The 140428-nt window shown below is 42.5% G+C and overlaps 11 protein-coding genes and 1 long non-coding RNA gene across 27 annotated transcripts in view; 5 read left to right on the top strand and 7 right to left on the bottom strand.

Annotated features, from left to right (window-relative positions):
* Positions 1–3019: 3019 nt before the first annotated feature.
* Positions 3020–18909, top strand: rxrba (retinoid x receptor, beta a; the record flags this gene model as incomplete). 6 transcript variants are annotated; one of them, XM_079368003.1, is made up of 13 exons in its annotated part: positions 3020–3277; positions 3926–4090; positions 6018–6253; positions 6349–6502; positions 7078–7257; positions 8730–8750; positions 10422–10582; positions 10662–10791; positions 11328–11460; positions 12883–12918; positions 13854–13945; positions 14047–14152; positions 14316–18909. In XM_079368003.1, the coding sequence occupies exons 2-13, from the start codon at positions 4075–4077 to the stop codon at positions 14461–14463; spliced, it is 1413 nt and encodes a 470-aa protein (XP_079224129.1). In that variant the 5' UTR covers positions 3020–3277; positions 3926–4074. The 6 variants fall into 6 exon arrangements, with proteins under 6 accessions (XP_079224129.1, XP_079224131.1, XP_079224132.1 ...); XM_079368004.1 differs by lacking the exon at positions 3020–3277 and adding an exon at positions 3497–3645; XM_079368005.1 differs by lacking the exon at positions 8730–8750 and having other exon boundaries at positions 3023–3277.
* Positions 18910–30445: 11536 nt separating this feature from the next.
* On the top strand, positions 30446–70506 carry col11a2 (collagen, type XI, alpha 2). Of its 6 annotated transcripts, XM_079367977.1 has the most exons (67): positions 30446–30747; positions 31387–31535; positions 43047–43208; positions 44867–45077; positions 45269–45431; positions 45664–45786; positions 49360–49797; positions 49861–50610; positions 51931–52050; positions 53497–53697; positions 54741–54794; positions 54962–55003; positions 55250–55312; positions 55423–55497; positions 55653–55739; positions 56039–56095; positions 56233–56286; positions 56365–56418; positions 56525–56578; positions 56790–56843; positions 56955–57008; positions 57141–57185; positions 57464–57517; positions 58179–58223; positions 58395–58448; positions 58554–58598; positions 59188–59241; positions 59333–59377; positions 59565–59618; positions 59753–59797; positions 59990–60043; positions 60185–60292; positions 60804–60857; positions 60964–61017; positions 61202–61246; positions 61447–61500; positions 61740–61784; positions 61902–61955; positions 62103–62156; positions 62800–62853; positions 62952–63149; positions 63236–63289; positions 63455–63562; positions 63659–63766; positions 63896–63949; positions 64044–64097; positions 64338–64445; positions 64551–64604; positions 64697–64750; positions 65027–65080; positions 65182–65235; positions 65313–65420; positions 65517–65570; positions 65686–65739; positions 65820–65873; positions 65953–66006; positions 66104–66211; positions 66306–66359; positions 66444–66605; positions 66773–66826; positions 66931–66966; positions 67060–67113; positions 67374–67659; positions 67749–67861; positions 68049–68117; positions 68216–68452; positions 69419–70506. In XM_079367977.1, exons 2-67 carry the CDS (start codon positions 31418–31420, stop codon positions 69563–69565), a joined length of 6495 nt encoding a protein of 2164 aa, XP_079224103.1. In that variant the 5' UTR covers positions 30446–30747; positions 31387–31417; the 3' UTR covers positions 69566–70506. The 6 variants fall into 6 exon arrangements, with proteins under 6 accessions (XP_079224103.1, XP_079224098.1, XP_079224099.1 ...); XM_079367972.1 differs by lacking the exons at positions 49360–49797; positions 49861–50610 and adding an exon at positions 47421–47531 and having other exon boundaries at positions 30463–30747; XM_079367973.1 differs by lacking the exons at positions 49360–49797; positions 49861–50610 and having other exon boundaries at positions 30477–30747.
* A 148-nt stretch (positions 70507–70654) lies between these two features.
* On the top strand, positions 70655–71445 carry LOC306839378. Its single transcript, XR_013781185.1, has 2 exons — positions 70655–70938; positions 70971–71445. It is a non-coding gene; the product is annotated as an uncharacterized lncRNA (long non-coding RNA).
* Positions 71446–73141: 1696 nt separating this feature from the next.
* hsd17b8 (hydroxysteroid (17-beta) dehydrogenase 8) lies at positions 73142–77001 on the bottom strand. 2 transcript variants are annotated; one of them, XM_079368732.1, is made up of 9 exons: positions 76749–77001; positions 75061–75263; positions 74817–74933; positions 74389–74484; positions 74088–74173; positions 73904–73988; positions 73684–73726; positions 73468–73542; positions 73142–73336 (listed from the first exon to the last, which is right to left on the bottom strand). In XM_079368732.1, exons 1-9 carry the CDS (start codon positions 76777–76779, stop codon positions 73317–73319), a joined length of 756 nt encoding a protein of 251 aa, XP_079224858.1. In that variant the 5' UTR covers positions 76780–77001; the 3' UTR covers positions 73142–73316. The 2 variants fall into 2 exon arrangements, with proteins under 2 accessions (XP_079224858.1, XP_079224857.1); XM_079368731.1 differs by lacking the exon at positions 76749–77001 and adding an exon at positions 75881–76251.
* Positions 77002–86198: 9197 nt separating this feature from the next.
* brd2a (bromodomain containing 2a) lies at positions 86199–96531 on the bottom strand. 4 transcript variants are annotated; one of them, XM_079367870.1, is made up of 12 exons: positions 96237–96531; positions 91564–91870; positions 91321–91458; positions 91067–91217; positions 90761–90960; positions 90123–90641; positions 89882–90010; positions 89585–89776; positions 89235–89497; positions 88751–89070; positions 88480–88608; positions 86199–88261 (listed from the first exon to the last, which is right to left on the bottom strand). In XM_079367870.1, the coding sequence occupies exons 2-12, from the start codon at positions 91840–91842 to the stop codon at positions 88134–88136; spliced, it is 2448 nt and encodes an 815-aa protein (XP_079223996.1). In that variant the 5' UTR covers positions 91843–91870; positions 96237–96531; the 3' UTR covers positions 86199–88133. The 4 variants fall into 4 exon arrangements, with proteins under 4 accessions (XP_079223996.1, XP_079223995.1, XP_079223994.1 ...); XM_079367869.1 differs by lacking the exon at positions 96237–96531 and adding an exon at positions 95749–96217; XM_079367868.1 differs by lacking the exon at positions 96237–96531 and adding an exon at positions 94863–95741.
* Positions 96532–103690: 7159 nt separating this feature from the next.
* tap2a (transporter associated with antigen processing, subunit type a) lies at positions 103691–108613 on the bottom strand. Its single transcript, XM_079367531.1, has 11 exons — positions 108045–108613; positions 107742–107856; positions 107480–107610; positions 107149–107354; positions 106652–106849; positions 106384–106512; positions 105930–106118; positions 105643–105816; positions 105177–105336; positions 104718–104854; positions 103691–104276 (listed from the first exon to the last, which is right to left on the bottom strand). The coding sequence occupies exons 1-11, from the start codon at positions 108544–108546 to the stop codon at positions 104064–104066; spliced, it is 2154 nt and encodes a 717-aa protein (XP_079223657.1). The 5' UTR covers positions 108547–108613; the 3' UTR covers positions 103691–104063.
* A 304-nt stretch (positions 108614–108917) lies between these two features.
* psmb9a (proteasome 20S subunit beta 9a) lies at positions 108918–111696 on the bottom strand. The gene is made up of 6 exons (XM_079367968.1): positions 111383–111696; positions 111206–111273; positions 110849–110980; positions 110099–110228; positions 109633–109774; positions 108918–109531 (listed from the first exon to the last, which is right to left on the bottom strand). The coding sequence occupies exons 1-6, from the start codon at positions 111431–111433 to the stop codon at positions 109404–109406; spliced, it is 651 nt and encodes a 216-aa protein (XP_079224094.1). The 5' UTR covers positions 111434–111696; the 3' UTR covers positions 108918–109403.
* A 373-nt stretch (positions 111697–112069) lies between these two features.
* Positions 112070–117540, bottom strand: psmb12 (proteasome 20S subunit beta 12). 2 transcript variants are annotated; one of them, XM_079367965.1, is made up of 7 exons: positions 117496–117516; positions 115557–115609; positions 115021–115091; positions 113892–114023; positions 113485–113614; positions 113251–113395; positions 112070–112403 (listed from the first exon to the last, which is right to left on the bottom strand). In XM_079367965.1, the coding sequence occupies exons 2-7, from the start codon at positions 115602–115604 to the stop codon at positions 112276–112278; spliced, it is 654 nt and encodes a 217-aa protein (XP_079224091.1). In that variant the 5' UTR covers positions 115605–115609; positions 117496–117516; the 3' UTR covers positions 112070–112275. The 2 variants fall into 2 exon arrangements, with proteins under 2 accessions (XP_079224091.1, XP_079224092.1); XM_079367966.1 differs by lacking the exon at positions 115557–115609 and having other exon boundaries at positions 117496–117540.
* psmb13a (proteasome 20S subunit beta 13a) lies at positions 115628–120539 on the top strand. Its single transcript, XM_079367969.1, has 8 exons — positions 115628–115774; positions 116004–116088; positions 116945–117042; positions 118616–118756; positions 118908–119023; positions 119597–119655; positions 119886–120037; positions 120165–120539. The coding sequence occupies exons 1-8, from the start codon at positions 115713–115715 to the stop codon at positions 120274–120276; spliced, it is 825 nt and encodes a 274-aa protein (XP_079224095.1). The 5' UTR covers positions 115628–115712; the 3' UTR covers positions 120277–120539.
* A 745-nt stretch (positions 120540–121284) lies between these two features.
* Positions 121285–124464, top strand: psmb8a (proteasome 20S subunit beta 8A). The gene is made up of 6 exons (XM_079368842.1): positions 121285–121667; positions 121921–122062; positions 122438–122549; positions 122808–122937; positions 123292–123496; positions 124061–124464. Exons 1-6 carry the CDS (start codon positions 121518–121520, stop codon positions 124147–124149), a joined length of 828 nt encoding a protein of 275 aa, XP_079224968.1. The 5' UTR covers positions 121285–121517; the 3' UTR covers positions 124150–124464.
* A 2216-nt stretch (positions 124465–126680) lies between these two features.
* Positions 126681–140428, bottom strand: part of LOC306838980 (uncharacterized protein) — a 15219-nt gene continuing 1471 nt past the window's right edge. Inside the window, exons 2-15 of the mRNA XM_079367420.1 lie at positions 140132–140398; positions 138451–138729; positions 137679–137972; positions 137421–137516; positions 137264–137281; positions 137090–137123; positions 132529–132719; positions 130908–131174; positions 129262–129540; positions 128492–128785; positions 128231–128329; positions 128084–128101; positions 127867–127943; positions 126681–127539 (exon numbers count right to left, since the gene is read on the bottom strand). Of these exons, the coding sequence (XP_079223546.1) occupies positions 127897–127943; positions 128084–128101; positions 128231–128329; positions 128492–128785; positions 129262–129540; positions 130908–131174; positions 132529–132719; positions 137090–137123; positions 137264–137281; positions 137421–137516; positions 137679–137972; positions 138451–138729; positions 140132–140398 (2183 nt within the window). The 3' untranslated portion in view covers positions 126681–127539; positions 127867–127896. The remainder of the gene's footprint in view (positions 127540–127866; positions 127944–128083; positions 128102–128230; positions 128330–128491; positions 128786–129261; positions 129541–130907; positions 131175–132528; positions 132720–137089; positions 137124–137263; positions 137282–137420; positions 137517–137678; positions 137973–138450; positions 138730–140131; positions 140399–140428) is intronic.
* The window catches only part of LOC306839319 (major histocompatibility complex class I-related gene protein-like), a 16260-nt gene continuing 11756 nt past the window's right edge, over positions 135925–140428 (bottom strand). The window contains exon 8 of the transcript XR_013781178.1: positions 135925–136185. The gene's annotated coding sequence lies outside the window, so the exon portion shown is untranslated. The remainder of the gene's footprint in view (positions 136186–140428) is intronic.

Here is a 140428-nt window from a genome sequence, read left to right as displayed (position 1 = left end):
GTTGAATGTGTCCGGTTCACACTTCAGAACCAGCGTCTGGAGCGGGGAGTCGCCTGGGTCTGTGCTGGAAGGGGTGAGAGTGACAGAGAAGGAGAGTGAATGAGAGGAGGGAGGCGTGTGTGTGTGTGTGTGTGTGTGTGTGTGTGTGTGTGTGTCAGTTTTTTCCCTGTGTGTGACAAAGTTCAGGGGGCCAGACCTGGAGAAAGAAAAGGGAAAATGAGAGAAAGTGAAGGACTTGAATGAGGCACTGGGAGAGGGAGTGAAGATCTGACAGAGGACGAGACAGAGAGGAGGGTTGGTATTTTTTTTTTCTTTGGGGGGGGGGAGGGGGGGGTCCAAGCAACTCGAAGTAGTCTGCTGCTTCACAGCAAGAGTGGCGTAAATTGGTGATATTTATAGTTGGAAGCTGCAGGAAGCAACAACTAGATCTGGGAAATACGTACAGAGAAAGACAGAGAGAGAGAGAGAGAGAGAGAGAGAGAGAGAGAGAGAGAGAGAGAGAGAGAGAGAGAGAGAGAGGGTGGGTGGGTGGTGGTAGGGGGATCAAGAGAGGGGCTACATTAATATGCTAATGTCCTGAGTGAATGCACAACAGGCCCACTGACCAGGCTAATCACTGGTGGACACACACTGAGGCTAATCCCTCACGCAGCACTCACACACACGCAGAGTCAGACACATGCAAAGCAGGATCAGGATGTGTGGACAGACACATCTTCTGCACACAGCGTTCAGACGCAGAGCTTCAGCTTACAGGTGTTTCTGTTCATGCAGGTAAGTATTGATTTGTCTTTTTTCAATATCCACCTGAACGTCTGTAAAATGCAGCAACGTAACGAATATTAAAAAAGAGCAAAAACTAAGAATATTAAAAACAAGACGAGCTGTAATCTTTGTTTTCTTCACTGCTTCTATTTATCAGTGTTTATATCAACTGTTTGTTCTTGTGCATTATCTTATCGTACCCTCTTATCGTTTCTTCACTTATCGTATCATAGCCATCTGACCTCTTCGTATCATAAATAAATAAATGACTTAAAGCTGATTTATGACTGTAACACTTTCTGTGATATTTATCTGTATTTTTCTTTTTTTCGGTGAAGAAGTACATGACAATAACTGATGTGTGAAAGAAGAAATAAAGGAAACTAAAATGAAATCCTGACGTGTTGACTGAAGTTTGTTTTAATGTTTATAAGTTCTGAATGTCTTTATAAGCATGTTTGAACAGTTGGCACAAGTCTGAAGAAGTCAACATGAGATCTTATAAACTGAAGATGAAACACAAACTGTAAAGTTCAAAGTCTTTCTGTGTTCAGAACTCAAAAACAGTCTGATCATTAGTTCACATGGAAGTGGACACGTCGGGTTAATCAGACACACTGAATCATTTCATGACATGCTCACAGATTAAAACATGGCTGCTTTATTAAAAGCTTGAAGAGTTTTGGATTCCCATCATCAGATCAAAGTTTTCATGATGATGAAAATAACAACACGATCATTGAGGGTTCATGAGTTTTATGTGATTAAGAATCAAATAACCTGCTGGAGTTCTCTGCTGCAGGAGGAGGAAAGAAAATATTTCTTATCATGAATTAATTTAATCAGAATGTTATCAATAGATACATTGATTGATTGATTGATTTAACAACACGTAAATAAACTGTCGAGGATTAAAATACACAAAAAGGCCTGAGGGTTTATTTCCATTGTGGTCTTTTATCACAGTTCAAGACGACAGATCAAAAAAGGTGACAGGCAAGAATAACACACAAAATAACTGAAATAAACAAAAACAAAACAATGTATATCGACAAATTACAGAACAGATTTAAAGCTCCTCTCCACCTGGATTATCTTGGGCAGCTTGTTCCACTGTGGCTGTATTTAAAGACCTATTTTTCCAAAGTACTAAAACGTGTGGAGCTGCTGTGTTTGTGGTCTGACTGGATTAAAGTGGTTGGACAGATTAACTCTTCTTGTGTGTAATACTCCACCACTCTTTTTATTCACAGGTAAAAGATTCATTTAAAAAAAGTGAACAGCATCCAGACAGCTTCAGAGCAACTCATATTATCTGATGTTGTGCAGTCTGTCATTTAGGGACTGTAATAAACTAGTGTACCAGAAGGTGGCAGCATAATCAACATAATCTGCTCCTGTTCTTTGACTGTATCCAATAATTCAGCATTTTTTATAGGTATTTTTACTGAGAGCTCTTAAGTCATTTTTATGACCATTTATTAAAATTATTATGGTGAACTGACTTGAGCTTGTGTTGCACTTTTATATAAATATTCTATTTACTTATCTATTGTTAATCAAAGTCATTTTACAGCCATGATGTAAAGCTCTTCAGTATTCACTTTATACACCATCAACAAAGCTGCGGGAGAAACTTCTTGTTGTATTTGTGACGTTTGGCTGCAGGAGCCGGGAATCGATCCCCTGACTTAGCAGAAGGTCGGGGGTTCAATCCCCGGCTCCTGTAACCACGTGTCTAATGTGTCCTTGGGCAACAACACTTCACACCCACAGCTTCTTCAGTGGAGTGTGCATGAATGTGATGACTTACTTCTGATGGTCTCTTTACACATGACCTGCAGTGTGAAAGCGCTTTGACAAGCTCAAGTCCATTTACCATTAACCACTGAGCCACAGTCACAGAGAATTATGTCATCAGTTATGTTTAAATGTTGTTTTTCTGTGTTCTCTCTACATCTTCTGTGATTTTTTAAAGTTGTAATTACTTTTATGGTAATACTCTGTAAAAGGTGCAACAACAAATAATCACATTATTATTAATGAATACATCTAATTGTCACGTGTTAGGTTGTTTGGTGTCAGTGAGGAAATAAAGAGGCTTCGACCTTTAGATGTTCTTCTAACAGAAATCAGTTCAGACATCTCTGCATTATTTATTTAAAAGCAGAAGCTGAAGAAATCTGCAGTCTGTGACCGACAGTAACCTCTCTGACACACTGAGCTGAACTCGTCTTGACCTCTTGACCTTCTGCACTGGATGAGTCTCCCTCACGCGCACGCACACACACACACACCTCCTGCACTCATTGTAAGCCAGTGTTCAGATATAACAGAGTACCAAGATAAATCCACCATCATCATCATGTTTTCATCCTTACAGGGGGAGGGAGGGCTGACGACGAGGCAAAGTGGGGGGAGACACACACACACACACACACACACACACACACACACACACACGGGGCCTAGTCGCCACATCTTTCATGCGAGGAAGCTGTGCCGCTAAACCGTCAGTAACCCTTCTTTATTTTCACTGAATCTAAACTTAAAACAATCAGATAGTTCATGGATATAAACAGACTTTGCAGAGGTAGATCAGTCTGGATTAAACCGGTTTGTTTAAGCTGTCAAGCTGTGTTTTAGCTAACTAGCTTGTAAGCTAGGCTAGGTGGCTACACGCATTTAGCTCAGCCTGTCTAAACGACCAGGCTCGGATCAGTGTAGGATTTTAATCCATGGGGGGTCATTTGTTATATACAACATCAATATTATAAGAAGGGAACTTACTTAGCCACTGAGCTTTACAGTATGCACAGACGTGTGAACGGTTTGCTCGTTTAGAAGCTAGCAGTAGCTAACTGTTAGCTTGTAGGAAAGGTGGGCTGTTTCCCTCAGTTTTATTTAAATACAGTGTAAAACCAAACATTAATAAACAGCTCATTTAATTGTTTATTAAACTATAGTTTTATCCCGTAAAGCTTGAGGACAGACAGTGTGAGCAGCTGCAGTGACATCAACGATGTGTCAAAAATGCATCAAATACAAGTAATTTTAATGTAAATGACACAGTCAGCTGATATCCGTGTAAACTGGAGGGTGATGTGGTGTTGTCGTGTCATCCTTATCTAACGTGGAGCTCTTTGTGTTGGAATTTCAGACCCGTTTTTGGCTCCCATAACAGCTCCGGCCCGGGCCTCAGTCCGCGGTCTAGAGTTTGAGAGCGGGCGGGTTGAGACTCACGCACGTCGGCTTGTAGCTGCCAGCCTGCCCCCTGTTCCCCCCCCGGTTCCCCAAACTACCACCATCATGGAAGACAGCAGAGGTGAGGAAATAAGAGAACAGTAATGCAACAACATGAATATCGAGCAACCATTGTATTTAGAAACTGATGTTGATTTGAGCAATATAAAAATAAAAATGTTATGTTTACCTGAATCAAAATCAGCTTTGTTGGACCATGATTGAATAAAATATTCCCTACATGTACACAAGAATAACAATAATTATGAACATAAAGAAAGACTCATATTTGCAAGCCTGCATGAGACAATATTGCATGTGGTGAGGAGTGTAAAGATGCTGAAATAAAAACAATATATGAGGTAACAGATGGGTAAATTACATGATTGTGTTTACAGTATTCACATTAAGACAGTATGCATGCTGATTGATGTCAGAGGAGGAGGATAGCAATATTTACACTGTTAACTGTTTTTTTTTTTAAAGATTTATTTTGGGCTTTTTATGTCAGGAATCAGAGACTGAGAGCAAGTGGGGAATGACATGCCACGCCCCATCCTGTCTCGCTAACAGCTTTCCATAACTTGACCCAGTAGATGGGATTTAAATAAGACACAAAGAATTACATGATTAAACAAAGACCAACTCAAAAACACAACACACCACACCATCCCTGACTGAAAGGCAACACGCAGAAGCTTCTCTCCTCCTGAACTCTGGCACCGTGCTTCAAGCACTGAGGCCAGGTGCATCATGGGTAGCCGTCAGAAGCTTCACCTGAGCTGCAGTAGAGACAACAGGGAAACATACAGCCTGAACAATGGTCTCTATCAGCATAAGCTTTATGCAGGTTCAGGTTACGTTCATCTCTCTGGTTGGTAGATTTTGTTTACAGAAAAAAACGTGACATAAAACAACGAGAAATGAAGACGCCGTAAAATTTAAAAAATCCTGCAAATGAAAAAAGTTTCACCTAACAGGGAATACAAGAGAAATAGATCAAATAAGAAAGGGGAACGCATGTTTAGATGTAGGTAAATAAACCTAATAAGTAACTAAACAACTACTGATCCTGGACATGTGGCTGCAGGAGATTGAACCCACGACCTTCCAGTACGACCGATTCCACTGAGCCACAGCTGCCTCATATCATTGCTCACGGTGAATGTGAGAGGTGGAGTTGCTTTAAAATTAAAGGATGTGAAAAAATAAATGTCCTCAAGGTTCCCAGCAGCTGATGAGCTGATTAGTATTCAAATATTCGCCTGGTCTCTGTAGGCTTCTGTCGCTGTTTTGTTTGAGTCTGTGCTTGGTTGATTTTATTTGGCAAGTGAGTTGAGGCAAGAAAAACTAGATTAGTTCAGATGACAACAAAGCACACAGCCTGAAGCGGTGAAAATGCAGCACGCAGCCGACTGCAGCAGGAAGAAAGCTGAGTGATTGATGGACGAGTCTGCAGCTGTTACCTGTGATGCTGAAAGGGTTAATGTTTAGCGTGCAGGCTGTTATTGTTGAGTGGAATCTGAAGCAGGATAACAACCGGCTCACTTTACTGACACTGCTCATTACAAAGCTGCAAACTTAGAAAATCAATAGTCCATTCATGGCTGCAGTTAGAGCTGCGTCCATGGAGACGGCTAACGCTGCAGCCGCCGTGAAAGGAGCTAAGCTAGCTTTCATTCCTCGCGCTCGCACTGATGGTGCTTCTGCATCGTCTTCAAACATCCCATCACACCGCCTGTTCTCCGAATCATAGATGTCTCTGTCCTAGTTTACTGTTTTTGTGTCTTTAACCTCTTTTTTTACAACATGCAACATCAAACAAATTAAATATTTGTGTCCAAAATGGAAAGATTACACCTGCAGAGTGATCAGCGCTGCGTCCAGAGCAACCGTCTGCTGTCAAAGGATAGCGGCTGTTGCGATGCATTATTACCCAATTAGAATCAAGTGTTTAGCGCAGCCCTGTAATGATAATGAAATGAGGATATTTGTGTTTGCTGTTTCAGATTCTCGCAGCCCCGACAGCTCCTCTGTCTCCTCCCCACCATCGGGCCAACGCTCGCCCCCGCTGGCTCCCTCCGCCGCAGCTTCCATGACCTCCCTGCCTCCCATCACCACCTCAGGAGTCAACAGTCCCATCAGCAGCATCGGCTCGCCCTTCTCTGTCATCAGCTCCTCGCTCGGCTCGCCATGCCTACCTGGCACGCCTTCAGTGGGATACGGCCCGATCAGCAGCCCGCAGGTGAGAGCGACGTTAGGAATCATGCTAACGCACGGTACAGGACAACTTGTGTGAGTGCGCCCTTAAAGAAATGTTCTCCTCTGCGGTTGTTTCAGATCAACTCCACAGTGTCCATGTCGGGGCTCCACGCTGTGAGCAGCTCTGACGACGTGAAGCCTCCGCTGGGCCTGAAGCAGCTGTCGGCCCACAGCCCAGGGCCGATGCTTTCTCAGAAACGCCTCTGTTCCATCTGTGGAGACCGATCCTCTGGTGACTGCACCCTCAAATACATCTCACATGTCAGACCCGCTCCCTCTGCATGTTAGTGAGGCGTTCACAAACACAGTGAAGAAGAACGTGATGGCAGAACATGATGTAAACATTGTTAAAGGCAAACTCAAGACCTAACTTTCTAGTATAGCTTTTAACTGAGTCTCATTTTACCTCAAGTAGTTTTATTACATTTTTAACCTCCAGTGTTTCCTCATTTAAGAATTAAAGATGGCGTTTCCTCGCTCCGTCAGAACCGGGCTTAATCTCCTTATTTTACCCAGTTTTTGAGTTGTGTTGTTTCTGTGTGATTTATCAAAAGTGCAAAACAAATAAAGTTTGAATGATGGTGGTGAATATTCCTGTTGTTGTACGCTGGTCACAGTTCACCCTGACTCCACGTTTAACGTTAGCAGGGTCGATCCGGAACATTTCTGGAACTTTTCAGGAGTTTTGTGAAAATGGGACTTCCTGTCCTTTTAAAAAAAATTTTTTTTTTACATTTTCAGTCTCCAACAGGACGATCGTCCCCTCTTGTCTTATCTGCTCTTTCTCCTTCTTCTCGCACCGCTCAGGGAAGCACTACGGTGTCTACAGCTGCGAGGGCTGCAAAGGCTTCTTCAAGCGGACGGTACGCAAAGACCTGACCTACACGTGTCGGGACAACAAGGACTGCATGGTGGACAAGAGGCAGAGAAACCGCTGCCAGTACTGCCGCTACCAGAAGTGCCTGGCCATGGGCATGAAGAGGGAAGGTGAGCACGGAGTTGCACCCTCAGCACACCTTCTCAGCCGCTTTGCACGTGTGAGCCCTAAAGATAACTGACAGTTTCCACGGGATCGTGTGCGCTGTCATGCCCACTCACAGGATGTGGTCGCTCTACGGCGCCTGTACGAGAGGCGTGCAGCAAGCTGAACAGGAAGTCAGACAAGGAAACCAGTAAATTTCAAATTAAAACACAATATCCAGACTCCTGATGGTTTATTCTGTTACTCTGTAAACATGAAGTTAAAACAGGCCGACGTGAGCGTGGAGTCGTCCTGTGATCATGTGACCACGAGAGTCACGCCGTGCTCTCTGAGCGAGCGAGGACGCACGCCGTCAGACAGCAAACTCACACACATCCTGTGGAAACTGTCAGAGAAACATGTTCTCACACACACACACACACACACACACACACACACACACTCACACAGCTTTGAATGAACAAACAAGAATGGAAATTGTTCGGTTTGAAAGCCGTTTTAAAGTGTTCAGAGTTATTTAGTTTTTATTCCTGAAGCTTCCCTGAAGGTCAGAGAGAGAAACAAACATTACAGTGATCAGTGATGAGCTTTCTCTCACAGTGGTGTTATAGTTGCAGTGGTTCCCAACCTTAAAGCTGGCTACACATGGATCACAGACGTGATCACAAACGAAACTCCCGAAGAAAAAACAACCCAGCCAGCCAGCCGGCTGTTCTGGTGTCAGCAAACAAGTTTTAAAATCCTGCTGAGCAGAAAGTAAAGATGCTGCTTCATACAGACAGACTGAGTTCTTAAAGTAAGGAACATCCCGTTGGTCCATCTGGAACCTTAAAAACCTTCAAGTTTGTTATTTTCAGGATTTATCAGGAGCGGTAACGTGCAGACCCCGCCCCCAGTCGTTTGTAGGGAGGGGCGGGATCTGACTAAACATTGTCTGTATGTGTAGTCAGCTTAGAGACGCACACACACACACACACACACACACACACACACACACACACACACACACACACACACACACACACACAGGTGTCACTGAGTCAGGAAGCGTCTCTCTCACAGTTTAATTTACAGACCTCTGAGGCCGAGCCTCGCGCCCCCCCCTCAGGTCCAGGACCCCAGGTTGGGAACCAATGCATTAGTGAGCATGATGAAGCAGGTTAACAGATAAAAAGCTCATCATACACCTTCATGCTATCTGCATCCCGCCTCTTTCTGTGATTGATGGTTTACATGCTGTCACATCACTGATCACTGCAGCCACTGATAGATGAATGTCACTCAGATGAGCCTGAGTGGGCTCACTCAGGATCAGCCTGTAGAGTCAGGGATGATAGAGAGAGAGAGAGAGAGAGAGAGCAGAGTGGTGGAGAGGGAGATGGGGGTGGGTAAGCCTTGTACACACTAACCCCCTTTCCCCTCTCTTCCTCTTTTTGTTTCCTCTCGTTCTCTCTCTCCCCCCTCCCTCCCTCTGTAGTGGCCGAGATGAACGTCAGATGTAAGGAGAAGAGGGAGGGAGGGGTGTGCGTCTGTGCCTGTTTGAGTGAGCGCGTTGCATATCTCAGAGAAGGAGCTTGTTTAAAGTGTTTTTCCACAGCTTGTTGCCAGCGCTCAGAGCTCCATCAGCCAGGCTGGAATCAATTCCTCTTTTCTTTTTTTTTTCTTTTTCTACTCAAACATCCAGAGAAGGTTTGCTGGAGACTCCTCCTTAAAAGAGCCAATCCAACTTTTTCTGTTCGACACTTTAAAACAACCACAGCTGACCAAATCACTTCCCCTCACTGATTCGTCACTTCGCCTCCGAGCGGCTCATTTTAAACGTCTTCATCGAGGACGCACTCTTTGACCGACGATGTGCTCGATGAGCTTTAAAGACCGCGTGGCCTCTAAATAAACTGAAGCTCATGAAAGATTCACGTTTGAGTCAACGTCTTATCTTCGTTGAGACGCGTTAATGATCAGTGTTCAGCTCGTGGTCAGGTAGAAGACGTGACGGTTGTTTGCACGCTGTTCTTAGACGCTTTGGCGCCCAGCGCAGGTCGAGAAACATCACAGAGTAAGGCTGCTCGCTCCGCCGCTCTCTCTCGTTTCATCCGTCTGCGTCTTCTTCCTCTTCGCCTCAGCCGGTGGATCAGATCGATCGCGGTGACGAGAAGGACGCTGAGCTCTGCAGGTCACATGACAGCTCTGCAGGAAGTGCTGAGTGATTGCATGGAGCTGTTTTTAAATCTGCTCCTCACAGCTGCAGACCTGTCGGAAAGAGGGGGCGGAGCCTCCTGAGGTCAGACGTGACATAACAAAACTAAAACAAGGCAGAGGTAACATACGCAGTGTCTTTATATCAATGCTACGTTGCAACAGGCAGTTGAACATTGTGCGGAAGAGAGATGGTGGCGTGCAGACGGCGTGCACCCTCGCTCGGACTCGCTGTGGAAACAAAAAGAGTCGTGCAGGAGAAGTGAAAGATCGACTCGCTTCCTTAATCTGAGTCAAAGAACAAACAGAAACGCCGTCCGCTGGTTTTTACTTTTAAATCCTGGAAACATCTCGATCTTTATTTACGAGCTTCAGCTGGTGAGCCTGAGATGAATGAACGACAGAATGAAAGAAGTCGAACTGATCATGATGTTTAAACACTTTCCTTTTATTCATGTTCATTAAGTCTCCCCACTTCTCCCCTTTTCTTTTTGCTTCTTTCTGTCTGGATGATCTCCCTCACTCCTCCTCACTCCTCCTCACTCCTCCTCTCCTCCTCTCATCCCTCTGTTGCTTCTTCGTCCTCTTCCTTTCTTCTCTGACTTCTTCTGGACTTTGTTTCTGTTTTTCTGCCTGCCGACTCATTCTCCTGCTCGTTCATGTTGTCCTTCATCCTCCCCTCCTCCTTCTCTCCTCCTCACGTCTCCTCTCCTCCTCACTCCTCCTCATGTCTCTTCACTCCTCCTCACGTCTCCTCTCCTCCTCACTCCTCCTCTCATCCCTCTGTTGCTTCCTCGTCCTCTTCCTTTCTTCTCTGACTTCTTCTGGACTTTGTTTCTGTTGTTCTCCTCCTCGTTCATGTTGTCCTTCATCCTCCCCTCCTCCTTTATCTCCTCACTCCTTCCTTCCTTCCTCCTTCGTGTCCTTCATTTGTTTCCTCCTGTGCTCCATCCCGACCCTCTCTGTGCTGCAGCTGTTCAAGAAGAGCGGCAGAGGAACAGGGAGCGCGACGGCGAGGTGGAGTCGACGAGTGCAGTGAATGAGGAGATGCCGGTGGAGAAGATTCTGGAGGCGGAGGTGGCTGTGGAGCAGAAGACGGAGCTTCACGCTGACGGCAGCTCGGGCGGCAGCTCTGTGAGTCGACGTGAATGTCGTGTTATGAAAACCTGAGGGACACCTGCAGAGTCTTAATCCTGTAAATGTGCCTCTGCAGCCCAACGACCCGGTCACCAACATCTGCCAGGCAGCAGACAAGCAGCTCTTCACCCTGGTGGAGTGGGCAAAGAGGATTCCTCACTTCTCAGAGCTGCCTCTGGACGACCAGGTCATCCTGCTGCGTGCAGGTAAACGCTCACCTGTGCTGCATTCAAGCGAATGCACCGACTGTGCATCATTATTATTATTATGAAGGAGTCTTCTTGGTTCGCCATCGTGGATATCCTGTAATACTACAACCTCAGGGTCATTTGTGTCCCGCCCCCGACAGCAGCCACTTCACGCTGTGAGAAACACGTGAACAACATCTTTGGAAAATGTCCCTCGAAGGCCGAAGTCCTTGAGCTCTCTGCGTCTCAGAGTCCGACCGGCGCTCCGCACGCTTTATTTACAGTTCACCCTCCTTTCTTCAAACGCGTCACTCAGGACGCCAGCCTGGCCTTCATCGCTGTGCACCCCAGCACGCCTTGTGCACACGTGCGTCGCACAATGAATGGTGGCACGTTTTCTAACCATGCGGTGTGTGATGGTGGTGGCTGCACTCGTGGTCAGGACGCTGTTTTTGAATAGATGATAAAAAAACCTGTTTTTAAAGGTGCATCTTAGAAACTGGACTTTAATGTTGAGATTTAACAGAAATAATGAGACTGTGACTCTTCGACAGGATGGAACGAACTCCTGATTGCATCGTTCTCTCATCGCTCCATCTCGGTGAAGGACGGGATTTTGCTGGCCACCGGCCTGCATGTCCACAGGAACAGTGCTCACAGTGCCGGCGTTGGAGCCATCTTTGACAGGTAATACACGGGAGCATTTAAACCCACACGCCACACCCCTCCATCATTTAGAGGTCAGACTGGGGACGACTCGCTGCAGGAAGACGTGCATAAGGGGACGCGGGGACAACCAAAAAAATACACCGAGCTTAAACGCTAGGTTCAAATCCACAACCCCCGTCCTAGACTCACCTGTTCAGTCCACCTCAGTCTTCTGTGTCTCTGACCGTTCTGGAGTCTTCGCTTGGTTAGCTCGGATCAGCGACTCTGCACCTCCATCTTTAATCTGGCTGCAGCTGCTGTGTTCTGTGTTGGCTGTGATTGGCTGAGAGGCTTCTGTAGCGTGACATCATCAACGTGCTGCGGGGGCTGGTGACTAATGCTTACTGATCGACGTGCACGCTCACACACACACACACACACACACACACACACACACACACACACTCAGCACATGGTGCAGCTTTTAAAACAACAATGGCTGCTAAACGATGCTAACTGATAGCCGCGTCCTCGGCGCCATAAATTCTACCCACAGATGTTGAGACTCTTCTGTGTCTTTCATTCAGAGCAGCTTTGGGCTGATGTGACCCTGCTTCAGGTAACGACGTACCACGGAGAAGTCGAGGAAAGTTCTAGAAACATTGCTGAACTCCTGAGTGAGGAAAAAGGCGGCTCGACGTTTTGATTGACAGCTGTCATTCGTTCCTTCAGTGGATCTCTGATCTTAGCTCGCTGCTAAACGTCTCTGTGTTCACATGAGTCGTGCGTGCATGTCTCCTGCATCAGCTTCATCTCTGACTTCTTAACAGAACACATCTGCATGAAGGCTGCGCTGCCACCTAGAGCGTTGGTGGTGTAATCGACCGGCCGCATGGACACAAACACACACACACATGTAGAAATGCTCACCGCACACACACACACATGCAGGCGAAGGAGCAAACTGTGCTGGTTCAGGTCATTATGGGATGTCATGCATTTTAATAAATCACCACTTTGAGCTTTTTTAATGTCGTTTCACCTCAAAACAAAAAAAAACACATTTAAAGTAAAAGTGCGACTGCTTGTTAATTACACAGTAATTACATTGTTATAAAGGGTTAATTAGCTTCTAAAGCTAGTCTGGGTGGGAGCCAGCTAACCGGGCTCCATCAATCAATCAAAGATAAAAACTTGATCCTTTAACGTCAGCGTTCATAGAAACCTTCAATCAGACAAAGACGACGTCTCCTGCGACAGAAAAGTTTAAAACACGAGGACACGCTCCTCTTCATCAGAGTGTTTGGATCCTGAGACGAGACGAAAACAGACGGAGAGCTTCAGCTGAACCCGAGTCAGCGAACACACACACACACACACACACACACACACACACAATTCTGTAATAACAATGTAACTGTGTAATGACGCTGTAATAACACATTGTGATTGAATACACAGGGCGCACAATGCCGAGGTTGGGGCCATATTTGACAGGTAACTACTCCACTACACAAACACCTTTCTGAAAGCCCTCCTCTTCAGTCGACACAGAACCAGAACCAGAACCAGAACCAGAACCAGATCTCAGCCGTCCGTCTTTCACACCAGACGTTAGAACCACGAAAGCACCGCGCTCCGTCACTTCCTCTTTTTACTGATCCAAATGCTCATCCAGACTTTTCACCTCCGAGCGTGTGCGTTGTGTTTGTGACGCAGTGCAGGGCGCGGTCACGTGACCTTTGACGTGACATGTCGGGGGTTTGACCGCCAGTCTTTTGGAGCGTTTCCTGTTTGATCACGTTGATCACACACGCGGCTCCTCCACGTTCTCATCTTAGCAGGAAAAGACAAAGTTTAGTTTGACTTCATGCTGGATGGAGGAACACGTTCACGTTTTGATCCAGGAAGGAGAGCAGAAGCAGTTATAGACGTTTGATGCGTTTCATTCGGTCACCCACGTCCCCCCAACCCGAATCAAAGAATGACTTAATGTTAAATCAGCATGTGGAGTGTGTGAAGGTTCATGTCCCCTCAGCACTTTGAGCCCTGAACACAGCTGCTTTCTTAACTTGTGTTTTCTCCCCTGCAGAAGCTGCAGCCTCACACTGAGACGTTTCCTTTATTTACAAAGTGATGAAGAGTCTGTGTTGTTCTTAATCCTTTATTCCCTCCATGTCTTCCTCTTGTTTTTATCATTTTCCTTCTCTCTCTCTCTCTGTCTCTCTCTCTCTCTCTCTCTCTCTCTCTCTCTCTCTCTATCTCTCTGTGATGTCCTCTCTCCAATGTGGTTTCCTTCCTGCAAACCTTATCCTCTCCTCTTGTCTCCTCTCCTCTTGTCTCCTCTCCTCTTGTCTCCTCTCCTGTCCCCTGCTCTCCTCTCCTTCCTCTTGTCTCCTGTCCTCTTGTCTCCTGTCCTGTCCTCTCTTCAGGGTGTTGACGGAGCTCGTAAGCAAGATGAGAGACATGCAAATGGACAAGACTGAGCTGGGCTGCCTCCGAGCCATCATCCTCTTTAACCCAGGTACGGGGACAGGGGACAATGTCTCTCAGGATTATATCCTTAATGTCCACATGTATAAACAGGTCTGAGACATTTTGAATCTTCTGTTTTGTCCCCTGAAGACGCCAAGGGTCTGTCCAACTCCAGTGAGGTGGAGCTGCTGAGAGAGAGGGTGTATGCGTCTCTCGAGTCTTACTGCAAACAGAAGTATCCGGATCAGCAGGGCAGGTAGGCTGTAACCGAACACACACACCTGCTCTCCTGGCCTGTGTGTGTGTGTGTGTGTGTGTGTGTGTGTCTGTGTGTGTGTGTGTGTGTGTGTGTGTGTGTGTGTGTGTGTGTGTGTGTGTGTGTGTGTCTGTCTCACTCCTCTCTTCCTGACTCCCTGCAGGTTTGCTAAGCTCCTCCTCCGGCTCCCAGCGCTGCGCTCCATCGGCCTGAAGTGTCTGGAGCACCTCTTCTTCTTTAAACTGATCGGAGACACACCCATTGACACCTTCCTGATGGAGATGCTTGAGGCCCCTCATCAGCTCACCTAAGAGCAGAGCCAGGTCCGGTCCAGTCCGGTCTGGTCCGGTCCGGTCCGGTCCGGTGGGGACCGCATGCACACCAGGATCACCAACAGATCCCGTCACGCCGGGTCCTCGGCTCCTCTCATTGAGCCGAACTAAACTGCAGCACCTGCTGGTTTCAACGTACCGGCTGTCACACACACACACACACACACACACACACACACACACACACACACACACACACACATTCTCCCTGTCACTGGCTAATATCTTTACACACACACACACACACACACACACACACACACACAGATTGTAGCTTGAACATGAACTTACATAAGACACAACTTAAAAATGAATAATATGGCTCTGAATGAACAATATGCCAACACACACACACACACACACACACACACACACACACACACACACACTTTCATCACCTGTTCCTGTGTTCTGTTCGCCCACAGGGGTTTTGACTGATTGATCCCGCCCCCTTTGTTTCCACACACACACACACACACACAGTTCATGTCTTAATTTCCCTCGGTGGGTTTTTGGCATCCTTCCTGTTGTCACTCGGGTCACTTAGCTTCCTCTGCTAGCTGCACCTCTGGATATGATACTCATTAGTGTTCTTCATGTTTGGTTTAAATCAGGTGTGTAGCTTTCCAATCAGAAGTCCTCGTTAAGAGAAGAGAAGAGGAGGCGTCCCCGTCAGTCAAACAATGAATTATTTGATGCTTCTTTTTTTTGAATATTCATGCTGAAACTTGTTTGAGTTTCTATTTTTGAAGTACTGTACTCATGAAATGAGAGCTTTTTTTTTTTTCCATGGCATTGAAATCCAGGAAAAGGTGGTGTGGGAGAGCTGTGTAGAGCAGACGATCCGTGTCCCTCCCACCCTGATGCGCACAGCGGGCTTTGTAAGACGAGAAGAATGACTTGAATTTTTTTAGTTTCCTAGTTTTTAATTGTTTCCTTTCTCTCTCCTTCGGCAGCAGGTCGGCGTGTGAAACAGACGCGATGCTATTTGTTGCTCTTTACTCCCCCCGGTGGTCATTAATGCACTTTGTGAGTTGTAAACTGTAAATGTTCCTAAAAAAAAAATGACCACCAGAGCAGACACCTAAGATGACCTTCAGGGTACTCTTTAATGATTGGCTTCTTCCTCTCCACATGGTTTCACGGTTTAGGAGCGGTGACCTTTAGGAGCGGTGACCTTTAGGAGCGTGAAGGTCGTTAAGAGGGCAGCTATGTTAGCTCCATCTGTCTCAGCTGCTCGGAGAGAAACACGATGTTCCCTGTTTTCTGCCGCGTGCTGCAGCTTACGGATCAGTGCGACTCGGAGCGTCTCGCTGCATAAAAACGAGGTGCAGAAGAAGAACGTTTGGCGCCGCGGCGGTCTGACGGTGGAGATGAAAGATGGTTTGTTTGCGTTTCTCTGCAGCTTGGCGTCGTGGGCGGATGTGCAGATTGGCGCACGGTGACGCGGCGCTCTGTGTGTTGCAATAATGAAACGAGTCAGTGTTAAAGGACGGAGGAATCCTGCGGCGGTGGAAACGTTACTCAGCGTGTATTGGCTGGACGCTCGTCACTTTTGTACAGTAGATGTAAATAATTAAAAAAAACACACAGGAGAAATAACGGCATCATCGAAAACTAACCAATCAGAAGGCTCGATTTCATGCTGTCAGGTCAACGTTAGTCTGGCCTCCCGTGTGATGACATCACCATGAAAGGGGCCAAACCACGCCCACTCCTGCCAACGGTTAGATCTCATGTTTGGTTGCTGACGGTGGCGCAGTGACGCACACGGGCGAACGCAGCGACCACGTCATCCGGTGGACGAGCATGCGCCCTAAAGCGAGCAGGACCGGTTAAAGACTTGTTGCCGACGTTGTTTCATCAGCGTGTGAAGAGTTTTCATTTCTCGTTTTTCTTCGTCGCCGCCTTTCATAGAATTCGGAGCGACGTCGTGAAACGTGTTCTCCAGCTGTCCTCGACCAGGTGCTAAAGAACGAACTCATGTTCATCAGTGCACGCACAGGATGCAAGATCAGAAAGTTATTCTCTGCCCCCCCCCCCCCCCCCCCACCCCACCCCCCCCCCCCCTCTTCATGCTTGCACATAGAGGCTGCTGAGTGTTTGCACCGGAGTCTTTTATATTTCAGCTGTTGAACTTTGAGCTTCACCAGCGACTCAACCAGAATGAGCCATGAGCTTCCTGCCCTGCAGATAGTCCAAATGACCCCCCCCCCCCCCCTGCCCCCCCATGCCCCCCCCCCCCCTCCAAAGTTCATGTTGGTGGTACATGTCAAACAAACACCAGCTGTACTGTAAATGCTTGAGTCATGGTTTCGGGGCTTTGCAAATGATCCGGCTCGCCATCGCAGCAGCTTCCTGTTTGGCTTCCTGCTTCCTGTTTAGAGCTCGGGATGGGGGTCGTTACAGGGTCTGTGGGTCCAGCGGGTCATGGGTTCCGAACCTTGGTCACAGATTTGCACTTCTAACTGAGAATGATGAGAACACACTCACTGGACAGTTTGACCAGTGAGGACATGTGAGTGCAGGATGGGGGGGGGGGGGGGGGGGGGGGGGGGACTTCTGCCCTAGTCGACATTAAAGCACTTATCAAAAAGATAAAATATGCAACTTGTTTATGTATTTGTGTTATGATTACATTGTTAAACAATTGTCATGCAATATGTGCATCGTGTTTCTGCTGTTTGTGTTTTCGGCCTGTAAAACAAAGAAGCCTTCACGCGTGCAGCTCGTGACCCTGAGCAGAGGTCACGTCAAGGACACAGTCAGTGCAGGCTCTGCACGCTCAACCACTCGGAGCTCTGTTCCTGGGTATGTTTGGCCCCGTGTGCAGTCTGACCACGTATAGCTGAGCAGAAGGATGGCGGGATGCACAGAGGAGGCGGAGTCAGGCTGGAGGGCGCTTTGATGACCTGTTGCTTTATCGACCCCTCCGTCTCTTCCACGTTCTGCGTCGGCGAGGAGGCTGATGATTGTTGGACTGTTTGATACGGATGTGAAGCTTTTCACGGGGCGAGCTGGTGGCGAGCGGCGAGGGAGGGATTCAGTGCCGTGTGTCCCCTCTTTGCTTCACTTTTACTTGACGGGCAGAGCGGCGACGGTCTGCGGATCGCATCGCGCTGCCCACAGATGGTTTTTTAATCGTTGCCGGCTGTGTGCACTCGAGGCAGACGACGCGTGCTGTGACCTTTTGACTGTGTAGCCGTGTTGTTGTCGCCATCTTTGTTACATTTTGGAATTACTCGCCTTCCGAAGAAGACGTCGATGCTTTCTTTGAAATGAATCGCAGGCTGTGACTGCAGAGTTGATCATCCTGTAAAGATGAGATATTAGCCCCGCCCCCTTTATTTATCACTGCCAAGATGTTTGCAGATGTGGCCGAGGGCGCCTTCGTACCCAGCGCTTGTTTTTGTTTCTTCATGTATGTTTTAATTATTGTGCATCGCTCCAGAGAGTGTGCGCTAACCTTTGACCTTTGACCTTTTGTCGGGGCCCTGACAGAAATGGAGTGACAGCTGGTGTGGAGAGGGACGCCGCCCGGTCTCTGCAGAGTGAAGTGGACCGGTGCGTGCGCTCCCCTCTTGTGCTCACGCTGTGCATTGGTGCTTTTCACATGGTGCCCCGGCCTGACACGCCACTTTGGGGCGAATGCATAATATATGATAGCTAAAGAGGAAGGACTTAGCAGGGTTAGCCTAGCCTAGCTTTAGCCCTGCACCTGCTCTTCTTCAGTTACTTTTAATTGTTTTTTTTTTTTATCTGCGACTGGGGTGAAATGCAAACGGTTTACTGTGGTCGCCGACGACGACGACGTGAAAACCAAACTTGAACGTGTTGAAGACGGTCTGGACTGTCCACAGGTCCTGTTTGCAGGAGACACCTGAAAGCAGAGTCTGCTTACATGAAGATGACTGCCCTCTTTGAGCAGGCGTGGTTTGAGGGTTGAGGTTGGAGAAGTGGTGAAGTGCAGGTCAGAGAGACGAGCAGGGACGTAGAGAACTTGGATCAGATCCACTGTTTTCCACGAGAACAAAAAAAAAAAAAAAGAAAACCTATCTTACAGTAGATCTAGAATCTTCCTGAATTGTTTACTCTTCACATAAAAAGAATTCACACACTGTTTCTTTTTGTTTCCTCTCTCTCTCTCTCTCTCTCTTCCATTATACTATCCATCTTTTGTTTTTACAAAGTATTAAACAAAAACAAGAAGTGTAAAATCGGAGCTGTCACTCTTTTTTAAATCTCTCTCGTGTGTCTGTTCTGTGTCCTGTTTGTGTCCCATCGTACACCACGAGCTCATCGACTGTTGTGTGCTTCTGGGATTGAAAGAAGAAAAAAAAATATCAATTTTTTTTTCCAGTCATTAATTCTGAATCTTGTTTCTGTTTGTTGTATCATGTCCGAGTAAAGGTTTTAATACTGTCAGTGAAGTCTTTCTCATTTTATTACAAAAGCAAACAAACTTCCTGACAGTCAGCCGTTCTGAATCCAAGACTGTGGTTTCTAAAAGGACCCGAGTGGACCGGTCTCCTTCAGGCTCCTGGTTCGGCACCACGGTGACCTGGAGAGAGGACGCTGCGCTCCTCAGTCCAGCAGGACCCAAGGGCCCCCGGGTAACCATCGGTGCCGCACCACCATCTTTGACCCTCTAGAGGGAGCACTGACCTCTCGTCCTCATCCAAGTTTCCACCTCCTGGTCTCCTCCCTCAGGTGGGGGGGGGGGGGGGGGGGGGGGGGGGGGGGGGGGGGGGCGGGGGGCCTTCTCCTTCTTGCCTGAAAATGAAGCAGCAGAACTGAAATCACAGCACTTGTATTTGCACACTTCACGACGCGCTGGCTGCTGTCTTCGCTCTCAGACAGGATCCATCTGTTTACCTGCAGCAGCTGCATTAAAGAACCCTGCGCTCACCTCAGTCACCTATTCAACACCTAGACTCAGCCTCAAAACATCACTCACTCATACTTCAAGTTTGTCCTCTCCTGTGTGTACCTACTTTATTTTTATGATTCATTAAACCCAACTTCTTTAAAGTCACTGTAGAGAATCAGCATCTGTGAAACTGTGATTCATCTGCATTAACCTAGAAAGGCTTCGACCCACAGTGGGATTTCCTGCGTCACGTTTTGACACATCTGTAACACACACAGACGCATCACTTTGGTGCAAGTGTTATTTTGTGCTCCTCTTTGGTTGGTGTGGTCGGCTCATTTATAGACCCCCCACAGTGCTTTGGTTTCCCATCGCTCTCTCACTGAGTGCTGTCAAACAGGTTGTAAAGCACACGTTTGCACAACTCGAATCAGTAACCTCACACTAATGAGACGGGAGGTTAAGCATCACTTTCCGTGTTTCAGATATCTGAGCCAAGTGTGTCACTGCAGCAGCCTGCAGTACGAGGAGCGGCCAGCAGGGGGAGGGAGCACAATGAGTGTTCTGTTCCGTGTCGAGAGGAACCCGAGTGGAACCTCACAGCTCGTCAAGCTGTGCAGAGAGAGTCAGTGGATGATTTGGATTCAGGTGAATATGATGAGTAGACCTGAGAGGTGGTTAGATGCACGTGGTGTTTCCAATGACTGTCATTAACACGGGGAGGTGGAGGTGAAGTCTGACCATGCAAACAGTGATTTTCACTCCTTCTTCCAGTTGAAGTAAGTCTGAGTGCTGGTCTGGTGAGAACTCTATGTGCTCCCCCTTCCTGTCACCTATAGCACTATATACACACACCGAGTGTTGAACATAATACACTGTGTCCGTCAGATCCACATGTCCCTCCTCTGCAGCGTCCACTCAGGCTGACTCCATCCATCCTGTCTGTCAACCTCTCCATCTCTTCCTCCCTGTCTTTCCTGCCCTCCTCTCTCCTCAGTCTCCTCCTGGCTCTAACTCCTCCCCCCTCTCCTCCTCCCCCCTCTCCTCCTCCTCCTCCTCCTCCTCCTCCTCCTCCTCGAGCGCTGCAGAAAGACACCTTTGTAACCGGGGTCAAATTCCTCTTAATTTCTGCTTCACCAGTGTCAATTCTCACCACTTGAATGTTGTTTCTGTAGACTGAATAAATGAGCCCACACACACACACACACACACACACACACACACACACACACACACACACACACACACACACACACACACACACACACACTCAACTTCAGTCCTGTATAATAATCTGACAGTTTTGGATGCTGACATGTGAACGTTTTGTCCTGGTTATTTAAGTTGTTCTGCTGTTAACACTGTTGTTGTTGTTTTTAAAGTGACAGTGTCTATTTTCAAAGCAGGTCGCCTTTTTAAGCCTAAAAAACATCCTGTGCATAAGTTTTTTATGGAGTGCATTTTTTTATTGAAGAGATTCCTCAAACTCAGGACAACAAGTCGCCTCAGCCACCGAGCTGAGAGGAGATTATAATCTGTGCAGCGTGAGCTGGGAGCCCAGAGAGACTGTAAAGTGAACTTGGACATGATGAGGGAGAAAAGCCTCGTCCACACTGCGAGGCATCCCAGCATGCTTTGTGAGTCTGCCACACTTTTACACGTCTTTTCTCCATCATGATGTCGAAGTTATCCAATCAGAGAAAACTGTGATTTAGTTTATTTTCAAAGTGTTGAAAAGAAAAAGTCAGTGAGAGAAGTGGATACAAATAAATCAGATGTGCAGGTGTGTGTGTGTGGGGGAGGAAACCCACCGCGGGCTTATTTATGGGCCTTCTGAAAAACCTCCACGATCATCAGACTCCCCCCCTCCTTAACTGACCAATCAAATTCAACCAGGGGCAGGACTTTAAACCTTTAAACAGACTCATCTTTCCCAGGGTCAAATCTACAGGTGAAGAGCTCGTGCCGATACAACGATTCACTTCCTGTTTTGATGACGCGTCTGTAAAATATTAAGCATGTCGCACGTGGTTTAAAAAACAAACCTTCGTAACCTAGCAACCAAGAGACGCTTACTAAAAGCTGCAAATGAACTCTAAATGCTTTAAAAGGTGACGTCAGGATCAGTGATGTCAGACGCATCCAGCCTGCTGATTAAAGCCATCCACTGTCAGCAGCCTTTTTGTTATAGAGATGAAATTAAAGGGATCAAATCTTTGTTTACTGTGACGTTGGTTTAAAGTTTCACCTCAGCTGTGAGACAGTGAATTAAGAAAAACCCCATTTAGTGTCAGATGGTTCTGGAAGTCATGCACACTGATGTGTCTGTCTGAGCGCTGGGCCTCACTGTGCAGCTCGCGCTGGGCCTCACTGTGCAGCTCGCTCAGAGGACGGAAAGAAACTCTGGAATGACTGGTGACAACATTTAGAGAAGCCAAATTACTGGTCAGCCACTGTCCCCATGTTCTTTCAGCTGTAATGACATGCTAGCCTTTTGGGCACACACAGACCGAGTGTGAGCCAGGGTACACTTAGATGACTGCGAGCTAAATCTGTAACTGAGAACACATAAAGTATATGATCCTACACTCCAGGACGGGAGCGGTTTTGCTTTCTAATCGAAAGAGCAAGAAAAAATGTCTGAAGACTGAAAAAAGAAGTTTAGCATCATGATGCCGAGCACATGTGGGGATGTCATGAGGAATATTTTCCTTCACTTCTAAACAGCTCATTTATATAAATGTCTGCTGTGGGGAATCTTTACATGATGCTGCCTCCTCTCTGTTTGTCAGGATGTTCCTTTAAACGTGCCGAGGCTTTCATTTTATTTTAAAGCATCTTTTGCTGTCTAAAAATTCTCCGACTGGCCCGAAAGCCAGTATTTATATCTGAAAAGAAAAACATCATTTAAATGATTGTTAGAAGTTTTTTACAAAGCAGCCTCAGAGAAGAAAAGTCAGAAACAAGTATTTCATATAGTTTAGAAAATGTTAGAATCATAAACGTCAACAAACGAGAAGCACAAAACAAGAAATGATGCCGGATGTCTATTAAAAATATGTTTTCTGTTTAAGAAGTGTACATAGAAGAGTGTGTGTGTGTGTGTTGCTGGATGGAGAGGAAGAGAGGGGCGTAAAGGAGAAGACAACAAGGAAGAGGGCGTGCGGCGTTTCATCAGTTCCTCGCGCTGACGCCTCGGCTCGTGTTGTTGTTCCAGTAATGACCCCGATGAGTCTGAAGACTGTTTGATGTTCAGATGATCAGACCAGCTCGCCTTGTTTCCCCCCCGTGACCTCATTAACAGGCTGCTCAGTCTGTGTGCTAACACTGAGCGCGTGCGAGCTCGGGCCCTTGTTTAAAAATCAATCACTTCTTCTTTTTCATCTTGACGCTGGGAAAGCCCAAACCTCGCCCGTGCACAGATTCCAGTTTCCTCCTCTTCACTTTCATACTTTCATGGACGCGTCCTCTTCCTGCTTGTTTGTCATGTTCTGCATGTGAAGCTCTCCACACAGCTTAAACACTCAGAGGTGGATTTGTTGGTCACCGAGCAGATCGATCTAACGAGACGATGCACTTTATTTCCCCCTTTGTGGAATTCGCTCTTTATCCTCTGCAGTGTCTTTAACAGACCGACAACCTTCCACTTGATTACCTGGTACTTCTATAATCTGCAGACAAACAGAACATGTGAGAACGTTTCCTTCTGTGCACAAAGATCACATCAGGAATCACAAATCTCAGTGAGCACCGTCACAGTTGTGTGGATTAGTGAATCAGTCCACACGATGATTGATGGTACTGAGCTGCTTCATGATTCTGCTGGGACGTTTATGGACTCATGCTGGTGTTGGAAAGCTTCAAACATATTCCTCTCACTCTGATTAGGAGATGAATTAACGGCAGGGAGATTTGTGGTCACCTTCGAACTTCTCCGACGCGTCCTCCGTCCTCCGTCCTGCTTCTTGTTTCGTATTCTCGCTGCTTTCGTCCCCCCTCATGTCCCGGGGTCCTCTATACTGTACCCAGAGAGAGAGGGCCCAGGTCTCAGCAGCTTCCTGTCTCACAAAAGACCCCTCTGTTTTCCCCCCTCTGTGCTTCCTCCGCTGCCACCCCCACCCCCCTTCCTCAACACCCCTGTGGTACATTCCCTCCCTTTCCCCCGGTGCATTCCTCCCTGACCTCCGCCGTCTGAGGACTCCCTCTGTCAGCGTGCTCAGAGCGAGCGTGTGTGAGCTAGCGTTAGCTCGGGTTATCATGTCACCTTTCAGCACGTTGCTAATAAAACACACAATACACAGACACTGTTTACAAAGTGCTTTATCAGCTGCCTCCATCGGGAGGTGAGTTTAGTGATAAAGGCCTGCTGTGACATGGAGCAGGTCAGGAACATCAGAGAGGTACGACAGTCATCCAGATGGACTTTATAAAAGAAGTAAAGAATTTATTGTACGAGAAGACAGCAGAGAATAAAAATGTTTAAAATCCTCAGATTAAAAAAAACCTTTCTGAGGAATTTGTTCTTTTCAAATGAGTTTGGATTTTGTTCATATTCCACAGACTTTTCTTAAAGATTATGATGGGGGGTGGGTTATGCTTTTATTTTGACAGGACAGCGGATAGAGTAGGATATTGGTGAAAGAGAGTGGGGAACGTCACGCAGCACCGGAGCCACAGGTTGGACCTGATCCCGGGGCGTCCTGCTTGGAGGACCGGAGCCTCCACACGTGCCGAACATCCCGAAGCGAATAACAGAAGAATGATGTGAAAGGATAAAGCAGAGAGGATGCATCTGAAGCTGCCTCGAACACATTAAAGGTCAGCTCTGCATCCAGGTGTTCTTCTCCTTTTACTACGAGCACCTCTCAGTCTGTGTTATATAATCTATTCTTCTGAAGAGGAGCTCATCAGGTCGTCTCACCTCGGACCAGTTCACTTGATCAGCTGGTGTGAAAAATGGCTGCCGCTCCGGCTAACAGTCAGCTGGGACAGGTATCGTGAGGTGTCACTCTGACCCACCTGACCTTCACCCTCCACCTCTCAGCGTCCAGCTGACTCGTCGGGGTTCATCGCTCCACCAGCTGAATGCTTCACATACCTGCTGCTTCTCCTCTTTCATCCTCTGGTGGAGGAAACCCTCGGCACAGACACGTGAGCTCTCCTGTTCCTGCAGAATCAGCAGAGAGGGGATCTGCTCTTTTGTCTCTGCTCACATGGATCATGGTTGATGTTATGTTATCGCTCTTTAACCAGCTTCCCATCAGGTTCAGACTCTCTGAGGGGAACCTGCAGCTTGTACACAGCGACTTGAGAGACTCTACAGCCCCGTTTCCACACAGCAGTCCGGTACGGATCAGTACAGTTAAAGCCTGATCCCGTTTGTGTTTCCACAGCCACACGTGCCCTGTTATAATAGCATCACATGATAGCAGCTAACCGCTAACAGCTAACCGCTAACAGCTAACCGCTTATAAATTCAACAAAGGAGAAAAACGTGACTCAAACAGTCTTAACTGTCTTTCTTAGTCGCACATGATGAAGTGGACAGTTAAAGATTCGATAGGACACAAAAATCCGCTCTGCAGAGAAACACAGCAGCTGATTCTGAATCAGGTAACGTCGTGTTTTCAGTCACCACAAACTCCAGCAACGATCTGTGACCGCGTTTTCTTCTTCTTTACTTGATGCTTTTTCATGCTGTCGATCTTTAAAGTGTCAGAGTTTTAAGACGTGTTGTCGAACACATTGACTGGTGTTTATCAGTTCAGGCGTGTCACTTATGTTCGGACACGTCGTTGAGTCGACTCCGACAGTACAAAGACTTTTTTTGTTTGCAGTGTTTAAACTTCTACTTCGATTTTCAGAAATGTCACGTGACCTTTTTTGTTCCATCAAAGGAAAAAAGAGAAAAACCCAACAACAAGACCAGAAACAAATGAAGCAGGGAGCGACGCTAACGTCAGGGACACAGTGTTTTTAAATTCCTGGGAAAGTTGAGCGTTCCCAGTAAAGCGGGGAAAGCTTGACACGGTCATTGTGAGGTTGACTGCAGCCTTGTGTTTAGGTGACTTCATTTGTGTGGAAAAAGCTGCGACTTCAAGGACACAAACACGCAGCTGTCCCACCCTGACTGTTAGTCAGTAGGTCAGTTAGCGACGCTCGTGTCCGTGCGTCCGTCCAGCGTTCCTTCCCCACCTCAGAATCTCCACGTGTAAATACCGTTTGATCCCTCCTCCCTCTCTCGTTCTCTCGCTCCCCTCACCTCTGTCCTCTCTCTCCTTCTTCATCAATGGCCTTCATTCATTCCCTCGCACCCTCTGCATGCCTATGTACCCCCCCCCCCAGCTCTCTCTCTCTCTCTCTCTCTCTCTCTCTCTCTCTCTCTCTCTCTCTCTCTCTCTCTCTCTCTCTCTCTCTCTCTCTCTCTCTCTCTCTATTCATTCCTGTGATTTTTTCCTGCCTGTACCTTTCCACGGCCCGGCGGCTTCATCCCAGCGATGCCATCTCTCCTCACTTTTGTTGATTTGGAGTTCAGAGGCCGATTTATTCCAGATTTTTTTTTTTTTTGTCATGTTCACGAGTGATTCAAGAGTTTTGCCATATGTGAGAAAAGATAAATGTGGTGGCGTTGGTTTAGCTCGAGGGGGGGTGGGGGGGATCAGTCTTCACGTGTCTCGATGCTAACACCGTTTGGAGCGTGTCGTCTCACACGTCCTCTGAGGCGCACGCAGTTTAAAAAACACCATATTTATATAAACTCAGTGTGTGCTGGATGGTTTCTTCTTGGGGCCTCGGTGCAGCAGACTCTCTTCCCCTGCTCGTCGTTCTAACAGCCTTTTATTAGCACTGCTATTATCAGCCGTCTGTGTAAAAGGCCTCCTAACAGAGAGTAATTGTGCTAAATGGAGCCGATCTTGGCGTTCACCTGGAGCTATATTTAAAGACGTTAAAAGGGAGGGACGCTGCCTCCGAGCTGCTGGAGAAGTATTGCTCAGTGTTGAAAGCCGTAAAATGAAAATCAGGCCGGAAAAATGTTGGGAATGAGAGTGAACCGTCGCTCGTTAAAACAATCACCATACGGGTTGAATTTCAGGAGGTCAACTTTATAAAGTCGCTCTCACACGGTCGCACGCTGTTTTACATCACGCAGTCGTCGGAGCTGATGAATGCTCAACCCACGCAGACCAAAAAAAAAGCTTCCACTTAGGTGTGCTCGAGCTGTACCTCCCCCCTCCCTCGCTCTGCCCCTTCATCCCCTCCTCCTCCTCCTCCTCCTCCTCCTCCTCCTCCTCTCCTGCCTATTTCAAGCCGTGTGGTTAGCAGGGTGTGTTCAGTGGCCAGATTCAAAAATCACTGACCCGCTCTCTGTCTAAATTCTCCTTTTTTTCACCTGGCTCAGCACACCTCCTGCAGCTCCACACACACACACACACACACACACTCACACACACACACTCTTTAACCCCTCTGTTAGCGCACGGCGTATCAGTCCACTCCCTTTCTCGCCGTTTCCTCCCAGGCGAGCCTCTCCGCTCTGATCTATTTCGGTGCGTTGTGGCCAGCAGCAGGGTGTGTGTGAGTTTGCGGCCCAGCCCAGTAAAATACAGACTTTTCAAGGAAGTCAGCAATATAATACGGCCGCTTTATTGTAATTACAAGGTTCTCCTTTTGGAAATAGCGCACATAGAGAGAGCTTCCCACAGGCGCAGTCTGTCTCCGAGGAGCCGGTGCCATCCTCTGCAGGAGCCCTCGTCCTGGTCCCATCCACCCTTGAGGTCTCCTCGGCTTGCTCTGACCCAGATGTGGCCGCAGCAGGCTGCTTGATCAGCTGGATACTAGTCACCCTTCAGCTTTACAGCCAGCAAAGATTCCAGAGCCTTCTGACTGGACTGGTTGTCTGACATCAGATCAGTGGGTGGCCGCGGCTGATGGAGCGTCTCGTTAGGGAATCCCTGAACTCTCCTGGTTTTTATATCCTTTAAAATTACTGCCCACAAAATGAGACGCTGTTATTAATTGAAACATGGCCGACATTGAGAGCTTAATTGTGTAATTGAAGGGTGCACATAAATCCGATTTTGCACCTGTCTATGAAGTCAGCTCATCACGCCCTCAGTGGACGGGGAGCTTACATGCAGCTCCTGTCAGAGGACTCTGTGGTCGCTTCATAATGTGGATACTCAGCAGATTACGTGGATCAGAATAAACTCATACACAAGATTATAAAGAGAGATTCTTCCACATGTTGCTGCTTGGAGCGATGTGTCTTTCCTGCTGATTCAGCTTCAGAGATGATCATTTCTAAACGAGTCTGCAGCCTGAGGCGACACAGACTGAACGCTGCTCGACTTGAATGTGACAGTTTGAGTTTCTGCAGCTCGGCTGTCATGAACCTGCTTTAAGAAAGAGACGCTCACAGTCCGCTGGATTAAAGCTCAGGAGACACTCAGCTCATCTCACATCAAACACACCATAACTACATTTATCTTCTGCTTTACAAAACCCACCCTCCTGTTTGATTTACAGCAGCCTGCTCCGCTTTCACTTCATCCATCAGACTTTGATCCACCACACAGAAGATTTCAAATAAAGTGATCATAGGAAGAGGAAAACACCTGCGAACAAAACCCTGCAGAAATGTGAAAAATACATATAAACCTGCTCACTGATGCATCATCACAGTTAATAAAGCTGAATATTGACTCTTCAGTTTCCTGTAAGAAGAGTAAAGGTCTCTGGCACGTCGTGTATAAAGTCATTGATGGAGCAGGAGGAACAACTTCATGAGAAACACTCACACATGTGCCGAGTGGAGGACAAACACATACCACACACGTCTCTTGGGGTGTCTCTTTTTACAACTTGTGGCATCTACTTTCAGCACGAGGAGGCCACATCCAAACCCTCTGGTTTAAACTTTAAAACACACACACACACACACACACACATACACTCGATCCACTGTGTCAGGAAAGCCAAAATAAAAAGCCCGAGCTGCCGCAGTGAGCGAGCATTTCCTGGACTTTCTGAGTTAGTACAAAAAACATCGCAGTGGAAAAATAAAGGTCGAGAGAAGCTACGAGCTCAGGTGAACGACAGGTGAAGTTTTTAGTTTGATCATCTCTGACTCGTCTCCTCAGCTCTGCTGCTTTATCCGGGACATGAACTTCTATACGCTCCTCTTGTTCTTACACACAGGTATCAATCTGCGCTCTGTACGGCGGCCTGGTGATCACACAGCGGCCGCTCCTTGTCATTCAGCCTCCATCAAAGCTCTCCCCTGTAGTTCTATATGACAGGGCAGCAGCTGTATGCTAACTAGCGGGACATCATGGTGCTGCTCCACTGAACCTGGAACATGGACATCATCATTCCAGCGTGTCCCTCTGGATTTAGCATCCAGTGGACAAAGCGTACTGTGCAGTTTATTCTGGAGACAGTAATGAGCATGTTCGGCCACAGCTTAAACACAGAGGCTTAACAGGACAGCTCTCAGTTTAATGTGCTAAATGAGACCCTGAAGCTACCGCACTCCCTCCAAGTCCATCTTTGGGAAAACCTGAGGACAGATTTGTCCTCTTAAAAAAAGATCTGTTTAATTATTTAGATTAAAACCAAAGTCTAGAGAACTGATCAAACTTAAACATCATCCATGAATCTGAATCTAGACGTGGTCCTTCACATGTTTTTTATATGTTATAATCGGTGGCTTCACTCCCTTTATTCCACATCATGATGGACCTCTCTTTGAAAAGTACGCGCCTTCAGGTTAGCACGTTAGCACGTTAGCTCCCACGCTTCATGCACAGAGGCTCAAGTCCTCCACGTGGACTCAAACCCGACCTGTCACTCCTGACTCTGTCCACTGTCCCGTCTCTAACAGTCAAAAGTCCTTTTTAATATTTATCTCGAGTCAGAGCTCTCAGACGTTTCTTTCTTAGCGTCACACTTTTAGCAGCACTAGCAGCTGATTGTTTTTACATCCTGTAGTTTTACGTTCATGAGCTGTGGATCTGATCAGACTGACTGACTCTGATGTTTAGATGTTCATGTTCAGTCTGTATAACCAACACACACGTGAACCTGGTGATCTGAGAGACGATTTAACTGCTCGTCTCAGTGCAGTTTGTGTCTCTGCTCCTGTCGTCTCTTTAAAACAGAGACACCTGAACTGGCTGACACATTTGTCTCGTGTCTCTTATTTAAAGTCAAAGTTGGCAGCAAAGATCGTCAGAACTAAACGTGTGTTGTATAATTGATTGTCTCTGAGGGGTTACAGTCCCCCCCCCCCCCCCCCCTTCAGAAACATAGACAGACTTTAGTGGGAGGAAATGAAAGGTAGTGAGTGATATAAAGCGTGGAGGGATAATTAAGTTTAATTATTGCTCTGTGGCGTCTGCACTCAAAGAAAGAGAGTAACCACGGGCTGCATGTTTTACGAGGCAGCGCTCTGAGAAGCAGAAAGATGCTGTGAAGTGTTTATGACAGGTAGAGATCTGAAAGCTGCTTTCAAATTATGAAAGGAATGTCTCTTTGAGTTTCACGTTTCTGTTGAAGTCATTTGGTATTTTTCCAGGAACAGAAACATCAGCTTGTCTGGGAAAACACATCTGTCTGATTCTGGATGAAGTGGGTGGAATATCTCAGTGCTGGTTTAGACATCTTCTCTCTTTGTTAAAATGATATTTATGTACATTTGTTGAATGAATATTTTCTCTAAATTTGCTGCAGTTTTTTTTCCTATTGTACGTCTTTTCGCAGGTTAGTGGGCCTTGTCAGCCACCGTACTCCATAGGATGTCTAAAGCAAGCTGATGATCGTAAACTGACAAAAAACTTAATAAAAAAAAAAAGGTTTTATCGACTGAAACTCAAATCAAAATGAAGCTTTATCATAAAAACGAACATTTTTCATTCTGCACCTGGACCAGGAAGAGAAGGTTCCTGTTTTGGAGTCAGACCTGGACGAGACCCTGACAGGACAGGGTCTTGGTTCCTGGTTGGTTGAGCTGCAGGGTGTTACAGGTGAGGGCTCTGAACATGAATGATACTTGATTCTTTGATTTTGATGGATTAGAGTTTTAAAATGTTTTTAACTGATTGATCATAAATTACAGACTGATAATAAAATGATCTCTGGTCTTTCTCTGCACGCGCACCTGAGCTGATGCTGCAAAACAAGGACCACGTGGAACCGACCAATCAGAGCGAGAGGACAGCTCTGAGCGAGGCTGAAAGGGGGCGTGGCTACACGCGCGGACAGAAGTCTGATTGGCTGGCTGAACGCTCATTCCTCTCTCAGTGGAGCTGCTGCATCCATTCACCTGAAGTGTTACATCCTGGTTTATAAAGTCAGATCTGTTAATGCAGCAGATTAAAGACGAAGAATAAAAGGTAAAGACAAATACTTTAAAAACTAAATCAGGATTGTTTCTTTACTGATTCCGAGACGAGTTGTTCACTGAAATTGTCATAGTGAGTTTGTAAAGTGAAGGCAGAAAGTGAAATACTTCTTAAAAAGGTTCAGCCTCACTCACAGAAGCTGCTCCGTACACGTAGATCTGAGGGCATCATTACGCACGCCCTCTCACTCCCTCTCCCTCTTCTCTCCTTTCTCTTACTCTCTCTCTTTCTCCCTCTCTCTCTCTTCACACACACACACACACACACTTCGTGGGAGTAAGTGTGTAAGTAAAGAAGGAAAGAGGGGAAGAGAGAGAAGGGAGAGAGAGCGTGCTTCCAGGTCTCTCTCTGCTGCTCTCTCCACTTTGGGTACTTGTACCCAGTCTGACTCAATGGGGCTCGAGCACTAAGGGGTTAAACGTTAAAATTAAAGATATCTATTCACCCCAGACCCCTTCAGTGTTCAGGTTTTGTGCGTTAAAAGTGACAGACATAGGTAACTCAGAGTGGTAGAGACGTCTCCAGAGGAGTGCCTTTTTGTCTGCTGCCTCGCAGAAGGTTCAGTCGGATCACCTCTCGTCGGCTGGCTTTCTGTGAGAGGATAACTTCCACCACATCCTACATTTACAGCTCAGCGAGGCCGGCAAACTACCGCGACACTATGGATACTGGAGATTCTCCCTTCAGGAAGAAACGGAGACCATGGCGCATGGACTTCTCATCCTTTGCCCTGGTGATCGTGGCGCTCGCTGTGTGCCAAACCACCGTGGCTCGTGCAGGTAAGACCGTTTCCCTGAACCCCTGTGTGGCTTCACGTGCGCTTTAACACAACATAGTGTGATTACTTCTTCACTTTGCGTTTTCAAAAGTCTCAAAAAATCAGCGTGCGTAATGATTGACAGCAACTCACGCACCTGACGGTCTCTGCGACTTTACAGAGAAATGTGTTGACAACCCCGCAGAATTCAAATGTAGAATTAGGTCTTAGACTGAGGAGTGCCTTCATTATCTTTTATCCTGTCTTTCTGTAGATGTCAGATTTCTAAAAAAAAAACTTTAAAAAAAGAAAAAAAACATCTTGAGATGTTTTTGCTCCCTGGTTCCGAAAAGTCTTGATCTCAATAAATACTGATGCAAGAGAAATCTGAGTGTCCGATAATGGACCTGGAGGTTAAGGAGATCTGTAGTAGCTCATTCCTTTAAGAAAACTTCGAAAATGGTGACAGGAGTGGTGTTTTTCAATGATTTGTGACAGCAGTAAAACAGTTGCTTTGTCCATCTGGAAGCTGACAAAGGTGATGAAGCTTTAGAGTGATGATCACAGACAGGAGAGATCACAACTGTCCTCTTCATGGCTTTAAAATCATCCTAAAGATATTTGTTTCTATCTTTGACTGCCTCCCTCTCCATGACAGGTGTCGAGCCACGAACATCCCAGTTCAGTCATGCAGGGGATTGTTGAGCATTTTAGCTGTTGACTTTTTTCTTTTGTTCGTCTTTAATCATAATTTCACTGTCGAGGATCCAGATCAAGACGGTGTTCATTTTACGCACCTCTGTGCACGCGCCCTGTCCGCAGCTGGGGGGCATAGGGTAGGACGGTGCAACAACAACAACAAAAAAAGCTGCACAGGTCACTTTTAAGGAGATTTGCCTGCCTTACATAAAGATTTATGAAATATTGTTTGGCAGATTGCTTTTCTGAATTTCAGTTGAACTTTGTTTGAGATGAAAGTGGGCTGAGGATCCAGACTGAGGTGGGCTGAAGGTTTACCAGCTCAGCCTGTGCACCAGTCCCCCCCTCACTGTCCGAGGAGGAGGGGTCTCTCAGCCCAGTTTGAAGGATGTGACTTTAAGCTGTCTTTTTCCCCACAGATCAACAGGCTGTGTTGGTTTTTATTGTATCAGTGATTAAAAAAAAGGCACGTGCAGTCATACGGATATTTTCCATATTAGCATAGTTTCCTTTCTTTATAGTCTTCTTCAGGTTTGCCCATCCTCCCCTCGCTCTCAGGTTAGAGATGAACTCGACCAAAGGAATGATCTGTATGCGCTGCAGTTCCCGGATCAACCACTAGAGGGCTGGAGTTATTTTTAACACAGAGGCTGCATTGATTCACCTGAGTCCAGATCAGTTCAGGTAGCCAATCACTGAGGACACTCAGATATAAGACAACACAAACAACATGTAGCATTAAATCTAAGAGTCATCAATGTGACGTTTAGATGAGTCTCTGATGAAACAGCTTTCATTTATTTGGACGCCATTGTTACGAGTTTGTTAGAAGTTTGGCTTCATTGATCCTGCAGGTCTGAAACAGAAACCCCTCTGAAGTTTCACTTTACACTCCCCGTGTTTGAGAAGTTACCTTTACAAGTTTCACTTGTGATCAATGACTCGTTCTTCTTCTTCTTCTTCTTCTTCTGGAGAACTTGTGAGCACAGCTTAAAGGCCAATGGGGCTTTTGTGACATAAATTGCCCCCCTCCAGTGTATTCTTTGGCCCCGTTTCCAATTTCAGATTGCGAGAGGTGATTGCACCTTCCCGTCGTCTCCCGTGTGTGTTTTGGAGGCGGAAGCCTGAGACATTTCTGCCTGTTATGAATAGGTTATTATGCGGCGGAGCAGCCAGGGCGCACAGGTCTGAGAGTGAAAGCGTCCAGTGTCTCCGTGTCTATGTGCGCTTTGTACAGTTCTGTGTGTGTGTGTGTGTGTGTGTGTGTTGTGTATATATAAGCGTCTGTAAGCTATGGATGTTTTCTCCCAGCTCAGGGTGTGGAAATGTATGCTCCATATATGTGAATGTACCTCTGTGTGCAACACCTCGACCAGTCTATTCCTAAATATGCTAATTGAGGTGCTGCGCGCGCAGGAAATGCTTCCTTTTTTTCATCATAATAATGCGTGAATGTCAGGGTGAGGCAAATTAACAGTCAATGTACCTGCGTGTGCACGTGCGTAACGGACTTGCGCGCAGTTTGCCAGAAGGAGCGTCTGTGCGCGTGCACGTGAGCGCAGTGCAGCGCAGGCGGCAGATGTTGGAGTAAACTGTAACAGCGCCCCACCCAAGCAGTGAAAGACCGAATTAGAGAAGAAAGTGGTCAGAATCTTTCATGTTGATTCTCTCCTCCTCCTCGTCGGCGGGAGAATGAGTCGAGGCTCAGCCTGCAGAGAGCCATGAAAGCACAGTTTGTTCAAAGGAGGAGAAATCAGAGGGCAATATTTTCTTGACATGGATGTTCCTCAGCCTCATTTCAAAGCAGAGCCTCCTCAAAGGGCAGTCTGTCATACTTTGGCTCAACCTAACCCCTCTGCCCCCCCTGCCTCTCTCTCTCTCTCTCTGCTCCTGAATAGAGCTCCTGTGTGGGGCCATGAGCAGGCCTTTGACAGTTCATTCCTCTGACTGTCGAGGAGTGTGTGGTATTTCAGGCTTCTGCTGATCAGATGAGTCCGACAGCTCAAACGTGCCCTGTAAATGACACCCTGCTTTGTAGTGACTCACATGCATATTCTCCCCTTTTCCTTCTTTTGTTTTAAACCTGTGCTTTGTTTCTCCTGATGCGGTTCAGTCAGGTGTCATCTGTCCAGGAGATATTCTTTCATTCTCATCAGCCATTATAAATCCACCACCATGACAAGCTGTGAGCATTATCCATGTAGTCATGAATTAGAGTTGGTTTGCAAGATTAAACACTTTTTTTTTTTAACCCACCAGTCGACCCACCTTCTCGTCTGTAAATTTAGACGAGTTGATGCTGAATGTTGTTCAGCACCAAACTGCAGAAAGTTCCTCACATGGGGAATTAATGGCGGTGTAAACTGAGATTAACCCCCCCAGCCTTAGCTCAAGCCTGTTAGCGTGTCACTTTTGTCCACCAGTTTAAAGGAACACAACAGGAAGCTAAACATGTAAACACAATCAGCTGATCAGTTTTTACTAGAAAGCTTTTCTTCTTCTGTGTGTAACCGCAGAGAAGCTGTTTTTAACTCTTCGTTCTCGAAGCCCCTCGTCTGGACTGTGAGGAGGTTATCTGTTTGGACAGGAAACTCAAAGTGCACGTTAAGATACACTGACCCTCAGTCACTCACCGGATGTTAAACAGCTCCATGTAATCGAACAGATACGGCCCAGCTGTGAAATAAAAGCATGCAGAAGCTGAAGGTGAGATGCTTGTAAAGCACGACGTCCCCTCACACGTTGAACCTGCAGGAGAATAAACCCGCAGCATCCCTGCAGACTTAAGAGAACAAAGTGACAGCACTTTCTTCACTCTGCTTTCACAGGTGATGATTTAGAGGTTTGTGTTGTGCGCCGTTCCCCCGAGCAGCAGATGAACAAGGACGACAGGAGAGTGTGCCAAGCTCATAATGACAGGCTGTCTGTGTAGGATGCTATTCCAAGTCACTGTTATTTTCTGCTTCTAGGAAGTGAGTGCAGGAGGGTGCAGGGACCAGCTGTGTACTGTACTTCTCTTTTTCAGACCTCAGTGCGGTCAGTGGACATGAAAAGATAGACTGCCTGGCTTCACTTCTTCATATACAGTATATTATATGTATATAAGAAGAGAAGGGTTTCAATACATAACAAGATAAACACCATGTGACATTAAAGCTCTGCAGCTTTATAAAGAATCTAAATCTATTTGAAGTGGCTCAACATTTCTGCCTGCTTGTTTCTGATGAAGCCAAAGGTATCCCAGCATGCACTGGGAAGAAGGCAGGTGTCTCCCCAGTCATTGCACCCTGTGATAACCATCATGGTAGTAATGAAAATGCTCAGTATCTTCCTGAAGCAGATGTAATGGGATTACATGAAGTGCTGTTGGAGATGTTTTGAGTGTTCGGGGTGTTTCAGGGCGATCCAGCCACAATAAATCACCTTAAACAGCTAAATGATACCAATCAAGTCCTCCAGGATGGAGGCTACATGTCTGATGTTTCCACTCTGAGGAGGTGTTTGATGATGATGATGATGATGATGATGATGCAGACTCACTGCTCTCCTACTCTCCTCTTTATTATAGAGTCGTCACGACACCAGGTTTGAAAACATCGACGTGATTCTGGTTTATTCAAATGATTGCATCAACCATGTGACCTCTGACCTCTCACTGAGGTCAGTGTGGTAATCAGACAGCAGCAGTCACTGGTATTAAAGATGTTTGATTGTTGGGACTTTGCTCTGTTTATAGAATCATTTTAAGTGTCAGGTTCAAACGACACACACAATCTTTTTCTCTTCTTTTAGAGTTTATGAAAAGTCAGTGCTGCTGTCGTTTGTAAGTTTTTGTTTTTTGTTTTTTGGAGCTTTAAGTTTCCCGGTAAACGGAAATATTAAGAATTTTCGTTTTAAATTTGATTTCATCGTCAGTTGTAGAATTTATTACAAATGAACTGTTCATAAAGTTTCAGGCTCTAGATAGTCAGAGCGTTACGTGTTTTTCCTCTCACAGACCTGCGGCTGTGTTGAAACCTTTGTCAGTGAGCACAGTAAGAGCAGAGACGCTTCACTGGGCCTACAGAGAGCTTTCTAATCTCTCAGTCTCCTGTGATCATCCAGCGTCTCCTGCACCGGGCCCTGTGGTTCTGTGTAGGCCGTGTGGTGTCAGCATCCACCCTCAGGTCCAAACTAAGACTGTGGCCTCCAACCCTGAAACCACACCAGGCTCCAGCATGATACACGCTGGCAGCATCAGTGCAGCACATACACACACACACATACACTGGCACAGACCACAATTACAGTACGGCACACACACACACACACACACACACACACACTCTCGGGATAGTAGAGGACTCGGTGCTGGCTGCAGCGTCTTAGTGGAAAGAGTGATAAAGCCACATTAGACTGCAACATGTGAAACGTTAGCGTTGCTCTTCAGAGATGAACACACACTGTGGCTCGCTCCAGTCCAGACACTCAACTTATTATAGATGTAGAAATCATGCTTTATAAAAGATTACTCTTGTCTTAAGTGTTTTGTCAGATATGTGGTGATAGTTCATGTTACCAAAGCCTCCGCCCGTGTTGAAGAAAGAAGCTGAAGCCTAAAACCTGCAGTTCCTCAAATGTCCACTTGAGGCTGTCAGCGTGCTATAGAAATGATAAGTTAAGTATCTTAAGACTTCCACCTCTCTGTCTGTTTCCAGGTCGTCTCAAAGTTTGACTCAGGCTGACAAACAGGTCGTTTGATTTATTTAGTGGAAACAAAGTTGTTGAAATTATCGACATGTTGAATCTTAACGTGTTTTAAAAAGATCAAATCTTTGTAATCTTTGTCGATAGCATCAAAAAAAACTCAAGCTATAAAACACTTCAGTTATACTTTTAACTAAAAGCTGCTGCATGAGCTGAAAATCACAGCTTGGCCAAGACCGATGTTTCTCCTTTTTGCTCCTCCTGTGAGTCGATGTAAAAACCTCCCTGTGAGTCTCTTACAGCGCTGTGTCTCACACCTAATAAAAGACGGATAAACACCGTGCATTGTGTATAAGACGTGTATGTGAGGGAGGAACAGGTCCATTAAAAATGACGAGTAAACTCTTCACGGTGTTGTTTGATTTTTCTCATCAGTCCTGGAGGTGTAACTTCATCTTCTCCAGATGCACACTTGTCCCCGAGCTGTTGCCGTCGTATAAAGGGTTAAATTAGCGGTTGTGTTTCTGGCTCATCATCCTCTTCTTGTCTTTGACTTTAAATTCTTCAGCTCTGGTCACTTGGAGAGTTCAGTGGGTCGTTCTCTCACCTCCACCTGATGTGACGTCATGATAATAAACCCTGACAAACCAAAGCCTCATTTTACACAACGTAAACAATGTCAAGCCTTAATAACTGCTTTCACACTGCACGGCTGCTCATAATGGCTCTTCTGTCTGTGTACAGGAGGCATTATAAATAACTGGTAAATACAGAGCAGCATGTTGAAAATTATAACGTGCACTAACCATCGTGGTCGGCTTTGTGGGCGGAGCTGGCTGCTGATTTCCAACAACTGGAGAATAGTTTGTCTTTTCCAGAGTTTAAATTAGTTTGACATTCTTTTTGTGATTTATGATCAGACCTGTAAACATCCTGTCGTCCTTGAATATATTTGGAAATACAAAGAGACTTGTAGATATTGATAACTTGGTGTACAGATGGATGTTTGTCTCATGGCGTGTATACAAACGAACAGCAGGCCTCAGTCTCGTCTGTTCATCAGGATGAGGCCAAAATATCGAGCGCTGACATGTGAGTGTGTAAACATCACACCACTTCAGTTACTGAAAACAAACACTGAATTGACTCTTCAGAGCCGACGCTGTTGGTTCTTGGTTCTTTATTTGTGCAAAAATAAAAAATAAAGATCAACATCTGAAGGTTGGACATCGAGCTCAGTGCTCGTTAAAGAGACTCACTTACATTCAGTCATCAATTAAAACCACATTAAGAAGAAGTCACAAATAATTCACTGTCTCATGCTTCATTACTTTTATAATCTTTTAAATCTAACTTATTCGTGATCTTCCTGTTAAACCCAGACAGACTTTTTTTATTTTGTTATTTAATGAACTCAGGTCCAAAGAGTTTGTGACCTATACTGTGACCAGTCAGCAGGGGGAGCTCTGACTTTGGCTTCACTTGAGGCGAGGTCTTCGGCTGTTCATTCTTTGTACAGTGTATGGTTTGTCTGTCTGTGTCAGTGTGTGTGTGTGTGTGTGTGTGTGTGTGTGTGTGTGTGTGTGTGTGTGTGTGTGTGTGTGTGTGTGTGTTGTGTGTGTTTGTGTGTTAATCTGTGGTCAATATTGCACGTCCCTCTCGCTCTGTGTGTCTTACAATGTGCTCGTTGTGTAGAGGGGAGAGGTGAGGGGTCAACGTGTCAGCTGGAGTGTGTGTCTGGTATTTGGCACAGCTTTACCAAAGGAGGGAAGGTCACAAGTACACACACACACACACACACACACACACACACACACACACACACACACACACACACACGCACACACAGAAACAGAGCATCTATGTCAGAAAGCCTTGGGGAGGAAATAAAGTTTTTCCTCTGAAGTGAGCAGGAGTCGACCTCACCTGAGCCTGCAGTGACCTTTGACCCAGGCCAGTCCGATGGCTGCTTGTGTTCATGCATCATACACAGGTGTCAACAAATTAACATTTTTATATAGAATCTTTTTCTGCATCTTAAACTGCCTCTGGTGTCGCGTTCATTTGGCTCAATCTAAGATCCTGTCAGATTATAGGACACATTGATTAATGGAAAATAACGGGGTCCCTAATCCATGCACTTTTTAAATCCTGTAAGAACCAATACATCTCTGTCGTTTTCTCAAGATCTTGATTCATTTATCTCATTTATCTCGATATCTTGAAGTGGAAAAAAATCTCTAGAAACATTGAAACGTCATTCTGGGAAAACTATTCAATAATAATAATTTAATGAGTGTGTGTGTGTGTGTGTGTGTGTGTGTGTGTGTGTGTGTGTGTGTGTGTGTGTGTGTGTGTGTGTGTGTCAGCCCTGAAACAGACTTGGAACAGACTGTGCTTACCAACTACAGTATATTAAACTTGTTTTAGCTCCATCTAGTGGCCAATGAGCAGAACTACATGCATACGGTCTGCAGTTGTTTTTCGACTGTCTCGTTGTTTTATGTGTTAGCCTTTTGTGTCCCATGTTTTCTAACAGGTGATGATCAGATCTGAATGTTTGGTCAGTTTGGGGTTTTTATGATGTGAGTGGGCTACAGCAGCGGTTCCCAGACTTTGCCACGCTAAGGACCCCCAGATAGCACCGGCCTCTTGTAGGGTACTCACTCTTGCAAAACTTCAATACTGTTGTGAGTTTATATTTTATTTCCTCCCCTCTTCCCTCCAAGTTTTCTTGACCTCTCTGGTGACTCATGATTAAAAGGATCAGTTTACTTAAGCTGTTTGCATTTTTCAAAATAACTCATTAGTTTAGTATTTGAACTGATCTGATCAGATCGAGTCACAGCCATCAGTGTCTTGAATATTGCTGTTTTAATTAGGCTCACCTGTCAGTAGTGATGTCTGTACGGACTACTGTAATCTGTCGCTACAGCTTCGATTGTAACGTCCCTCGCACGCCTGTGAGCACTGTTTCCTCTCTTAATGTTGTCCAGTAATTGGCCTGTATGAACATCAAAGGGGCTGCTGCCATCTGTGAGCGTTTATAAGAAACTCTGACGGAGCAGGAAGAGGGCGAAGAAAGAAAGTAAAGAGGGACTTTTACCACTCGGGCTTTCTGTTTTTCTACCTTGTCTAGTTTGATATTTGCCTCTCGTCGTCTCGAGAGGAGTTCTGACTGCCTGGGCTGTGTGAGTGTGTACCTCTGTGGCCCTGTGTGTTATTTTTGAGGGTGTGTTTTTGTCGTGATTGTGGTCCTCCAGGCAGGAAGGGCCCCGGCTGCAGATGTGAGCCGGGGAACAGAGCGGCACATTGTGCTGGGTGTACTGGGGGAGCTCGGGCTGCAATCTGATCCAGTATCCTGCCATCAACAGAACCACGCTGTCTACTGTCACTGCCTGACCCCCCCAGACACACACACACACACACACACACACACACACACACGCACACACACCTTCCCTCCTTTCATAACTCTACATCTCTTTCTTTCTCCCTCATTCCCAGCATTCCTGTGCTGACCTGTAGAAGTCTTGAAGTTTGAGGATATGTTTCGTTCCCTGGATGATTTTGAGAGTTTGACAAGTTATAAAAAAATTATCCTTCCTGTTGCTTTACTGTCTTTCTTTTAAATGTTTTTTTCCATTTTATTATTAAACCATATCTGAGAACCATTTGGATCCTCTTCAGTTGTTGCTCTCTCTCTCTTTATCCTCCTCTCCGTGTGTGTCTTTGTTTTTCCCCTCTCTTACTTTCCAAGCTGCTGTTTTTAAGGGAAGTTCCTGTTTTGGATGGTTGATGTAGCATCACAATAGCACTCAATCTCACTCCTACTATCCCTCCTTCTCACTAACCTATTTCACATCCTCCCTTCCTTCCTTGTCTCGCTCTCTCTGGAGTAGAGTGACGTTAATGGACGGAGCTCTGGACACCCTGAGCCAATATTAACGCACCGTTTGCTCCGTCTGGATAAATATTACCATCTGTTGGAACAACTGTTAACTCTGAGACGCTGGGTGTCACCTAAACACGAGCACCCACCACACAAAGAGAGGTCACATGAGAGGCCGGTGTAAAGGGTCGTGAGTGGTAACACATTGATTCATGGTGCAGAGTGACAGTCAGATTTATAGGCTGTCTGACAGAAAGCTGTGCATCAGGTGAAGATTACAAAATGATAGTTAATAATGTTATCCTGCAGTCTGATGTATTTCTGACACACTATAGAAAAACTGTGGTGGATAAATTGCACCCTAACTGGCTTTGCATCCTACAGCTTTTTACAGTGTGCCATATGTTTAGCAAACCGTCATATATTTCAGATTTGTTTCATGACTTCATCATTTATGCTCAAATATGATGAATTTCATATCGATAAGAAATATGTAACTTCATAAGCTGCATAACTGGAGGGTAAGAGTAGTTTTTTCTATAAATAATATATCACTGTCCCCATAAGGATAGATCCAAGATGGCGGCGCGGGTGCACGCAGCGGCTCCTCTCTCTCATTGCAATTTCATCTGTGCTGTATGTTTAACATGGAGCATATTTGACAAATAAACAACCTTGAACCTTGAATAAGTTTATTATGATAAGTGCAGAGCAGGGCTGGCTAACTCAGTTTGCTCAAACACAGGACGACTGAGTTCAGGAACATTTGCAAACTGTTGTTTTTTTGTTTTTACTTTATGGCAGAAACCTCGCAGACCCAACACGATGTAGGAACTGACCATGTTGACATTTAAATCACTAGTTGGGTTCACAGACGGCGAAATGTTCAATTCAGTTTATGCAAATGAAGCCGAACTCGTGCCATGATGAGGTGTGATTAAAAACAAGCTTGACATCAGGAACACAGAGGAGAACCAGTTTTTAATGATCCATTACGTGAACATAAAAAACAACGTAGTTATTTTAATCCTTTGATGGTTCCTGTTAGATTCAACTACAGGATCTTATTTTACTATTTACGTTTTATTTACATAACACTGACTTTACTGTTCCAGAAATCTGTTCTGAAAACAACAGATTTAACACCTACTGTAGGAAACAAGTAATAATAATACACTTTATTTATATAGCTTAACAATGTGATAAAGTGCTTCACAGATATTATAGAGAAATATAAAAGACAGATGATAACGTTAAGAATTCATAAAAGCCTTCCTATGTCAGAAAGTGGTGAAATTAATGTGATTAAGAAAGTTTCTGTCATGAACGTCGAGTACGTGGAAATGATGTTTGATTACTTTTTAGAACAATGTTTTATTTGACTTTAGAAGCAGAAAAGAGAGAAACTTTAAGAACATTGTCCTGCTGCCTCTGTATGCTTTCTCTTCAGTCGTTTATGTCAGGAAATTAATTTGGACCTTAAGAGCATTGCTTTACACAAACGGTTTTTGACATGAAGGAAATCAAAGCTCACGGTCTAGTGGGGCTGATTTCCAGACTGAAGGCTGAGCACTGTGAGAAACCACAGAGCAGACGGAGGGTGGAGGAACAGGCTGCTGGACCTCAGTGTGTGAAAGTGGAGACAGGATATATCTGGAGTCAGGTGTGTGTGTGTGTGTTCTTTGTCAGGTGTATCTGTGAAATGCTTGGGTATATTCATTGACTCAGCACGATCACATCAACAGCCACTTGTTGCAGTTACTTGATGAATGTGAGCAGAATAGAGTACACTGTCTCTCCACTGTGAGCCTTACTGTACCTGCATGTCTCAGACTTTTACCCATTTGCTTTGACACTGTGCTTTCTTTCTTCCATTATGCCTAAACGTACAGTGGTAGCCATTGTGGCCATGCCCTGTACCTGCATCACATCAGTGCTGCAAGAGCCTGCAGGACGATGGTCCTTCTGGTAATCTGTATGGATGTCTTTAAGACTGCTGTGTATTAAACAAATATTCTTCGTATGCAAAACACACTGCACACTTTAACATAAAGCAGAGTTGCAGCATGGACTATATGAAGTATCTTTGATTTCCAGTTTTTGAAAGCACCCCAGATCAGCTTTATTTGCAAAGTGTTGGGATTTATAAGTGTAACGTTTCAGGATTTCAGGGGACATTTTAAGCTGTTTGCTTTTTTTAATTTAAGCCAGCTGTTATATTTAACAACCTTTTTCTTCTTTTCCTCCTTTCTCTAGACCCAGTGGATGTGCTGCGGGCTCTGCAGGTTCCCTCTCTCCCTGAGGGTGTGAAGAAAGTCCCTGGCTTCTGCACCTCCCGTCGATCCAGCAGCCCCGATCACGCTTACCGCATCACCAAGAAGGCCCAGATCTCCGCCCCCACCAAGCAGCTCTTCTCAGGTAGGCTGCAAACAGTTTTACAGATTACAGATAAAACATTTGTTTTAACCACTTCCACAACAATTTGGGCTGTAAGTAAAGATTGTGTCTTTCGTAATTAACATCCAAATGCAAATTCTTCTTTATTGGCATTACCATGAATAAAGCAGTTAATCTACAATTTGTGTACAGTATATAATTGTAAGTATTTTGAAGGAACAGAATGAAGTATGGTAGCATATGCCTTACTTCATGTGACACTACAGTTAGAGAAACACAAGCTTTTCAAAGTGATGCTCTGAGATCTAAAAACAGGTAATGAATTAAGTTTTTATTTCATTTTATGTATCTTACTTTTTTTTAAATAAAAAACGTAGTAATGTCTATTACAATGTGTTTTCTAATTTTAATGAAGCTAATTAAAAAATAAAAATAATTATATTGATGACGTCCCTGATTGGTGCACGTTTACTGCAGTGGTTTCCATAGCAACAACCTCACCGGCAACCGCTACCTGCTAAGCTAACCGTTAAAATAAGTTACACGTTAAACTTCCTGCGGCCTTTTACAAAAAAGAAGATAAGATGGATTAAATGTGGGTGTGTGTCTATAAACTTAGTAGTGCACTAAAAGTCTGCCCTGATATAGCCAGTATGTAACTATTCGTTTTGTGGGAGAATTAACCGCTAGCTCGTTGCATTAGCATTATTATGGGCATGAAATATCGCGAGAATAGGCTGAGGTTAGCTGCAGTGATAAGGTGTGATATTGTCTACTACTATATTACAATATTACATAACTTTAAACTTAATTTTATTATGTAAAGTGTATTTTAAAACAGGGATGATTGTACAGTAAAGATGGGGGCAGCTGTGAGATATGCTTCACAGCTTCTGTAGTCAAACACATGATAAGCTTAATTCACATTTTAACATCTTTACTGTGAATTTAGGCATTCAGAAACCTAGAAGTAAAGTTTCAGGTTTTTTACGAGTGTTTGGATGTATTTTTGACTGAGCTTTCCGAAGTAAAGTGAGACTGTCTGTTCCCTTTTCTCGTTTGCTCAGGGATAAAGAGTATGATTATGTGTTACTGTGGAAGAGTAGAGTTATAAAACTGTGGGAGAGCCATAAGAAATTAACTTAAGCACACAGTCTGACACCCTGGAATAAGGAGAGAAAAGAAAACGCAGCACTTATGTGGTTGTGAATAATTCCTCAAAACTCAAAAACAGGTTTTCATCTAATTCTCTGAGGTTTAGCTTTCAGCTCTAACCACCTGTTATTATGTGTCCTAATTATCTCTGCTAGATTCACACGACACTGTAACCCACAATTCTGTAATTAGTTGATCCTGACACTGTGACTTAAATCCACACAAACTTTAAATTAAACTCTTACTTGCACCACTTGTTCCTACTTGAAAACTATTTATCTGTTTATTTTTCTTTTCTCTACTTCCTCCCTTCTTTTCCATAAAAAATATACAAAATTGGATGCTGTGCTCTGGTGCAAGGCAAAGGGGTAAACGCAGAATCTGTTGTGCGACTTTTTCCTCACCCTCCTTTCCAAAAATAGCCAATCAAAATCCAATCAAGCATGTACTATAATACAATACTATACTACTACTATCCTCTCTCATTGTTTCTCTACTCACATTTCTGCCTTCCTTCACAACAGGTCGATTCCCGGAGAACTTCTCCATCATGGCTCTGGTTAAGGCCCAGTCCGGTCTCCAGGCGTTCCTCCTCTCCATCTACAGCGAGCAGGGCATCCAACAGCTGGGAATTGAAATGGGACGCTCGCCAGTTTTCCTGTACGAGGATCAAAATGGCAAGCCCGCCCCTGAGGACTACCCGCTCTTCAGAGGTGTCAACCTGGCTGATGGCAAGTCAGTAACCAGCAACAACCAGTTTGTGAATGGTTGAGATGGCACAGTTGGGGTCATGTGGGGTGTGAGTGGTAAAAGGATGTGTGTGAATGTCGTTTACGAGCCACGAGTGTTGGTTTAACAACGTTTTAGTCAGGCCGGTTGTCACATTACACATTTATTTGCCTTCCATTCCTCTTCCCCGTCTCTAGGTGGCATCGCATCGCTCTTTCCGTTTCAAAGAAAAATGTGACACTGCTTTTGGACTGCAAAAAGAAGATGACCCGCCCGCTGCCTCGGGGCAACAACGCTGTGGTCGACACCAATGGCATCACAGTGTTCGGAGCCCGTCTGCTTGATGAGGAGGTTTTCCAGGTGAGAAGCTCAGTGAGCTTTATAAGCACACTGTGAAGGTATTATTATGTGCAGCTCAAGTTACTGTGAGTACCTTCTCATGTGACAGTCAACAACTCAAGGTTTAAACATGCCATTTTTGGTGATTATTTAAATAAAACTAATAATTACAGGAGTTAATAATCCACATAATAGATGATGCAGCTGTACAGGTTTATGCTAATCTATTTTTTATTTTTTGTTTTACACACAGGGAGACATCCAGCAGCTGCTCATTGCCTCAAACCCTCAGGCTGCTTATGACTATTGTGAACACTACAGCCCTGACTGTGATTCCCCACTTCCCAAGACTCAGGCTCAGGACCCCAACACATACGTGAGTTAACACCACCGTAACACGAGACATGTGAAATCAAAAATGTCTTCTTCTTCTTATAGTGAATATAGCATTTATGTCCCGAAAATCTGCGAGCAGGCTACAGTAACTTCCCTCACACCATTTGACTCTTAAAAAGGTTGTACGATGAGGTTTTTGTTTTTTACTCGTTTCTACTCATAAATGCAACAACACCCGAACGACTACTGATGAATCCATTACAGAGTGGAAATCCTCAGATTTAGCACCATGCTACAACAACCGATTCATAAACACTTCGGCTCATCTGTAGCTCCGATAAAAACAGGCCCAAACAGAAACTGTGGACTTTTTTTTACCTCTATTTTGTGGTGTAGGCAAATATAGAAAATGTAGAGGTTTCAGTGAGTATAGGCTGTAAACTAATAGATACGTCTGGGTCAGTTAGAAGTGTTACTACTCTCATCTTGTGTACTAACACTGTGGCACAGTTTGCCATTGTTCCTCCTGTTTGCACAAGAAGTTTCTAAAATCACCTTAAAAAAAAGTAAAAAACAAAATTCACACGTCGTCTGTAAATGAAAAAAAAAAGTCTTCAGTTTCCTTTTGGTTTGTCTGATGTTGTCATCAAAGTGCTGCTCTCCCTCTCTGTCCTCCTAACGCATCCTAGTCATCAGCAAGCGTTTGTATCCATCCACTTTCCTCCTCACCTTCTCAGTCTGTGTGTCCCCGCGGGTAACCAAAGGAAAAAACAAGTGTTGTCTTATTGTTTACCTTTTCATCCCTGCACCTCTAAATGAGCTCTTTTCCGTCATTTCAAACACTGTTGTTAAAGAGAAGAAGCTTCTTTAGTCACAGCTGTGGGTTAGTCGTCATCTTTTTCTGCCCTGCTGCAATGAAGCACAGAAAGGTAGGGGAAAGAGGATGATACAAGCCGATGTCTTCCCCACACTGTTTTCCATGGACTGAAGGAAAGAGAACTACTTCAGCACATAAACCTTACATTGAATTGGTTAAATTGAGACCTTAAAGGATTTGGCATGAAGATGGCTTAAGGTGGAGCTGAGACTGGTTGTTTCCATTGCGTACATTCAAAGCTATGCAAGTTCTCCCTCTGATATTTTAGGAGCTAACCGTGTCCTACCCTCAGAGCTAAATGGATCTTCATCCGCATTCATCCATCTAAAGTATCTGACCTTTTGTTTAATCAGCCTGCATGCTGGATCAGTCGATACAAACACCATCAGTCACTGTCCCAGCTCCAACACTTGGCGTTCCAAACTCTGTCCTGCTCTTGAAGCGACTGCTTTCTGAATGAATATAAATCAGTAGGTTTTATTCATTGCTTTAATGTTTGCTGTTTTCTCATTCATCAGGGTTGTTTGTGTGTGATCACGTTGGTTGTAACATGTTAGAAGCAGCACACAGTCCTGATGAATGAAAATAAAAAGCTTTGCATTTTATTGATATCTACATTGCTGTCTCTATCACCTCACCACCCCTTATCTTTACGTATCCCTCCTCCCTCATTTTTCATCCTTCTTGAAATCATCCCTTCTTCCCTCTCCATCCATCTTGCTTTCATCCCCTCTGCAAACCCGTCCCTCCAACTATCCTGCCATCTTCAAATCTTTCAATCACCCCATCTCTCTCAGTACTTTGATGAGGAGCAGGATGACCATGAATACCCCTATTATTATGAGGAAACAGCAGGCGTTCTTTCCTCCGCATACCCCTCTCCCCAACCTGAGGCCCCCAGTCAACAGGTAAAAAGGCACAAGAGAGGTGGAGAACTCTGGTTTCTTGAAGGGAAGGAGAATGAGAGCGAGAGAGGTATTAATCAATGACAGACGCATTAATGCTAGCATAGCTTCAGATTTGAGTGTGTATCAACATTCTCAAAGATAACGTGTTTTATCATTTTCCCTCGTGACACTTCAAATGCCTCTCTCATTCCTCATCACTTCGTACCTGCTTTGTTTATGTGTGTTACCATGTCCTTAAAAACCCTCTCACACGTTCACCTTATCGTAACCATCTCCGCCAGGCACAATTTCATTTGTGCATTATAACGTTTTGTTCTCATGTCATTTACATGTTGTCATTTGTTATATGTGTGTTCAAATGTGGCCAAGTGGGGGCACTGTGGTTGTGTAGGTGCAGCTGTGCTGTAAAACATATTTGCACAGTTTAAGTTCCCCATTTCTTTCACCCTCTCTTCTTAGGTACCATAAACTGAACCCAAACACTTTATTCCAAATAGTCAGCCCTGGATATGATGTACAAGGAGTTAGCAGAAAGTCTTTTATTACGATTATCTTGGTCAAATAGTCGAGTACAGTAAATTACTTTAGTTTTTGTGTGTCGAAGGTTAAATTTAGTTATTTCATGTCTTAAAATGTTACGCTGCCCTCTCATTACAGTCTTTGATCCCAGCCATCACAATTAATGATGAAAAAATACACATTTAAAATAGTTTGTTTTAATCAGGGCATGGGTCTGTACTGTCTTATTATTGCATGATGTCATATTGTCTTTGTTAATGCGCATGATGTCAGTGCATGTACTTCTGTGTCAACGGTTGCCATAGCAATTGTAAAGTCAACGTGGGAACGTCGGTGCGCATGTTTGTCGAGGTTTAAGCATCCATGGTTTAACATGTGACCTTTGTATGACACACTTTATATTCATGCCTCGCTCCTTCTCATTAGAGACGGACGGCGTCTCTGTTGTGCATATTTAAGGATTCTGGCCTTTTTCATGTTGTATTGTGACTTTTGTTCCTCCTGTTGTTTTGCATGTGTTTTTGTTCTCTGAGGTTGTAAGAATGAAGCATGAACTGTTGTTCTCATATTGAGGGTTTATATCACTCTGTGTACATAGCATGCTTGCCTGACATCCACACAATCTCTTTTGCATGGCTCAACCTCACTCACCTTCTCTGTCTTGTACTTGATTTTCCCAGTGCATTATAAACACTACAGTGTGTGTGTGAATGAGCACACCAGGTATTAGCATCAGTGGTGTGTGTGTGTGTGTTTCTTCTGTGCATTTGTTTGTTTGCTCGTGTGTGTGTTTGTACAACGTGTGTTTTAAGCTCCAGCTTCACCTGACCAATTACACCCTCAGTGCCTCCGCCAAACCACAAGCTGCCGGTTCAGATTAGCACAAAGATGCTGCTTTGTCATTTAATATTGGGAATGGCATTACTGGAGAGATCAGCTAAACAAATCTAAAATAAGTTGGGCCACAGACATGAAATTTGTCAAGATTTGATTTTTTTTTTTAAGTGGTTGTAATTTTGTTGTTGTAATTTCTGCTAACTTTTCTAAAAGTTGTTAAAATCACCTGCTGTATCCAGTAATGCCTGTACAGTCTCAGTAAATCATCCAATCCTTAGCCATCTCTATGTCATTGTTTCTCAAAACATCCACTCTTGTCTTTCTCTCTCCTTCTGTCCATCCCTTGTTTGTGCTTTTTATCCCCCTCCCAACCCTTCTTTGTATCATTGTCTTTCTCAACTCTCTGTCTTTGTCAATATGCACTTTTACATACTAAACTACATCTCAACCAAACAATAATCATGGATGTTAGAAGAAGGGACCAAATGGAAAAGCAGCCCCTACAAAAGCTGCCCTTGTCAAAGTGAAACCCACTCCTAAGCCAGCCAAAACTGGACCATCCAAACTTGTTGTCAAATTACCTATGCCCACCAAAGCTCCCAAGCCTTCCTCAGTCAAGCCAGCCAAAGCAAAACCTACTGCAGTAGAGCTCCTGTTGTCTAAGATCAAACCAACAGCAGCAGCTAAATCAGAGCCTAAAGCTGCCCCAGCTAAGAATGGCAAACCAGTTGTTGAGAAGAAAGCCAACGGTGCCGCTAAAGCCAATGGCAATGGAAAAGCAGCTGCAGCAAAAGTGAACGGCAAAGCTACAGCCGAAGCAAAGCCCACGGCACAGGCCAAAGTGAATGGAAATGGCAAAGTTGTAGCTGAAAAGAAAGTCAATGGAAATGGAGCTACAGCGCAGACCAAAGTGAACGGAAATGGCAAAGTTGTAGTTGAGAAGAAAGTCACTGGTAATGGAGCTTCAGTGCAGATCAAAGCAAATGGAAATGGCAAAGTTGTAGCTGAGAAGATTGTCACTGGAAAATCCTCAGCATCAAAGAAGGCCAGTGAAAATGGCAAAGCCACTGTTGTGTCCAAAACTAATGGCAAAGCTACAGCAGAGAAGAAAGCCAATGGAAATGGCAAAACTACCATTGAGGTTAAAGAAATTAAAGTTAATGGCAAAGCTGAGAATAAGGTGAATGGTGAGGCTAAGGCTAACGGCAAAGTGATCACTGTGGTAGAAAAAAAAGTTGTTAGTAACGGTGCCGCAAAAACTGAAACCACTACAAAATCAAAGACTGAAAAAGTTGTTAAAGTAGAAAAGATAGAAAAGACTGTGGTCAAACCAGCTGCCAAAGTAGAGCCTACGAAGGCACCTAAACCCACAAAAGCTACAAAACCTGAACCTACAAAAGCAGCAAAGGTTGTGGCCACCAAAGCGTCAGCAACAAAAGCAGAGGTGAAAGAGGTCGTCAAGGTCAAAACTCTGGTCACCAAAGTCCCTCTGATCAAACCGACAGTGAGCAAAGTAGTGAAGACTGTTGTTGAAAAGGTCAGCATCCCCAAGAAAGCAGCTCCAACGTCGGCCCCCGTTCGGCCAACACCACCCAGGCCTTCAAAATCCAAGATGGTGGACAATAATGTCAAATCCCTGCACAAACCTTTCCCACCTTTTGGCGAGACTGCGCTGAGTGGAGCTGCAGTCCAAGCGAAGAAAGTTACCAACGGTTACCAACAGGTACAACAGGAGAGCTCATGTTTAGGTCGGAAGGTCCAGAGTCGTATGTCCCATTAAGTCCCATTTGATCGCCAGGTCTTTCCGCCCTCCAGGGTCTGCAGCAAAAACACACTGAACTCGACCCTTTTCAACAGTTCTATCTTTGAATAGATTACTGGCAGTGAACAGTTTGAGGTAAATCCTCGATGGTGGAGAATCTGGCCTTCAAACAGGAAGTTGGTCCATACCAAGCTGGGTGCCTTTTCCTCTGTTTGTATATCATATGACCTCCGAGATCCCTCCAGCTTCTTCATATGATATGATACAGCGGTGCAGACTGAAGCATGGCTAATATGACAGTTTGACTGTTCTTTACTTCACTTTATATTCCTACCTTCAGGCTGCTCAGACTGGATCTCAGAACCTGAATATATTTCAGTCTCTTTCTTTCCGGGAGAATCCATTAATGTACCAGTCAGCTGAATGAGCATGGACTGCTATGGCACAAAAGCTAAACTTGATGAAACACAATTACTATCCCACTCTGGACACACACAACACGACACATCTTTCCTGTCACTCTGTCGTTCTCTCTGTTTGTCTTTGGAATCAGCTGTTTTTTTTCTCTGACTCGTGTTTCTATGCTTCTGGGTATATTTGTGTCAAACATGAATGAAGCAGTCTCACAGAAACTAAAAAGTATGCTTTAAGCGCGCTGTGGTTAGATCATTTTTACAAAGAGTAGTCGAAGTTAACACACTTCAATGTAGAGCCATATTGTGAACAGTAACATGAATTGGTTTTGAAAAATGTGCAGCATACGTTCAGGTTCTGTGAGGCTGTTAACTGGGGTTGTCTCTTTGTTTTCTGGACTTAATGGAAGCTAGTCATCCATAAAGAGAAAAATCCTGCGTTTTTGTCTTTGTATGTGATGGCTCGAGGCTCTCAGTCCTTCTTCCAGTAAGAGCAGAATTCAACCTCGGGGAACCTTGGGTTTTGTGAGCTCTAAAAATGCAAAAAAAAAAATGTTCACCAAAACAAAACAAAAAGAAATCTCAGCAAAGTCGTCTCGATGACTCCCTAAGTCTTGCACGAGGCAATATTTATAGTTACTAAGAGACTGACTGAAATTTCTTTTTGAAGATGGATCTTCACAGCTCTGAAAATGCGAGTTGCCAGTAAAATATCTTTATCTCTGGCCACCGCAGTTTCACGACGTGTTGCATTTTCTTCTTTTAACTCATCATCACTCACAAGCAGACTTTGATCTAACCACGTTCTTCCAATCAAATCTGCTTACTTCCTTCCTGCTCCCCAATTCCTGTCAACTTGACCAATCAGGATGTAGACACTGAGTATTCGGAGGCTGGCCACACCCCTACAGAGACTGATTATAACTATGAGGAGATGGCTCCACTGCCAGAGGGTGAGGTGATTGGACAAGAAGAGGCCGCTGTACAGGTAAAGAAGGAAGCGACACGCTGAGCAGTGACACAGACCAAGAAGATGAACTAGACTGTTTTACATCCTCCAAATCTGATAAAAGATCAACTTTTCATTCTTAAATTTAAAACCTGTGTGGTGGTGAGCCCAGTCTTTGTAGTTTAACCTAGTAGTTATAACACCGTGTCCCTCCTTACACTTTCCTAACCACACATCAGTGTTTTTCAAATAACAATGCAGCACATTCATCTGCTCGTATCACCAAACATTTCTATGTGGATCCTCTTTTCTCTAACAACAAGAGTCCCGTTCTGTTCTCATCTCAAGATCCGGGGTCGATCCGGTCCGGGGTCTCGACATCAGAGCAAACATCTTGTGAAAAGGGGATTCACAGAGAGATGTTTGAGATGCAGTTTGAACCACAAAGGGAGATGAATATAATGCATTCTTGTTTGTGTGAAAAAAACAAAACTGAACTAAAGAATACAGACGAACTTCACTGTCAGATATCTCACGTCTGATCTGTTTCTCACAGTTCATTTAGTTCACATTATCTTCATCACTGTTTCATTTTGATGATGTTTTTATGCTAGGATGTTTTTGTTTAGTGTGCTTTAAATGAAGTCACTTTTTAAACCTCATATGAGGAAACAGTGCGGCATCGTTTCACTGGAGTCACATTTTTAAAACGCCCATGGTAAGTAGAATAGAAATAACATAGTCTTTGCTTTGCACAGCAGCAGCAGCAGTAGTTTTGTGTTTCCACAAGGTTCCTCGTTTCAGTTCTGTGTGTTCAGGGAGGATTCAAGCTCGACTTTGACTTCAACAGAAAATAAATGAAGGAGTAATAATTTGTAGGAAGCATTTTGTTAATGTCCATCACACACACACGCTGATGATGAGATACTTTGTGGAAACATCATTATTAGCTCAGCAATAAGTGATTAACAAACACAGAATAAAGCTGAGACTTAAAACAGTGTCGTCAGTCAGACTGAGGGACTTATAGAGTCCCCGAAGTCTTTTGTTTTTTGTCCCTATGTCACTGTTATTTTCAAGAGGTAAGACTCATTTTTTCTATATCTTACCCCGCCCCCGTTTCATCCTATACTTCTCTTTTCTTTACCGACATTTTTCCATCAAACATTCCTCTCTCATCCTTTCCCCATCTATCTATCTATCTATCTATCTATCTATCTATCTATCTATCTATCTATCTATCTATCTATCTATCTATCTATCTATCCATCTATCCATCTATCCATCTATCCATCTATCCATCTATCATCCATCTATCTATCTATCTATCTATCCATCTATCCATCTATCCATCTATCATCTATCTATCTATCTATCCATCTATCCATCTATCCATCTATCCATCTATCCATCTCTTCTATCCATCCTCTCTGTCTATCCACCTCTTCCATCCATCCCATTGTGGTTCTGATAAACCCACCCCAGCCTCAGGTGGAGCCAGTGGAGGTCGATGTCACCAAGGCAGGCGGTGTGGACGAGTCCTTCACTGAGGAGTATGTGACTGGGGACGTGGGCCTTAAGGAATACGACTATTCCTACAGGGACTACAATGAGCCGTTAGTGGAGACTGGAGAGGTCGATGCCAACATGGGCCCCGCCCTGTCCGCTGTGACAGACGAGGGAGGCGTAAGTTTTGCTTCAGAGGCAAAAAAAACAAAAAAAAACGAAATCATTTTCAACCATCGTCAAATCATATTCAATCCGCTCTCAATGATGTGTTTGAGTTTGCCATCTCAGTATTTACACTTATTATAAGACTTGACCTGAAACATAAAGAACCAACTGTCGACCTCTGCATTCGTTTAATTTGGTTGTTAAAACCTACGGCTGCTCCAAGACAGTCACATGAACACAAGTCCTTGAATCCTGCCATATCCTGTCCCATTTTAAAGCCAATAAATCAGCATGCTGGTTATTCTGACGATCGATCCTTTGCAAAACAGAAGAAAACTATTTATCAGTTCAAATGTTCTGAAAAGTCAGGCCGAAATTATTTGCACGCCGTGTTTAAGTTAAACACTTTAAGGTTAGTTGCAGTTTTCCACTTAAAGTTGATTCAAAATGGCCACCGTGCATATAAGGTGTCTCTGCAGGTTTATGTTGTGTGTTTGGCAAGCTCAATCAATCACAGAGAAACGTTTTGAAAAGCTGCTCCACACGTCAGTGGTTGAAATTGGTTTTATTCTATACAATGATTAGCAAACTCAGGACCCTGAGACTTAAAGTCACTGTCATGGTAGAAGCTACTGGGGATCCTCATCAACATGTAGTATAAGCTGAGCTCTCACATACACTGCACTAAGAAGCATTTAGAAGTGCAGCAGGAAGCAGCTGCTGCACTTCTTTAAATGCATTTCCTCTCAGTGTATGGCTTCAGTCGAGCTGCACAGCAAATCAATGGACCAAAGTCTGGATCAAATCTGATGCTTTTATCAAAAGCAAAGCAGGTTTTCATCGTTAAGTTTTCTACACTTAAATGAGAGTTTTTGATATAATGCATCAAACCGATGTGGGTGTCTGTATGTTAGTTAGTATCTGTGCATGCAGACATCAGAGTCTGTCATGTGCTCTCTCTGAGTGTGTTTTTCATGTGTGTGTCTGCGTTTGATCCTGCACTGACTACACTGTGTTGCTGGCTACGTGTGTGTGTGTGTGTGTGTTTTCCTCAGGCTGCAGTCAGAGCCCAGAAAGGAGAGAAAGGAGAACCTGCCGTCCTGGAGCCTGTGAGTTCATCCTTTTCTTTCCTTCTGTGATTGAAACACACATCTTCAGCAGCAAGGCGATTCAAAGCGCTTCACTTTAAAAGCATCCTGACTAAAGGAAATCTTCCCTGTTAGTCTCTGTCCTGTACTGCTGTGTAACTATGTCAACCTTCATGTGACTCTCTCAGGGTATGCTGATCGAAGGACCTCCAGGACCCGAGGGACCTGCCGTAAGTCAATTATCATTATTCATCATTCCAGATGTTTCTTTAGTAAACATTGCAACGTTTTGTTTTTCTGATTCAAATAGTAAATAAAAAGTAAAATCGAATCAACAGGAAAGATGATAGAGAAGGAGTAAAGGGGGGAAGTCATTATGAGCTCCCCTTTAGTTTAACATTTATTGTTTTATAATCAAACCAATAATCTAATCTGTACTCAGAAATCTTAAAGAGTTCTTCCACAACCTCTTTCAGGGTCCAGCTGGTCCCCCTGGCTCCTCTGGACCTCCTGGCTCTGTCGGGGATCCTGGCGAGAGGGTGAGTGTTTCATATTTCTGATGGAAGTTCGAGTCATCGCTGTTGAATCTGTTCAACTCTCACTCTGTTCTCAAGCCGACAGCTCAGATCTCTGTTTGTCCGTCCTGCAGGGTGTACCTGGTCGTGCTGGTCTGCCCGGAGCCGATGGAGTCCCTGGACCTCCTGGAACTTCTGTCATGCTGCCTGTGAGTCTCTCTTTGACCTGAATGGACTTACATGTGTTTGTCTTTTTCATTTAGTCAAATAAGCAGCTGATATTGTTCATATATTTTATGTATCCTGCAGTTAAGTAGAGAATCCGCCCACATTGTTTAAATGTCTGTCTACGTTCTTGTTGCAGTTCCGCTTTGGACAGAGTGGGGGAGACAAGGGTCCCGCGGTGTCCGCACAGGAAGCCCAGGCAGCAGCCATCTTGTCTCAGGCTCGGGTCAGCCTTCACTTTTACTTCCACTCAGTGTCACAGCGCGTCATATTTTCAGAAAAAAAAAGATGTCAAATGATGTCGATGTTTGAATAAGACACAAACACGGCGGACAGAGTCGACAGTAAATGTCTGACATCGTTTTCTCAAACGTGTTTTTTATGTCTCATCTCGTTTTCAGTTTCTACCCTTTTTAAATTGCTTTTATCTTCACACATCTTTGGTCCAGTCAGTTGTTAGTTTATGTATCTGGGTTCTGGTCTCGCTCGGGGTCAACGTTGATCTTCTGATGTTTTTGTCTCTAGATGGCTCTGAAAGGACCCCCCGGGCCGATGGGCTTCACTGGACGCCCTGGACCCCTGGTACTTTCTTCTTCTTTTGATCTGTGTGATAGTACACAGTACAGAATAACAGCGGCTAACACATTTATTTTCTCATGATTAGAAGGACTGGAGGGATCAGCAGTTACAGTTATTGATGATTATTGCTTCTGTTTTAGGGAAATCCAGGAAGTTATGGCCTGAAGGGAGAAAGTGGAGACCCTGGTCCTCAGGTAAAAACTCTTATATACAAGCTTATATATCATGTCAGATCTATGAAAGTATTCACTAACATCTACTTACATTCTCAGGGTGCCAGGGGACCACATGGTATCATGGGACCTCCAGGAAAAGCAGGAAGAAGAGTGAGTGATACTTTTCTGTCTTTCTCTATCTCAGCTGAACATGACAAAAACAAAAACGTGCGTCCGATAAGAAGCTGCTGTTTAAAACGTTCTTGTTTCCTGACAGGGTCGTGCTGGAGCTGACGGTGCCAGGGGAATGCCTGGAGAGCCTGGAACTAAGGTGACCTCTCTTTGACCCGTGTTTATGAACAGTGACCAAATAAACTCTTGAAGCCTGTGATTTTGAGTCTCCTTTATAAAAACGGATATTATTTCAGTGTTTATATATGAATCCTGTGATTCTGTAAACGCTCAGAGTTCCCTTTGCAGTGACTGAAATGATTCCCAGCAGTCTGTTACGTAGTCTCACTCTTTTTTAACGTGTCTCTCAGGGTGATCGCGGTTTTGATGGCCTTCCTGGTTTGCCCGGTGACAAAGGACACAGAGTGAGTCTCGAACTTTTCATAAATGAAAGGCTGCATAAACTTCATTTCGAGTTATTAGCAGTAGAATGGGTCTGATACAGTCTTAACTTATTCACTGTTTCATCCACCCAGGGTGATTCAGGGGTGATGGGACCCCCAGGGCCCACCGGAGAGGATGGAGAGAGGGTACGAAGACCTGAGAAGATCAATTTGAGATGATTCAAAGCACCGATCAGAGCATCTGTTAATCTGTCAGTCCGTCACTTTAAAACTCAGCATCTCATTATAATCAGCATTTTGTGTTTTGTTTTTCTTCAGGGAGACGATGGAGACGTTGGGCCCCGGGGTCTCCCAGGTGAACCAGTGAGTGTTTCCATGACAACAGAGCTGATGAAATAAAATAACTTCAAAGCTAGTTTTTTATGTATTTATCAAAAATATGAATTACTGAGGCAATAAATGCCGTCCTCTGATTGGCCACTGGACTAGGATTACCTGCTAAAACTGACTGATATGTTAAAAATGAGAAATGAAAAGATAGAGATGAAACATCATGATGAACACCTCTAAAGAAAGTGAAGTCCTTTCAGTCTGAAGTCCAACTTGTTGAACTGTTTCTAACTGTGTGTGTTTGTCTGCAGGGACCTCGTGGTTTACTGGGACCTAAAGGTCCTCCTGGAATCTCCGGACCCCCTGTGAGTAACGACGATTACAAACCACGTTGTGTTGCTTGTTTTTAATTACAGCGTGTAATTTATGCCGCCCTCCCAGAAACAAAACCCTGGTGTAAAAAAAAAAACAGGGATTTCCAACGTCTAAAAATGTCACGTTCCCACAGTCACCTCAAAAACAATAACAAGCCCCACAGTGTCTCCCAGGATAGCACTGCAGTGGTTACACTCTGTCATCACCATCAACTCAAAGGACATTCTTTCAATAGATAAAAACAACTGAAGTACAGTAGAAGAGAAGATGTCTTCCTTTTCCTTCCCCGTCATGATGCAACGCGACCACCTGCAGTTTAAGCAGAGATTCAGGTGTGCTATGCTAGCAGCCTGGAGCTAATGCTAGCATCACGCAGAGAGGATTAGCAGCCTTTGAAATATTTAATAAACTCATTTCACCTGACTGAGTTCAAAGTGCTGCATGATTCCCACACAGTGCATGACACGCTCCATACTTTGCAGTCACTGGCTTTGAGCAAGGCACTATTGCTATTATAATTTAAGTTCCCACTGCAGGTAATCTTACTGGTTTGAATAAAAGTTAGTTGTTTACCAGTGTAGACGACTGTGTTGTGTTGACATGATTCTGTTTTATTTGAATATTGATTTCTTTGTCCTGTCTTCTTCTTAGGGTGTTCGTGGAAATGATGGGCCCCATGGTCCCAAGGGAAACCTGGTCAGTACCCCAATAACTTATCAGCCATCTTATCATGGAAACGTAGTTCTTCTGATTCAGCAGAAAATAAAATCTTAGTAGTTTTTGAATATGACTCTCGTGTTCTTTTCCTCCCGTCACTTTGTCTGCGTTTCATTTGTGAATCCGTCTTCCTTTGTTTCTTTCTCTCAGGGTCCTCAAGGAGAGCCAGGACCCCCAGGTCAGCAGGGAACCCCAGGAACTCAGGTGAGACTCACGACAGCTGACCTGTGTGTGCTACGGAGACGAGACCAAAGAATGAAGTGAAAGTGTTCAGAATGAGTCTCATGTGTTTGTTCTGATTATTTACAGGGAATGGCAGGACCTCAAGGAGCACTGGGACCACCAGGAGAGAAAGTAAGAACAGAAAAACGTTGATTCTTAATACTGTATTTATGCACAACACAGGATGTATGAACCTGCGTAAGCTGTAACACACACTCCTCACTCATGAGGAGATCTGCACGTCCATCTAAAGACAGCAGGAGGTCCTGAAGGTCTGTTGGAAGGAGCAGATCGTTGGATGTGCTTTGCAGATGAAATGAAATGAAGAGCATTTTGAATCTTCGATTTGTTGTAATTGTGCAAAAAAAAAAATCAATGCAACAGTTTCCGTGTGGAATAAAGGTGAAGGAGGGGCTGAAGGTTTGTTGTGTTATATGGGTAAAGGATGGCTGCACCATCAGCCTGATCACAGGCTCGCAGCACCAGCTCTCGTCCAATCATCTGCAGGCTCAGCTCGTTGTCCAATCACTAACAGGCACCTGCAGCAGGGAGACACGTAAACAAGAACATGACCCTTTAGAGCTTTCTTTACAACACTCCTCTGGCAGCTCAAACCTTCTTTCTCTGACACTGAAAGAAAGTGATACCAGCAGATTTAGACACTGCCCCCCCCCCCCCCCCCCCCCGGACTCTCAGTTCTGACCCTCTGTCCTCTCTTCAGGGTCCCACAGGAAAACCAGGTCTGCCAGGAATGCCTGGAGCTGACGGCCCTCCTGTAAGTTCATCTCTTCTGTCTTTACTTTGAATGAACATAAATCTGCATGAAGCAGAATCCATCATGGCTTCCTGCTGTTCTCTCTTCTCAGGGTCACCCAGGGAAGGAGGGGCCTCCTGGCACCAAAGGAAACCAGGTAGGTGTCCTCCACTTGAATTTCCCTCGGGATCAATAAAGTATCTATCTATCTATCTATCTATCTATCTCCATAATAGCTGCTTTCTAAGATGCTGACTATTGATAGTTGATTTGTTGAATAGGGAACATTGAGTGTGTCGTTGTCGCTGTGTTACCGTGTTATAACTTCTTTCTCTGATCTTCAGGGTCCAAACGGTCCTCAGGGATCTATCGGCTATCCCGGTCCTCGTGGCATCAAGGTGAGCGAAGAGTCCGTTACACAAACAGCTGTTTTAATCGTGTGCTCATTTTAGCAAATCTGTAAAACTTCTGCATTAAAACAGCACTGAAGTGTTTTTATCAGTGTGTTGATTCTGAATTGTTTTGACCGCAGGGCGGTCAAGGTATCCGTGGACTGAAGGGTCACAAGGGAGAGAAGGTGAGAAGTCCATTTCAGTTTATTACACATATGAAATCCTCTCCTCATGTCCTGTAATTTATGTAATTTAAACATGTTGAACGACATGATGAAGACAGGATGGGTCTTTGTGACCGATGTTTTGAGATCAAATAAAAACTTTTGTCTTTTGCTGAGTTTGTTTGGTTTGTTTTTGTTTGCTTGTGTTTTTAGGGAGAAGACGGTTTCCCTGGAATAAAGGGAGATTTCGGTTCAAAGGGAGAGAGGGTAAGATCGATAGATCAGTTCTTTAACAGAATGATGACTGAATGAATAAACGAGTTGGAGTTATATGATTATTAATATCCATTTATGAAAGTTATTACTCCAGATGTTGAATGTTCTGATGGATTTGTTCCCGGCTCGTAGGGAGAGCTCGGAGTCTCAGGGCCCAGAGGAGAGGATGGTCCAGAGGGGCCGAAGGGTCGCGTTGGACCCCCTGGTGAGCTCGGGCCAATCGGATTGGTCGGAGAGAAGGTGAAAAAAAACAACTATTTAATTATGGAAAAGTTTTCCTCTTTGGCTATTTTTGGAACGTGAGAAAGGTTACTGATATATAGCCTTTAATTATTTTTATTTTAAAGCTAAATTTAGTGAAAAATAAAGATTTTAATAAAGATATTTCCCTTTTTCTGAAACTGAGGTAACGCGTTAGGCAGAACACTTTGCTGCCCTCTTGTGGTTTAATAGTGAATCATTATATTATTATACCATGTGCAGTATTTTACTGTCATTATGAAAGAAAATCATTTAAATTAAAAACAGATGTTTATTATTTATTACTTTAAAAGTTTCTGCACATAAATATAAATATCTCCAAACATTTTTAAAACCTGTTTTGTTGAATTTAAATGACTTCATCACACCTGGTGATGTTTCATGTCTTTACACAACATTTCTTATAAAATCAGTTGTTGTGAATGTTTGTAAATATTTATGACCATGGAGATAAAGATTATAGTTCAATGATGTCGTCATGTGATTTCAGGGTAAACTCGGTGTGCCTGGACTTCCTGGATATCCTGGAAGACTCGGACCAAAGGTGAGAGAAACAAACATCTGTCATCCATAATCACTCATGAAAGATGATTTTTGATTATTTATGGTGACAGACGAGCGGACGTTAATGTTGATTTGTGTTTTTTTAGGGATCTCTTGGATTCCCAGGATTCCCGGGGTCAAACGGCGAGAAGGGAACACGGGTAATTAAACTATTCAAATCCTTAAATGATAATTGTGGACATTATTAAGGCTGATTTATGATGTCAGATTAGACAGTCTGGTGGTTTATGTAGAGGACGGAATAATCCTGAAGTCAGTGTTAGACTGATGCACAGATCATTTCTGAACTGTTTGTTTGTTTGTTTGTTTGTTTGTTTGTTTCAGGGTCTGAGCGGCAAAGCAGGACCAAGAGGACAAAGAGGACCCACGGTAACATTTCACATTCATGCACTTTATTCTAACAGTTTGTCTTTAAGGATAAATCACTTTCAACATCCTTGTTGAATAAAAACAAATTTACTGTCTCTCTGACTGAAGCGACACGAGAGCTTCATTTAATAATTCAAAATGGATTGAACATGAATTTGATCTTTTAGTGAGTCATTAAACTTTCTGTCTGAACTCGTCAGGGCCCCAGAGGGCAGAGAGGACCGAGGGGCTCGACTGGGAAGTCAGGAGCAAAGGTTTGTTTTCACACTTTCTGTCAAACTGGTTCGATGAGGATCATCTGTCTGCCTGTCTGTCTTCATGATTATTGATATAAAACATAATTATACTATATGATAGACGTGATGGAACCAAAACTTACAAGCTGGATATTTTTGACTCGTTCATTTGGTTATCTAAATTATTTCACAGCGTGAAGAAATCCTTCAACAGTTCAGATGTGAAATCAAACTTTTGTTTGTGTTGTTGTTCTTAGGGAACGTCAGGAAGTGACGGTCCTCCTGGTCCACTTGGAGAGAGAGTGAGTGCTTCACTTTCACTTTGTCTTCTGCTGCGTAACTCCTCATTTGGCCAAACATACTCGGTGCTTCAGTATCTTTGATGATTTTTAATATTTGATGTGTTGCTGCCTCACCAGGGATTGCCCGGGCCTCAGGGAGCCAACGGTTTCCCAGGACCGAAAGGACCTCCTGTAAGAACACATTTAATGCTGTTAATAGGATATCTGTACTTCATTCTTCCAACGTGGTCTTTGGTTTGATGTTCCCTCTTTCTCGCCGTCCTCTTTTGAGACAAAGATTTACGTAATATATGATGGCTGACGGGTGTTTCCTTGCAGGGACCCCCAGGAAAGGACGGGCTGCCTGGACACCCTGGACAGAGAGGAGAAGTTGTACGTTTGTTTTTTTTTCATCACTTCCATTTTGTTCAGTAAAGATTAAAGTGTGGCATCTTCATTCATTAAGAAATGCACCAACAAGAAGCAACTAACAGGAGATCATGATGGAGGGTTAGGCCAGGCTGGAGGCGGAGCCAAAAGCAAGCTCAGTGTTCACCTGTGCACGCTGCAGTTTTATTTCTATCAGCAGCCCTGTAGGACATCATGATCAGTCTGTTCTAAAACCTGCACGTGTTACCCTGCACGTGTTACCCTGCACATGTTACCCTGCGCGTGTTACCCTGCAGCGCTGAAGAAGAATGATTTGGAGATCCGACGCTGCTGCTCGACTCAGATAAACTTATTAAAAGACATTTAATGTTCTGACGTCTCTCATTTAAACCTACAAAACATTAAAACAGATACAGGACTTCTGTCTGTTGATTTCCAGGTTTGAAAATGTGTGATGGATTAATAAACAGCATAAGCTGTCTATGAATACAAACATATTAAAGGCCACACATTTAGGATAGAAGTTACTGACATGAACAAAGGAGCCAGTCGTCCAGAGATTATAAATAGAGTTAAGAATGATGTGTTGACATGTTGCAGGAGCTTCAAGGTTCAATGATTGTTGAAATGACTTTCTCTCCTCCAGGGTTTCCAAGGTAAGATGGGTCCACCTGGGCCTCCTGGAGTTGTTGGACCTCAGGTATGTTTTCTATCACGGTGCAGAATTTTCCTGATTGTTTTTTAGGATCAGTCTTCACGGTAATTTAATCTGTCCTCTGTCGTACCTCTACCATCCAGGGTCCATCAGGAGAGACCGGACCCTTGGGTGAGCGTGGCCACCCTGGACCCCCAGGTCCACCTGGAGAGCAGGGACTTTCTGGTCCCTCTGGAAAAGAAGGTACCAAAGGAGACCCTGGACCCCCCGGAGGGCCTGGTAAAGATGGGCCACCAGGACTGAGAGGCTTCCCGGGAGAGAGAGGACTTCCTGGAACCCCTGTGAGCAAGACCAATAGAAATATTGAGGGCAGACTCTGAATTAGTGACATGGAAATGGAGATTGATCACTTTTTGTCTCCTTGTAGGGCGGCGGAGGACTGAAGGGAAGTGAAGGACCTGCCGGACCCCCTGGACCTGCTGTAAGTCTAGACTCATACTTTTACCTTTTAGAGGTGAAAACATGACTGTGCTGTCTGACGAGATGAGACAGATGTTCCTTTTATTCTGCAGTTTATGGTTTTAATTCTCAAATTAATCAGCTGTGTTAATAAACGTGATGAACTCATGAAGTTCTACCTTTCCAGGGATCTCCTGGTGAGAGGGGTCAAGCTGGTACTGCTGGACCTGTTGGACCTCCTGGCAGACCGGGCCCTCAGGGGCCTCCTGGAAACGCCGGAGAGAAAGGAGTTCCTGTGAGTATTGTTCATCCATTGAGCAGTTTTCATTGTTTTTCAATCCAGCCAAAGGAAAATGATTGACATTTGATTTTCCTCTTTGATCTTATGAAGGGTGAGAAAGGCCCCATTGGACCAGCAGGTCGTGATGGAGTGCAGGGTCCTGTGGGTCTGCCTGGCCCTGCTGGATCACCTGGAGTACCAGGAGAGGACGGAGACAAGGCCAGTAACTCTGAGTGACGGACTTCATACAAAAAAAACACCTGCCAACACTCCTCTGATCCCGAGTTTCTCCCGTCATATATTGAAAGGTTGTCTTTACTGTAACGGGATGTCTCTTTGTCTCTGCAGGGCGAAGTTGGCGAGCACGGTCAGAAGGGCGCTAAGGGCGGTAAAGGAGAGCATGTAAGTGACTTCTGATCACCAATAATCACTGTGTAGTTTCTGTTTGACTCTCTCCTCTGTGTTGACGCCGTGCTTGTGTTCGGTGTGTTGGTAGGGTCCTCCTGGTCCACCCGGGCCCATGGGTCCTGTTGGTCAGCCCGGACCTGCTGTAAGTACCACGCTGAACTCTTTTATGTTCAGCTTTCATTTTGATGTTTTTTTTAGTTTTGGCGGGAAAAGTTTCAGTTCTTTTATCTGTTCTGAACAAACGGGTACAAAATTCATCCTTCATAACAACTAATTTAAAACATGAAGTGTTTAATAAATATAATGATAAGATTGATGATTTTTCCCCAGTGAACTCGTTGATTTATCTTCATGGTCTTTATTTTCTTCTTCTGTGGTGCAGGGTGCTGATGGAGAGCTTGGACCCAGAGGCCAGCAGGGACCTTTTGGAGCTAAAGGGGACGAAGGTACCAGAGGCTTCCCGGGAGCCCCAGGACCCATCGGACTGCAGGTCAAATAAAAACAACCATGCACACTCCTCCAAGCAGACGGCCTGGTTTTAACTGATCTAATCAGTGTGTCTGATTTTATCCTCTGTTGACTCTTTTCTCTGCAGGGATTACCTGGAACCTCAGGTGAGAAGGGAGAGACTGGAGACGTTGGACCCCTGGTGAGTTTTATTAGTCTGAGACTTCACTGATTTTTATTATCAACGTTTTCTCTCAACATGAAGTCTTCATTAAAACCTCTTTACCTTTCCAGGGTCCCCCCGGCCCTCCAGGCCCCCGTGGCCCTGCTGGACCTAGCGGTGCTGACGTGAGTGTTTTCCTTATCAGTACCATTACATAGAGATGATGATGGAGCGGTTTGTTTGTTAGACAGATAAAGTAAATCAGATGAACTCACATAGTTTATTTATTTACTTCAAAACTTCATTACAGACTCAAATATTGTTTGTTGTTACTGAAGAAGTAACTGTTTCATGAGTTGCTCAAAAAAATTTCACTTATCTCTAATCAATCAGCTGATAATATTTATTTGGATGTGATGTCATAAATGTTTTTTGAGGGGTTTAATTTGCATATTTTTCAGGGTCCTCAAGGTCCTCCTGGTGGTTTGGGTAATCCTGGTCCTGTCGGAGAGAAGGTGAAGGATTGAAGGACGTTCTACTGGCATGAAGAAATATTTCAGAGTTTTAAACTTTCCTTAAAAGGTTTGGAGCTAAATAAAATGTGTTCTGTGCACAGGGAGAGCCCGGCGAGGGCGGACCACCTGGAATAGGAGGAGAGCCAGGAAAGAAGGTGAGTGTGGGACTCTGACAGCTCAGCAGGCTGTGGCTCAGCGTACAGGATCATGTTAACGTCTGTGCTCCTGTCAGGGTCCTCGTGGAGAGCGCGGAGAGAAGGGAGAAGCTGGACAACCTGGAACTGCTGGACCTGCTGGAGGCCGAGGACGTCCTGGAGACGACGGACCCAAAGGAAATCCTGTATGACACTCAAACACACTGACTGCAGTTTAAACAAAGCTGGTGACGTTACGTCTTCATGATTAGTCATCAGTCTGTGTTTGTCTCCACCTTCAGGGTCCTGTTGGTTTCCCTGGAGATCCTGGTCCCCCCGGTGAGCTTGGACCCAGAGTGAGTATCCATTTTTAATCACACACTATTTATATAATCTGTCAGAGTTCTCCGCAGCTGTTGGTCATTTATTGCAGCTTGTTTCATACAGTCACTCTGATCTTTGTTATTTCAGGGCCAAGATGGCGCCAAGGGAGAGCGAGGAGAAGATGGCGAACAAGGAGAATCTGTACGTTAGAGGATCTATCAGATATGAAGGAAGAAGTGAGTGGATGAAATGAGTCTTAAGTCCTCTCTCTGCTGTTACAGGGCTCCCCTGGACCCGCTGGTGAGAACGGACCGACCGGCCCCCCAGGAAAGAGGGTAAGCCCACCGTGCTGGTTTCAGACTCAGCTTCTGCTCCTGACAACATGAATGATAACCTGCATGTCTCACCTGTCAGGGTCCTGCTGGGACGAGAGGACCAGAGGGACGTCAGGGAGAGAAGGGAACCAAGGTGAGTTTAGAGCTCTCTGAGGGTCGATATGAAACATGTGACAGGGATCCTGTTATTGATTAATGATTGATTAATACGGCATCATCGTCGTTTGCAGGGAGACACGGGTGCTGTTGGACCACCAGGAAAAACTGGACCCGTCGGTCCTCAGGGTGTACCAGGAAAACCAGGAACAGAGGGTCTCAGAGGACTTCCAGGACCAGTGGTGAGTAAAGACTGTGATAGTGAATAAATCCATGTGACGAACAGCGTGTCACCAGGTCCACGTCCTCCTAACTGTGTCTCTGAATGTGTTTCAGGGTGAGCAAGGATCTCCTGGACCTTCTGGACAGAAAGGACCACCTGGACCTCTGGTAAGATAAGCTTTAATTTCCACTCTCACAGAAGCTCAAGTCAAACCTCCAACCTCATCGCTGTTTCCTTCTCTCCTCCTGCAGGGACCTCCTGGTTTGCCCGGCCTGCGTGGAGAACCCGGTTCCAAGGGAGAGAAAGGACACCCGGGTCTTATCGGTCTCATCGGACCCCCAGGAGAGCAGGGAGAGAAGGGAGACAGAGGTTTGCCCGGCCCTCAGGGAACCTCCGGACCAAAGGGAGAGTCTGTAAGTCGCACGTTCCTGCATCAGTGTAATGAAATGTGAACCTTCACCTGTATCACGCTGCTGCAGGTGAAACAAGGACAGACTGACGCTGGAGCTTCTTACAGTCTTGCAGCTGTTGATGTCTGTAAACTGGTGTCATGTCTAACATGTCTCCGCTTTGATTTCAGGGAATGGCTGGAGGAACTGGACCCCTCGGCCCTGCTGGTCCTGCTGGTCTGCCTGTGAGTAGTCCATAGCTCTCTCTCTTTGTTCTTGCATTGGCACCAACACAGAAACACACCACGTATGTCGTCATCCTCAAACTAAAGCCTCACCTCGTTTACAGGGTCCTCAAGGAGTCAAAGGAGCCAAGGGTTCGTCTGTGAGTATTCTTCAGGAGTGTTTGTACCTCACACAGAGATCCAATCTGATGCTGTGTGTGGTCACACATCTTTCCCCTCTCTGCTGTGTTTAGGGAGGATCTGGTCCTAAGGGAGAAAAGGGTGTACAAGGACCTCCAGGACCTCCAGTAAGTACTCAAGCACTCTTTGAACCTGTAAATACACACAAAGGAAATCTCTTCAAATAGCAGATTTAAAACTTTTAAAAGACTGTTTTTAGTTTTGTGACACCTAATGTACATACTGCATATTACATCCAATAACATCATGAAGAGGTGACGACTTTATCCACATCTTCACCTGCTTTGTATTTCTGATTGTTTGAAATCCCTGCTGCTCAGTAATTTCCCCTCGTTATAGTTTATTGAGATGTGAACTCTCCTCCCAGGGTCCACCAGGTGAGGTCATCCAGCCGCTGCCCATCCAGAGGAGTCCCAAGTCCAAGCGTTCCATCGACGCCAGCCAGCTGCTCCCAGAGAGCGACTCTGACCTGCCTGCGTCCGACGCCACCGGCACTGAGTTCATGATGGGCAGCGAAGGCATGGAGGAGATCTTTGGCTCGCTCAACTCTCTGCGACAGGAGATCGAGACCATGCGATTCCCCCTGGGTACCCAGGACAGTCCTGCTCGCACCTGCCAAGACCTGCACCTCAGCCAGCCAGACCTCAAAGACGGTAATCGAACCTCTGTCCTCCTCGTCCCACCAGCGTCCCCCATGCAGAGTTCTGACATTTACGTTTGCCTCCCTCTGCCCCCCCTGCAGGAGAGTACTGGATCGACCCCAACCAGGGCTGCTCCAGGGACGCCTTCAAGGTGTTCTGTAACTTCACTAATGGAGCAGAGACGTGTCTGTATCCCAGCGACAGCATCAACACGGTCAGTAAATAAGCCTCCTTATTATCCTTCAATATTAAAAACACAGATTAGTCTCTGAGTGCAAGTTTAAAAACATGAAGCTGATGAGGGAACATTCGATCTTTGCATCCTCACATGAATCATAAAACTCAGCACAAACTTTGTTTTGTTTGTTCGATAATGAAGCTGTGTGTCTTCATGTGTTCAGGTACAGATGAGCTCCTGGGACAAAGAGACTCCAGGATCCTGGTACAGCCAGTTCACCTCTGGCAGCAAGGTATGTGACCTTCTGTGACCTTTAAAGACGATGCTTTAATGTTTACCTTCGTCGTTCTGTGGACTCTTCATGACCTCCTCTTCCTCGCCCTGCACCAGTTCTCCTACGTGGACTCTAACGGCGAGCCTGTGGGCGTGGTCCAGCTGGGCTTCCTGCGTCTGCTGAGCATCCAGGCCCGTCAGAACATCACCTACCACTGCCATCGCTCGGTGGCGTGGGCCGACCGCAGCGCCAAGAACAGCTACAACCGAGCGCTGCACTTCCAGGGTTCCAACGACGAGGATCTGAGCTACGAGACCAACCCGTACATCAAGGCCCTGCTGGACGGCTGCTCTGTGAGTCCACACGGAGAACCGACCTCCAAACACACACAACACATCTCCACAAGCTGCCCGCCCCCAAGGTTTTACCCGTCCAATCAGAGAACAGAACAGAACACAACAGAATAGACCAGAATAGAATATAATAGAATAGAACAGAACAGAATAGAATATAAAAGAATAGAACAGAATAGAATATAAAAGAATAGAACAGAATAGAATAGAATATAAAAGAATAAAAGAATAGAAAAGAAAAGAATAGAATAGAAAAGAAAAGAATAGAATAGAACAGAATAGAACAGAACAGAACAGAATAGAATAGAATGTAAAAGAATAGAATATAAAAGAATAGAACAGAATAGAATAGAATAGAATATAAAAGAATAGAACAGAACAGAATAGAATAGAATAGAAAAGAATAGAACAGAAAAGAATAGAACAGAATGTAAAAGAATAGAATATAAAAGAAAAGAATAGAATAGAACAGAATAGAATAGAACAGAATATAATAGAATAGAACAGAACAGAATAGAACAGAATTGAATAGAACAGAATAGAAAAGAATAGAATAGAATAGAATAGAATGGCTTCACCTTAAAGTGCACACAGCTAAAAACAATAACGAAGAAGAAGAATATAAAAGGTGACTCTAGTTAAGGTGAGGTGGGATATGTGTGGTGAGACTCATTTACAGTTAGCAGCATCATAGATGTGAATGGATATAACAGATTAGTTGTTGCACAGCACAAACGGTAAACTATAGCAGGATGTAAATTATTATATAAATAAATATTACAGACATTTAATGGCTTTAAATTCACATGTTTTTTTGTGATTCTTAAAAATCAAGCAGCTTAAAGTAAAGTTACGATACAGTGACATAAAAACTCTATCACCTGGTTGTGCACGCTCACAGCTCCCTATACAACATGTTTCCTGTCTCTAATACACCTCTCTCTCTCTCTGCGTCTCTATCTGCAGTATCGTAAAGGCTTCGACAGGACAGTGCTGGAAATCAACACGCCACAAGTGGAGCATCTTCCTCTGCGGGATCTTAAGGTGTCAGACTTTGGGGAGAGCAACCAGCAGTTTGGCTTTGAAGTGGGACCTGTCTGTTTCCAAGGCTAAAAACACACACACACACACACACACACACACACACACACACACACACACACACACACACACACACACATCCTGAACGGAACAACACTACACACACACACACACATGCACTTAGAGACACATTGATATTAAAACACTCACATGCCCAGTAATTTGTAAATTAACTTGTAAATGATATGAAAACACACACACACACACACACACACACTCACACACACTGAGATGTGGTTGTGAGACAAACAAGCGCTCACACTCAGAGTACGTGCCTGGGAACATCAACATCGTCCCAACCAATAATGGACGTCACAAAAATAAGTCAAGAGGAGAGAAATAAAAACTCGCAGAGAGGAGATCACGGTTTGGGCGCACCACAGCAAGAAGGGAAGAAAGAAGCCAGGAGAGTGTTTTTAAAGGAGGCCGGCCTGAGACAGAGAACAAGCCGGAAGCCCCTCGTCTCCGATCCCCCTCTCACTCCTCTCTCCTCCCCACGGCCCCCCCCCCTCTTCTTTTTTATCCACTGCTCTACCTCCTGCTTCCTCCCTCCACAACAAAGGGTCACACTCGGACTTTATCTGCATTTCTGTAACCTCACGTTCCCTCTGCGGGCAACATGGCTGACGGTCACTCTTTTCAGACTGACGAGCGGTGCAACATGTGAGGCTGCCTGTGTCCGCGTGGTTTGTTTCACTTCACAGCTTTAGTCAATCGAGAAGTCAACGTTTTGAATCCACTTTCTTCTCCACTTTGTTTTTGTAAAACCAGCCTGCAGGCGCCAGTTAAAATCCTCTTTATGGGACGTGTGTATAAACACGGGGTGACGTGTCAGTCGTGTTGCTCACATTGGAAACACTTTTTTAACTCTTTTCTTATCGTATCAAAAGAAACCAAAGAAATAAAGCCACCAGTTTCCTCCCAGGTTTAAGAGGGAACCAAGCGAAGGACGGCGTGCTGGTTAGACTCAGTTTGTTTGTTGCTCTTTAAATGTGATTCACTGCTCGTACTAATGGTCGAAGAATCTTTCTTGTGAGATGCAGCAAGGATCGTCGAGTCCAGAGAGAAGCAGGAGACTGGACACGTTTCCTTTGACAGCGGCGGACATGTTGCTTCGTGCAGTGAGGTTAAATAAAGATGTGTGGAAACCTTGGTCAGGGAATTTAAAAGCCATTGTTTTAGTAAGCTGTGCTTCGCCTGATGCTGTTGTGCTTGCATGCGACTTTCTAACAGCTGATTGGTCTTTAAATCACGGATCAGGCGATGAAGGTCTCGCACCAGTCCAGCATTTACTGAATCACTTTCTGGGTACTTTGATTTGTTAAGAATCTCAAACACTTGTCCTGATTAGACGTCAGAGGTCAGAAGCTGGTCAGGGTTTAAATGTTTCTCCTGAAGCAGCGAATAATAAAACAAGCTTTACTGAAAGAAACTGTGTGGCAAGGTGCTAATTATACCAAAGTAAACAAGTTCACTTTCCAGCCCTCCTTCACTCTCTTTAGTCTCTTTTATCATTTCATGAAGCTTTTTTTACTGGGGAAAATGTGCATTACATTCCATTTGTACAGAAATAGTGATATTCTATTGTATTTATTTAAAACAAACAGGGTGCTATGAGATAATAAAAAAAAGACCACCAAATATTCACGTCAAATGTGGTATATTTCATTTGTATTTATTTCCTGTAGCTGACACTCGAGGGTTCATGTGACCAGAGTGACTTACATGTTCAACTTATCTTCCAGCTTCACGCCCTGTCCAAACTCCTCCTGTACAACCAAACAATCTGTGGCCATTTTTTATTGTAATATCCCTTTTTTTTAGTGTTTTCATCAACTGTACTGTGCTGTTACATTTTGCTTCCACTGTCATGATTAAATGGTGACTCTCCAGCTCTGTTACATTTCCTTGTCGTTGCTACTGTTTCTCTCGACTCAGCTTCTTGCTTCACCGGGCTTTTAATCAATGCATCGATCGATTTTCAGATATCAGCACCAATCCTCTGAGCTTTAAACATGTGATTTCAGTGGGTAGGAGGACGTTTGTGAGAGGGAGGGGACGAGCCTGTCTGCCGCCATGAGTTTCCACAAGATGCCATACGAGGGCTCAGCTTTGTTTTTGGTTTTTTTATTGTTTGACCTTTTTTTAAAAGTTTAGCACAGAAACTCGACAGGATGGCCAAAAACCTTCAAAATGAATAAATCTGACTTTGAGATCCTGCAGAAAGAATAACATGTCATTTGTTCTGAAGACAATCATAAAAATATGGTGCTGAAAAGAGTAAAAAGTATTATTTTATAATGTGTGTAAGTAATTTTTTTAAATTCTTGTTTCTGTAATATATAATCTTTTTAAAAGAGCTGCTTGACTCTTGTTTTTCTTCCTAACATCTGTCAGTACGTCTCTTGTTCAGACATTATTATGTTCAGTCTTTGATTCAGACAGGAAGTTCATAGATCAGGTTTTATGTGTCGCCTTGTAAAAAGACTAAAGCTCTGCTTCCTGTGGGCTGATAGATAATATATCCATGAAAAACACGTTTTATGTGCTTTTTATTTTCTTAAAACATACAGATTTGTTTTACTTTGTTAAACTTTGTTGTTTGTAATAATTATTCTGATAATTTGCGTGCAATATTGTGTATTAATCAATCGATAATTTCTTCTTTTTTAATTTTTTTTTATTATTATTAATTAAATAAACTAATCAGCAGCAGGAACCAAAGTTAGCTGCTGTTTTAGCGACTCCGGACGTTTATGCAGGTGCACCAAAAACGGTAGCGGCGCTAATGCTAATGCTAACTGTGTTTTTTACGTGTTATTGATGACGTTGTAATACCGATTATTTTCAATTTTTAACCAACAGTTGTGTAGTTTTAGTTTAGTTGGACGCAGTTTGCTCTTTTAAATCATCATTATAATATACGTATATTATTTTATGTTTAAATGTTTTACCGGAAACGTCAGTTTACATATCCGGTTTGCTAACTTCGAGAGGACAAAACATTGTTTGTGTCTTTAACATTTTTATTCAACCATTGAACAAATTAGGTTCTTTAAAAATCTGAATCCACCTTTTAATAACTTTTATTAACATTGTGTTTTTATTCATTTAAAATAAATTATTCAGTAAGTCAGTAAAACAGCGCCCTCTTGTGGCCTCCTTCAGTTTCTCAGCAGAAACTCAAATTTATTTTCACATCACCCTAAAGATGCTGCTTAATTTAAAACAGCTGGATGTGAATCATAAAGATTTTAAACTAATAAACTAATAATAATTGTTTCTTTCTTACATTAAGCGTCTTTTTAGATTTATCTGGTTTTCTTTTATGAACAGTGGCCTCTTTTTTCACAGCACTTTTAGAGTTGTTTTTTTTTCAGACTGACAAATATGTTTGAAACCTCTGAAAAGTTGTGTTTAAAAATGCTATTAATATTTATAAAGGTAAACTAAACTCAGGTATTTTACTGCTCAGCTTGTTGGACTTATTTCTAAAAAGCTGACCCACAGTCTTATCTTCTAATCAGCGCACACTGAGATTAAACTGTGAGCAGGGTCTGCATCATTTAAACTCTTTATGTGTAGAAATGTTATAAACAGGTTTATTGGCACCAAACAAGTATTTATAAAACAAGTTCACATTCAGATTTCTGAGGTGTTTTCAGCAGCAGTCATGTGATTAAAAGAAATATATGAACAAGTGATATATGACTATGAAGGAGCTGGCCCCTGGTGGTCTTCATCAGGATTTCAGACGAACGATTCAGCCGATAAAAAGTCCACCTGACAAAGACAGAAGCGGACCTTTAACTTGGTTTCAGTTGATATAAAAAAAGGCAACAAATACTCAGAATAATGACGTGAATAACGTTTATTTACAGAAGCAGCTTTTAGAGAATGAAATCAAAGTTTACCTGTGACTTCAACACTCGCTCCTGTGACGTACCGAGAGTCATCTGAAGCTAGAAAGGCACAAACGTCCGCCACCTCTGCAGAACCAGAGAGAGAGAGAGAGCACAGGAAGCTTTCAGAACACTTTGGACTCTACGGCGTGGAGGAGTCAGAGCGCAGGGAGCGAATGTGAAGAGCACAACAAATCCCAAAACAACAACATGAAGATCTGCACTGACCTGCAGGCTCGCCCATTCTGCCCAGAGGCACCAAAGACTTCATCTGCAACACAAACAGGTGACGCTTACATTCGTTTGTTGGCTGTAATAAAATACATTTTAGTTCTGCAGAAAGTCCTGATTTGATCTACTGAAGTTTTAAAGACTCACAAGACAGACCAAACAAACAATTCATTCCTGACTGACGCTCACAGATCCTTCAAACACAAACATCAGGTACCTTGCTAATAACCTTCTCTGGAACTTTCTCTGTCATCGGAGTCGATATAAATCCGGGCAGAACACAATTACACCGAATCCCAAACCTGGAGGGAGGAGAAGGAAATTATTCAAAAGAAAAACACGTACAGACGTGGTGTGATGGTGTGTCATCATGTTTCATCAGAGCTTCAGCAGCTTCTCACCTGCTCAGCTCTTTGGCCACCGTCTTCGTTAAACCCTCCACGCCGGCTTTAGAGGCAGCGTAGTTCACCTGTCCCAGGTTTCCCACCTTCAAACATGAAGCACACAGGAGACGTTCACATTGACGCAAAGCAGCAAACAACACATTTATCAGATCCTCGTTTTATCAGCTCTTTATTTCAGCTTAGTCTTTCATCTGATTATCCCCAGTACTGTATGTTTAGATTTTTTTAATAAAGATGAAAACATTGAACAGTGAAGGCAAACTCTCAGCTGGAGACCGTATCTGTGCAGGTGTCTCACCTTTCCTACGATGCTGCCCACGGTGATGATGGATCCTTTGGGTGCTCCACAGGCCACCAGCGCCTGAGCGACAGCCTGAGTGATTAAGAAGGAGCCCTGGAAGAGACGCACGAGCAAACAGGAGTGAATTCATCTCTTCACAGTAAATCAGAAAAATCATTCACATCACATCAGGTGACCCGACTGTTTGTGTTCACTCAGCAGTTCTTAGACGTTTTGTGAAAGCATCTTTATGTGATTATTTTCTTCAAGTGCAACAAAGAAAACATTTCAATCTTCAGTTGTTTCTGGTATTTTCTGGAGCCGACTCGTGAAGGTGATGACTGCTGGCCGTGTCGTCGACTAACGGGCACATCTCGAGTTAGTGTCATCCTCCGACCTGTTGGACAGACACAGTGACTGGATGACACGCTGGACTTGCTTCACACCTTCAGGTTGACCTGGATGACTCTGTCAAAGTGATCCTCCTCCATGCTGAGCAGGAAGTCGTCCTGCGTGATGCCTGCTGCGTTCACACACACTGAGGGAGGCTGGAAGTAATGAGTCTGCAGAGGGAGAGAAAAACAAGGCGTGGAAAAGTTCCTCCAACGTGAAAACAAACAGTCAACGAGAGAGAGGTTTCAGGTTATGATGTAAACACACGTGTTGGATCTTTTTCTGTCTGGAACAAACCTGTATTCTCGTGAGCAGCTTCCTCACGCTCTCTTTGGATGACACGTCCACCACAGCCGTCATGTGACCCTGTCCTCTGAGCTCATTCTGCAGGCTCTCCATGGTGTCGTTGGCCGACTCCTCGCTGATGTCTGCCACCACCACGGAGGCGCCCTCAGAGGCGAAGCGCTGACAGACCGCCCGTCCGATCCCGCTGCCTCCTCCTGGGAGAGAAAAGAGGAGCAGAAAGTTTTAAAGACAAGAGGATCCTCTTTGGATGTTTCTGACAAAACAAATATCAATCAAGGACGACGAGGAAACAGGAAGCTGATGGATTGATTACCAGTTTGATTAACAGTTCATTTGCACCCAATCACGTTTGTGATGAGGATGTGTGAGGCTGCATCATTCATATCACAGCTTTCATGTTTATTCCACCAGTCGATTAATAAGCCACACTTTTTACATAATAATACAAGTGTCCTTTCAGTCAGTCACTAAAGTGCCTGACTGTTTTACAGTTTAGGGGCATTTAATCAACATTTTCATAATTCAGATACAGATCGTTTCACTATGAAGTCGTTGCAGGTCACGTGACATAAAGCCATAATAACAGCTTCATTTTTACCTTCACTCTAAATTCAAGTCATCAAACTTCATTCAGTCCGATCTGATTAATAAATCACTAATAAATCACGTTTACTGAAAAATAATGACCAATCTGTCAGCCTTCGGAGATCAAACTTGTCTTTCTTTGATGCTGCAGGTTTGACACGTGACTTTGAATTGCATCTCCTTAAACTTCTCACTTTACACACACGTGAATCTGACATGTATTTACCAGTGACCAGAGTCAACCTTGATATCAGCCGTGTGGAAGCCGCCATGTTCCCCCCTCTGATGTTATTGTAGTTTTTAGGTTGTCCACTAGATGGCGCCGGTGATAAAAACATGTCATGATGAGGAATCCAACAGAGTTTAACTAAAAGCTCCCGAGGTGAGGAGGGAATCATCTCTTACGAAGCTTTATCATTAAATTCATAAAACTTTCCATAACCATCAGTCACAGTATGAACAGGATGTGGATACCCGTCCGCTTTAATAGGTTTATTCTGAAAGGGTTGAAGGGAAGAACATCTTCGCTGCGTGTATCTAACTTTACTGTAAGGGTGTAGTTCTTCACTGAGGCCACTAGAGGGCGCCCGACACTGAACACACCACTGTAGAACAACTAAAAAATATCAAAACAGAGACGAGGATTTATCAGATTACGTTGAATAAATTGAACACAAAATACATTTTTGTTCTTTTAAAACAGATATTTTTAGATTTGTTTCATTCAGATTAAACTGTTCAGAATTAACGGTGAGAAAAATTGGTCAACAGAGAACAAATTACTTCAATTTAATTAATTTACTGTAAAAGTTGAAAATAGTGTATTTTTGTTCCTCGATAGTCGCGTTGTTGTGTCTCGTTTGAGGTTTTTTTCTTTTACAAGATTGAAGAAAGCATAATCGTGAGTACACAAAGACCTCCGGTCCAACTACTGTGAGCTTCACTAACTCTGATTACTATTTTTATTTTTTATTTTTTTATAAACCTACCGATGATACGCACCAGTTAAAAATGTTTTATCTTGACGACAATGACCGGAAGTAACTATTCGTAGTAATTTCACCTGACTTGACCGTTTTGATGTAGTTACTTACTGTGACCACTAGAGGGCATAAACAATGTCATTCAAATGGAAATACCAAGAATATCTGTGGTTTATAGTTGTCCTCCGAGTGTAAGATGCAGTTAGCTAGAGCTAGCTTCAGGGCTAATAGTTCAACCGATTGGATTTGTTTGGGTTAAAAGTAAAATCAATACATTAATGGATTGGTTCTGGTCCACATTATGTTTGTACTGAAGATAAACCCAGCAGAGGGTTTTTATTAAGATGCACTCTTTGAAATTAACTTTTTATTTTGACGGCAGCGACCGGAAGTATCATACAGTAGATTCTTCTTCTACGCGAGTTTAAGGGTTCATGCCCGTTCAGGAGCACAGATGAGGAGTCCACTGTTTTATTTATTGCAAATATATTTGAACGGTTTTACGAAACCTATTACGAAAAACAAAAAAAAAAGACAGGCATACCTATGTCGAGAAAATGGAGTAAGAAATAACGGAATACATATCTATGTCATAAAACTGGAAAAAACGACATACATACCTATGTCGAAAAATGAAAAAATCGACATCCATACCTATGTCGAAAAATTGGAAAAAACGACATACATACCTATGTCGAAAAATTGAGAAAAACGACATACATACCTAAGTCGAAAAATTGGAAAAAACGACATGCATACCTATGTCGTAAAATTGGAAAAAAACGACATACATACCTATGTCGAAAAATTGAGAAAAACGACATACATACCTAAGTCGAAAAATTTGAAAAAACGACATGCATACCCATGTCGAGAAAATGAAAAAAACGACATACATACCTATGTCGAAAAATTGGGGAAAAACGACATACATACCTATGTTGAAACATTTTAAAAAACGACATACATACCTATGTCGAAAAATTGGAAAAATACGGCATACATACCTATGTCGTAAAATTGGAAAAAACGACATCCATACCTATGTCGTAAAATTGGAAAAAAACGACATACATACCTAGGTCGAAAAATTGAGAAAAACGACATACAAACCTATGTCGAAAAATTGGAAAAAACGACATACATACCTATGTTGAAAATTTTTTAAAAACGACATACATACCTATGTTGAAAAATTTTTAAAAACGACATACATACCTATGTCGAAAAATTGGAAAAAACGACATACATACCTATGTCGAAAAATTGAGAAAAACGACATACATACCTAAGTCGAAAAATTTGAAAAAACGACATACATACCCATGTCGTAAAATTGGAAAAAACGACATACATACCTATGTTGAAAATTTTTAAAAAACGACATACATACCTATGTTGAAAAATTTTTAAAAACGACATACATACCTATGTCGAAAAATTGGAAAAAACGACATGCATACCTATGTCGTAAAATTGGAAAAAACGACATACATACCTATGTCGAAAAATTGAGAAAAACGACATACATACCTAAGTCGAAAAATTTGAAAAAACGACATACATACCCATGTCGAGAAAATGAAAAAAACGACATACATACCTATGTCGAAAAATTGGGGAAAAACGACATACATACCTATGTTGAAACATTTTAAAAAACGACATACATACCTATGTCGTAAAATTGGAAAAAACGACATACAAACCTATGTCGAAAAATTGGGAAAAACGACATCCATACCTAGGTCAAAAAATTGAGAAAAACGACATACAAACCTATGTCGAAAAATTGGGAAAAACGACATGCATACCTACGTCGAGAAAATGAAAAAATCGACATACATACCTATGTTGAAAAATTTTAAAAAACGACATACATACCTATGTCGAAAAATTGGGAAAAACGACATCCATACCTATGTCGTAAAATTGGAAAAAACGACATGCATACCTATGTCGTAAAATTGGAAAAAACGACATGCATACCTATGTCGTAAAATTGGAAAAAACGACATACATACCTAGGTCGAAAAATTGAGAAAAACGACATGCATACCTACGTTGAGAAAATGAAAAAATCGACATACATACCTATGTTGAAAAATTTTAAAAAACGACATACATACCTATGTCGAAAAATCAAAAAAACGACATACATACCCATGTCGAGAACTTGAGGAAAAACGACATACATACCTATGTCGAAAAATGAAAAAATCGACATCCATACCTATGTCGAAAAATTGGGAAAAACGACATGCATACCTATGTCGAAAAATTGAGAAAAACGACATACATAACTAAGTCAAAAAATTGGAAAAAACGACATACATACCTATGTCGAAAAATTGGAAAAAACGACATGCATACCTATGTCGAAAAATTGGAAAAAACCACATGCATACCTATGTCGTAAAATTGGAAAAAACGACATACATACCTATGTCGAAAAATTGGAAAAAACGACATACATACCTATGTCGAAAAATTGAGAAAAACGACATACATACCTAAGTCGAAAAATTTGAAAAAACGACATACATACCCATGTCGTAAAATTGGAAAAAACGACATACATACCTATGTCGAAAAATTGGAAAAAACGACATACATACCTATGTCGAAAAATTGAGAAAAACGACATACATACCTAAGTCGAAAAATTTGAAAAAACGACATACATACCCATGTCGAGAAAATGAAAAAAACGACATACATACCTATGTCGAAAAATTGGGGAAAAACGACATACATACCTATGTTGAAACATTTTAAAAAACGACATACATACCTATGTCGTAAAATTGGAAAAAACGACATACAAACCTATGTCGAAAAATTGGGAAAAACGACATCCATACCTATGTCGAAAAATTGAGAAAAACGACATACAAACCTATGTCGAAAAATTGGGAAAAACGACATCCATACCTATGTCAAAAAATTGAGAAAAACGACATACAAACCTATGTCGAAAAATTGGGAAAAACGACATGCATACCTACGTCGAGAAAATGAAAAAATCGACATACATACCTATGTTGAAAAATTTTAAAAAACGACATACATACCTATGTCGAAAAATTGGGAAAAACGACATCCATACCTATGTCGTAAAATTGGAAAAAACGACATGCATACCTATGTCGTAAAATTGGAAAAAACGACATGCATACCTATGTCGTAAAATTGGAAAAAACGACATACATACCTAGGTCGAAAAATTGAGAAAAACGACATGCATACCTACGTCGAGAAAATGAAAAAATCGACATACATACCTATGTTGAAAAATTTTAAAAAACGACATACATACCTATGTCGAAAAATCAAAAAAACGACATACATACCCATGTCGAGAACTTGAGGAAAAACGACATACATACCTATGTCGAAAAATGAAAAAATCGACATCCATACCTATGTCGAAAAATTGGGAAAAACGACATGCATACCTATGTCGAAAAATTGAGAAAAACGACATACATAACTAAGTCAACAAATTGGAAAAAACGACATACATACCTATGTCGAAAAATTGGAAAAAACGACATGCATACCTATGTCGAAAAATTGGAAAAAACCACATGCATACCTATGTCGTAAAATTGGAAAAAACGACATACATACCTATGTCGAAAAATTGAGAAAAACGACATACATACCTATGTCGTAAAATTGGAAAAAACGACATACATACCTATGTCGTAAAATTGGAAAAAACGACATACATACCTATGTCGAAAAATTGGAAAAAACGACATACATACCTATGTCGAAAAATTGGAAAAAAACGACATACATACCCATGTCGAAAAATTTGAAAAAACGACATACATACCGATGTCGAGAAAATTGGAAAAAACGACATACATACCTATGTCGAAAAACTGGGGAAAAACGACATACATACCTATGTCGAAAAATTGGAAAAATACGGCATACATACCTAGGTCGAAAAATTGAGAAAAACGACATACAAACCTATGTCGAAAAATTGGGAAAAACGACATACATACCTATGTCGAAAAATTGAGAAAAACGACATACAAACCTATGTCGAAAAATTGAGAAAAACGACATACATACCTATGTCGAAAAATTGGAAAAAACGACATGCATACCTACGTCGAGAAAATGAAAAAATCGACATACATACCTATATTGAAAATTTTTTAAAAACGACATACATACCTATGTCGAAAAATCAAAAATACGACATACATACCCATGTCGAGAACTTGAGGAAAAACGACATACATACCTATGTCGAAAAATTGGAAAAAACGACATACATACCTATGTCGAAAAATGAAAAAATCGACATCCATACCTAGGTCGAAAAATTGGAAAAAACGACATACATACCTATGTCGAAAAATTGGAAAAAACGACATACATACCTATGTCGAAAAATTGTAAAAAACGACATGCATACCTATGTCAAAAATTTGGAAAAAACGACATACATACCTATGTCGAAAAATTGGGAAAAACGACATGCATACCTATGTCATAAAACTGGAAAAAACGATATGCAAACCTATATCGTAAAATTCGAAAAAAAACGAGATGCATACTTATGTCGAAAAAATGACAAAAAAGCATACATACCTATGTCGAAAAACGGGGGAAAAAAACGACATGCATAACTATGTCGTCAAAATGAAAAAAACAACATATGGGTATATATACATACATAGGTATGTATGTCGTTTCTTTCAATTTTTCAACATAGGCATGTATGTCGTTTATAATAAAAATGTATGTTTTTTTTTTTTTTTTCATAAAAAACAACATACATACCCATGTCGAAAAATTGGAAAAATCGACATCCATACCTATGTCGAAAAATTGGGAAAAACGACATCCATACCTATGTCGTAAAATTGGAAAAAACGACATACATACCTAAGTCGAAAAATCAAAAAAACGACATACATACCCATGTCGAGAACTTGAGGAAAAACGACATACATACCTATGTCGAAAAATTGGGAAAAACGACATACATACCTATGTCGAAAAATGAAAAAATCGACATCCATACCTATGTCGTAAAATTGGAAAAAACGACATACATACCTATGTCGAAAAATTGAGAAAAACGACATACATACCTATGTCGTAAAATTGGAAAAAACGACATACATACCTATGTCGAAAAATTGGAAAAAACGACATACATACCTGTGTCATAAAATTGAAAAAACGACATACATACCTATGTCGAAAAATTGGAAAAACGACATACATACCTATGTCGAAAAATTGGAAAAAACGACATACAAACCAATGTCGAAAAATTGGAAAAAAACGACATACATACCCATGTCGAAAAATTTGAAAAAACGACATACATACCTATGTCGAAAAATTGAGAAAAACGACATACAAACCTATGTCGAAAAATTGAGAAAAACGACATACATACCTATGTCGAAAAATTGGAAAAAACGACATGCATACCTACGTCGAGAAAATGAAAAAATCGACATACATACCTATGTTGAAAAATTTTTAAAAACGACATACATACCTATGTCGAAAAATCAAAAATACGACATACATACCCATGTCGAGAACTTGAGGAAAAACGACATACATACCTATGTCGAAAAATTGGAAAAAACGACATACATACCTATGTCGAAAAATGAAAAAATCGACATCCATACCTATGTCGAAAAATTGGAAAAAACGACATGCATACCTATGTCAAAAATTTGGAAAAAACGACATACATACCTATGTCGAAAAATTGGAAAAAACGACATGCATACCTATGTCATAAAACTGGAAAAAACGATATGCAAACCTATATCGTAAAATTCGAAAAAAAACGAGATGCATACTTATGTCGAAAAAATGACAAAAAAGCATACATACCTATGTCGAAAAACGGGGGAAAAAAACGACATGCATAACTATGTCGTCAAAATGAAAAAAACAACATATGGGTATATATACATACATAGGTATGTATGTCGTTTCTTTCAATTTTTCAACATAGGCATTTATGTCGTTTATAATAAAAATTTATGTTTTGTTTTTTTTTTCATAAAAAACGACATACACTCAACAAAAATATAAACGCAACACTTTTGTTTTTGCTCCCATTTGTCATGAGATGGACTCAAAGATCTAAAATTCATTCCAGATACACAATATTACCATTTCTCTCAAACATTGTTCATAAATCTGTCTAAATGTGTGATAGTGAGCACTTTTGCTTTGCTGAGACAATCCATCCCACCTCACAGGTGTGCCACATCAAGATGCTCATCAGACACCATGATTAGTGCATAGGTGTACCTTAGACTGTCCACAATAAAAGGCCACCCTGAAATGTGCAGTTTTTGCTTTATTGAGGGTCTGGGGACTCAGAACCAGTCAGTATCTGGTGTGACCACCATTTGCCTCATGCAGTGCAACACATCTTCTTCGCATAGAGTTTATCAGATTGTCAATTGTGGCCTGTGGAATGTTGGTCCACTCCTCTTCAATGGCTGTGCGAAGTTGCTGGATATTAGTGGGAACTGGTACGCGCTGTCGTATACGCCGGTCAAGCACATCCCAAACATGCTCAATGGGTGACATGTCCGGTGAGTATGCTGGCCATGCAAGAACTGGGACATTTTCAGCTTCCAAGAATTGTGTACAGATCCTTGCAACATGGGGCCGTGCATTATCTTGCTGAAACATGAGGTGATGTTCATGGATGTATGGCACAACAATGGGCCTCAGGATCTCATCACGGTATCTCTGTGCATTCAAAATGCCATCAATAAAATGCACCTGTGTTCTTCGTCCATAACAGATGCCTGCCCATACCATAACCCCACCACCACCATGGGCCACTCGATCCACAACATTGACATCAGCAAAGCGCTCACCCACACGACGCCACACACGCTGTCTGCCATCTGCCCTGAACAATGTAAACCGAGATTCATCCGTGAAGAGAACACCTCTCCAACGTGCCAGACGCCATCGAATGTGAGCATTTGCCCACTCAAGTCTGTTACGGCGACGATCTGGAGTCAGGTTAAGACCCCGATGAGGACGACGAGCATGCAGTTGAGCTTCCCTGAGACGGTTTCTGACAGTTTGTGCAGAAATTCTTTGGTTATGCAAACCAATTGTTTCAGCAGCTGTCTGAGTAGCTGGTCTCAGACGATCTTGGAAGTGAACCTGCTGGATGTGGAGGTCCTGGGCTGGTGTGGTTACACGTGGTCTGCGGTTGTGAGGCCGGTTGGATGTACTGCCATATTCTCTGAAACGCCTTTGGAGACGGCTTATGGTGGAGAAATGAACATTCAATGCCCGAGCAACAGATCTGGTTGACATTCCTGCTGTCAGCATGCCAATTGCACGCTCCCTCAATGCTTGCGCCATCTGTGGCATTTTGCTGTGAGACAAAACTGCACATTTCAGAGTGGCCTTTTATTGTGGGCAGTATAAGGTACACCTGTGCACTAATCATGGTGTCTGATGAGCATCTTGATGTGGCACACCTGTGAGGTGGGATGGATTGTCTCAGCAAAGCAAAAGTGCTCACTATCACACATTTAGACAGATTTATGAACAATGTTTGAGAGAAATGGTAATATTGTGTATCTGGAATGAATTTTAGATCTTTGAGTCCATCTCATGACAAATGGGAGCAAAAACAAAAGTGTTGCGTTTATATTTTTGTTGAGTGTACATACCCATGTCGAAAAATTGGAAAAATCGACATCCATACCTATGTCGTAAAATGAAAAAATCGACATCCATACCTATGTCGAAAAATTGGGAAAAACGACATACATACCTATGTCATAAAATTGGAAAAAACGACATACATACCTATGTCGAAAAATGAAAAAATCGACATCCATACCTATGTCGAAAAATTGAGAAAAACGACATACATACCTATGTCGAAAAATTGGGAAAAACGACATACATACCTATGTCGAAAAATTGGAAAAAACGACATACATACCTATGTCATAAAATTGAAAAAATCGACATCCATACCTATGTCATAAAATTGGTAAAAAACGACATACATACCCATGTCGAAAAATTGGGAAAAACGACATGCATACCTATGTCGAAAAATTGAGAAAAACGACATACATACCTATGTCGAAAAATTGGAAAAAACGACATACATACCTATGTCGAAAAATTGGAAAAAAACGACATACATACCTATGTTGAAAAATTTTAAAAAACGACATACATACCTATGTCGAGAAAATGAAAAAAACGACATACATACCTATGTTGAAACATTTTAAAAAACGACATACATACCCATGTCGAAAAATTGGGAAAAACGACATGCATACCTATGTTGAAAAATTGGAAAAAACGACATACATACCTATGTCGAAAAATTGGAAAAAACGACATGCATACCTACGTCGAGAAAATGAAAAAATCGACATACATACCTATGTTGAAAAATTTTAAAAAACGACATACATACCTATGTCGAAAAATCAAAAAAACGACATACATACCCATGTCGAGAACTTGAGGAAAAACGACATACATACCTATGTCGAAAAATGAAAAAAACGATTTCGTAAAATTGGAAAAAACGACATACTTAGTTCTATCAAAGGTTCATGATCAAAAACACATTATCTAAAAACTTTACTAAACGTGCTAAATTAACACCGAAAATAATGCATTAACTATTTTATTTTTTTTAAATTCAAATGTTTAATATTTAATGGCCACTAAGACATTTTGAACATACGTGAATTAAAACGTCAAATGATATGATACATTTTAAGATATGAAGGTCAAATAGAAACAAATAGAGGTAATATATATATAAAGGCAAAATGCACAGATTTAAAATAATATATAAAAAGGATGGACTCGATTTGAATGCAGTAACGCTCTTTGGCCACAAGACGGCGGTGTTGTTTTAACGGCTCACTCATCTTAAGTCCAACGCCTGAAAGCTGCTTCCGGTCAACGGTTTTTTAAAACAAGCTTTCTTCTAGCTTACGGTGAACTTTTTAAATAATTTTGACAATGAAACTTAAAAGATACACAAATAAAACATAACAAGACCGTCGCTCTCTCAGGCACAACAGAAAACAAATAAACCGTACGTCGACTGTTTTTATTGTTATTGTAGTTTTCTATTTGTCCACGAGAGGGCGCGCAGTATCAGTCCTCATGTATTTACGGCAATAGCTGAAGGTCTTATAATCCTGAGTTTAAGTTAAAAAAAAATAATCATTCAGTCTATAATGTATGTGGCGTATTTGATCATATATAAATAAGTGTTGGTGTTTTTTTTTAAGAACAACATAAGAGAACCTGTGTGTTAACGATTTAACTGAGCCAAGCAGCCGACTGATTCTGTAGTTTAGTAACTTCAGACTTTGCTTCGTGTGATATTTCACTGTTAATCCTAAACAGGATTTCATTGTGCATATATCCTCTTATTTAAACACAGTCTCTCTCTGTTTATAATGTCCTCATGTCTCGATCTGTAGAAGCAAAATCTGTAAGTAACACAAAAACATCCCATCAGTCAGCAAAGAGATGAACATGTCTCAGTTTATTTATGTACAGAAATCCAGATGAAAAGATGGAGAGTCAAGTACAGAGGAGTTTATATTTCTGGGAACTTCAGAAAAAGAAGACTGACAGCTCTAAAGTTTGTTTGAAAAAACAGGAAATGACAAAAAACATCTTTGAAGAACAGAAAAATCAGCTCTAAAAGTTACTAAAAGAAAAAACAAGCTCATGCTCCATTGAGACGGTAAAATGTTCACTTCTAAAAGTCCTGACTGTTTGTCTGTGCGCGTCTCATAAAGCAGAACTCCATTTAAAAGCTATTGATCTCTATGAATAGTCTCCAGTCAGTTTCTAAATAAATAATCAGTTTTAACAAACAATACTCCAATCTCAAGTCAAAGGCGATTTAAAAAAAAAAAAAAGGTTTCACACTTAACCTAAATCACAAACTTGTTTAGTAGTTCCACCAAACAAACAGTGCATTGTTATTACAACATTTAATCATCTTTGTTAGCCTGCCTGTAAAGTGAAATTCAAAACAGCCTTCAAGTTGACGCTGCTCTAAAAACAGAAAGGACTCGTTTACCTGCCACACAAATCAAAACTGAATTCTTCAAACTGATCAGACAGGAAATAAACCTCCCAGCTGCCGTAGATGTCTGAAGGCCAAACTGTTAAAACACAAAGCAGTTTTGCATTTATGACGCAATGAGGATGGAGTCAGCTCGTGAGAGAGAAAACCACCTCGAAAAGCTTCTTTATAAATTTAGAGTAAATGTGAGATAAAGTATCGTCAGTCAGATGATGAGTGACTTCAGAGAATAGAACCTGAACACCAAAAGAAATCAAAGGAACAAAGATGTCATTTGGGCACAGGTGAGCAGACGAAACAAGTCCTCACAATTTATTAGCAGATTGGTCACAAGAAGAGAAAATGTACACGATTACAGAGAAATGGATGAAAAAAAAAAGACAGCACACATGGAGACAGAATAGAAACTATTGTGTAACTATGTTACATTTCTGTACAAGTGGCCAACCCTTTAAAACAAGAACATGTGTATGCAGATGCTCGTCAGCTCTCCTGTATTGCATGCATTCTGTATTCTATGAACCAAGGTGCTTCTGCGTGCAGACTCATTTTCAACGCCTGCGTTAAATCTACGAGGAACTCATGAGGCTGAACACACACACACACACACACACACACACACACACACACACACACACACACACACACACACACACACACACACACACACACACACACACACACACACACACACACACACACACACACACACACACACACACACACACACACACACACACACACACACACACACACACACACACACACACATCCCCTCGACCTTCTATTTCTCAAGAAGAAAAAAAACCTAAACAAAAACTAAAACACGTCTTCACCCACACCAGTCTTTCCCAGAATGAGGGAATAAATTAGCTCCATAAAATGCTTCTTTATAAAAGAAATATAGATATTTATATAACTGTACACCTTAACTATACAGCGTAAAGACAAGGAGCACGGAAAGAAGGGAAATTATCTCCAGAAATAAGACAGATTCTGGCTGTAGCACCCTTATCCCTCCAGACACATGCCTCACTCTTTTTGTTTGTTTTTTTGCAGGAGATGGAGCGTCCCCGGCTCTGGCCAGCGAAGGCCATTTCTCTTAAGAATTGAGGATCTCATAATGAGTATCCTCATTTCCATCCATCCATCATGGGCTTTTCTGTGTCCAGGACAGGACTGGATGATGAGACGAGCGCAGGGAAAGCTCCATCTCTCCTTATTCTACGTCAGACCGGCTCCGCCCACTGCTGCTCTCGTCTGATCCGTCCTGCGGCTCAATCGTCGGTAGCTCTGCTGCAGTGTCGTCCAATCAAAGCGTAACGCTGTGGGTCTCTATGTGACCCCTTTCATGGAGAAACTTCTCAGCCTGAGTCTGAGTCACTTGTGTCTGAAGATGAGGAGGAGGAGGAGGATGAAGAGGAGTCTGAGGAGGAGCTACTGGCACTGAGGCGTGATGGCTGAGTCTGCTGCTCTGCTGCAGGTTTCTCTGCTGGATTAAAAAAAAAAAAAACAGTCAAGATCACGAGGTTCATGTTCAGCATCAACTTTTAAAAATTTATTTGATTGGATGAACTTTGGATGTGTGTTTTTAACCATTATTAGCTGAAGTCTTTAAATGTAAACGACCAACAGGGACCTGAGGTCTTCTCAGTTCTGACAGCTGGACTCTGAACACTGTTTGATAGATATCGTTATGGGAGGTCTTACGTTTGGTCTTTGCGGGCTTCTTTCCAGAGTTCAGCTGCCCACTGACGTCCATCAGCCTTTTCTCCAGCTCCAGCTGTTTCTCCAGAGCGAGCTCTTCTCGGGACTTGCCGGCAATGTTGTTTTTACTTGCTGCACACAAGCAGAGAGGTGAAGATATTAATGATCAGTATTTATCTAAGTTTAGTGTGAAACACATCATGTTGTTTGATGACTATAAGTGTCTGATCTGACCATCAGGAGTCAGAGAAGTGATCAGCTTCATGTCACTCACCGTAGGGCTTCCGAGGTTTCTTCCTCAGACACGTCATGACGTATCGCTCCAGCTCCCGCAGCGTGGACGGCTTCAGCGTCTCAAAGTCGATCTCGATCTCCTCCGGGTTGGTGTCTCGCAGCGACGGCTCGCGAGACTGGATGATGTAAACGACGCGGCCCAGCTTCTCACCGGGCAACTTGTTGATGTCCAGGCTGAGCTGGCGCTTCTCGTCGTACGACATGGGCGCCGTCTCCTCCTCTTCGTCCGAGTCGTAGTGACTGATGATGGGGTCGATGGGCGGCTGAGGCATGCTGAACGTCATGGCAGTCTTTTTGGATCTGAACGTAGTTCAACAGAAGGAAAGAGTTAAAGAACGACTCAAAGAGACAATGACACGAAAGACGTTCTGAAACTTCTGATTCTTTTGTTCTTGATCATCTTTAAACTGAAGCGAGAGAGGCCCTTTCAGTTCCTACATTGTCCAGTAGGTGTCAGTACTCACTTGCTCTTGTTGTTTTTCTTGCTTGCTGCTTTCTTAATGGGCATCACAGGACAGGCCGGGGCTCTGTTGGTCTTGGTTTTAGGAGTTTTGGTGACCTTCGGGGCCTTTGCAGGTTTGACAGGTGGCAGCTCTTCCTCTATCCGTCGATGCTTCTCTTTTTCTACTTTCTTCTTCTTCTTCTTCTCTTTCTTCTCCTTCTTCTTCTTGGGTTTGACGATGGGGCCCTGGGAGAGAGCGGTGAGCTGCTCGTGTACGGCTTTAAGCTGGATGCAGAAGAAAGAAGAGTCAGGAATATTTGTGAATATCTTGTTTCCTGTTCTGGTGTGTTTGGACATTCGTGATGTACAAACCTGTTCCTGCAGCTCTGCCAGCCGGTTTGCCCGCTCCTCCTCAGAGTCAGAGCTGGGGCTGCTCTCGCTCTCCTCGCTCTCACTACTGAGCTCACTCTCTGATGACGACGAAGAGGAGGAGGAGGAAGACGAGGAGCTTGGAGGTGCTGGAGGCTCATCTGGCATCTTAGCAAAGCAGAACTCAAAGACATCCTGCAGGGAGTCAAGAAGACAGTTTAAGAAACAAGTCCAGAGGAAGGACAAGAAAACAACAAGTAACATTGTGATGATACAAAACTATTTCAGGGAGTGCATTACCTGGAGTTTTCTGGCCATGGACACCACATCATGATCAGGAGGGTTGTACTTGTAACAGTTGGAAAACATCAATCTAACATCAGCAGAGAACTGCTGAGAGTCCCGATACTCCCTGCCGTCCATCTTCCTCTAAACACAGAGAGACGAGGTTTGATGAAAACGTTCAGAGAAGAGATGATGTGTTGCATGTTGAATTCACTGGCTCATGTGTCATTACAAATGTGGACACTGTGACATGTACCTTGATGGTGCTGAGATCCATGGGCTGCTTTATGATGTCATGGTAGTCATGGAGACCGAGCGTGGAGGCATCAACAGGCTTGTAAAACGGCCAGGCATACGCCGCGTGCTTCTTTGACAGCAGCTCCTTCAGGACCCCGTTGCAGTACCGCAGCTGGGGGCTCAGCTTGCTGCGGCGCACCGTTTGTGGAACCAAGGAATCTGGTAAATCCTTCTTAGGAGGCTTAATGGGTCGTCCGCTAACTACTCTCCTGGTCCCTGCTGCTGTTTTGTTTCCCATCATCACTGTTCCACAGCCCATCCCCATGCCCATGCCCATCCCCATGCCCTGACTGAGACCGAGGGCCTGGCTCATTCCCAGGCTGGAGTTGTGGTCGACCCCGAGAGAAGTGAGGGTGAGCGGGGAGTCGTGCCCCCCTCCCATTCCCAGGCTGATGCCGCTGACTCCCATGGTGCTCATGATGGGCATGGCCATGGTGGTCGGGGTTGTTGTGTCTGCTTTTCTCTTCACGCCTTTTTTCTGATGGGAAAGAAAAGACGAGCACGGTGGGCGAGTCAGAGAGCTGATTATGTTGAAATCATTTTAAAAACAAAGCTGTCAAATTATCACTGATGAATAATGTTTTATTTAACCATTACCTTGGTGGTGGGCTGTGTGGGAGGATGACTTGTTATGGTGGGGATGCTCTGTTCAGTCGAGAGGGACAGGGACAGGCTCTTGGTCAAAAGGGTCTGTGGGGGGGTGGAGAGGATTGAGTCCGGGGTTTCTGGGGTTGGAGGTGAGTAGGCCGACTGTGAGACAGCTGGGACCTGATGAGCGGTTGTCACGCCTCCAGAGACTGAAAGAAAAGACAAACAGGGTCACTCTAAGGTCATTTATACGTGTGCATTTACAATTGGAGAGATTATGAGACTGCTGGTGGGACGTTTGCAGCCGATGCTTACCTGCGTTGCCTCTTCCTTTCCTGCCAGGTTTGTTTGGTTTACTCCGTGCAGGGGGAGGGAGCAGCTCTTCCTCCTCCTGAGGCATCTGAGCCACTTTCTGCAGGAAGGCCTTCTCCAAGGACTGTGCCATCAGTACTATGTCATCTGTGGGCTGCAGAGACACAAAGAAAAGTTAGACTTTCTTAGAACAGCTGGAAGGTAAAGTTTTAAAAATGCCAGGATGCCTCAGGGACACATGATCCACAATAACTTACCTTGTTATAAATGTAGCAGTTTGTGAACATGGTGTTAAAGTCCTGCATGCACTCGTTAGCACTGCGGTAGTAATTATTTTCCAGTCTCTTCTTTATGGTGCCCATGTCCATTGGAGTTTTGATGATCTTATGATAGTCCTGTGTGAAGAAAGAGACACTTTATAGACAACATAAATACTTGACATGCTGATGGAGTGTTTGGGGTTCATTCAGATATGAAGTCACAGTTCTAGGTACACTTACAGGCAGACTGAGCTTGACAGCATCCACAGGTTCATGGAAGGGCCAGGCAAAGTGGTGCCTCCACAAAGACTTGAGCAGAACTTTCTGCAAGAACTGAAGTTGGTTAGTCATCCTTCCCTGGCGACTTGGGTCCTTCACCGGGGGCTGAGGGGGTCCAAAGTGGGCCATCAGATTCAGGGGGGGCATCCCAGGACTCTCAAAGCCCTCGTAAAGCAGTGAGGGTTTTCTGATGCGTTTCCCAGCTGCGCCAGAACTTTGATCCATCGCCGATACCCCCATTAGGCCAACCTCGACCCCGACATGGGAGCTGTGGAGAGTAGTCAAAACCAATTCACTGTTAGGATTAACATGCGTACTGTATCAGCAGCTGATATAATAAATTAAATCATAAGAGTCCATTATTTGAGAAGCTGCTACAAAATCAACACACACCTAACTGATGACAATAAGAACTGTACACTTTACATAAACTCAAATTGAATTATTTCAGAAGACCTGTGACCTCTTTTGGATTACACGTAAAATAAATGGCTATTTATGAATATTGTGAGTTTGTGAATAATTGTGAATTTAAGCAATAACTGATTCATACTGTCCATACAGTATATGCAGAATAATTTGTCTCAAAACTTTATATGAAAACTGTATTTATTGATTGCAGTACGTTATCACTTCAGTCATATCAAGCTTGCAAACCCTCACACTCGCTTGCAAGCACAAAGTAAATCCCCTTCACATGGCACGCAGTCAGTCATGCAAGCCACCTTATTACCAAGACTGTGCTTCAAGCCCTTGAATGAAAGGCATCAACGCCAACAGCCTCAAAAAGGGTTTGCCGACATTGTAATGATGAGGATATTTCATTTCCTGTAAATGGTCGAACTTTTTTCAGGTCCTTTTCTGATTAATACTCAGCCATAGCCAGGATGATGCTGCAACATCTTCAACTGCTTATGTCAGAATCCTGCAGACTCTTTGGGCACTGCAACTCTTACTGTACATGTATAAACCTAACATGTGGCTACATAGACTCCGCCCATGGAGAGTCTGGCAGTCACTCTGCATTGATCAGTATCCTGTCATTTAGGACAGCACATCATGTAGAATAACATCCCGCCCTTTTTTTGTAAACAGTCCACAGTATCACCAATTACATAACACTGTGCAGCTCTACAGTTATTTGTTAACATCCACCAGTGACAGGATAGGAGCGGAGTCTATTCAGCACAATGGGAACCAGTCTCACTAGTATAACACTTGTTGTATTACAGAGAAAAATATTGCACTTTAAATATCTCAGTGCAACATCAATGTTATACTTGAAGGGGAGAATAATTTACATTTTCTCTGCATAAAGAAAAAAAAGTAGGGTCTTTGTAGTGTAGAGGCCCATATGTTTATTTGCCATCCATTAATCAATTATGCATATTTTACTGCAATTCAAATTATTTTATCACAATAAAACTCAAGTGTATTTAATTGAGTTGAATGCTCATATTTACATTTATAAGTTATGTCAATGCATAGGATGCAACCTATTTTAGGTTAAATCTATTTGCGTCATCAATCAAAAGGTGATCCTACGGATAAAATCTATTAAGGATCCATATATCCAGCGTAGTCCACCATATTTCATTCTACAGCAGGATCTGGGAATTACCTACTTGTTTAATCCTTCATGAGAAGCAATCCTCTTTGAATGATACAAGTTTTGGAAACACAGTTGACAGTTAGTGTACTTTATTATTTGAAAGGAAAGTATCCATGTACATAATATTTAACAAACACACGTTTATGTTAGCTGAAATAAATTTGAGAAACAAAAAGTAATATAGGGGAGATAAAAATAAAAAAAAACAGGGCAAAAACTAAAATCACTAAAACTAAAAAAATATAAAAAAAAATCAAGACTTATAGTGCCTAAATTAAAAACAGTCTAGTTGGTGGATTATATTTGACCACGTCGTGTTGCTAGGGTTACGTTGAGTGACACTGAGGGACGTAACCAGGCAACCAAATGAAACAGCCAACACATGGTTACCCTTTGAGCGACAATAACGATACCAGCCGAGATCATAACAAAGTACCGACACTAAAACGACAAACACCAAACAACTCGCTACACTGCCGTAAGGTTAGTCTGCATCTTTACAGTCATTTATAGCGCCAAATTCACCGTAACGTCCGTAGCCGTTACAACCTCCCGTTTGACACAGTTACACTGTGTGGGCCAATTTACACATCAACTACAAATAGCCATAACACTGTGTAAACACGCTGCTTCTTTGAATCAGACACACACAAGTAAAAATGAGTTGTGAACGGGCTATTGTGAAGACACAGGAGGTCTTAAATCTATTAGGCTAATGCTAGCAATGCTAGCGTTAACGGCCAGGCTGGGGAACTGAGCAAAGGCGCTCCGAAGATGGCGCCGGCGGAGAACGAACAACAGTCGCAATATGTTACAACTCGGTTTATTTCCACAACTGGTATTATGAATCAGCCGCTTGAGAAACGCCATAAACATCCTCATACGGCAAATCCAGTGTCCATTTAACTGCTCCTCTGGTATTAATACCAAACACGGGCTGCCAACAACGATATTTTAGTATAATATTATTAACGCTTACAATATATCCTCGGATGGGTAGCTGAGAGTCAATTATACCGGTAGATACCTGTCAAGGAGCGGGTTAACAGCCATATCCATCAGGATGGATCCGGATTCTGTTTATAGCTAGGCTCAGACTTGGATCCGACTCTGTTCGAGGGTTTCCCGGCTCCCCGCCACAGTGAAATCCTTTGATGTGCTCGTTGAAATGGCGACTCTGCGATTGCACCCGTTCTTATAAAGACAGAACATTAACCCTATTGGACAGGGCTCCTCTAGCTGTCCACGCCCTCCAAGTTTCTATTCGCTGCTTGTGGCGTCAGTCAAAATCACCACACCCCCAGATACCGAGGATTAGGTGGCAGACTTCTTGATGAACCGGTTCGCAAGGTTCTTCTCTTAGCCAAGGAAATAGAAAGACAGTAATATTCCTAGCTGTTGAGTATTAAAGAGCCGCCATTGTTACTGGTTCCACCTTTAAATCCTGTACAAAATACGACGGAAGCAAAGCCATCTTTCGCCTCCTCATATTTCATTACGTCAACGTATGCAAAGCGACTTCGGTGATTGGTCAATACGGTTGTAACGCGGGCTTCCAGGGTGAATACCAAGAAAGCTATTGGTTCTTTCACCAGGTCACGCGCATCCCCTCAAGATCGAAACGCCTCTCACCGCGAGCTCTACTTACCAGAACGTTCGCATTTTTGCCTTTCAGAGTAGAAGCGCAACCGCCATTTTAAGTACAATGACACCGTGTCATTTGGGTATTTGTTGCTACAAGATTTGCTGCGAGACAAAACGTTACACAGAGGCCACTTAAAGTTGACACCTCACGCCGCAGATAAATACAATCTTATAAGAACAAAAGGCCTTCTTGGTCCACATACCGCTAAGACCTAAAGCGAATCCGGGTAAACAATTCTGACCGTTTGATTAACAGAAACTGCAGCCTGTTTTTAATTCAAGCAACGGAAAAAGACCACACCTAGCATTATCGCGAGATCTACCAAGTCCCGCTGAATGACACAGCAGTTTCGTAATGACCTTATCGCCCTACATTTAACAAAAAAGTAAAGGATTTTACCTGAAACCAACCAATAAAATCTAAGTTACTACCCAAGATATAAGAAAAGAAGTAATATCATCTAGATCTAAAAACCTTGCCCACTGGAAATTTACGCCGAACAAAGTTTTTTTTTTATATCAATATACAAAACAAATATAAAGCATCGTATTCCTACATCACACGATTTGTAATCTTTAAATTTGACTGTTCATAAATTTGACCACAAGAACGGTTACCTAACCACATGCGCCCATCCCCCACAACAAGGTTACAAATGCCCTACAATGTCACTCAAACAAACTGAAAAGCCTTACAGCAATTATTTAAAAAGAAAAGCTTGAGCAACTTTGCCCTAGAAAAACACGCCAAATAAATAAACGTTAGTTGCAAAAACAAAAGTGAATGAGCCAAAGGACAAATAAATATATCTTAAAAGTATTATATAAAATCATTAAAAAATAAATGAAACATAAATGCCGCTTGGTAAAATCCAAAAATAATGTGAAACCTTTCTTCAAATTATCTTCTTGTCCTCCACCTCGATACTTTTAAACCAACACATTTCCCTCAAACATGTCCGCCTTCTTCTTCCCCCTCTCCCTGAGCCGGGTGGGGGAGGGGACTCACGTGACAAGATCAGCGCAGCTGCTTATCAGAAATTGAACACGTGGCGTTCCTCAAAAGGCAGATAAAATATATCCAATACACGATCTCCGTTAAAAAAAAAGTCCCCTCCGTGTCCATGTCCTGTGGTTTTCCCTTTTTTGTTTTTACAAAGTATTAACCTACATCTCGGGATAAGGGAGCTAACATTTACGAACAAAGAGCATACTTTCGTGTGGATTTGGCTCGACCCGATTGGTCAAAGCTTACCACGTGACAAAAGAGGATTCAGCGCTATTTACTACGCTTTTCCCCAAACCTCCTCTATCTTAATCCACGTTTGGTCGTTATAATCCGAAAACACATCATGTGTAGATTCTGGGTTTATCTCACAAGGTTAGAAATTCTGTTTTCTCCAGATGACGGTGGAACGTCGATCGCGTCTGTCTGTTGCTTTACGAAATATTGCGCATGCGCAGCTGCATTTGACAAGGATGCACTGCAACCGGCTGGTCTAGGAGCAGTTAGTGTTTTCCATGCGGTAGATGCAGGTTTGAGATTTTCCCCGGATAGGAGGTGGGCTGCAGAAGAGCTGACGACTGCTGTTTTCTATGTTATAGCAACGAGAAGACATTAGCTATTCATACCACTTAGTTTAGAGTTTCCTGCTTTAAAATTGCCTACACATTCCCACATTATCTATCTTTTTTTTTTAAGCGATACAATTGGATGGTCCCACAAGATTGTTATGATAAAGGCTGTATGAAGATGTTTAGTTTGATTTGTTTGTCTTTAAAGTGTAGTTTAAAATGTATGCAAATTATTCTCCAAATAGTTTAACAGAAGTTAGTGTGTTGTTCATCTCAGATTAACTAAAAAACAAAACAAAAATAAATAACTAAAACATATACATCTAAACAATATTTTGTGCAAAAACTTGAAATGATAAAAAATAAGCAGTGTAGGTTTGAAAATGCAACATGTTTCATGGTAAGGATCCGGGGTGATTTGTAAAGGCTCATGATATAAATTTACAATTGTTTTTTTTTTCAGAAATAAATGTTTTGTGTGTCTGTTGCTAAAAGAGACGTGATGCTTTCACTGTTATGCTTCTGGTCAACAACACTAATGATTTATATATGCAGGCATATCTTTTCATTACCTTCACTCATTGGATACTACTATGGAGTATACAGGTTCACAACATATCTCAAGGCCCTCGTGCATATGCTCAAGTTGGCTGGCCTGCACTGAGGATTCATTCCCTGACATGTTGTTTTTATATGAGTGTGCTCAATCAATCAGGAACATTTGTATAGCTCCAATTCATAACAGATGTCATCATAAGACACTTTACAAAAGGGATAGATAGGAAGCTATATGGTTGGTAACACAAATAGTTGAGTAGGACATGAATGAACAGAACCATTGGTCATAAACTAGATAATAAAATGTATTTTTCTTTGAGAATTAAACACTTGATTCTTTCTTATATTATAATTATATAAATTGGTATTGCCACGTTCGTTTCAGACAGACTGCCCAGGTCTGTCACATTGATAAAATGTGTTGTTATTTGCTGTGTGAAACAGGCTCCGACTTGAATATCCAGAAACACTAGGCAGGGGAATTGGAGGGAGGGAGGGGTTGATGGATTACATCAGAATCAGCCTCCTCTGACTCATCAGCTGTTCTCTCTCTCTCTCTCTCTCTCTCTCTCTCTCTCTTTCTTGTTTCTATCACTGCTTGGTTGCATCTGCTTGTCACATGATGATAATAAAGCCAGAGATGGTTGTCAAGGAAGATCTGTCACTTACACTTACACACACACGCACACACACACACAAACACACACACACACACACGCGCGCACACACACACAAACACACACATGCACACAGGCAGATATGCACAAACAGCATCTCAGTTCTGGTTTGCACAAGTTGTACAAATAAACTGGTTGGGTATCAACTGGTCGAGATCACAGAGTGTTTGCAGAAGTCTGCTGTCTCAAATAGACAAAATGAAGGTTTTGGTTTGCACATCTGAAAGCTGCATGAAATGTGTTTATGTGGGGGTCTCGTCACATTTCTCAATAAAATGTGTCAAACAGACTCATGTCAGCCTGCACCCACAGACAGATTCACTTTGTCACACAGCAGCTCACATGATCTCTCTATGGAATCGTTCAAACATAGAATCACTGCATGAGTGCTGCACATCAGATCTTTAATTTAATCTTCAGTGTAGTTAGTTTAAACGAGCGTCACTTGTTGCAGGTTCCTTTTCTGGTCTTTTCGCTGTTTGTCTCTTTTTCTATCTTCAGCTATTTTGTAAAAATATAGGCAAAAGCCATGTGACAATATACAGCTCATTTCAGCTGATCTTTTCTTTACTCTTGTTTTGAAGCGCCCTACCAAAGCCCATCCAGTCCAGGTGAGTTTGTAGGAGAACCACTGATGCTTCATGATGCATTCATTCAAAACGAGTTGTAAATGTCTGAACCGGTGTGCGAACACTTCATCTCTCTACAGGAAGCAAATAGTGTGTGTGTGTGTGTGTGTGTGTGTGTGTGTGTGTGTGTGTGTGTGTGTGTAAAGTCAGGCTCAGGTATAACAGTCCTCCCTTCGGTTTTCTTCTTACTGCTTGTTTATTTATTAGTGATTGAAAGTCTGCTTCCATCCAGAAGTTATAAAAGTGAGACGATACCATGTGAAAGTGATCGATATTTTCACATAGTTAAATTTAGGGGGGGAATTCAATATTTTCTTTATTGTGAATTCATGACTCAAAGTCTGAGTTATCACTTTGTCTATTGATTTACTCCAGCTGCAGTCTCAGCACTTCGACCTCCTGCACGTTACTTCCTGTCTCATTTGGCATCTTTGTGTCTTCGGGATATTTAGCTCTCTTGGTTAAAATGTAAGGAAAATGATGGTAAAATTTAAAGAGATGTATCTAAATAAAAGTATACAAATGGGCGACAGTATTGTAATTTAAAAAACAATATAATGTTTTGTAACCTTGAGTCTGTAATGGATGTTTTCCAATAAAATAAATAAATACATAAAATCTCAGTCATGGTGTCGACATACAGAGAGTAACTGTTTACCTGTTTGCGCCAGGTGCACTTACCCTGCTGTTGATTGGATCAGGATTCAGCAGACAGTGTCAAATACAGCTTCTGAGAAGTCAGATTATCTGAAACCTCGTCCCGGAATTAAGATTACTTTTAATTAAGGATGATCTTGTCATTAAGGATTACTGCTAATTTGTAAAAGCTTTTCAGCATGCGACCCCCAAAAGTAAAGGGTGCGAGAGACTGGGGACCCTCACGGTGTATGGAGGCGGGTAAGAAATATAATGGAGTGTCGAGCCACACCCACAGCCAAACACCCACACACAAACACACACACTAATAGGCCTATCCAAACACTGGAAACATAATAGAAAACAACAACTTAAAAAACATTTATCATAAGAAAGGCTTAAAGCACAAAACAATACTGTCCATGTTTAGACTTTAGCACTCAGTGAACTTACACAACTACATAAACAGCAGTCACCTACAGATTGCCATCATGTGCAAACCTGTTTTTTTACTCTTTAAATTAATTAATATGGTTTTATTTGAAATGATCCAAACAAATTTGTATTTAATTATTTTAAACTGGTGGGCAATCCTTCAGGGTCCCTCACTTTGGGATCTGAATTAAGAGATAAAACATGAAACATTTAGAAAAAAAAACACCTTACACATGATATGAGCAAAATCCAAAAATAATAAGATGTCAGTCAAAATGTCCAGTACAACTCTACAGTGCCATCTATTGACTATTCCAGGTGTTGACCTTTCAGCTTTTTAAAATGTGTTGTGTTATGTCGCCATCTAGTGGACATTGTGCGTTAGAGGAAACTAAACAAAAAGGGAGTAAAACGTTGCATGAATAATATCCCTAATCAGAAGACATACAGTATTTATTCATCACTGCTGTGTGTGAGTGTGTGTGTGTGTGTGTGTGTGTGTGTGTGTGTGTGTGTGTGTGTGTGTGTGAGCTTCACTCTGATTACTTTAGTCACAAAGACAGCAGAGTTTCTGCTGTGCTCTTTTTGAGATGATGTTTAATATTCAACAGGTTGTTAGTCGTAGCCTATATTTTCTTAATTTAACATAATACAGTGTGAATGATCCTCCTGATCCTCCTACATTTTTCATTTATACATTAAAGGGGGAAAAGGCCTAACAAATAATAAAAAGCAAGCAGTCACATCCTCTCATGAACCCAGAAAGCGAGCGCAGAGTTTTGGTGTGATTCAGGTTACCTCATTATTGTGGTTGATATATGGATGTGGCTTCTACGCTTACTTCACTTGCTTACTTTTTAGTGGTTTCCTAGAATTGTGCACAAACCACCAGGTGGTTGTGTTGGAAAATGGGTTTGTTAAGCAGATCCATTTATTGAAAATATGATTTTCTTTAATCACTTATGGGCACTAATGATCCTTCATTTGTATTTTTTGCTTTCAGTTTCCATTTATCCAGACAGAGCAGTGACAGGAAATCACGTTTTTTTTAGGCTGTGGGGTCACTAATGCTCTTTATCACAGCTCTGTTAGGTCACTGCTTCACATCATCCTGAAGGAATCTGACTGCACATGTGTTAGCCCCTCCATCATGACTTTTCTATTCACATTACATTGAACAGCCATTTAGCTTCACATGCTGCTGTCACTATAGGAGCCTTTTGTTTCTGCATGCATAAACAAGTTTCAACAAAATACATCACTGTTCAAAGAGCTGAAAATGCTGTGACAAAAAACAACTTTTGAAAAGTAGTTTTTTTGTGTTGTGTTGTGTTTAAGGTCCTGTTCTCTTAATCTCACTAGATGGCAGTAAAAGGCAGCTCAATGATTGTAGCTTCAGCAGAGACTGCAGAGCCTCCTCTGTGCCAATCTGCCTAGCTCTCTGTTTCCCAGAAATCACATGGTTGTTGGTAAATTTGCCAAATAGAACCAAGTGAGGCGCTGTTACACTGGCCAAAGATAAAGGTTGTAAAGCTGATTTCAGCTGACAGAGGATCAGTTTCTGCTCGCCCAGTCGAGTGATAGGAAGTCAAAAACAGACTTCAGGTCAGCTTTTAGTGCTACCTCTGTTCATAAGACGGGACTTTCCTCAACAGAGCTGAAGACCAGTGTTTGATTGGGTGTGTTTTTTATAATGAAGTGGAGAAAGCTACAGTGAGCTGCTCTCGCCTCAGAAGTCACCTGACAAACGTGTGCTGCAGTAAACGTTGCACTCCCCGGGGAAGTTAGGGGATTCACAACAAACAGACGGGGGTGACCCTGTTATGAAACAACACACAGGCTGGCTCAGCTAACAGTGACTACACAGTTTATTCAAAGATCATAATGTGATGCATCCACTTTATTCTCACAGCTCAATTATTGCTCATCTTGATGAGGAACATGTCACTTCTTTACTATTTGATGCTATTGCATCTAATGCAAACCCACGTCTTTAAACAAAACTAGATGATGTGTATAAGAAGCTACACAGGAGTCATGTGTGTGATGCTTTATCCTGCATGAGTTCCTGTATTACTTTTGCTTTAAAGAAGAGATGAGAAGTGAGAATCACATTACAGAGTCGATTTATCAAGTTACGTTTTTCTTGCTGATGTGACTCACTGTTGATGTGGAGTTCAGTTTCTCTGTTTTCATTATTTTACAAACCAACTTGCAGATCAAGTTTGGCAAAAAAATACAACATTAAACGTTCCTAAGTTGTCAATTTATCCTGATGCAGAGAGAACAGATTCCTCCTGTCATGAAGAATAAAAGTAAAGCAGTAAGGGGACAGGAGAGGAGTGTTTTAACACAACTGTTTCTTTTATTTATGAACTAAAGTTTCTGTGTATTTCCTCTAACAGCATAGGGAAGTCCGGCCCCTTGATGTTATTAAAATGTTATTCTTAATGTGTTCTCAGGCCCGGGGAAAGGGTGGCATATAATATCAGAGAAAGAACATCTGTTTTATTACCACAGATGTCTGAACACTTGTGTGTCATTAATCTAGGCCAACAAAAATCATAACAAAGTTAATCTGAGTGAGATTAACTCTCATAACTCTCAAACATGGATTAAGAATATACAGAGAAACATCCATAGTTGTCCGGTCACATAACTTCAAGTCTTATAAATAAACAACAGAGGCTGAAATGAAAAGTATGCAGGATGCTTTGCTCGGGCTCGGCCGTGTTTCGGCTGAGTCAGGCACCAAGCACACAACACAATAAAGAGAGAAAGCGAAAGAAAGAAGAGCGGGGACTTTCCAGCTTGGCAGCGTGGGCATGCAGAGGTATGGTGCAGAACGGGTTCGGCAAAAGCTTCCCGGCACACCAACACATCCATAAACACACATAAAGAGTATTTCATCTAATTCAATTCAAAAAACTTTATGTGCCTGTAAAGATGCCGACAGACGAGAGGATGCACATGATACATGTATGAACACCACGTTCTCTGACACAGCCACAGTCATTATATCAGACCATAACCATAACACCCATAGTTTGTATTATCTAATGCGTGCCGCCGGCCATTTTGTGTCCTGGTTTCTGTTGAACTCAGCCTAAGATGGCCGCACTTCCTCCAGCCTTTATAAACTGCAGGTGGCACATTAACTGATGGGACGCAGCCAAGTGATCTGACGGGTCGCTGCGTCTGATGACGCCTGTGTCTCTGAGCCGTCCGCTCTTTAACAGCAAGCTTTGTTCACTCACTTAATCCTCCTCTACATCTGATGTAGGAGGTTTATTTCAGCATCTTTTTGCACTATTTACCACTATTTACCCTGCTGTCGACTACATGTGAGCTCTCGTCTGTTTATGGATATTTAATGTTTTATTTTTATTTTCTGTGGTTGAAACCTTCAGTATCTCATCTGACCTGTAGTCGGCCTCAGCGTGTTTCCATCACACCAACCAAACCAACCTGATCCTCGCACCTTTCCCCGTGTTCATCTCCTCCCTGAGTAAAGACCAGCCCCCCCTCCTCATTCACTAATGTGCACTTTGTTCTGTAATGTTTGATAAATATAAGTCTGTTTAGCTGTATCCTATAAGAAGAATGGTCCAGCTTCTGGAGATGTTTAGTCTGATTGTGAAAACACTTTTCATCAGTCCTGGATTAGTTTGTGAAGTGAAAGCAAGAAAAGCTTTTGCAGGATCAGAAGAGAAAATATCACGCCATTAAAAGCTCAAATGTTGGGAAATGTGAACTTGACTTCAGTCACCATTTTGTGGATGTGCAGAGGCGTCGACAAAATGGTGACAGTGAAGCTGAGCGTCACCTCGGTCGATAGAGGGAGTTGGTGTTTTTGAAATAATGCTGCAAACAAATCACTTCCCTGAACCTTTTGTTTTTCTGACGCCTATCAGCAGGCAGCCTTCCAAACTGCTCACAGTCGGGGACTTTCCAGCTCAGCTCGAACAATAAATGCAACCATGAGCGTTTGATCCACGCAATCTTAAAGTCGAATGACTCGACAACAAAAAGTTACAGACAGAGAAGCGCAACACGACTGACCCATGTGACCGATTATCAAACTCCAAACTCAGCAACATGAATGACCACATTTTTCCTCATTGACTGTCGATCAGCTCTTTTCATAGCACAGTAAAATATGAATCAATCCAATGAATCAGTTTGGATACAAACTGAATTTTAATTGTGTCTGAAAAAATTAAACTTAAAGAACATTTCAGTGTCGAGAATAGAATTCCTGGATTTCATAGTAAGTTCCTCCTTGCTGAGACATTTATATATAATCCAGCTTGACGATTTATTAAGACACATTTTTATTGTTTTATTTCGGACCAAATAAAAGAAATACTCGTGAAGTGACCTTTGATCAGTTTTTATAGGTTTATTGCATCATCTGTCCAGAACTGTGCCAAACTTTAATAATCACTGAACTCAATACAGGACATGAAAAGGAGGGAGGTGATAGACGGCAAAATGTCATAAAATAAAGTCGAGGTAAAATAACTTCCTACAGCAAAGAAAATAAATAAGCAGTTATTTACATAAAGACTGGATTTAAAGGGCTGTGTGTTTTGAATTATGGACATCTCTTAAAGTTAATGAATGTATTTATACTCAGCTGCACATTGTGTAAGTTTAATATCATAACAGAATATTTACATGCAGCTTGTTCTGTCACAGTGCACATGGAGCTGCAGCATCAGTGAAGAGCTTCTCTCTCTGTTTGTAGTAGCTCCCCTTCATGTCCATCAGCTCCTGGTGAGTCCCTCGCTCCTGAACTCTGCCCTCACCAATCCAAATGATCTGATCTGCCCTCTCGATGGTGTTCAGCCTGTGAGCGATCACCAGCAGGGTCTGGTTGGGACAGTTCGCCAGGGCCTGCTGAACCTGTGCAGAGAGAAGTGTTTCTGATTACATCATCAAGAGTCGGACAGATACATCTAAACTTTGACAGCAGGTCGACTGATGAACATCACACATCCCTGCAGACTAGTTTTCTCATGTTCTCCCTCGTACCTCTCACGCTTTAATACGCCACACTGCATTGTGAATCCACACACTGGGACATATTGCACTACTGCTGGGTCTAAAACTGTCATCTTCTCTGCAGAGTTTTTCTTATTGGATGAACTGAGACATCATCTGTGAGTGTTTTCCACATGCAGAGTAAATACTGACTGCATGTTTTCTTCACCTACTTTTGGCAACGCTTCAACATGTGTCGATGCATCAACTCTGAGAACAGGAAGTACTTTGCTAACTTATGATGTTAAACCTGTGTCAGAGACTCCTTAAAGGAACATATTTACACCACTGTAGAGAAGTTACCTGATTTTCACTCTGTGCGTCCAGTGAGCTGGTTATTTCATCCAGAATGAGGACCTGCGGCTGCCTGACCAACGCTCGAGCGATGGCAATCTGCTGCTTCTGGCTCTTCGATAACTGGCCGCCTCCCTCTCCCACCTCTGAGGAAGAAACCACATGGGAACTGTTTGATTGTGGATTCATGTGTAAATCAAAAAAGCTGCAAAATGCAGAAAATATAAAGATTTAAAACTCTAATAAGACGGCTTTGGTCAACCTGTTTAAGCATCTACATCTTAATTTAGCCAGTATAATGCCAGACAGTCAATAGAGATGTTAAAAACATAATCACATAAGTAGAACATTTTCCTTTAACGATCTAGTGCAACATATTTTCTTCCTTTCACTCCTCAAACACCCCGAGCAGGTTTGCATGTAGCACCTGTTCATGTAACAGTGTGAAAGCTGGTCAGATGAGTTCACCTGTGTCGTAGCCTTTCTCCAACCGTTGTATGTAGTCATGGGCGTTGGCTTTACGAGCCGCTTCCTGGATCTCCTCCAATGAGCAGTCAGGAAGCCCGTAGGCGATGTTGTCTCTGATGGAGCCAGAGAAGAGCACAGGCTCCTGGCTCACCACAGCAATCTGTAAAAAACACACGTCATACATGTCAAATGATTTACATGTATGTTATCACTCCTCATATTTCTGCATGTAAAATAATCTGCTGAGAATCCAAACTCAAACTATGTTTTACTGCAGAAATAAACGTTGGCATTTAACTGCATCCTAATCCAAATATGTTTCCCTGTTTATTTTTCCCTTTAGATTTAGATTTAGTTCATGTTGATGTTTTACTGATAAATACTGAACACTGAACAGACACAGAAATGATCTGACACAGATTAAAAGTTCATCATCAGAAAAAAAAAAGGCACAAAGTTTAAAAACCTTCTTGTGGAGGAAACGGTGGTCATATGATTTCAGAGGTTTATCGTCCAATAGGATTTCTCCGTCCTGTGGGTCATAGAACCGCTCCAGCAGACTCACACAGGTGCTTTTTCCCTGTCCAGACTGACCCGCCAACGCCGTCATCTGACCCGCCTTCAGCTCCAACGAAAAGTCCTGAGACAGAGAGACAAGTTTAACAACAACGATCTGTGATGATTCTCTTTATTCAACTCGATTTTCTCTTTACATGAAGTGTAATCTTTTTCTACCTGTCGATCAGACCTCACCTGCAGAACTTTTTTGTTGGGGCAAGCTGGATAGGAGAAGTTGAGACGTCTGAAGCTGACGTGTCCTCTCAGCTGCTCAGGCTTCAGTGTTCCTTCTGTGCTCACCTGAGGTTTCCTGTCCAGGTACTCAAACACTTTCCCTGCAGCCCCCACTGAGTTCAGCATGTCACCGAAGATGTAGGTCAGAGTCTGGAGGACCGGATTAACAGAAACTTGCAGCATTTATATTTGAAATACTTTAAATAAACATATGTTAAGCAGAGTGTTTCACAAGCACAACATGTGCCTCCTTTATGTTTCAGAGTGTGAAGACGCCTACTCATTAAAAACACATGGCTGTCCTTTACCTGTTTATTAACCTGTTTATTTCTAAACCAACTTAAAAGCTAACACTTTAAGTTGCTTTCAGTCTTCATCTGTGACTAACAGAAACTCAAAGAGCATTATGGGATACCCTGATGTTGTCTCCGAGGTCTGACTGGTAGAGGAGGAAGGAAACCAGGTTTCCAGTGGTCATCTGTCCACTCTTGATAAACAGCCTGCCGTAGTACAACATGAAGACCTGCATGCCCAACCCTGTCAGCTGTAAACACACACACACACACACACATACACACACACACACGATGAGGAAGAAATACTTTAAATAAATGATATGTGCAAAATGTGTAGAAAACCTGATCTCCAGGTAATTACATTTTACAAAATAAAAAACCTCTCACCCTGCGTGTGAGCAGATAAATAGCTCTAACTGTGTCCCGTCTGGTCTTGATCTTGTGTGTGTCCATCAGGCAGTTGTCATAGCGACTAGCCTCGTGTTTTTCCGCTTTAAAACTACGCACAACACGAATACCGGACACTGCCTCGTTCGCAGCTTCATTCGCCCGAGCAATCGAGTCCTGCACAGCGATCGACAAACCCTGAAGGAAAAACAGAAGAAATTCATCTCAAGTTTAAATGTTGCTGTTAATAAAAGCAAATCAGTGCATTAATGAAGAAAATATATAACCTCAACAAGTTTGACCTTCTGGTTAAAAATTCTAAAATACTCTAGGTAGAAGATTTGATTTCAAAGTTTTACCAGGAATAAATACGGCTCAGACGTGTTTAAAAAAAGATCTTTGAGCAGCTTACTTCTGTTATTGTTGTTGAAAGACATAAAAGAAGCCTGTAACGTGATGAGTGGATCTGGATGTTTATTCATCTTTAAAGCCTCTACCTGGTAGTGAGTGTCGTAGATGTTCTGAATGACGCCGGCGATGGGCGTCTCCATCAACACAAGGAACGTGAGCTTCCATGACAGACTCATCATCAGGAAGATCATGCCCATGGTCTTAATGAATGTCCTCAGCAGCACGTTGACGTTCAGACACACTGTCCTGCCCATCAGGTTGGTGTCTTTAGACAATCTGGATGTGATTTCACCTACACAAAGAATGAACAAGAATCATCTTCTGTGCTTCTTTTACAGTGTGCATCGACTTTATCGAAATCAGATCCTCTCTGTAAAGGTCCTGATGTATCTGCACTTACAGCATCACTGGCCTTACCTGTCTTTATGGTCTCAAAGAACCCGATTTCCTGTTTGGTCAAAGCCCCAAAAAGCTGCACTTTCACCCGACATGTGAAGGCACTGATGGCAGAGAGTAAGATGCCCCCTCTGCAGCCTGCACTCACAGAGCTGTGCAAAGAGACGCTCAGTTAGATTTATCAAACTAGAGGATATATACAGAGTGTGAGTGTGTGTGTGTGTGGTGGTGGTGGTGGTGGTGGTGGTGGTGGGGGGGGGGGGGGGGGGAGGCGTGTCTGTACCTTCCCAGAGAGAACAGGGCCATGTAGAGCAGCGCAGATATGAACTCACTGGGCTGGTACTGAGTGCTGAGGATGTCAATGACTCTCCCAGTGTAAAACGGGATGAACATTTCACCTGAGGAGGGGGGGGAGAGAGAGAGAGAGAGAGAGAGAGAGACACACACACACCGCTGTTATTAAACCTTACACATCAAATAAGAAACTTATATATCTGTTTATGATACTTTTATATAATTATGATAAATGAGAAGTATCAATTAGAATACAGCAGATATTTTCAGTTCAGATGTTTGTTGTACTCACAGAGAACAGCCAGCGACAGGAACACGACCCCTCCGAGCAGCAGCAGGTAGTCGGGCTTGTACATGCGCAGGACCCTCAGAAACAGCACTCTGGCTTTTTGTTTCTTCTCTTTCCCGGTGGCTGCATCATCGCTGTCCGGGATGGTGATCTCCCAAAACAGGGCAGCAGCCGAAGATGCTCCGGTGCACATCAGCCAGCAGCCCACATCCGCCAACAAGCCGCATTGTGTCTCCTCGTTGTAAAGCAGCCTGGTCCCGGTTTCAAAGACCGCGGGCAGAAGACTGTGCGCGGCTGATATACGGATCAGTACAGGTTTAAGGTGTCCAAAGCTGAACAGAGTCACAGCAGTCAGAGCCAAACAGCGCAGAGCTGCGGTGACCCAGAGACGCGCAAGTTGTCCGAAGACGCTGTGAAACACGACAAAGCCCGACACGTGGAACAAAGACAGGTCGACCCACAGCGCACACAGCAGGGTCAACACTTTACGCAGAGATGTCTCCATGTTGCCGGTCACATCCAGGCGCACTCGTCCTCAAATGACCTGCTGTGCCGCGATACTGGTGATTTAGTTTTCAGCTACTTTCAGTTTCGTTTTCTGGAAAGACGCGGGGCTTCCCTGAATCTAAACACATTTTCAAAGCAGGATTATTAAACATGTGACCTTTTCAAAGTCTTAAATCCTGTTCACAATGTATAAGAAAGAAGCACAACAAAACATAGAGCCAGTGTCTGCTACACAAACTCACCCACAGCTGGCCTCCAATACAAAAACAGCTTTTATCATGATGGTTCACTGTAATGATAATAATAATAATAATAATAATAATAATAATAATAATAATAATAATTTTAAAAAAGGAGCGGAAAAAAAAATTTGTTCCAAAATGGTTTTATTTCCTTTTTAATATCACACATCTGTGTTTCTTGATGTTATCGTATTAGAAGTGCACAAATATTTAAAGTTGCTTTAATGATGTTCAACAAAGAATAAAACAACCTACAATCCTGCTGGCATTTAAATCTAATCATCTAATAAATGTTATTACAAGAAGGACTAAAGTCAGTTGCAGAAAATGTCACAATGCTGTGGTTGGTTGTGCAACACAGCTGATTTTCACTTGTTGCTTCTGTAGAAATGTATCCTGCAGCACATTGAATCAATGTTAGTGTCCTTGGATGACCTCTACACAGCAGAACGCAGACCTGAACCTATCTGACTAAAAGCTCTCTGTGTTTTATATTTTAAAGTTTCTTAATTATGGACCTGGAGCTGATCAGCTGTTTCAAAAACATGTTTATATGTAAAGGTAAGAATAAACACAACCAACACACAGTGGCCTCACAGGAAGCTTTTACTCCTCACTGATCAAAGAAGGTGGGTAAGTCATTGCCTAGAATGACTTTCTCCTCTGCCCTGTGTTTATCAATGGTGACAATATAAGCCACGCCTCCACTGGAGCCGTCCCGGTTCATTGCCAAAGAGAGAGCTACAAGACAGACAAAGACACCATTAGGTTATTAGGATTAAACCTATGAGCAGCACACGCCTGGCATCACTCTGACTTAAAGACAACCTGTGAAAACTTACTGTTGATCACAAACTTCTGACACGCCTCTTTGCTCATTCCCTTACGATACTCCGCATCCACGAACCCGTAAACATACGAGCTGCCAGAGCCGCCAATCGCAAACGGTTGTCTTGTCAGGAGCCCGTTCAGGGTCGCAAAAACCTGGGAGAGGTCAAAGGTCAGAGGGACAAAGGGGAAATTAAACAGATGCATCGTTCTGTATGGACCAACCATCATTTCAGTCCTTCATGTCGCCCCGAAATGAACAAGTTATTCAAAATATACAACTAAATGTGTTTTCTGACACTTTGATTTTGTAACAATATTTTAGCTGAAAGTAAAAACCCGTCTTGGATTGACTCACTTTCATCCTGTTTCCAACTCTAACATCATGATCAGTGTTTACTGGGACTTATTCAAAGCTTTAAGTCACATGGTTTCTTAATAACAGCATTTGTGCTGCTGTCCCTGCACGTCCTCACTGACCTGTCCTCCAGCTCTTCTGTCCCAGCCGGCCACGATGAGATGTGCCGACAGCTCCTCTTTGTACTTGTACGAGATGTTTCTCACCAGAGTCGCAGCTGAGCGAACCTGAGGGTCCTCACCGATCTCGATGCTGTCATGTAGATATACACGATTAATCGATTACATACACAGCTTAACTTAAATGTCAATAATTAAACTAACGTGTCTGTAAAAAGTCAAATGTTTCGTTGCTTTGAGTTCAGATTTAATCAAAGCATCAGGATGAAATGATGTTTTAAAAAACACTTCAGCTTTATTAATGACCTCACAGTGTGATCAATAAAGAGATAAATTCTTATGTTCATGTGAATATTTTGATATATAAATCTGACTGGGAGCTGATAATGGGTCCTGAGGCGAGACCAGTTAAAAACCACAGATCTAAGTGATGTTAGAAAGTGGGGCAATCGTTTTTACTCTTTGCAGATTTTGACCTCTATAGATGTAAATCAGATTTATGTTTAAACATCAAACTTCTCCCTGCTGTCCTCTAACTGTCACCTGTTTAACTAACAGTGAATATTTTAAACTGGTTGTTTCTGCAGCGTGTTCCCCTGACTTGATTTGTTTCAGAAGGAGCTTCAATATACACATTTACCAAAACAGAATATAACACAGTGCTGTCTGGTTGTCAGTGTTATAATGAAGATACTAATGCTTTTTTATATCTTTGATCTGAGGACAAACAATGCACAGTGAATGTGTGTTTACCTGTGAACATCGAGCTGGTAGTTGACCATCTCAGCTATAGTCTGAGCGTCCGCTGCAGAGCCGGACAGAGCACAGTAGATCTTATCATGAAGAGGGGACAGTTTGTTCATCACCCTGTTCACCACTGATTCCCTGCGAGGACAAACAGACCGGAAGTGAGACTGTGTGGTATAAAAGCTGCACGTGAGGACAGGCCGAGTGTTCATTCAGGAAATAACAAACTTCAGACTGCTTTAAAAGCAGAACATTGAATGGTGCCTTTATATGCATATTATTATATTATAACAGCCTATTGTACAGCAGCGCTGTGCGTCAGGTAGGCCACCTGACGCACAGCGCACGCAGAACTTTACGCACCCTGCAGAGACTCGGGAGTCAGACCCCAGCACGACCCCTCCATCATATTCGATGGCAATGATGGTGGTCTGCAAAATAAAGAGCAGATCATTTTACACAGGAGCAACTCCTAATGTGGAACAGTGTTCGGACACAGAGTTTAATCTGTTAAAAACACATTTAAAGAAGTTTACTTACTCCTGTTTTCACCTCCTCTGACAACCACTCGGGTCCTGTTTCCTCGAACATGCTGATACAGTCACTAAACCGTGTTTATCTGTCGCGACGTAAAAGTGACACTGACGTAAACCTCAACGTTACGTCGAACGTTTCCGATTTTAAAACTCCTTCCTGCTTTAGGAAACCCAAATTATGAATCTAAATACAAACTTTTTTTGACGGGTTTACAAATTCAAACATGAGAACGACTCCATGTTTTCCTGAGTATGAACGAAATTGAAAGTAGAAATGTCCCACCCCTGCAGTGAGCCGTGAATCAGCCTCAGCGCGTGCCCAACTATTCACTTACACACAATGTGTGCACATTTTACATCAACACACTCTGACAGTGGGCTCAAGACGCGATGTGATATATATACACACATCTCTCTCTCTCTCTCTCTCTATATATATATATATATAGATATAGATATAGATATATATATATATGTGTGTGTGTATATATATATATATATATATATATAGATAGATATATAGATATAGATATAGATATATAGGTCATAGAGAGAGAGAGAGGTTTTATTTAGACTTTAAATGATGTAGGCTATGAGGCAACAACATTAACATGAGCTTTTTAAGACACCTTATGACTGATTAAAGATGTGTTCAACTACAGACAACAGAGAGAAAAGAAGAAAAAACATATTGGTTTTTTATCGATTTTTATTTTCATAAATTGGTATGAATAAAAAAAAAAATCACAAAACAAGTGGATCTGACTCTTAGAGGAGAAGCCATATTATCATGTGACGTTTGTCAGCAAACAAACTGAAAACATTTTATGCAAAGTTGAACGTGATTACTTCATAATGCATGAACATGAACATACATGTGATTAGCTATTCAAGGTGTCACTCATCATGGAACCTGGGCAGCTTGTCACCAGGTACCACCACATGCTCCACCCCTGTTTCCGTGATCACCACCAGGTTAGCCACGCCTCCACTGACGTTGTCTCTGCCCATGGCCAGAGCCAGAGCTGAGAGCGCAGGATGGAGGGAGGAGGAAGAGGAAGAGGAGGGAAAAACACACAGGCACAGTTAGTGAACTTATAACCTGTAACATGGATCATATCTACAACGAGAGACAAACTTTAAATTAATTAAGTTTCTTCTGTGTGCAAATTGTGTTTTTTTTTCAGTGATATAAACTGAAGGACAAATGAGCATGTTAACAGAGACAAATTCAAAGTGTACAAGCTCAAGTGTTATTTACACGTTAACCCATTAAAAACCAATCTAACATTAACAGTCTAGCTTTGGACTTATTTCATCTTTTAAAGCTGTAAACGCCTCTGTTGTATTATGTTTTTCTTTTCAGCTGTGCAATCTGATTCAAAACCTGTCAAAACTTTATTCAAAAAACACGTGTAATAAAACAGTAGTAATGGCATCATCTTCAGTGAGCCTAATGTGCATTAACTTCACTGTTTAACACGGCACATTCTATAAATATATTGTTAATATATATTATATTCCACATGCTTATATATACTGACTATTGGTAAATGACCTAAAAAAAGTTTGAAGCGCTCTGATGCTGTTAATGTTTGACTTAAATTAAGGAAACAGATAAGCAGCAACACAAACTTGAATCGACTGATCTGGTTTTCTTTCACTCTCCCACTCAGAGCTCTCATGTGAAATAAACATGTAATAAACATTATAAAACACTCAAATGTTAGTTTATATTGGCCGTCAGTTGGTTAATGTTCTCAGCCTAAACAAATCCAGGATGCATTTCTACAAACCTCCAATGAACAATGCTGTTATCTAGTTATTTACTTCCTGATAAATCATGTAGAAAGTGAAGTTTTATAAAAGTACCATTAGTGGCAAACTGTAGACATTCCTCTCTGCTCATGTCGGGTCTGTATTTGGCGTCAACGTAGCCGTAGATGTATGTGCTGCCTGAGCCTCCGATAGTAACCGGCTGTCTGATCAACATCCCACCAAGAGACACGACGTACACCTGGAGAAGGATGGAGAGCATCTGTGATGCAGCGTCATGCAGAAAGATGGACTGAACATCATCACTGCTTCTGTTTGGACTCGTCGTACCTGAGCACCTTTCTTCTTGTCCCAGCCTGCTGTGATGAAGCCGGCCTGGAGCTCGTCTTTGTTTTTGTAACACAGCTCTTTCAGCACTGATGCAGCTGATATCACCAGAGGAGCCGTCTCCATCTGGACACTAAAGATCAGAGGGAGACCCAGAGAGAACATGTGGATTCAAGTTTATGCTTTTAAAAGTAGAAGAGACCGGGGGTACCAGCAGCCTACAGTGGCTCCTCAGAGCAGACAGAGAAGGCTTGTTAGCTACATGTCATTCTCTATCCACTGTCCTGTCTCTGTAATAAAGGAATAAAAAGACCCAAAATAAATCTTATAAAGGAGAAGAGACTGATGATCATGGGTTGTATTGAATGCTCTAATGTTCTGTGTGTAAACCTGTGTCAGGTTTGTCTCACCTGTGGAAGGACAGATGAAACTTTGCAGCCTTGATGACGGCCTGTGCATCAGCGAGGGAGCCAGCCATGCAGCAGAAGATCTGATCATGAACCTGGATCACCTTGTTGATGGTTTTGGATGAAACATATTCCCTAAAGAACGAGACACATAACGACACTGACGTGAGAGTATTCATCAGAGATTTAAATTATTAGTTGAAAACAGTTAGAATCTCAAACAGGTGGATGAAATATGAGACCCTTCAGGCGACTTTAGTATCACACTTAAAAAAAGTCTTTATATCTAAGAGTCTTTACATCACATGCAACGATATGCATTAAAGTGTAAAGATAGCCAAAGCAGAAAAATGGCCCCACAGTGTGAACATGTGCTATAATTAATATTTATGTATCCATGTGAGTCTCATTTCACTGATCCAAGAGAAGCTCGAAACACTTCACATGTTTTAATGCAGAGTAGCTTCATTTGTATTAACGGCCTTTATGACTTTAATAAAGCTCATTATATGTTGTGTATTATCAACACCTCCCCAAATCTATGGCTCCAAACTGTTTAATCAAACATAATTCAGAACCAGCCTTCTTCACTTAACGTTTACGTGCCTTCAAAGAAAAAAAGCCGGCGTTTACAGGTTATGTACATTATGCTATATAAGTTTTAAGTCTAATGCTAATGCTAACTGCACAGGTTTAACTTGTAATTATATTTACTCTTAGTCACATAGGGGCTGCTAAATCTTGTTTGGGGGATTATTGTATACAGAGGGGAGGGGGGACAGCGGGTGTGTATTGTAACTAATGTCTTGTGTCCTGCCTGTTTGTATACTGCTACTGGATGCCTTGAATTTCCCTCAGGATCAATAAAGTATCTATCTATCTATCTACTGGATCTGTATTCTATGGAAGTGTTTAATAGTCATATATTGAATGATTCCTTATGTGTAAAATCACATAAACTTTACGTTTTAAACTATTTGTTCACATTTTAAAGGTTCAGTACATCAACGTTTTGATTGTGTATTTCATTTTATATTCGTGGAGTTTATTTTGATCATAAATGTTCAAGTGTCTCTGATTAAACCTGATATAAAAGTAATCATAATTCAGTGAGCAGTCAGAGCATCCTCACCCTCCCATGGAGGCCCTGGAGTCTGACCCGATCACGACCCCCCCATCGAAGGTGGCAGCCAGGATGGTGGTCTGCAGGGAGAGAGGGGACGACACTGATCATTTCAACACTTTACAAATATATCACACAGTTCAGATTCAGACAAGACAAGTAAAACAATACAATAAAGCAACTCAGGTATACTTATTTAACACGGCCTCATGTTCATTCATGCTGGCTGAAAGCAGCAATGAATTATGGGATACAGAGTTCTATAGCGAAGATCTTTAAAGTGATATAGACAAAGATAGAAACGCAAACTCAGAGACTTTTTGTCGATAAGTGATGAATTAACTCATTCAGAGATTTCACACAAACGACACACTGACAAGGAAGCACGTGAAGTGTCCAGACGATGTCATTTCACTTTGTGTAAACGTGACGGTTCAGGTAAAGCGTCACCTGATTATTTAGGAAGCTCGATCGATCGTTTGACGCGTAATCGGATTCTGCTTCGGTAAACTAAGATAGAAGTTTGTTGGGACGGATTTACTCACCCCTGTGCTGACTCCTTTGACTTGAGAGTTCGTGTAGTGTTTCTCCATTTTAACTGCAAAATCGAAAGAGAACAGGGAGAGGTGACGCGCAGAACAGCGACCTCAGGCGCACCAGGACGCACCAGGACGCACAGGGAAGCGGCAGACGCGTCCAGCATGGATCGATCCAATGTCTTCGAAACTCCTTCAGCCGGATTTAATTTCGACAACGCAGCGAGGTATGAGCTTCTGTTTGTGTCCTCTTAGCATGCACAGATTATTAATCATCACAGCAAGGTCAAACAGCGCCTCTGTGAACGATGTGCTCACAGAGAGCTCAAAAGTGAAACTAACTTTTTCCTTGTTTTTTAAGTTCAATCAATGAAATAATAGCGATGATGTGTTCATATCTATGTTTTTCCAAGATATTAAATAATGTATAATGCACCCTCACCCCTCTCTCTGTAGGAATGCTGCGTTAGAGGGTCTTTTTGATGGACAGACTCCTAAACCTATGAAAACAGGCACAACGATAGCAGGAGTGGTGTTCAAGGCAAGTCTGAACTGAACATACACACAGACCAAACTGGGATTGTCTATATCTTATTTTACACACTATAAAAAAGGACTATAGTCATTACTTCAATGTCATCAGTATGTTGCATAGGATAAAGTATTATAATGATTTAATAATCTTAAGGGAAGAAATGTCTAATGTTTGTTTGGATAACACAGCAGGGAAAGTTTCTGCATCATCCAGAGCATCCATCATATCAGTGTTTCCTCCGAGCCAATGAATGTCAAAAACATTAACACGCCTTGCATTTCATCTCATGCTTAACCAGTGGTGTATATAGTGCAGGTTATACACTTATGTTTGAGTCTCCATAGATTAGACCTACTGATAAATCCTCTTTGATTCACACCAATGATTGATTGATAATGTTCTGTATGCTGCTGTTTTTGTGAAGGGATGACTTTTCCTACTCTGTCTCTGATTGGCTCATCCACACTAACTAACTATTCAAAGGATGTCACTGTTTTATTCTCTGCTGGCTGGGCCACTTCATGAAAGAGAGGCATCCTGCTTATAGCTGTTCAACACATGGCTCAGTTTGAAAAGCAGTCATGTAAAAAGGTGCAGCAGTCGTTTTGATGGTTTATTAAACATTCATCCAACATGGATGATGTGTAAGTTCAGTATTTGAACACATCGGTTCATCTATTCATCATATAAAAACATTTCACCATCTTAGATTTATCTAATTTGTCACACTTTCATTTAAACCACAGCGCCACCGCTAATGATGAAGCCATTCCTTTTTTAAAAACTTTATTATAAACTGTGTGTCCAGCAGATAAATATAATCTGAGTGAAGACTCTACTCTGACTCTTCTGTGTTTTGCAGGATGGGGTTGTGCTAGGAGCAGACACCAGAGCCACATCCAGTGAAGTTGTGGCTGACAAGCAGTGCGCCAAGATCCATTACATCGCTCCGAATATATAGTAAGTCTCCAACGTCACAGGGATACTTTCACAAAGTAAATTATGTCCTCTCTGCTTTTTTGCTAGTTAAATTAGCCCTCTGTGCATGAACATTAACACACCTGTAGTTCACCTTTGGTTGGTTCATGCAGCTACCTGCTCAGACGTAGGAGAGAAGAAGAAACAGGGCAGAAAGTTTTCTTTGTTGTTGTGACGAAGGAAAGGGAAATACAACAGCTTCTTCCAGCAGGAAACAAGTTACTGTATAGTAATGTAAATATAAGTAAAGTGTAGTCTGTGTAAAGTAAGAACAGAAAACTTGAACTGCAGGCGGAGCTCATGCATCAGTTCGCTCTTTGTTTGTGATAGTGGGAGAACTAAAAATAATCACAACAGTCCGAGATCTTCTTTAGCAATCTGCTTTAATTTGTTTCAGCATTTAAAAAGGTACAAACACAACAAAAGTTTACTCACTCAAGAAAAGGGGGGGGTCCCGAAAACTGTTCAAAAAGATGTGTGAAAGAAAAACAGCCTTAAATACTTCTGGGATAAAACCACAGTGCTGCTCGCCGGGGTGAAACCACATCGACTGTTTAAGTTATAGGAATGATCAGAAACTTCACACTTTATATTTAGTCTGTAAAATGCAGAAACACTCTGTGAACACATTCATCAAGCTGGAGTCCATCTGACTCTGGCTGCTTTAAAATAAAATACAAAAACCATAACCGTCCTCCCCCGTCCCTCAGAATGAGCTGGTATATTCCAGATTGATGCACCTGGTGGAGAAAGGGGCATTCAGGTGCGATCGTAAATAAGAGCATCATCTTTTGACATTTACCTTGATGAGGAAAATGGTTAAAAACCAAAGCAACAATAAACAAACAAAACAAATACTTCAATAATAATCAAATAAACTAAATGATGTGTGAAGTTGTTTTTGTCTTCTTGTTGAGGGAGTAAGTGACGCTCACTCACACATGTTGGACCTTCCTTAAACCTCTCCTGACACACTTCCTCTCTGTTTGCACGCTCACTCTGACAGTCTGTCTCTTTGAGGACTGTCCATGAACTCTGTGGAGACAGAGTGGATGTTGAATTGTTGTCAGCACTGATGCTGTCTTAGTTCCACGTTGTCATTTACACAAACATTTAAAAAAGAGTTAAAATAAAAGTATCATGCAGATGTAAACATCCAAAGTGAATATTCTAATGAACAACTTTCTCTGATATGAGAGTGAGGGGAGCTTGCTGCTGTATTTATCGCCTCTGCTGTCATGAAAGTTCATTCGCTCAGCTGTCGGCGGGGCTTCAGACGGAGGTCACATCGTGCCAAAGTGTGAGAGTGGAGGGACCGGTTTGAGATCGGCCCTCAGATTGCTCAGGTGCAACTTTTGTTTGCGTGCTTGGCCAATGAAACCATAGAAGAAGAAATACGTAACTCTGTCTTTTTGTTGGATTATTGTTTAAATAAACATAAATGATAAAAGTCTCAAGAAAGAAATGTATATTTTTCCACCTTCTCTTTGGCCTCTCCCTTCCTGAAACCCTAATTCTTCTTCTCCCTCATTTGGTCTTTTCGGTCTCTTCACAGCTGTTGCGGAGCGGGTACAGCAGCAGACACAGAGAAGACCACCGAGCTGCTCTCCTCCAACCTCGCCATCTTCTCTCTGAACAGCGGGAGGAACCCTCGTGTCGTCATGGGTGTCAACATACTTCAGGATATGCTTTACAGGTACGTTTCACACACACACACACACAAACACACACACACACACACACACACACACACACAGACACACACACACACACACACACACACACACGTACTTGAAGGCTTAATTCTTCCTGTTAATGATCCTGTGATTTTATATCTCTGCTCTCAGGTATCACGGTCAAATCGGGGCCAATCTCATACTGGGAGGAGTAGATTGCACTGGGAACCACCTGTACTCTGTGGGGCCTTATGGGAGTGTGAATAAGGTGCCTTACCTTACTATGGGTATGTGGATCATGACGTGTACATGACTCTGCAGTCAGCAGCTCTGTTTCTTCCTCTCTTGGATTCTTGATTTGTCATTCTCTTTTCTCAAACTTAATTAAATGAAGACCTGCTCTGTTTCATTTGAGAGTTTAGTAATTTCATAATTAACCAATAAAAATGATGATGTGCATTTAAGGGTTCAGTTGGCAGTTTGTTTTCTTTAACAAGACTTGATCTTACATCACATCAAGCTGCAAACTGCAGAGTTAAAAAGCTGCAGTTCCTCGAGTGTCCGCTTGAGACTTTCTCTAAAACACCAGAAGTGTCACACACACACACACACTCACACACACACACACACACACACGTGTTAGTGCTAGAAATAAACATGTTTACAGCCTCAGAGATATGCTGCAGAAACCAAGGTAGACAAAGTTTATTGTCAATGCACAGCTGTACATCAGAATCTCACTGCGTCTCTCAGTGGAAGAAGAGAAACTTTAAAAGCTTATAGAACAATAATAAATAAATAAATAGTGATTGGTGACATCACTGAGATAATATCCATGAGTCTGTTTTTTATCACTGCAGGATCTGGAGATCTGGCTGCTCTTGGGATTCTAGAGGACGGGTTCCGACCCGACCTGGAGGTATGTCACCTGTGTTGTGATCCTCACTGTCACTTACAGGGCTCACTTTGGGCATCTTTAATTCAGAGGGGCTCTTCTTGAGAGCATTATTTCATTTCTAACAATCTTGCAGTAACAGTAAGATAATCGTGGCCCTCTTGGTAACCCGTCCTTGTTTTATAAAAAGCCTGAATGTTTTTTATTTGTCCCTGTTGTTTTTGTTGTTTCTCTGATCTCTCTCTCTCTCTCAGCTGGAGAAGGCGAAGGAGCTCGTGCGTTCGGCCATCCAAGCTGGGATCATGAGTGACCTCGGGTCAGGCAACAACATCGACATCTGTGTGATCACCAGAGAAGGAGTGGACTACATCCGACCCTATCAGGAGTCCCAGTACAAAGACAACAGGTCGGCCAGAATGACAGTGACGTTATTCAAGATCTCCACACAGAGTCAGGATAGGGCTACAAAAGTGGTGCCTTTCGTTTTTGTTTTTGTATCTGTGTTAATGTTTAACTGTTTTTTTATCTAACAGGAAAATAAAGTACAAGTACCGCCCTGGAACGACCGCGGTCCTAACAGAGAAAGTAGTCCCGCTGAAGCTGGAGGTGGTGCAGGAGACGGTGCAGCAGATGGAAACAGCCTGACGCAAAACGACTCAACAAGCTCATCATAACATTTAACTGCAAAGGACCAGTCTGTGTTTTATAACAGGGCTTTCACTGTGTTCAGTATAAATACATCTCAGACATTTTATCATCATGGCTTACACTCTAATGCTGATAAACTGTGATGTGGGGTCGATCCAAACGTACTGCAGCACAAGCTGACTGCTGGATCATAAGATTATAACATGTTTTCACAATTCTTGATTGATAATAAAAACCTGTCAATAAAATTCTTTTCATGACGTGTAACTATTTTTTGAGGATTGATTTAAGTCCTTTTTGTGCCTTTATTGTACAGACAGTGGATAGAGTCTGAATCACAGAGAGAGGTAAGTCAGGGATGACATGTAGGATAGGAGCCACAGGCCGGATTCAAACCAGGACTGCCCGCTTTCAGGGCCATGTCCTCTTCACATGTGGACGTTATCAGCATGTTTATCTCTGAATAGACTCAGTGTTTTCCCTGCACCAAAGACAGCAGATGAAGTTACCAGGATGTTACGTGTTCATAAAACTGCATCATTAACGTTTCACTGACTGAACTTCATTATTACATATTTGACTTCTGCTGGATGATCCAAACATGACTAGGTTTATTTATATTCCTTAAAAAATGTGTTAATACACAAATACTGCAGAAAAGAGCTCAAATGTAATGTATACATGAAACTTAAGGTGACTTTAAATAAATAAAACATAGTTTGCACACGTCACGTGGATGTTTAGTTTGAGGGTTTCAGGTTATTCCTCTCACTGAGCTGCTCTGTTGGTGTTTCATTTGTTGTTTAAACTTATATAAAAACGCAGGTGAGGTGTGGAGGCTGATGCAACTTAAACCTGTCTGTTGCACCTCTGCTTAGATACTAAGTACGACATCGTCATAAAGGCCTCCGATTGGTCCGTGCTGTTTCTTTATTAAAGCAGATTAATGCGCAGTTTGGGGTCTAAATTCAAAAATGTATTCTTTCTAAAGTATTTTCAGTACACAACACGTTTTGTTAAAATACATTACTGTGTTTGTTTTCCACGGACTGATTTTGAATATTATGAGAGGACTGAACTATTAAACTAGTTTTAAAATCCTTTCACTTTCGAATTCTTTGTCACGAACGAGGAAATAATCTCTGACGGTCTGTCGCCTAACTTCGTCATATTACACAAACTAACCCCTCAAATATAGAATACACTTCAATATATAGGTTTATTAAGGTCAGTGCACGATGGCTCTGTTTGATGTAAGTGGGTTTAAGCCTTATTCTGAGCTCAGGAGGCAGATTCTCCCCGGAGGACAGGCGCATCTGGTCGACAGGACCAACCACTACAACTTCGGGGCTAAAACTCAAGAGTTCGCGGTGCCTTTGGGTGTAGATGTGAGTATCAGTCTCTTGGTTATGATAAGAAATGAATAGTCTAAATTCTATCCGGTAAACCTGCTGCAGTCATGAAGCGTCACGCGCCGTGGGTGATGCTGTTTTACGCGTCTGTGGTTTCAAGTGTTTGGTGCGTTTAGCTTCTTATTACATTTCATCAGCCTTTAACCTAACTGAGACGAGTTGTTGTCTGAGTATATGATCTCATGATAGATATTCTGCTCTCATGTTCTCTCTCTTCCCTTCTTTGTAGCCCTCAGGGTTTCTCAAGTCCTGCAACCGTGAAGGAGGGGTCTGTATAGAACTGAACCACGGGACCACCACCCTGGCCTTCAAGTTCAGACATGGAGTCATCGTCGCTGTGGACTCCAGAGCCTCAGCTGGCCGGTATTTAGGTGAATACACGTGACTGAAAAATAATGAAAAATGTGCTTCATGTCCAGGGCTGCACCTGGTGAAAGTGGGGCCCTCTGAACCCCACCTCCAGGTTTGATGCCCTTAACTACACACACTATTGTTTAAACTGGTAACAAATCAATTAGAGACCTCTTTAGATGATGTGGCCCTTAATGCACAGGGTGCATGTGTCAACAAACTCTTCATCATATCAAAAAGAGCATGAAACTGTGACAGGGAAGGTGACTATAACGAAGGGGTCAGAAAATGTAAATCAGCATGTGATCATGCTGCCTCCTCTCTTTGTTTACATTCGTATCCTGTAATCTTGGTCTCTAAATGTCTCCTTTCCCGAACGTGTTGCGGCTCTGCAGCATCCAACGATGTCAACAAGGTCATAGAGATCAACCCGTACCTGCTGGGCACCATGTCGGGCAGCGCTGCAGACTGCCAGTACTGGGAGAGACTGCTGGCCAAAGAGTGCAGGTGAATACTGGTCCCACTGGGTCTCAGTACTTTCTGTCATGTAAAGCTAGCTGAAAGTAGCTGAAAAACTGAAAACATGCAAAGAAGACTTTGATTAAATAAAAAACAATCTGTCTGTGTTCTTATTATAGGCGACTATGACGAGGGATTCTTTTCTCTGTTTTGGTTGTCATGACAGTTTGAACACTGAATTATTTGTTGATTGACTGACATGTGAAATAATTGCTCACCTTGTTGTGTTATTTGATTTCCTCGCAGGCTGTACAGACTGAGAAACAACCACAGGATCTCTGTGGCTGCAGCCTCCAAGCTGCTGTCTAACATGATGCTGGGTTACAGAGGCATGGGCCTCTCTATGGGAAGCATGATCTGTGGATGGGATAAAGAGGTAATCTGTGATGGACGTGTGAAACATACAAACTGCAAAAATTACATTTCTATTATTTTATTTTATCACATTTTATTTTAACTCACTTACTGGTTTCAAACCAGTTTGTGCTGGCAGAGGATCGTAAAGCTGTGATGTAAGAATTGAGGCCAAGCTACAACCTTTGGTGTTCAAATTAAGTGCCATTAAGTGCAGTTCCTCAAGTGTCCACTAGGGATTTTTTTTCTCAAACTCATATTTTTATTTTATGCCTTATTAGGGTCATAATTGATTGTTCTGTAACTGTATCAGAAACAGTGCTGTGTATATTCTAATAATACATTCCCTTAAGACATTATAATTTGTTTTATTCAGGGTCCTGGGCTGTACTACGTGGACGATAATGGGACGCGTCTGTCCGGACGAATGTTCTCTACCGGCTGTGGCAGCTCTTTTGCCTACGGCGTTGTGGACAGCGGGTACCGGGAGGACCTGACGGTGGAGGAGGCGTATGAGCTGGGCCGTCGGGGCATCGCTCACGCCACCCACAGAGACGCTTACTCCGGAGGGTCGGTCAACAGTGAGTACACCTGGGAACGCTCCTTCTCTGTGTTTAAGGTTTAACATGAGAATAAAGACAGAGTCCAGAAGCTTCTCCAAATCACATTTAATGATGTGATTGGCCTTTTTTCTGTCAACGGTCTAGTTACAACTCGTGATATTTTGCACGTACTCAGGAGGTCTGAGGAGGCATGACATAAACAGATCGACATGGAAGAGAGGTTTTCCTGTACATCGATGATGTGTGTAGTTCCATCGTTCGACACACTCGCAATATCAACAAACGAGTTTTATTTTGTGCACAGAGATCGCACTGGTTTGTGCAGACAGTCTTTGCTCATGCACCAGTTACAAGATATTAATGTCAACAGCCCCCTTCCCCCCCTGACTTGTGGGGAATTTTTCTGAATTTTTCTCTGTCATCAATTTAACCGGACTTCACATAAATTTCAGGTGAAACTGAGGTGAACATATGCAGCTCAAGCCCCCCAAAAAGAAATGTCCTTTCTCCTGTCAATATGTGTGTTCTGACTGTGTGTGTGTGTGTGTGTGTGTGTGTGTGTGTGTGTGTGTGTGTGTGTAGTGTACCACATGCAGGAGGACGGCTGGATAAAGGTGTGTAAGGACGACGTGTCAGAGTTGATCCATCGCTACAGGAAGGGAATGTTCTGAGTTTGACCCCTTTAACAAAGACCAACATGTCCAAATGATGTCTTCTGTTCTAACATGATGAATCTGATTCAGGAAATTAATGACTCTACTTTGTCTGATGTTGTATCAATAAAATGGCAGCCAGATCATTTCTTTCCTTCCATATCAAGCTGAACTTAAGCGGCTCAGACTGTTCACATCTCTGTTTAGTTCATTTCTTGATGTTTTCTGCTCGTCACTTCTGTCGCTCTCCAAACGTGCAGTGAAGTTCAGTGAAGTCGTTTGTGTTAACGAGACATCAGAACACAAAACTCTGAATAAAAACAGTTTCTCTAACTACTGCTCTGTGATGTATTATTGTAGATCCCACTTCCTCTTCCACCCTTTTTACTGCCTTCACCTTATCAGGCCTCGCCTGTCTGCAGCACGCCACGCTCAACTACATGTCAGGTTACCTGCTACTTTTACTCAAAGCAGCAGCTTTCATATTAAACCAGCTAACATAAACACTTCACTGATTATAAAGCTGAGCTGATCCATTATGATGCTTCATGATGTACGACGAGGAGGCGGGACCAAACAAAAACAAGAACATTTTAAATCTCTCAGTTTGAACAAACCAAGCCAATTAAATATTTTGACTTGTGGTTGATGTTTATACAGAATAACATCTATCTATTTGTTTGATGACAACTTTAAAGTACAGAAAATGTTTAAGTTAAAGGTAAATCCAAAAATCAAGATGTTTAAAGGTTGACCATAGGAACAAACCAAATATAAATATCTGTCTTTGCAGCTGGCTGAAATCAGCTCTAAACCTGTTAGGTGAGATTTTTATTTCCTATGAGACGTCACCGTCATATTTACAGTCTGTGGTGTTATCATTATCACACTAATATATCTATTTAAATTCTGAATAAACACAGTTTGGGTGCATAAAGCTTTATAGTATTTTATGGATGATTTATTAACATCTAAAATGACGCTCATGCTGTCAATACATGATCATGTATTAAAAACACCCTGTAGTAACCATAGTTACAGGAGCTGTGATGTCATCGGTTGCCATGCAGAACTCGGCTCCACAGGTTCTTGTGTCCATGACTTCAGTCAAGTTTGTCAACTTTAATTTCCTTCTATAGAACAATGAGTACAAGTTCATTTAGTTAACTTTTAATGACAATTGTGACCCTTAAAATTAATTGTTTCCATTGCAGGTATGTCGTACAGTATTATAGTAAAAAACTACAAAATGACATCACAGCCCTGTTAACATGTTTATTTATTAAAGTTGATCTATTTATATTTTTTAATACTAATATTTATTTATATAGTGTTTAGATTATTCTATATGTATTGTTTAAAGTTTAAATAGAGGATGAACAGCTCAGGAGAGTTTACAGCAGTTCTGTTTCTTGTTGCTAGGCAGACTTCGGTACAACAGGTTTGCTCAGGGGAAAACCAGTTCAATGCATGCAGTATAAGACGAAGGTGGAGTCTGTAAAGTTTACAGCACATCTCTCACATCTTTACTCAGGAAGCCTTTTCTTATTCAACAAAGAAATAAATGTGTTTGTTCTTCAAATGTAAATTGAACGTTAGCTTAGTAGGCAAAAGCGCTGTGTGTGAAATCACAAGAAGACTCACTTTTTAAAGGCTTTATTGAAAAACATCAGATTTGTAATGTTTAATCACCCGGCACAAGAACTGGTTATGAGCATTGATGCTTCATTTTGATTGGTTTAAAACTGAACATAAATCATTCAATTGTTCTGATCAGTAGACAAATATCTACAGAGAAACATTCAACATCCCTCAAACATTCAAGACCTGAACTCAAAGAAAACTACTTTTCATCACATCAGTGTGTTATCAGCTGAAGCATTTAGTATATTCTTAGTGTTTAGATATAAGTATATATATTTAAAAAGGGTTTATTTAGAGGATGAACAGCTCAGGAGAGTTTACAGCAGTTCTGTTTCTTGTTGCTAGGCAGACTTCGGTACAACAGGTTTGCTCAGGGGAAAACCAGTTCAATGCATGCAGTATAAGAGGAAGGTGGAGTCTGTAAAGTTTACACCACATCTCTCACATCTTTACTCAGGAAGCCTTTTCTTATTCAACAAGAAAGAAACTTTTTGTTCTTTAAATGTAAATTAAACAGTAAAATCCAAGACAAAGTGCAGCCTACAAGAGGTTCCTTCATTTTTACCTTCTTATAGAATGCAACAAATACCATCAGCTGTGCACGCCCAGGGTCCTCGTTTTGGGAGACGAGTGTGTTACAGGGTTTAATACAAGAAGAGGAGAGAGGAGACAAAAACAGAACCAGGGACACCGGAGGAACATGAACTCATCACGCCGAGATATGTTCAAGTGTGTGAGGCGTCTCAGCTTGAGACTTTTAGCAGGAAGCTGTTTGTTTATCAAAAAGGAGTCGACACATTTTCAGGAAACCGTGTCGAATAAAGAGACCAAAACGTTTTATCACTACGGGCAGAGAGAGCAACTTTTTAACAGCAGGATCAGATCAGTGAAATCACAAGACACACTTTGAATTTTAAAAAGTTTTATTGAAATTTGTAATGTTTACATCCCCAAACACAAGAACTGGTTATTAGCATTGATGCTACATTTTGATTGGTTTAAAACTGAACATAAAAACTTAACATCCCTCAACCATTCAAGACCTGAACTCAAAGAAAACTACTTTTCATCACATCAGTGTGTTATCAGCTGAAGCATTTACACTTTATTTAAAAATAGATACCACAGAAGAAGAAACTACACAGTCCTGATTAGTAATAAAATCCTGAAACACAAACTTTATAACTCTCTGGAGCCTCGTTTAAATCAACACACTTCATTACTTATGCAGAAATAAGCTGTACTATTTACACAACTGGAAAACAAAACGTGTGTGTGTGCGTGTGTGTGTGTAGGTGTGTGTGTGTGTGTGTGTTTATTAACGTATTAATCAGCAACATTAGTTTCAGCACAAAGCTCCAAACAGCAGAAGTATAAAACTCAAACTCTGATGGATTTTAGATAAACACACATGAAGAGCGGCGAGATGTCGTCATAGATTCATCTTCTGATTCTCTTCTCTCCACGTGACCAAAAAAATAATAATAATAAAAAAGAAGAAATCCTTAAAATTTGATTTAACTTTATTTAAACGTCTTTTATCAGCCGAAAAGATTTTTAGATTTGAAACTAACGTCACCAAACGACCCGAATGTTGGAGAGGATTTGTAAAAGCATCGGTCAACTGTTTTTCAAACTTGTTTTCTTTGTATTTAAAGATTGAAATTTAAATCACTGATCACTTCCTGTCTGATACGATGAGAACCAATTACATCCCAGCAGAGCGTGTCGGGTCGGCTCCTTGTTTCAGAACGTCCCGTGAAGCTTCAGAGAGAAAGACAGAAGAAAGAGAAAACATGACGTTAGAAAATGATTCATCATCACTTCTTTACAGAGTTTATCCACAAATCAACGTTTGAACATGGAGGTCAAAGGTCACGGTGATGTCATCAGTTAAGCACCTCCCTTCACTTCAAACACACTTTAATATAACTTTTTACACTAAAAAAGAAACGATCTGCTTGATGCAGTTTTATAAGAATTACTGAAACAAAAAAACCAGCTGGTGTTTGAAGAAGGTGACAATAAAAACGACACAGCAGGAGAACAAAGACGACATCCTGAATGAAAGGCTCATTTCATGTCACTCACTGAGTTCAGGCTCTTTGTCTTTTAGGAGTTTTATTTTGGAAGCATTTGTTGTTGCACAGTCGGGTCGTAAGATACAGCTGTAAGATCAGAAACACAAAGTTAGCACACGTCCGACTCTGAAACCATCATTTACACCAGGAAACACTCCACAAAGCCTTTTTCATTTACAGAGGGCTTTAAGGTCACACGGGACATCTGAACATCAAGTTCTACTTACGGGATGGAGGGCGCTTGGCTGAAACAGAAAAAAAGAAAAGATCATTAATTTATTTCATTGAAGGTCATTGAAGGTCACCTCAGGAGAAGTCTTCAGCAGATGTAAATCTAGAAAACATGTTTGAATGTTTCCTCTTTGCGCTCTCACCATTTCTCTTCTTCAGGAAGAATCCAGCTGCACAGGCGATGGTGACAAGAAGAAGAACAGCAGCGATGATGGCGATGATGGTCATGATGAGAGGATTCCCTGTTGGACACAAACCAAACACAGTCACATGACCTGTGAGATCAAACAGGTTAAAGACACGCTCATTAAAGACTCTGTGTGTCCTTCTGTCACTCAGCTCGTCTTCATCACTCCACTGTTCCAGTCAAATCCTCCTTCCATCACTTCTCATGCAGGTCTTACCGTAGTTGGTCTTGATGTCTCGTTTGTCCAGTTTGGTGACGACGTCCTCCTTCACACCAGCCAGCTGAAACACACACTCGTACTTCCCCCAGTCATCAGAGGGCAGTTCAAGGTCAACGCTCATCTGGAAGGAGCCGTCGTGGTTGGGGAGGATCTCTCCGTGCTCCACCTGCTCGTGAAGCTCCTCTCCATCTTTCCTCCAGAACATGGCGGCTCTGTTGGGGTAGAAACCTGTAGCGTGGCAGGTGAGCCGAGAGGACGGAGTCTTCTGGAGGAGAGACACTGTGGGGAGGTCTGGAGAACAAACAGGAAGACACATTCTAGTTTCTTTATCACCACTGACTGTTAAATACTGTTAGCACTCATGTTTGAGCTCACTTTTTAAAGGGACTGATCAAAAAAGAGACTTTAAAATCCACAGTGTCAACAATGAAAATCCACCTTCTTAAAGTGGAATTCAAAGAAGAGAGGCTCAGAGGGGAAGAAAGAGAAGAAGAGAGGTGAGGAGGGTTCACATGGAGTGATGAAGAAGAGAGAGAGAGAGAGAAAGGACAATCAACACAGAGAGAGAGACTGTGAGAAAGAGCGAGGAGCAGCAGAGAGAAAGAGATCCAACATGAAGGGAAAGGTAAGGGGAAGCTTCCAGATGGAGACAGAGCATGTGTGATAGAAACATGTGTGAAATATTGATTGTTCAATGACAAGAGAAACAAGAAAAGAAGAAGATGAACATTGTCAGAATTCAACTCCATCAGCTCATTTGATCCTACCTGTTCTCATCAGAGAGCTCCTCCCATAGTTCACATACTTCTTCAGCCAATCAGGACACTCCACGGTGAGGTAGTGCTTTCGCTGTGCTAACTGAGCTTTGTTTTGATCCCACTTCTGTTTGGTGATGACAGCCTGTTGTTGTGGAGCGACCCACGTCATTGTCTTCATGTCCAGAACTATGAAGTCTTCTCCATCATAACCATCTTGAAAATAACCATTAACCTCTCCAGTCTCATCATCCCACTCACAGCCGTACATCCTCTGGTTAATGTGAGCACCTGAGAGAGAGAGAGAGAGAGAGAGAGAGAGAGAGAGAGAGAGAGAGAGAGAGAGTTATAGTTTAAATCCTTGACAGACTCTCTCTCTGAGTTGTAGTCCAGACTAGCAGACTCAGATTCAAGCGGTCCTGGACTGAACGTGGACTCTCTGTGGATCAGTCCAACATGTCGCTCGTCCTGTGAGAAACCACACACTCGACTGTCCCCAGCTGCTCTCCAAGTTTCCTCTGAAGGAGAGTCTCAGTCCAGGATCAGGTCTGTAGCCTGGTCCTGCTCGGCCCTCACACACTTCAGCAGTGTGTTACTACAGCTGCTCACAATAAGGCCCGGACCAGCAGGACCAGTATGGAGACTGGGAGACAGTCTGTGTGTCCTGATTGGTTCATCCATCTGTCAATCATTCAACACTAGCTGCAGATGTTTGTTTGATGCTGCTGCCTGAGAGGACGAAGCAACACTGAGGTGAGAACAGTGGAGATCATCTCATCTCATGTGGACTTGGACTTTTAGTGAAGAGCTCAGAATAAAGATTCCATTCATCATCACATTATTTGGATTGATTCATGAAGCCAGCACTTCTTTAGAAAGCTCCACAAAGAAGAAGGTGAACTTTTCAAACAGCTCCATCATAACACTGAACGCTCTTTCATTGACAATCCTATCAAACAGCTCAAAGCAGCTCACACTCACATCTGACAAAGTGGAGAAAACATTTTGGAGCTTTTGGATTCAACAGAGTGAAAGAATGAGTCCATGATCCAAATGATTGTCCCTTCATTTTCTGTGGATCATCTCATCAATGAATGGACTCAACCTTTCAGCCTGATGACTGAATCATGGCGTACAAACACTGTTCAACTTTCATTCATCTCATTTCATCCACATTTACAATTCACATGGACAATCTGGGATGGAAGCTGAACATCAGTACGCTCCACTTCATCCCATCCAAAATGTTTCAGAGCACAGATTTACAGCCTCCACTCACTCTTCTTCTTCTTCTGCTTCTTCTTCTTATTATTATTATTGACGATGTGACAGCTTTTTTTAATCCATCAATAAATGTTGGAATCTGTTCAACGTCAATAAAAAGTCAAACGAGTCCGTCACAACTTCTCCGAGGCCGAGATGAAATCTAGAAATGACTTCTTTAGTCTGAGCGACACTGAGCAGAAACACACACACACACACACACACACACACACACACACACACACACACACACACACACACACACACACACCTCTATTTCATTCATATATATTCAAATGTGTGTGTGTGTGTGTGTGTGGTAACATCTGTTCACTAAAATACAGGATCAAATTATAAATTATCTTTTTTCAGGATAAATTGAATCATAAACAAACCTCCAGTTTGGTTGAAGCGCTGCTTTAAAGTGTCAAGGTTGCCTTTGAAGACCTGCTGGTCACCCTCTTGCTTCTCAGTCTCTCTCTGCCAGTACTGAGGATCATCTTCTGTGACTTTGTTCACCCAGTCCTGTTTTGGAACGAATCTCTTGGTGTTACTGTCGTAGTATTCTACCTGAACATCATCAACCATCCCAACAACCACAAACTCTGGGAAGTTTGGGACTTCAGAAGACGCCGTGTAGAAATATTGAAAAGAGTGCATCACTGTGAAGACAAAATGTTTTCATTAATTTAAATCAGAAACTTTTGACATCATTGAACAAAAGTTATTATCCAGCACACAGAATCCAAAACACTTCCAGAACATTGAAGCAAAGCTGCTGGTCTCTGTGCTCTCATTAAATCCTCTCATTCATTTAGAGAGGAAAAGAAAAAGTTCTCCTGGAACTCTTCTTCTCATCTTTCTGATTCATGTGGGAGAAAATGTTTGGATACTGAAATGATTGATTCAACAAGTCCAATCTTCAAGTGATGCAGTCATGCCCCTGACTTTCACTCACACATATGTTTCATTCAACTTTTGCTTCTTTGCTCATCAATAACTTGAATGTAGCGACACCATCTGCTTTTTATGTTGCTCCCCTTTCCCCACACCAGCCGGCTCCCAACAACTGTCCTTTAAATGAGCCATCATTTGTGAATGCTGCATGTTGTCTGCTTTCTGAATGCACCTCCATCATTCTTCTCTTTTTAATCTGCTCTGCACAAAAACAAGCTCACAACAACAAAGCTTTGAGAGAAATCTGTGCAGGAACAAATGTCTCCACTTTGAATAAAGTCCACAAACTTTGTACTCTTATTAATGAGGAATTGTTCAGGCTGCTGTGGATGGTTTTTTTTTTTTTTACTTTCACAGATTAAAAGCATTTCTTTATTTTTGAGTGGGAAACACAAACTGAGCTGTGACGTTTCAGTCTGAGAATAAACTCGTGACTCCCCTCTGGTGGACAAACTGTGTAATGCACACTCTGTTTCTAAATGATGTTCAAGCTGCTTCACTGTTTCTGTCACTTATCGGCCAACATCAGCACAGAACAGCACAGAAAAGTCACACAAGTATTTAGAGCACATTGATGAGACAATAATAATCGATGTTAGAACATTAAAGTGTCATGAAGGACTTAAAGAGTCCATTGAAATGCTCTGTTCATGCTTTTAGAGGTGAAACACTTTGAAGGCATTTTCTTCCTTTTTCTTTCTCAGTCAGAGTCTATCTGCTGTGTTCACTGTAGTTCTGCTGCTATTTCAGCATTCATGCTCCTCTTCATATGAACTGGGCCTTCATCATTTCTCGGCTTGTCTTTTGGAAAAGAGAAGCAGCAGACACTTTTTACAGCCTTTCTCACAACAACACTTTTCTTGGAAGTATCAGAGGACGTGAACAAACAGGATTTACTGACAAGTCAAATTCAATGTTGACTTTTCACATGTCAACAAGCTGCTTCAGTCCTGACAACAAACATCAAATGAAGCTTTTCATTTCTACCAACACTTTCTAAACACATGATGCCACATTTCCCTCTTTCCATGAAATCGTCTTCAATCAATCTGAACTCACCTGCCGTCGCGTCGTGGAGGAAAAATCCCGCGAGAGTCAAAAACATCAGAGTCTTCATTGTGACCTGTGAAGTCTTCATCTTTGACCAACTTCCAACCTTTCTGTTTGAATCAAACTTCTCTCTTCTCTGCGTGTTTCCAGCTCGAGCTCCGAGGGTGAAATGAGGTGAGCAGAAAAAAGATCGATGACTTCAACCTCTGTCTCAGCCAATAGGAATTCAGCCTGAGCGTCGACGTCACTAGTAACTCGGTCAAACTGACTGAGACAGGTTTGTGAATGAAAGCGAAAGTTAACTCTGCTTGTTTGAGCCCATGACAGAGCATTGTGAGACACGCAGGACTTTATTTATTGATCATAGTAGAGTTCAACCTTCACATGATCACATTATTTTCAGACATTTTGTTGGTTAATGTGAAGTTTGAAGAACAAATGTGGACATTAGTGAGAGTTTAACCCTTTATAGGTCAAGTGACTATTTCTGGTCATTTCCACAAACATTACATATGGCCACCCTTCTGCACCTCAGTAAGGTCGAGAAGCATGTGATCCTCACTCAGCCAATCAGAAGAGATCACTGATCCTGCCAGTGTGGCATTTGAACCAAATAATGGGAACTTTGTCAATGTTTATTACATTTACAATTTTTGTCAAATGTTATAACATAATTAAAGTTCTGTTATGTCCATGAATAACACTATGAGGTTTAATTTTTTAATTTCAAAGTATTTCAATGAGTGCTCTGTAAAGGGTTAAAGGTCAGATTCAGGGATAATCTGGAGTCTGTAGGGATGCAGTTTTATGTTTTGATCACTAGGTGGCAGCACTGAGTAACAACAAGGTTACTCCGTCAAATGATCCTGAACTAGTTTGGAGCTTTGAACGCTGAAATCTGCAGGAACAAGAGAAATGTGACACCTTTGTTGATGTTTGGACACCTGATGCTGTGTTTCATTTTGCTCTGCTTTTAGTGCTGAGTAAACTCTGCTTCAATCCTCACTCATGGTTTGTGAAGATCTTTATATCATGTTATGCAACGTAAGGTTTTTGAAATAAATCACTATCACACAAACAAAGCTTTATAAGACTTATTTTATCTAAACACAACTTTTACATTTTTGTCTTCATAAAGATTTGAACTCTTTCTGACAGAAGCTCGTCATTCTCTCTGCTGATCAACACCTGAGTTTATTACAGACTGTATATAAGACGTGAACGTAACCTCTGCTTTTCAAAAGTGAAGCCAAAAACGGGAGTAAGTTGAAGCTGCATTCTTTCTAATGACCAGCAGGGGGCGACTCCACTGGAGGCAAACAGAGAACTGGACTGTATGGAAGCAGTTAATAATGAACGAGCTCTGAGACAGAGAAAAGTTGAGATGACTTCAGGACACATGACTGACTGATTGTCTTTATTTGATCTGAGGTCAGGTAGTTTGGGTTTTTCATTCACAGCTTTCGTCTTTTATTGTTACGTTTTCCAGGATGAGGGAAACAATCAAATATAACCAAGGAGGAATTAAGTGTCAGCTAATTTAAACAGATTTATTCACAAACTGCAGGATCTAATTCAGATTTATCATCTGTTCATCTTTAATGTTAGCAGAAGTTTTAACCATGATAATAATTATGATCGGCTTTCTCTAAAGTTTCATAGAAAAAAAAAAAGTCGGTCAAAATAATGTTTGTGGCGGTGAAAGGTTAAAAAATGCAGCTGATGTCGTGGTTTCCTCTTGTTTAGTTTATTCCTCGTGTGTTTGTGTAGTGTGTGTGTGTGTGTGTGTGTGTGTGTGTGTGTGTGTGTGTGTAGTGGACCACATGCAGGAGGACGGCTGGATAAAGGTGTGTAAGGACGTCGTGTCAGAGTTGATCCATCGCTACAGGAAGGGAATGTTCTGAGTTTGAGCCCTTTAACAAAGACCAACATGTCCAAATGATGTCTTCTGTTCTAACATGATGAATCTGATTCAGGAAATTAATGACTCTACTTTGTCTGATGTTGTATCAATAAAATGGCAGCCAGATCATTTCTTTCCTTCCATATCAAGCTGAACTTAAGCGGCTCAGACTGTTCACATCTCTGTTTAGTTCATTTCTTGATGTTTTCTGCTCGTCACTTCTGTCGCTCTCCAAACGTACAGTGAAGTTTGTGCTGTGGCACCCTGCTTATTTTAGCTGCTAACACTTTGCCTGTGGTTATTAGTTACCAGATTCACCTGCTTGAAGTAGCAGAGTAATATTCATTGCAGCCAGTAGGTGGCAGTATTGATATGTCACCAACTGGCGCTGTTCCCTGTGTATGACAGGAAGTAAGCACAGTTATATGCGTCACACAGTATAAGTCAGGTTACAAACTACTTTTACTCACCAGCTAAATCTAATGAGCTTTACTTTGAAGTCCATGCCCACGGGTGGGACTCCATGCTTTGAATAAATAACATGTGAACCTGTTTCATTTGTTCAGCACCGGATGAAGAGTCCGGTCCGGATCGATACGTTGTGTGTTTTTCACGCGTACAGCAAATAAAGAAATATATTTTTGGAAGCCATATTTGAATCATATCAGTGACTAAATAAGTGATGTGATGTTTGCTGACTTGTTTGTGATGGCAGAGTTCATCCGGGATATTTATTGGTGTGTCTCTGATTCGTGTTTTTAGATTTTCTTTAAGTTTAAAGTGGATTTATTTAGAATATTTTAATACTAAAAGTTAGTTATACAGTGTTTAGATTGTACTATATATTTTTTTAAACGTTTAAGTAGAGGATGAACAGCTCAGGAGAGTTTACAGCAGTTCTGTTTCTTGTTGCTAGGCAGACTTCGGTACAACAGGTTTGCTCAGGGGAAAACCAGTTCAATGCATGCAGTATAAGAGGAAGGTGGAGTCTGTAAAGTTTACACCACATCTCTCACATCTTTACTCAGGAAGCCTTTTCTTATTCAACAAGAAAGAAACGTTGTTCTTCAAATCTTGTAAATTAAACAGTAAAATCCAAGACAAAGTGCAGCCTACAAGAGGTTCCTTCATTTTTACCTTCTTATAGAATGCAACAAATACCATCAGCTGTGCACGACCAGGGTCCTCGTTTTGGGAGACGAGTGTGTTACAGGGTTTAATACAAGAAGAGGAGAGAGGAGCACAGACCAAGAAAAACAAACACAGACAAAAACAGAACCAGGGACACCAGAGGAACATGAACTCATCACGCCGAGATATGTTCAAGTGTGTGAGGCGTCTCAGCTTGAGACTTTTCCCAGGAAGCTGTTTGTTTATCAAAAAGGAGTCGACACATTTTCAGGAAACCGTGTCGAATAAAGAGACCAAAACGTTTTATCATTACTGGCAGAGAGAGCAACTTTTTAACAGCAGGATCAGATCAGTGAAATCACAAGACACACTTTGAATTTTAAAAAGCTTTATTGAAATGTGTAATGTTTACATCCCCAAACACAAGAGCTGGTTATTAGCACTGATGCTACATTTTGATTGGTTTAAAACTGAACATAAAAACTTAACATCCCTCAACCATTCAAGACCTGAACTCAAAGAAAACTACTTTTCATCACATCAGTGTGTTATCAGCTGAAGCATTTACACTTTATTTAAAAATAGATACCACAGAAGAAGAAACTACACAGTCCTGATTAGTAATAAAAATCCTGAAACACAAACTTTATAACTCTCTGGAGCCTCGTTTAAATCAACACACTTCATTACTTATGCAGAAATAAGCTGTACTATTTACACAACTGGAAAACAAAACGTGTGTGTGTGTGTGTGTGTGTGTGTGTGTGTGCTTATTAACGTATTAATCAGCAATATTTGTTTCAGCAAAAAAGCTCAAAACAGCAGAAGTATAAAATTCAAACTCTGATGGATTTTAGATAAACACACATGAAGAGCGGCGAGATGTCGTCATAGATTCATCTTCTGATTCTCTTCTCTCCACGAGACCAAAAAAAAAGAAGAAATCCTCAAATTTTGATTTAACTTTATTTAAACGTCTTTTATCAGCCAACAAACGACCCGAATGTTGGAGAGGATTTGTAAAAGTATGGCTCAATGGTTTTTCAAACTTGTTTTCTTTGTATTTAAAGATTGAAATTTAAATCACTGATCACTTCCTGTCTGATACGATGAGAACCAATTACATCCCAGCAGAGCGTGTCGGGTCGGCTCCTTGTTTCAGAACGTCCCGTGAAGCTTCAGAGAGAAAGACAGAAGAAAGAGAAAACATGACGTTAGAAAATGATTCATCATCACTTCTTTACAGAGTTTATCCACAAATCAACGTTTGAACATGGAGGTCAAAGGTCACGGTGATGTCATCAGTTAAGCACCTCCCTTCACTTCAAACACACTTTAATATAACTTTTTACACTAACAAAGAAACAATCTGCTTGATGCAGTTTTATAAGAAAAAAAAACCAGCTCGTGTTTGAAGAAGGTGACAATAAAAACGACACAGCAGGAGAACAAAGACGACATCCTGAATGAAAGGCTCATTTCATGTCACTCACTGAGTTCAGGCTCTTTGTCTTTTAGGAGTTTTATTTTGGAAGCATTTCTTGTCTCACAGTCGGGTCGTAAGATACAGCTGTAAGATCAGAAACACAAAGTTAGCACACGTCCGACTCTGAAACCATCATTTACACCAGGAAACGCTCCACAAAGCCTTTTTCATTTACAGAGGGCTTTAAGGTCACACGGGACATCTGAACATCAAGTTCTACTTACGGGATGGAGGGCGCTTGGCTGAAACAGAAAAAAAGAAAAGATCATTGATTTATTTCATTGAAGGTCATTGAAGGTCATTGAAGGTCACCTCAGGAGAAGTCTTCAGCAGATGTAAATCTAGAAAACATGTTTGAATGTTTCCTCTTTGCTCTCTCACCATTCCTCTTCTTCAGGAAGAATCCAGCTGCACAGGCGATGGTGACAAGAAGAAGAACAGCAGCGATGATGGCGGCGGTCATGATGAGAGGATTCCCTGTTGGACACAAACCAAACACAGTCACATGACCTGTGAGATCAAACAGGTTAAAGACACGCTCATTAAAGACTCTGTCTGTCCTTCTGTCACTCAGCTCGTCTTCATCACTCCACTGTTCCAGTCAAATCCTCCTTCCATCACTTCTCATGCAGGTCTTACCGTAGTTGGTCTTGATGTCTCGTTTGTCCAGTTTGGTGACGACGTCCTCCTTCACACCAGCCAGCTGAAACACACACTCGTACTTCCCCCAGTCATCAGAGGGCAGTTCAAGGTCAACGCTCATCTGGAAGGAGCCGTCGTGGTTGGGGAGGATCTCTCCGTGCTCCACCTGCTCGTGAAGCTCCTCTCCATCTTTCCTCCACAACATGGCGGCTCTGTTGGGGTAGAAACCTGTAGCGTGGCAGGTGAGCCGAGAGGACGGAGTCTTCTGGAGGAGAGACACTGTGGGGAGGTCTGGAGAACAAACAGGAAGACACATTCTAGTTTCTTTATCACCACTGACTGTTAAATACTGTTAGCACTCATGTTTGAGCTCACTTTTTAAAGGGACTGATCAAAAAAGAGACTTTAAAATCCACAGTGTCAACAATGAAAATCCACCTTCTTAAAGTGGAATTCAAAGAAGAGAGGCTCAGAGGGGAAGAAAGAGAAGAAGAGAGGTGAGGAGGGTTCACATGGAGTGATGAAGAAGAGAGAGAGAGAGAGAGAGAAAGGACAATCAACACAGAGAGAGACTCTGAGAAAGAGCGAGGAGCAGCAGAGAGAAAGAGATCCAACATGAAGGGAAAGGTAAGGGGAAGCTTCCAGATGGAGACAGAGCATGTGTGATAGAAACATGTGTGAAATATTGATTGTTCAATGACAAGAGAAACAAGAAAAGAAGAAGATGAACATTGTCAGAATTCAACTCCATCAGCTCATTTGATCCTACCTGTTCTCATCAGAGAGCTCCTCCCATAGTTCACATACTTCTTCAGCCAATCAGGACAAAGCTGGTTGAGGTACTGGTTTCTCTCTGCTAATAAACCTTTGCTTTGATCCCACTTCTGTTTGGTGATGACAGCCTGTTGTTGTGGAGCGACCCACGTCAATGTCTTCAGGTCCAGAACTATGAAGTCTTCTCCATCATAACCAAACTGAGTGTAACCATTAACCTCTCCAGTCTCATCATCCCACTCACAGCCTTCCATCATCTGGACAATGTGAACACCTGAGAGAGAGAGAGAGAGAGAGAGAGAGAGAGAGAGGGTTATAGTTTAAATCCTTGACAGACTCTCTCTCTGAGTTGTAGTCCAGACTAGCAGACTCAGATTCAAGCGGTCCTGGACTGAACATGGACTCTCTGTGGATCAGTCCAACATGTCGCTCGTCCTGTGAGAAACCACACACTCGACTGTCCCCAGTTGGTCTCCAAGTTTCCACTGAAGGAGAGTCTCAGTCCAGGATCAGGTCTGTAGACTGGTCCTGCTCGGCCCTCGCACACTTCAGCAGTGTGTTACTACAGCTGCTCACAATAAGGCCCGGACCAGCAGGACCAGTATGGAGACTGGGAGACAGTCTGTGTGTCCTGATTGGTTCATCCATCTGTCAATCATTCAACACTAGCTGCAGATGTTTGTTTGATGCTGCTGCCTGAGAGGACGAAGCAACACTGAGGTGAGAACAGTGGAGATCATCTCATCTCATGTGGACTTGGACTTTTAGTGAAGAGCTCAGAATAAAGATTCCATTCATCATCACATTATTTGGATTGATTCATGAAGCCAGCACTTCTTTAGAAAGCTCCACAAAGAAGAAGGTGAACTTTTCAAACAGCTCCATCATAACACTGAACGCTCTTTCATTGACAATCCTATCAAACAGCTCAAAGCAGCTCACACTCACATCTGACAAAGTGGAGAAAACATTTTGGAGCTTTTGGATTCAACAGAGTGAAAGAATGAGTCCATGATCCAAATGATTGTCCCTTCATTTTCTGTGGATCATCTCATCAATGAATGGACTCAACCTTTCAGCCTGATGACTGAATCATGGCGTACAAACACTGTTCAACTTTCATTCATCTCATTTCATCCACATTTACAATTCACATGGACAATCTGGGATGGAAGCTGAACATCAGTACGCTCCACTTCATCCCATCCAAAATGTTTCAGAGCACAGATTTACAGCCTCCACTCACTCTTCTTCTTCTTATTATTATTATTATTATTATTATTATTGACGATGTGACGGCTTTTTTTAATCCATCAATAAATGTTGGAATCTGTTCAACGTCAATAAAAAGTCAAACTTGTCCGTCACAACTTCTCAGAGGCCGAGATGAAATCTAGAAATGACTTCTTTAGTCTGAGCGACACTGAGCAGAACACACACACACACACACACACACACACACACACACACACACACACACACACACACACACACACACACACACACACACACACACACACACACACACACACACACACCTCTATTTTATTCATATATATTCAAATGTGTGTGTGTGTGTGTGTGTGTGTGTGTGTGTGTGGTAACATCTGTTCACTAAAATACAGGATCAAATTATAAATTATCTTTTTTCAGGATAAATTGAATCATAAACAAACCTCCAGTTTGGTTGAAGCGCTGCTTTAAAGTGTCAATGTTGCCTTTGAAGACCTGCTGGGAACCCTTGAAGATCTCAGTTTGCCAATCCCAGTAGTCAGCTCTTTCTTCTGTGATTCTGTTTGCCCAGTCCTGTTTGGGTTCTGTTCTCTTGATGTTGCTGTCGTAGTAATCTACCTGAAAATCATCAACCATCCCAACAGCCACAAACTCTGGGAAGTTTGGGACTTCAGAAGACGCCGTGTAGAAATGCTGATAAGAGTGCATCACTGTGAAGACAAAATGTTTTCATCAGTTTA

Source organism: Symphodus melops, assembly GCF_947650265.1.
Source record: "Symphodus melops genome assembly, chromosome: 18".
In the NCBI taxonomy this organism is placed as follows: Eukaryota; Metazoa; Chordata; class Actinopteri; order Labriformes; family Labridae; genus Symphodus; species Symphodus melops.
This window is presented reverse-complemented; position numbering and strand designations above follow the sequence as displayed.

Coding starts and splice junctions, on each gene's coding strand:
- col11a2 (XM_079367977.1), top strand. CDS start 31,418: ATGGATACTGGAGATTCTCCCTTCAGGAAGAAACGGAGACCATGGCGC. Junction 50,611..51,930: donor TTACCAACGGTTACCAACAG/GTACAACAGGAG, acceptor TTGACCAATCAG/GATGTAGACACTGAGTATTC. Junction 66,606..66,772: donor CCGGACCAAAGGGAGAGTCT/GTAAGTCGCACG, acceptor CTTTGATTTCAG/GGAATGGCTGGAGGAACTGG.
- hsd17b8 (XM_079368731.1), bottom strand. CDS start 76,052: ATGATTCCCTCCTCACCTCGGGAGCTTTTAGTTAAACTCTGTTGGATT. Junction 74,485..74,816: donor TCATCCAGGTCAACCTGAAG/GTGTGAAGCAAG, acceptor CGTCTCTTCCAG/GGCTCCTTCTTAATCACTCA. Junction 73,727..73,903: donor CAGAGAAGGTTATTAGCAAG/GTACCTGATGTT, acceptor TTTGTGTTGCAG/ATGAAGTCTTTGGTGCCTCT.
- brd2a (XM_079367867.1), bottom strand. CDS start 94,273: ATGGATATGGCTGTTAACCCGCTCCTTGACAG. Junction 91,459..91,563: donor CTGTCAAGCTCAGTCTGCCT/GTAAGTGTACCT, acceptor TTCTTCACACAG/GACTATCATAAGATCATCAA. Junction 90,011..90,122: donor TGGATCTCAGCACCATCAAG/GTACATGTCACA, acceptor CTCTGTGTTTAG/AGGAAGATGGACGGCAGGGA.
- tap2a (XM_079367531.1), bottom strand. CDS start 108,546: ATGGAGACATCTCTGCGTAAAGTGTTGACCCTGCTGTGTGCGCTGTGG. Junction 106,513..106,651: donor TTTATCTGCTCACACGCAGG/GTGAGAGGTTTT, acceptor GTGTGTTTACAG/CTGACAGGGTTGGGCATGCA. Junction 105,817..105,929: donor CCAACAAAAAAGTTCTGCAG/GTGAGGTCTGAT, acceptor TCTCTGTCTCAG/GACTTTTCGTTGGAGCTGAA.
- psmb9a (XM_079367968.1), bottom strand. CDS start 111,433: ATGTTCGAGGAAACAGGACCCGAGTGGTTGTCAGAGGAGGTGAAAACA. Junction 111,274..111,382: donor CAGAGGAGGTGAAAACAGGA/GTAAGTAAACTT, acceptor TTTATTTTGCAG/ACCACCATCATTGCCATCGA. Junction 110,981..111,205: donor GACTCCCGAGTCTCTGCAGG/GTGCGTAAAGTT, acceptor TTGTCCTCGCAG/GGAATCAGTGGTGAACAGGG.
- psmb12 (XM_079367965.1), bottom strand. CDS start 115,604: ATGGAGAAACACTACACGAACTCTCAAGTCAAAGGAGTCAGCACAGGG. Junction 114,024..115,020: donor TCCAGGGCCTCCATGGGAGG/GTGAGGATGCTC, acceptor CTCGTTCTTTAG/GGAATATGTTTCATCCAAAA. Junction 112,404..113,250: donor TCTACAGTTTGCCACTAATG/GTACTTTTATAA, acceptor CTGCGCTCTCAG/CTCTGGCTCTGGCCATGGGC.
- psmb13a (XM_079367969.1), top strand. CDS start 115,713: ATGGATCGATCCAATGTCTTCGAAACTCCTTCAGCCGGATTTAATTTC. Junction 115,775..116,003: donor AATTTCGACAACGCAGCGAG/GTATGAGCTTCT, acceptor CTCTCTCTGTAG/GAATGCTGCGTTAGAGGGTC. Junction 116,089..116,944: donor TAGCAGGAGTGGTGTTCAAG/GCAAGTCTGAAC, acceptor TGTGTTTTGCAG/GATGGGGTTGTGCTAGGAGC.
- psmb8a (XM_079368842.1), top strand. CDS start 121,518: ATGGCTCTGTTTGATGTAAGTGGGTTTAAGCCTTATTCTGAGCTCAGG. Junction 122,550..122,807: donor CTGCTGGCCAAAGAGTGCAG/GTGAATACTGGT, acceptor ATTTCCTCGCAG/GCTGTACAGACTGAGAAACA. Junction 123,497..124,060: donor CTCCGGAGGGTCGGTCAACA/GTGAGTACACCT, acceptor GTGTGTGTGTAG/TGTACCACATGCAGGAGGAC.